At 44.3% G+C, this 144,179-nt stretch overlaps 6 protein-coding genes and 1 long non-coding RNA gene across 7 annotated transcripts in view; 6 read left to right on the top strand and 1 right to left on the bottom strand.

Annotated features, from left to right (window-relative positions):
* Window positions 1–6,646: 6,646 nt before the first annotated feature.
* LOC311147872 (protein Wnt-1-like) lies at window positions 6,647–10,159 on the bottom strand (the record flags this gene model as incomplete). Its single annotated transcript, XM_084184697.1, has 4 exons — window positions 6,647–7,138; window positions 7,435–7,700; window positions 7,921–8,174; window positions 10,059–10,159. The coding sequence occupies 4 exons, from the start codon at window positions 10,157–10,159 to the stop codon at window positions 6,647–6,649; spliced, it is 1,113 nt and encodes a 370-aa protein (XP_084040823.1).
* Window positions 10,160–17,972: 7,813 nt separating this feature from the next.
* Window positions 17,973–21,315, top strand: LOC311147867 (protein Wnt-10b-like; the record flags this gene model as incomplete). The annotated part of the gene is made up of 5 exons (XM_084184692.1): window positions 17,973–18,046; window positions 18,917–19,073; window positions 19,236–19,341; window positions 19,620–20,080; window positions 20,758–21,315. 5 exons carry the CDS (start codon window positions 17,973–17,975, stop codon window positions 21,313–21,315), a joined length of 1,356 nt encoding a protein of 451 aa, XP_084040818.1.
* Window positions 21,316–35,851: 14,536 nt separating this feature from the next.
* On the top strand, window positions 35,852–42,081 carry LOC311147874 (ADP-ribosylation factor 3). The gene is made up of 5 exons (XM_084184702.1): window positions 35,852–35,892; window positions 37,088–37,316; window positions 39,520–39,630; window positions 40,507–40,631; window positions 40,904–42,081. The coding sequence occupies exons 2-5, from the start codon at window positions 37,169–37,171 to the stop codon at window positions 41,063–41,065; spliced, it is 546 nt and encodes a 181-aa protein (XP_084040828.1). The 5' UTR covers window positions 35,852–35,892; window positions 37,088–37,168; the 3' UTR covers window positions 41,066–42,081.
* A 9,514-nt stretch (window positions 42,082–51,595) lies between these two features.
* On the top strand, window positions 51,596–99,160 carry LOC311147878 (receptor tyrosine-protein kinase erbB-3-like; the record flags this gene model as incomplete). The annotated part of the gene is made up of 27 exons (XM_084184706.1): window positions 51,596–51,674; window positions 62,476–62,630; window positions 62,937–63,123; window positions 66,564–66,698; window positions 66,877–66,939; window positions 67,889–68,007; window positions 69,918–70,059; window positions 70,320–70,433; window positions 70,811–70,928; window positions 71,028–71,101; window positions 71,411–71,501; window positions 76,743–76,945; window positions 77,129–77,261; window positions 77,427–77,520; window positions 78,148–78,305; window positions 78,471–78,524; window positions 78,614–78,755; window positions 78,928–79,146; window positions 79,647–79,832; window positions 88,765–88,923; window positions 89,521–89,602; window positions 90,323–90,469; window positions 90,799–90,896; window positions 90,985–91,155; window positions 96,358–96,423; window positions 96,812–97,097; window positions 97,386–99,160. 27 exons carry the CDS (start codon window positions 51,596–51,598, stop codon window positions 98,597–98,599), a joined length of 4,689 nt encoding a protein of 1,562 aa, XP_084040832.1. The 3' UTR covers window positions 98,600–99,160.
* An 8,776-nt stretch (window positions 99,161–107,936) lies between these two features.
* Window positions 107,937–114,295, top strand: LOC311147869 (proliferation-associated protein 2G4-like). Its single transcript, XM_084184694.1, has 13 exons — window positions 107,937–108,156; window positions 109,222–109,350; window positions 109,662–109,767; window positions 109,991–110,060; window positions 110,362–110,454; window positions 110,732–110,795; window positions 110,939–111,017; window positions 111,215–111,293; window positions 111,517–111,650; window positions 112,008–112,102; window positions 112,337–112,464; window positions 112,697–112,750; window positions 113,156–114,295. The coding sequence occupies exons 1-13, from the start codon at window positions 108,069–108,071 to the stop codon at window positions 113,231–113,233; spliced, it is 1,197 nt and encodes a 398-aa protein (XP_084040820.1). The 5' UTR covers window positions 107,937–108,068; the 3' UTR covers window positions 113,234–114,295.
* Window positions 114,296–116,483: 2,188 nt separating this feature from the next.
* On the top strand, window positions 116,484–118,108 carry LOC311147880. The gene is made up of 3 exons (XR_014614820.1): window positions 116,484–116,533; window positions 116,648–116,674; window positions 117,807–118,108. It is a non-coding gene; the product is annotated as an uncharacterized lncRNA (long non-coding RNA).
* Window positions 118,109–126,598: 8,490 nt separating this feature from the next.
* Window positions 126,599–144,179, top strand: part of esyt1a (extended synaptotagmin-like protein 1a) — a 50,940-nt gene continuing 33,359 nt past the window's right edge. The window contains exons 1-6 of the mRNA XM_084184674.1: window positions 126,599–127,090; window positions 136,151–136,192; window positions 141,743–141,877; window positions 143,464–143,537; window positions 143,689–143,761; window positions 143,953–144,042. Coding sequence (XP_084040800.1) covers window positions 126,749–127,090; window positions 136,151–136,192; window positions 141,743–141,877; window positions 143,464–143,537; window positions 143,689–143,761; window positions 143,953–144,042 — 756 coding nt within the window. The 5' untranslated portion in view covers window positions 126,599–126,748. The remainder of the gene's footprint in view (window positions 127,091–136,150; window positions 136,193–141,742; window positions 141,878–143,463; window positions 143,538–143,688; window positions 143,762–143,952; window positions 144,043–144,179) is intronic.

The raw sequence follows: 144,179 nt of genomic DNA, 5'->3' as shown, positions 1-144,179 counted from the left end.
TGGTGGAGCGGATTGCTCTAGCTCCGGCGTGAAGCAGCTGACCCGTGCCGAACCAGGCACCGGTGGAACAGGCACGGGCTGTGCCGGACTGACGACGCACACCACTGGCTTGGTGTGGGGAGCAGGAACGGGCCGAGCCGGGCTGACGAAACGCACCCCTGACTTGGTGCGGGGAGCAGGAGCGGGCCGGACCGGGCTGACGAAGCGCACCACTGACTTGGTGCGGGGAGCAGGAGCGGGCCGGACCGGGCTGACGAAGCGCACCACTGACTTGGTGCGGGGAGCAGGAGCGGGCCGGACCGGGCTGACGAAGCGCACCACTGACTTGGTGCGGGGAGCAGGAGCGGGCCGGACCGGGCTGACGAAGCGCACCACTGACTTGGTGCGGGGAGCAGGAACGGGCCGGACCGGGCTGACGAAGCGCACCACTGACTTGGTGCGGGGAGCAGGAACGGGCCGGACCGGGCTGACGAAGCGCACCACTGACTTGGTGCGGGGAGCAGGAGCGGGCCGGACCGGGCTGACGAAGCGCACCACTGACTTGGTGCGGGGAGCAGGAGCGGGCCGGACCGGGCTGACGAAGCGCACCACTGACTTGGTGCGGGGAGCAAGAACGGGCCGGACCGGGCTGGCGAAGCGCACCACAGGCTCGATGCGGGGAGCAGGAACAGGCCGGACCGGGCTGGCGACGCGCACCACAGGCTCGATGCGGGGACCAGGAACAGGCCGGACCGGGCTGGCGACGCGCACCACAGGCTCGATGCGAGGGACAGGAACAGGCCGGACCGTACTGGGGACACACACCACTGGCCCTACGCGGGGATCAGGAACGGGCCGGACCGGACTGGTAACACACCCCAGTACCTCTCGCCATGCCTCTACACTTTCCTTCCCCTTTGTGACCAGTGGCCCCCTTAACCTGGCGGCCTCCTCTGCCAACCCGCTGGACCGCTCTATCGCGGCCTCCTGCTGCCCCGTCGTCCACGGCGTGAGCCCCCCCCTAAAAAATGTCTGGGTGTCTCTCCTCCCCGTGGACCAGGCCTCCCTAGTTCTCGACAGACTCTCACCCCACTGCTCCAAAGTCCAACCTCTCTGCTCTTCACTTGGCTTGGCCCAGTCGAGACTCTTAATCCACTGCTCCATAGTCCAACCTCTCTGCTCTTCACTTGGCTTGGCCCTGTCGAGACTCCTACTCAACTGATCCCAGGTCCATCCTCTCTCCTCTTCACGCTGCTTGGTCCTGTCTTGGTGGGATCTTCTGTCACGCTCGTCGTATACAGAGGACCAAGGCGCAGCGTTATTTGCGAACATGCTTTTATTATTGATACACGAACAAAATAACAAAAACGATACGTGATGTCCAAAGGTGCAAAACACAAACCTACAACAGGAACAAGATCCCACAAACACTGTGGGAAAACTGGCTGCTTAAGAATGGTTCCCAATCAGAGACAACAAGCAACAGCTGATACACGTTGCCTCTGATTGAGAACCACACTGGCCAACATAGAAATACTAAACTAGAACGAAAACAAATGAAAACTCACACCCTGGCTCAACATACTAGAGTCCCCAGAGCCAGGGCGTGACAACTGGTTGGTAGGTGATCAAATACTTATGTCATGCAATAAAATGCAAATTAATTACTTAAAAATCATACAATGTGATTTTCTGGATTTTTGTTTTAGATTCCGTCTCTCACAGTTGAAGTGTACCTATGATAAAAATTACAGACCTCTACATGCTTTGTAAGTAGGAAAACCTGCAAAATCGGCAGTGTATCAAATACTTGTTCTCCCCACTGTATCTACAGTGAGGGAAAAAAGTATTTGATCCCCTGCTGATTTTGTACGTTTGCCCACTGACAAAGACATGATCAGTCTATAATTTTAATGGTAGGTTTATTTGAACAGTGAGAGACAGAATAACAACAAAAAAATCCAGAAAAACGCATATCAAAAATGTTATAAATTGATTTGCATTTTAATGAGGGAAATAAGTATTTGACCCCCCTGCAAAACACGACTTAGTACTTGGTGGCAAAACCCTTGTTGGCAATCACAGAGGTCAGACGTTTCTTGTAGTTGGCCACCAGGTTTGCACACATCTCAAGAGGGATTTTGTCCCACACCTATTTGCAGATCTTCTCCAAGTCATTAAGGTTTCGAGCCTGACGTTTGGCAACTCGAACCTTCAGCTCCCTCCACAGATTTTCTATGGGATTAAGGTCTGGAGACTGGCTAGGCCACTCCAGGACCTTAATGTGCTTCTTCTTGAGCCACTCCTTTGTTGCCTTGGCCGTGTGTTTTGGGTCATTGTCATGCTGGAATACCCATCCACGACCCATTTTCAATGCCCTGGCTGAGGGAAATCACCCAAGATTTGACGGTACATGGCCCCGTCCATCGTCCCTTTGATGCGTTGAAGTTGTCCTGTCCCCTTAGCAGAAAAACACCCCCAAAGCATAATGTTTCCACCTCCATGTTTGACGGTGGGGATGGTGTTCTTGGGGTCATAGGCAGCATTCCTCCTCCTCCAAACACAGCGAGTTGAGTTGATGCCAAAGAGCTCGATTTTGGTCTCATCTGACCACAACACTTTCACCCAGTTCTCCTCTGAATCATTCAGATGTTCATTGGCAAACTTCATACGGCCCTGTATATGTGCTTTCTTGAGCAGGGGGACCTTGCGGGCGCTGCAGGATTTCAGTCCTTCACGGCGTAGTGTTTTACCAATTGTTTTCTTGGTGACTATGGTCCCAGCTGCCTTGAGATCATTGACAAGATCCTCCCGTGTAGTTCTGGGCTGATTCCTCACCGTTCTCATGATCATTGCAACTCCACGAGGTGAGATCTCTCATGGTGCCCCAGGCCGAGGGAGATTGACAGTTATTTTGTGTTTCTTCCATTTACGAATAATCGCACCAGCTGTTGTCACCTTCTCACCAAGCTGCTTGGCGATGGTCTTGTAGCCCATTCCAGCCTTGTGTAGGTCTACAATCTTGTCCCTGACATCCTTGGAGAGCTCTTTGGTCTTGGCCATGGTGGAGTGTTTGGAATCTGATTGATTGATTGCTTCTGTGGACAGGTGTCTTTTATACAGGTAACAAACTGAGATTAGGAGCACTCCCTTTAAGAGTGTGCTCCTAATCTCAGCTCGTTACCTGTATAAAAGACACCTGGGAGCCAGAAATCTTTCTGATTGAGAGGGGGTCAAATACTTATTTCCCTCATTAAAATGCAAATCAATTTATAAAATGTTTGACATGCGTTTTTATGGATTTATTTGTTGTTATTCTGTCTCTCACTGTTCAAATAAACCTACCATTAAAAATTATAGACTGATAATTTCTTTGTCAGTGGGCAAACGTACAAAATCAGCAGGGGATCAAATACTTTTTTGCCTCACTGTATCTGTCTTTCTCTCTCTCTCTATCTCTCTCAATCTATCATTCTCTCTATATATTTCTCTCTCTCTTTCTCTCTATCTCTCTTTCAATCTTTCTCTCTCTCTCTATCTATCTATCTTTCTCTCTATCTGTCTTTCTCTCTATATATATATATCTTTATCTGTCTTTCTCACTATCTATCTATCTATCTATCTATCTATCTATCTATCTATCTATCTATCTATCTATCTATCTATCTATCTATCTATCTATCTATCTATCTATCTATCTATCTATCTATCTATCTATCTATCTATCTATCTATCTATCTATCTATCTATCTATCTATCTATCTATCTATCTATCTATCTATCTATCTATATCTCTCTCTCTCTCTCTCTCTCTCTCTCTCTTTCTCTCTCTCTCTGTATATTTCTCTCTCTCTCTCTTTCTCTCTCTCTCTCTGTATATTTCTCTCTCTCTCTATATATTTCTCTCTCTCTCTCTCTCTCTCTGTCTCTCTCTCTCTCTCTCTCTCTCTCTCTCTCTCTCTCTCTCTCTCTCTCTCTCTCTCTCCTCTCTCCCTCTCTCTCTCTCTCTCTCTCTCTCTCTCTCTCTCTCTCTCTCTCTCTCTCTCTCTCTCTCTCTCTCTCTCTCTCTCTCTCTCTCTGTCTCTCTCTTTCTGTCTTAGGTTCACAACATTCTTTGGTTGTATATGCTTTTTTTCTTTTTTCTCGTATTTCTTAGCTTCTTCCATCAGTCATATTAGCGTAATAACTAGACCAAACTCTGACTCTCCCACCAGTGACACTGTCTCACTGTCTGTGTTCTCATGGCTGGACCTTTAGGCTGCGGATGTGTGTTGTTGGACAGGGCAGTTGAGATGCGGGTTTGTTGGCGGGCTGAGTGCAGCTGCGCGCCACTCGGCCTGGCTGACCCTCGGTAGCCCCTAGCTGTGCTGCGGTGAGCTGGGTTAGGCTAAGAGGAACTGGCAGGGTGCCTTCCAAACTCCTGTGGTTGAGCTAAGGCCTGACTGCCAGGGGGCTAGGGGAGGGTGGGGGGAGGGGTTTAGGGATGACTGCAGGCGTTCATTATTAATTCTATTATTTCATTCTTTAAGTAAATGAAGCTGTTAAAATCCTATGTAATAGTTAAGCTATCGGGATCCTTCTGTGGTGTGGAGTGGAGGGTGGGAGTATATAGGCATTGTTGCATGGCTGTATGTTAGAGTGTGTGTATGTGCGTGCTGCTGTGTTTTCTAAGTAATGGGATTCATGCTGGGACACCCAAGGATGGGGCCTTTATTCTCACACAGCATCCCAAGCACAGAAATGATATGACCATCATATGGCATCAACTGAGGAAATTAAAGGAGCGAAGATACAGTATAATACCCTGACAGTGACACACAGGGCAGTCAGGAGCTGATTTCCATGCCAACTTAATAGAAAATATAAACTTTATTGTTCTATTATACAATACAAAACAACGTAAAGCTAAATATTTGAGAGAGAAATATCTAAAATGCTTTGTTTTACTCTTTTACTTCTCTCTCTATAACCGTATCAAACATTCACAGTAATAAATATTGTTGTATTTACATAAATGGTAATATTCAGTGCATGACGAACATGACCAACACAAGTGTTAGGAGAAAATGAGCAGGGAGGAAAGAAGAATGTTCCGCCAGGTTTCTAACAAATTCTGTTTCCCGCCCTCAACAAAAATGTGAAAACGACATTATTGGAAATAAACAGAATAACAGTTTAATAAAAACATGACCTGACTTATTTACATTTTACAATTTAGTCATTTATGACTAATGATAGCATTTTGTCTCTCCTTCCATCCATTGGCTTATGTATGACAGGTGCATAAATCATTCCTCCCTAAAATTGCAAGTAACTTCAGCATAAATATATATTTCTATATATATTATTTACAACATTTTGGTTCTCTTAGCTGATATTCAATACATTCCCCTTTGTAGTGGCTGTATATTCAAGGTTTTTCCCTCAACGTATAGTTCACAGCTAGATGCAGCTCATATTGAATGGGAAAACCCTCTGTCTGTCCACTGTAAACTTGGAAGGGAAAATATTGGATTATCTTTACACACTTTTCCACAGCAGGGCAATGTGTTAAGTCTCACAATTTTTCTCTGGTCATTGCATTTTAGGAACAGGGTTGCCATATTGCAGATCTCACTATTTGGCAGGTCACCCCAGTTCTCTTGCAGCACCACTATCTATCTCCTACATACATCTAGTTATACTCCCCAATATTCAGTGTATTGATACTACAGTCAAACTATTCATACATACGATTCCCATAGTGAATTCCAGGTTGATATAAAATTTTAGAAAATGTTTGTGTTATCCTTGGATGCGGCTACAACGTCCAGTCCTTTAACGTCAGTAACCATGGTGCAGTAAATCACCGCGGTAACTCCGGGTTGAGGTGTAGCAGATTCCAGAGCAATCGAAACAAAGAGGGCATGTGTGGTGAGTTAGACAGGAAATCATAACGGCTTGGTCCATGTCCAGGACCAAAGTACATAGCAATTGGGGGAGAGGACTGCACATCCCGGGAGATGTACTTCACACAATTTTATGTGAGAAAAGTAGAACTGCAGCAAAAGAAAACAAAACAGTGATGTTTAAAATAACCACCCTCTTGTTACAGCTCTTCACCGGTTTATGAGAGACCATGCTTGTGGTTCTCCTGCCACAGAGACATCTGTCTGACATTGTGTCCAGTAACCGTTACTCTCCTTCTCTCCCCTCTCCTCCCTCTCTTGCCACAATTCTATTTCCTTTGTAACTACTTCCTTCTACCCAATCTGCCTCTGGTCTTGTTACTCGTGTTGGGAAGCCATAGTGAGGATTGGTTTCCATTCCATTCTACATGGTTGCATAGCTACAGCATTTAAATACCCAGTAAGCACACTTACATACTCTGTTACTACAGAGCATCAGGAGTAAGCACACGTAAGCACACACGTACACGTACACACACACACACAACAAACAAACCCTCCTTCTACACCCTGTAATCATTGTGCTTTTCTCTCTTTCATAAAAAAACAAACATTGATTAAGGTCTAGTACTCCCTGTATTCACTTTTGAACCCCCCAATTACCCCTCTATAGAGTTAGCCATTCCCTTCTCTACCACGCCATTCCTCTATCTACACACCACCTGCCCAAATAACCTTTCCATCTCCATCTCTGCACCCCTGTCCTGGTTCTCCCGTGATCAGAGGCACTGGTGTAACATCTGTGTGCTGGTGCAGTTGAGGCAGCTAACATGGCAGCACCAGTGGAACGTACAGTGACACCTCTCAGTGACCTTCTCAGTCTGAGTTTGGAACCCTCTACCACAACACAGCAGCTCACACCCGTCCAGCGCGGGAGACGAGCTGTTACAGGTCCTCCCCGAGGTTCCGTGGGTACCCGTCTTGCCGTGGTAGGTGCAGAAGTTGGGTGACTTCTCAAAGTAGACCAGGTCTCTGGATGACGGGGGTTTGTGGGAGGGGTTCTCGGGTTCGAGATGGCTTGGATCGGCACGGTGAGAGGCGCGGTTGGAACCCTTGTTGGCATAGACGACCCGGGACGCTCCGTCGAAGCGGTCCTTCAGGAAGTCCCCAACAGCGCGGAAGCTGGGTAGACGCATCCAGCAGGTACGCATGGTGCATGAGCCTGACATGCCATGGCACTTACACTCTTGACGCATCTCTGACGACACTGTCTGGAGAACGAAGGCAGAAAGGAATAGAGATGATGAAATGTAGATGTGGAAGAAGGTGAGCAAAGAAAAGGTGGAATAACATCAATAGCAAATAAAACATGGAGGAATGGGAAGAGGACAGAAAGCTTGGAAGAAGTTGAAAAGTGAAGAAAGCCTAGAAGAACGTGAAGGGAATAAACATTAAAGAAAATGGATGAAATTCAGAAAAATAGGTTGATATCGGATAATCACTAAAGAGTGAGAGAGTGAACATACAGTATGAAGTGCTATCTGTGAATCAACAATGTCTCCTTCACCATTCTCCCTGCCTCGTTGTTGTGTAGGTTAGTGAGGTATCGGAAATCCCTTCCTCTCTCGCTGGAGTCCACAAACTCCCGACTGAACATCTGGCCAAAGTCCACGTTGTCGCTGCAGCCGCCCCAGTGCCAGTCAGGACCCCCAGGCCCCCGGCGACGGTAGTCACAGGTGCACGACTCGATGGCCCCCTCAGAGCAGGAGCGGGCCACCGCATGGGTCACCCCTGCACTCGTGATCGCAAACACAAACGCTGTCTCTCGGCAACCTGACACAACACAGCAGAAATTCTCTTCAGCGCTATACAATATAGAGCATTTTTTGAAAGTGAATATTAATGTCACTATTTGGTCTGAATTAAATGTAAAAATCTCAAGATATGTAAAGATAGACTTTTCCCTTCCCAAATGGATTCCATGACATTCTGTACCAAAAAGGTCCACCTGTTGCCTTAGTGAGGACGCCCAGAGGGACAACAGACAACTCACCACGGTTAACGATTTTGCCAAATATTGCCGGGCTGTGGGTGGTCGGGCAGTTCCAGCGGCGGTTCCTGAACTGCCACTTGCACTCCTTTATGGCGGTTTGCAGGCCGGCTGCGATGGCGTGGAGGATCCCTGGATTCTGGCGGATGAGGCGGCGCTGGCGACGACTCAGCTGGGCCAAGCTGGGTTCCAGTACCAACTGGACGCTCTTGGAGTTGGTGAGGAGGTTTGCAGAGGAGGCCACATTCACAATGCCCCTGGCAGAGACGAAGAGAAGAGAGGGTGGAATCAGTTCGAGTTAGAGAGAGAAGCTCATGCATTTGGTTCTTTCATTGACCTTTAAAAAATGTATTGACCTTAACAAAAATTATTCGGTTCAAATGTATTTATTAATATAGGATGCTGATCATAATGGATGATGGAAACAGTTAATTGGAATTTGAGTATCAGCCACAAAAGTAATAACAAGCAACTTCAATACAGTCTACTTTATCTGATATGATTATGGCTGCCATTATTGGCTGCAGTATGACTGCCATATTGCATTGCCAGCCTACTATATTTATGGTTTCAGTTACTTAGCCTAATTGTTGTGTGTCTCCTGCAACCCCTTGGCAATCAGAAAGACATAATTATTTAATTGACAGACCACACTCTTAAAAAAAAAAGGTCTGGATAGAACCAAAAAGGGTTATATTGCTTGCTTCATATATGGCATCCCTAAAGGTTCTATACAGAACCCTTTTCTAGGGTTATTTGATCAGAACCCCAGGGGTTCTTCTTTACTGAACCAAAATTGGTTCCATATGGAAACCTTGGGTTCCATATAGGGTTCTGTATGGAACCAATTGCGGTCCTATATACAACCTTAAGGGGTGCCATATATGAAGCAAGCATAGAACCCTTTTTGGTTCTATCCAGAATCTTTTTTTGGAAGAGTGCAGGGGCCAGACAGTATAGTGCGGTCGGTCCAGGCTTTGGAACGCTATTATCCCATCTTCGGATAAATATTTCAATCCAATTTTCTTCTCTCTCGCTGTGTATTTTCCTTCTTTATTTTCTTGGCATATTGTAGTGATAAGGATTGGTTTAGAACTCAGACCCATGTAAAAAAATAAATAAAATAAAAAGTATAGTTTACCCCAGTGGCATTGCAAGGTTGCCATATTCCATAACGAATGATATTGCGGTCTGCGTTATAATTTGAATTATTCAGTGTAATATTATTAACGCAGCTCCTCTTTCTTTACATATTTGCAGTATAAGGGTATTATTTCTTTATTTTTACAGAATGCACATTATGCCACGTCTATAAGCCTACTTAACATTAAATGTATATTTGTCCACTTAAGCTAGTGTAAGACACACTATTTTCACATGTTGGTTTTATAGTTTATAACAAATGTATGCAGACATTGGCGAGGGAATGCATATTTATCCTATAGTTTATCCGATACGACCGTAGACAATATATAGGACCCTGAATACGACCTGGAATGAAACTGCTCTCTGCCATGAAATAAATCCATATTTAATGTATCCCACATTGGACAGAAAAATGTTGTCTAGCGTTCAAGCCACACTGTCAAAATTACAAGCGACAGAGAGAGAGAGAGAGAGAGAGAGAGAGGGAGAGGGAGAGGGGGGGGGGGGGGGGGGGGGGGGGGGGGGTAAATTGAATAAACATGGGCTGCAACCGTTCCCCAAAAAAACAAAATCGTTATCATATTGAAAAATAATACTTTATATCAAATAATTTTATGGAAAAAGTAATTCCTTTCGATTGGAAACTGGCTAAATCGAGTTAGTTAGGCTACTCGCTCTAATTGGGAGGTCTTATCCAAAGGCCCTCAAATCTTAATGGCTTGTGGTTAGTGCTTGGTTTTCTAGCAGAAATTTACAGAAATTATGAAGCTGGTGCCAACAATAACACATTATTATTTCGAGCATGGAACAGGCCTACCAATTAATGTTTTAGTGTTGATTCAGTTGATTTGGAAGCAGAGCACTGCATATTTCAGGCAATACACCACTATATCTCGCACTGACTCCTTTGCTGCAGGCTTCGTCGAAATGAGCATAGGTCATTAGGAGGCGCATTTAATTGAATGAATACATCACACATGAACTCAACTACTTACCACCACCGGCCGCTGTTGTTAACTGCCCCCGTGCCTGAGAGCGAGGAAACCAGCAGGATGCACGCTGCTTTCATCCCCAGAAGCAGTGCGAGGATCCTCATTGTGTCTTCAATTAGAATATGAAGACAGAGCAGGCAAATGTCAAAGTTCCGCATCTGAATTCCAAGCACTTTGTATATCTGGTTCTAATTATGATAACAATTCTATTTTGAAGCACAAATAAATCTAGGCCTACTAGATATACATCTGTTTACCTTCAGCTCCCCAGCCATGACCCCATAAATAAAACTCATCATAAGAATTGATAATGGAAATAAACCAATTATTTTTAGAATAAATAATGAGATCTCGTATTACAGAAGTCATTCTTATTATAAAAGTGATCTATAGGCTACCGGTTTATTAATCTCTCTGATACCCTGTCATTCTCCCATGCAGGTTATCAAAGAGCAGGTAATGCATCAACTTGTACTCACCACACCACATTCCAAAGAGAGGGACTTTAGAGGGGGAAAAGCAACGAGGAGCCTGTCCTATAATAATGAATCTGGTGAGGAGACAGTCAGACAGAGGAGACAGGTTGCTAAATCAGTCCTTGTCTAGCGCAGCTGAAGTGTCTTTCCAGGCTAGGCTGCTGGATGCTGCGGCTCGAGCGGCTGCTGCTGTTCTCTTGACGCGCTCTATGTCTATCTCTGTAGTGTTGCTCTGGACAGCAGCAGCACATTGAGCGCGTGGGACAGTCCGGAAGACTTGATCCCCTCCGTGAGTGATAGGCGACACATTCTTCTCTTATTGAGCGCTACAAGAGGAATGAAAAGGGATTTGCTGCTCTCATCTCCCTTTTTTTTGCCCTCTTTTCATTAGGATTGGAAGGAGGGAGAGTTAATTGTCTTCATAGGGCACAATGAATAAAGAAAACAAAAACGGACAAAAAAGAGGAGAAAGGAAAATCAAAAATAACCAGGGCAATCCACCAGTGTAAATTGCACATATTACTAACGGAATCTCACGGTAATCAAATAATCCATCGATTCCTTAGAAATGAGGGTTATTAATGCTTGTAGTATTTTCCCACAGGCTCATGCTCTGTCTTCCACATCCAGTCTTCCTGAATTAAGTCAAAACAATGAGATGTGTGTGTCTGTGTGTGGAGATGTGCTGTGACTGTGAGTGCGCACAGCCTGGTTTTCTACTCCCATTGATAGTGCATGCGCGAGGCTGGTCGGTGTCACGGTACAGTACAGTTATAGCGGAATTTGAGCCATCTAAACTGCACTTTTTACCCGCTGGTTGGATTACTCCGTTAACCGCGTCTCCTCCTTCTTTATCAAACTCTCGTATAGCCTACATTCTCAAGATGTTTTCAGTGGCTTGCCCCATTTCTCATCCTTCTCCTTCCATCAGCCGATATCATACACTGAGTGTACAAAACAGTAAGGAAACCTGCTCTTTCCACGACATTTTACATTTACATTTTACATTTAGCAGACGCTCTTATCCAGAGCGACTTACAGGAGCAATTAGGGTTAAGTGCCTTGCTCAAGGGCACATCGACAGATTTTTCACCTAGTCGGCTCGGGGATTAGAACCAGCGACCTTTCGGTTACTGGCACAACGCTCTTAACCACTAAGCTAGACTGACCAGGTGAATCCAGGTGAAAGCTATGATCCCTTATTGATGTCACTTGTTAAATCCACTTCAATCAGTGTAGATGAAGGGGAGGAGCCAGGTTAAAGAAGGATTTTTAAGCATTGAGACATGTGTGCCATTCAGAGGGTGAATGGGCAAGACAAAATATTTTAGTGCCTTTGAATTGGGTATGGTAGTAGGTGCCAGGCAAACTATTTTGAGTCAAGAACTGCAACGCTGCTGGGTTTTTAATGCTAAACAGTTTCCGTGTGTAGGCTATCAAGATTTGTCCACCAACCAAAGGACATCCAGCCAACTGTAGGAAGCATTGGAGTCAACATGGGCCAGCATCCCTGTGTGTGTGTGGGGGGGTGTTCTTAATGTTTTGTACACTCATTGTAATGACAAATTATTTGGATATTAGGCATTTCATCTTTAGGATATAGTAGCTATTATGAGCCTACATTTTGTGCCCAATTAAAAATATGAAATATACTGTATTTTTGGAGACTTTAGCTCTTACAGACTCTTTGCGCGCACACACAAGCACACACACACAATCATCAAAAATAACACATTATAAATGAATAAGACCAAAGTTGATTAATCATGATGATTCACCAATTTGGGAATTGTTCTTAATTATTCACATTTGATTTAGAAGGTTTTATAAATGTCACCCAAGAAGAAAAGCTAATTCCCAAAACATCTGGCATGCAGACCTCCCTCGACGCATGTGTCTTGTAATCATCAGCCATCTCCTCATCTACAACAGACTGGGTGGAATATGAGCAAATATCCCCCATAGACCCATAGACAGACAATTCATTGAAATCAGGCTACATGGTGTCCTTATACTGTCCTATCTGATTCTGTATATGGTTGGAGTTAAGTTTCTTGTTTAGGTATCTAGGATCAGCCATAAGGAATTATGGCATCTGATAATTCTCTCCCAGCTAGCACATAACAATCTGAGAACCATATGTTTCTTAGAGAGCTTGATGAGAGCATGGTTGTCCTACGGTTATTTTGCATAAGACCTGCCCACAACTTTCTGAGAATGGTACACGATAGTTGCTTGTATTTGGAACATTTACATTAACATTTACGTCATTTAGCAGACGCTCTTATCCAGAGCGACTTACAAATTGGTGCATTCACCCTATAGCCAGTGGGATAACCACTTTACAATATGTGTTTTTTTTTTTTTTTTTTTTTTTTTTGGGGTGGGGAGGGGGGTAGAAGGATTACTTCATCCTATCCCAGGTATTCCTTAAAGAGGTGGGGTTTCAAATGTCTCCGGAAGGTGGTGAGTGACTCCGCTGTCCTGGCGTCGTGAGGGAGCTTGTTCCACCATTGGGGTGCCAGAGCAGCGAACAGTTTTGACTGGGCTGAGCGGGAACTATGCTTCCGCAGAGGAAGGGGAGCCAGCAGGCCAGAGGTGGATGAACGCAATGCCCTCGTTTGGGTGTAGGGACTGATCAGAGCCTGAAGGTACAGAGGTGCCGATCCCCTCACAGCTCCATAGGCAAGCACCATGGTCTTGTAACAGATGCGAGCTTCAACTGGAAGCCAGTGGAGTGTGCGGAGGAGCGGGGTGACGTGAGAGAACTTGGGAAGGTTGAACACCAGACGGGCTGCGGCATTCTGGATGAGTTGTAGGGGTTTAATGGCACAGGCAGGGAGCCCAGCCAACAGCGAGTTGCAGTAATCCAGACGGGAGATGACAAGTGCCTGGATTAGGACCTGTGCCGCTTCCTGTGTAAGGCAGGGTCGTACTCTCCGAATGTTGTAGAGCATGAACCTGCAGGATCGGGTCACCGCCTTGATGTTAGCGGAGAACGACAGGGTGTTGTCCAGGGTCACGCCAAGGCTCTTCGCACTCTGGGAGGAGGACACAACGGAGTTGTCAACCGTGATGGCGAGATCATGGAACGGGCAGTCCTTCCCCGGGAGGAAGAGCAGCTCCGTCTTGCCAGGGTTCAGGAACATTGTCAGCACAAGGCATTGTAACTCGACAAAAAAAAACATTATTTTATTGGTATTTCATTACTTCAACAGAACGTTTCCTAAAAGTTCAAACATGGTTACATATCATTAGCATTTTGGTAATGTTCTAGGAATGTTCTACAACTGGTTTGACATTGGGAATGTTCTCAAATTGTTCCAAGAACTTTAAAACGTCCTTCTGTGGGAATTTCAGTACTTCAGCATAACATTTCCTACAGGTTTCCTCATGGTTCTATTTAAAGTAATGTTCTCAAGTTGTTCTGAGAACTTTAAGAAAACTTTCCATTAAAACCACAAGAAAACTTCAGTAACGTTCAGAGAACGCTCTAAGAATGTTATTTAAAAACATACATTCCGTTCTCAGAACGTGAAGAAAACTTTCCGTAAAAACCACAAGAAAACTTTAGTTACATTCAGAGAACGTAGTAAGAATTGTATTTGAAAACATATACATTCCCTTCTCAGCATCAACAAAACTCTCTCTATCCTCTATTTGTTAAGTGTGTTCAGGTGTGTTGGCTGCACTCATTAATTGGCTTAATGAGTGCTTGTTTCCTTTGAAATGGGGTCTGTTTGCAACAAGCTCTCACAGTCTCACTGCAGAATTAGACGTTCATCCACGTTCTCCAAACGTCACATTACGAAGTGTTTTTGTTGCTCCTGCTGCTCTGTATAGTTCAATTTCTCCAAACGTCACATTACGAAGTGTTTTTGTTGCTCCTGCTGCTCTGTATAGTTCAATTTCTCCAAACGTCACATTACGAAGTGTTTTTGTTGCTCCTGCTGCTCTGTATAGTTCCATTTCTCCAAATGTCACATTACGAAGTGTTTTTGTTGCTCCTGCTGCTCTGTATAGTTCAATTTCTCCAAATGTCACATTACGAAGTGTTTTTGTTGCTCCTGCTGCTCTGTATAGTTTCATTTCTCCAAACGTCACATTACGAAGTGTTTTTGTTGCTCCTGCTGCTCTGTATAGTTCCATTTATAATAATAATAATAATAATATGCCATTTAGCAGACGCTTTTATCCAAAGCGACTTACAGTCATGCGTGCATACATTTTTTTGTGTACGGGTGGTCCCGGGGATCGAACCCACTACCTTGGCGTTACAAGCGCCGTGCTCTACCAGCTGAGCTACAGAGGACCACCATTTCTCCAAACGTCGATTTTAGAAGTTACGGGTTAAGTTTAGGCACTCATTCTGAATGGTTAAGGTTTGGGATAGGGTTAAAACATTACGTTTAGACACTCATTACAAGTAGTTAAGGTAAGGGTTAAGGTTTGGGATAGGGTTAAAACATTACGTTTAGACACTCATTACAAGTAGTTAAGGTAAGGGTTAAGGTTTGGGATAGGGTTAAAACATTACGTTTAGACACTCATTACAAGTAGTTAAGGTAAGGGTTAAGGTTTGGGACAGGGTTAAAAGCAATAATAAAAAACCAGTGTCCTGGGATCGAACACACAACCTTCTGATCCAGAGACGGAATTATGCCCATCCATCCTTGCAAAACCCAAGCCTACTTGATGGTAACAGTGCTCATTGTTGCCGCTAGTGGCCGGTTTTGAAGGCATTTCGCGACGTCCTCAGGATAGACGTCCAATTTCGACGTCAATCTTGAACGACCTGGCTTCTGTTTGAATAGACTAAATTGAACAGTTGTGTATGCGTAAAAAACATGGCATGCTAGCTCCATCCTGGTGGCGCAGTAGACTAATTAGTGAACAGAAGATTAAAGGTTTGAATCTGATGTCGTGTCACAATAAAACTGGCTATATACACAGGGTATCAGTACTGAGTCGATGTGCAGGGGTACGAGGTAATTTACATAGATATGTACATATAACTAGGAATAAAGTGACAGATAATAAACAGTAGCAGCAGCGTATGTGATGAGTCAAGAAAGTTAGTACAAAAAAGGGACAATGCAGAGAGTCTGGGTAGCTATTTGGTTAACAATTTAACTAACTATTTAGCTGTCTTATGGCTTGGGGGTAGAAGCTGTTCAGGGTCCTGTTGGTTCCAGACTTGCTGCATCGGTACAGATTGCTGTGCGGTAGCAGAGAAAACAGTCTATGCCTTGGGTGGCTAGAGTCTTTGACAATCTTTAGGGACTTCCTCTGACACCACCTGGTATAGAGGTGCTGGATGTCAGTGAGCTCAGCCCCAGTGATGTACTGGGCCGTATGCACTACCCTCTGTAGCACCTTGTGGTAAAAGTCTTATTGAAACATTCTGTGAAAGTTTTAAGGAAGTTATTTAAAAACCTCCAAATACCCTGTAATTTCTGTTCTCAGATCATTCATAAAACCTCCCAGGAAAACTTTCAAGGAACCAGAGTAAAACGTTCTCAGAACCTCCCTGCAACCTAAAAATAAACGTTCCCAGAATAGGCAAAAGCTTCACTTCTGTTCTCAGAACATTTAAAAAACCTTCAGTTTTACCGGTCAGGAAACATATGACTTTGTTCCCACAACCAATGTGAAACCAAAAACATACGTTCCCACAAATTCCAAGGAACCAAATGTGTCTCACCCCTCGCTCTCCCTCATGGTTTAAGGACATGATAGGTTATTTTGTCCAGGGGTTTTAATGAGTGCTATCCTACATCGTTTATACTCCTGCTTCTTAAAGGTGCTGCTCAAACGGGCTTCCTGGGGCACTCATGCGACACCGAGCAGATTAGAGTCCCCAATCCGGATAAAGCGACGCCTTTTATATAGAAATCAACTTCAAATCACTTTTTAAGCCACTTAGATATACATGACAAGCTAGAATGCTAAAGCACTTTTCATTGCCGGAGTTTAGGGAATAGAAGGAGATTAAATTAAGAATTGGTGTCACTATGTGAACCGGTGGCGGTTAAGGGGGGTTTTAACTCAATTTTATGAAGCCACATCACACATTTTTATGTTATAATACCTAGTTATTTGGAAGCATGAACAAGGATGAATTGGAATTCGATAGTTTATCTGGATGCACCTGCTGATTAAATTCTAATTGTATTATGCCAAGTAACTGATTATGTGCATGATAGATAAGGCCTATTTTACTTAATTTACATTTGAGTCAACCTGAGGGATATCCCATGGGCAGTATATTTCAAACACCCTAAACCAGCTGGGTGGAAAAACTTTATCAGAGGCCTCAGCATCTCATCTGGTGCATTTGTCATTTCTTGGGAAGCTATAGTCTCCAAAGGCTAAAAGACAGACAAGAGGATGGGTGTTATTTTGGCACAGACATGTCAAAGGCAACTTGCCAAACTTAAAAGACTGAGAGAAAACATTTTTGGTATTGTGCGACACTTTCCTCTATGAAAGGTTATGAAGCATGAAAATATCCTTATATCAAAGAAATTGAAAACTGCTGAAGTGTGACAATAAACAATAACTTATTTGAACTTTAAGTCAACAATTGTATTCAACATTTGATGACTTGTTTGCAAATGACATTAAACAAAGACTCTATTCCTTTCTGCATGTAAAGGGGTTTTTTCATTCTCTGAAAAAATAATCAAACTGTTATGGAGTGATTAAGTTGTTTTAAACACAATAATAAAGAACAGACCCGCTGATTGAGGTGGGAGGAAGCGGGGAGGAAGAGGGGGAACAGATGACTGTTTACCCAAGTATCGTTGGAGCGCCGCGAGGAGAGCCGCGCGCCTGCCTGCTGCTGCCTCTAGCTCCCTGTCGTACAGTGGAACCAGCAGCAACCAACCAATCCCCTCCCCCCAACACTATAGTCATTTATTTCCTAGACATATCTAGAATGATTTTTCTCTTGGGTTTCATCTGAATATATTTTCGTTTTCTTTCAGTTGTATCCAACAAAATAGGAAACATCCATATCAGTGATGTTAAATATGAAAGTGTTTTCCATTATTATCTGGTAGTAAGATTTCTCACTCACAGCCAGTCGACCTGATGGCGATGGTGATGCTGGTGAGGAAAATGGTACCTGCGCGAAAAGTCTTTGGATATGTTATGACACTTATTGGCTATCGGTCAAATTCACATAATGGTTAGTCAACTGTTGATGCTTTTCGCATAAGGTCAATACTTGGAAAACAACCGCCTGTAGCGACATCTCCCCTCCCTTATTTTCTCTCCTCCTCCCCTTCACGTTTGCCCCAAACCATTCTGCTCCCTTTCTTCACTCCTCGTTCTTTTGGAGGCACATCCATAATCTACTTCACTCTTGTCCAATTCTTATTTTAATCAATTTTCACACCAGTGTTTTAATGTCACGTCGGGAAAGACGCTTACCAAAATGGAGATATCACATACATTCCGTTGGGACCATGTCCTGATTCTGGCAGCGGCACTTACGTCACCTGCAATCACGTAAGTAGCCCGAGGGAGTGACGAGAAGTTGATAAAGTGGTGATGATGTTCAATGAGCATTCCGTGGATGATAAATAATTAAAACGAAAAGTAATGTCGGAGGGCAATTTTGTTAAGCTACTCATATTTCCTTGAGGTTGATCTAATATTCTATTTTAGTTAAATAACTTGTTAGTGCACATGTTACAATGCCTTGATGTCTGCGTTCAAACCTGTCTCACTAACATGCTTATTGCTGCCTGCTGTTACCGCTGACATCACGATTTCAAAATGTTTCTTTGTTTGTGACCTGTAATGACACACACACACACACACACACACACACACACACACATACACACACACACACACACACACACACACACACACACACACACACACACACACACACACACACACACACACACACACACACACACACACACACACACACACAAGCTAATCAGAACCAACAGTTGGAAGACTGCATGATTAAGGACATGCAAAACAAAGATGGTTTAGTAACAATGCCATCCAGGTTTCTACTGCACACTTTTTACAATACTGTGCTTCACTGTAATTTGTGTAACTAAAAGTAGTGAAGACATGTAAGTAGGCCTACTGTAGATACAGTATGATGGTTATCCCAGAGATAATAATCAACATTCTATTTCCTTGAAAATACGTATTTTCCCAGAATTTAGCATTATGCTGTGTCAGCAAATACTTTTGTCTGAATCTTCATTTCATTACATAACACTTTCACTCTTAGATGGAGGGCTGGAGCAGGCACGTCACAGATAGATATTGCTCTAGAGTTGATTGATGAACCCTGTGCCAACGCCACTGTATCCCCTCCTTCCCTCCTCAACGCATGTATGCCCACCTCAGGGTGCTGTGTAATGACATCCTGGGTCTGAAGGTGGCAGGAGATCCGGTGCTGACCCCTAACTCTGTCTGCCTGAAGCTGGCGGGCCTGAGCAAGCGTCAGATGCGTCTGTGTGTTCGGAGCCCCGACGTGACGGCCTCGGCCCTGCAGGGCATACAGGTCATAGGGATATATAATACAATTAATTGTTTTATACAATATTTGACCATATTTGATCAGGGTCTAGAATGAAGATTCCCTGACCAAGATGGCCATCATTTTAGTCACGTTGCGAAAATGCCAATGACCATTCTAGTGTTGTATTTATTTCTGTGCATCCAGGTGGCCATCCACGAGTGCCAGCACCAGCTCAGAGACCAGCGGTGGAACTGTTCTACCCTGGAGAGCCACGACAAGCTGCCCCACCAGAACGCAATCCTCAACAGGGGTGAGTGAGACACAGGGGCAGAGAAAGATGGAGGGTGGGCATGCAGACAGGTGATTTATCATGTGTTCTGACCAGAAAAAACTCCAGGTCCCTAGCCAGGAAAACTTTTAGGCCTTAGGTTGGGATAGTAGACAAAAAAAGGATGCTGAAATGTATTTGTATGCTTTCCTTTATAGAATAAGAATAATGAATGGATATGAAGTTTTCCTGTGGTATCTAGATTATAGCCAGTATGATGACATCATGACTCTGATGTGTCTCTCTCCGCTCTCCCCCAGGCTTCAGGGAGACTGCCTTCTCTCTGTCTCTGCTGGCAGCGGGTGTGGCACACTCCGTGGCTTCCGCCTGCAGCCTGGGCAAGCTCCGGGACTGCGGCTGCGAGGCCAAGCGTCGCCTGGACGATGACAAGATCCGTCTCAAACTCACCCAGCTGCAGCTGCAGACCCTACAGAGAGGCGGGGCCAGAGCGGGCATGGGAGGGGGCGGGGGAGGTGGGCCCCCCCCCAAGGATTTCAGAGATGTGCCAGCCAGCCTGCGTTCTGGTTCTACCCACCCCTCCTCCCTCCTCAATCCCCTGCCAGAGGACTTCAGCCCCCTGCAGGAAACCTGGGAGTGGGGGGGCTGTAGCCATGACACCCACTTCGGCGAGAGATTCTCCAGGGATTGGTTGGACTCCCGTGGGACTCCGAGGGATATCCACGCCCGTATGAGGATACACAATAACAGGGTGGGCCGACAGGTAAGAGACTCTGACAGATAGGATTCATCTTGTGTATTTTTATCAAGATGATAACTGCAGGGATTCAGGCTCTCATTTGGTGAAGGTTTCGCAATGGAATTCATCAAGTTTTCTAACATTCATGGAATTTAATATTGAATTGAATTAATTAGTTATAAATGTTTATTACAGATTTATAAACTATCTATAAACTACTTATAAAACATGTATAAACAATTTTTAAGCTGCAAAATGTAACTTTTTGGGTGACCCGACCAAATTCACATAGAAATGTGTGTTATAAATCTGTCATTTTCATTGAAGGCAAGTCTAAGAATCAGTAGATCTGTTCTATGTCTGCTATTTCTATGCTTCCCGTTCTTCAGTTCGATTTTTTCGTCTTTTACTTTAGGTTTTGTACACCAGCTTCAAACAGCTGAAAATACAATGTTTTTGGTTATGGAAAATATATTTCACAGTGGTTTAGATGGTACAATTATTCTCTACACTATATTTGCTTGTTTTGTCACAGAAACTGAAATTAGGCGAACTATTAGAAATGTTGCAACCAGGAAATGGCGGAGCGATTTCTGCATAGTGCATCTTTAAATATGTTTATAGTTGTTACCCCAGTACATTGCAATCAGAACCTTTCTAGACTTCTATGAATATTGACATGATTGTTTCCCCCTGCACAGCTTGTCACGGACAACATGAAGCGGAGGTGTAAGTGCCACGGCACGTCAGGCAGCTGCCAGTTCAAGACCTGCTGGTACGTGTCTCCTGAGTTCAGGCTGCTGGGTTCTCTGCTGAGGGATAAGTTCCTCGCTGCCATCTTCATCAACTCCCAGAACAAGAACAACGGGGTGTTCAACCCCCGTGTTGCAGCCAGCAATGGAGCCTCGAATGGGGTTAGGAACAGGGCTGGAGTGGGGTCCAGATCTGGGTCTGGGGGCGTTGGGAGCCCAAACAATGGGGGTCGGCGGAGGCCGAGTGTGTCACGGGAGCTGGTCTACTTTGAGAAGTCTCCAGATTTCTGTGAACGGGAGCCATCCCTGGACTCATTGGGCACCCAGGGACGGATCTGCAACAAGACAAGCCACAGCATGGACAGCTGCGGGTCCCTGTGCTGTGGGAGAGGACACAACATCCTGAAGCAGACACGTAGTGAGAGGTGCCACTGCCGCTTCCACTGGTGCTGCTACGTGCTCTGTGAGGAGTGTCGAGTCACTGAGTGGGTCAACGTCTGTAAGTAGACCAGTAGCGTCCTGTGAGGACCCATCCGATAGCATGGCATGGGATCCACCCATTGACTCGCCAATGTACTACGCACAAACCCACACAACTAAACCTTTCATTTAGTATATGGGTAGACGATGGGTAGATGGGTAGACAATCCACTTCTTCTACTAAGGCCCATCCAGGACTCTTACTTACTTATTTAATTAATAATCTTCATGCCTTGGGACACATGGGCCTTCATAAGAGAGAGAGAGTGCTACTATTTCTAGTCAGCATTGGCAGCCTTCTTGGTTAGGGTTCCTGTCAGGCCACAGTCTTTGATGTTCTTCTCAACTGTCCTCCAGGTTTCTCCTGGACATTTTCAGGACACAGAATGGCGAAATCTACCCTTTAACTCTGTCCAATGTACACACATCCACCCAACCAAACCTTTCATTTGTGTCTCCCACATAATCTGTTTATCCCCCACTTCTTCTTCTTCTTCTTCTTCTTCTTTCTTCTTCTTCTTCTTCTTCTTCTTCTTCTTCTTCTTCTTCTTCTTCTTCTTCTTCTTCTTCTTCTTCTTCTTCTTCTCTTTTTTTCTTTTCTTTCCGTCATCTGGGATCTATTTTCCCTTTGTTGCCTGTTGTTATTCTCAAAATGCCAAGTCAGAGATTGAAGACGACGTGACTCATGTCATTTGTCTTTCTTTCCTCTGCCTGTTTGGATGCAGACCTTTCAGCCATGAGAATCAGAATGCCCTGGACCCCATCTGCTGTTCTGTTCTGCGCTCCCCTGGTCTCTGCTCAGAAACAAAGAACACTCAAACAGCAGGAACGCATTATTATTTCAACTAAGTAATACCTAGGCTACTATTACAGTGTACAGTTTTTGTGTACATGAAACATTTATATTATTTTTGTGTGTGAATTTATTTAGACTCCGTTGCTTGGCATCTGCTGTGTGGGACCAGTTTATGAGAGGAACATACACTCTAAAAAGAAAAGGTTCCTGGCGGATCCTTTAAGGGTTCTTCAAATTGAAACTGTGGGGGAACCCCTATAAGTTATTCAAAGAACCCCTTTTAATGGATCCTCAAATAACCTTTTGAAGACCCCCCCCCCCCCATTATTATGAATAATAATAATAATAATAATAATAATAATAATAATAATAATAATAATAATACAGATAACAATAACAACAATAACACAATATTTGAGTTCTCCGTGTTTATTATGATTTTACTGGCAAAGCAGAATAAAAACATCTAAATATGAGGTAAACTCCCAGCAGAGCCCCAAGTCCAATGGGTATATCCTCTGGTGTGTTGATGTTAATGTGTTGATGTTCTCCGTATCCATAGCCAGAATTATTTTGCAGTGCATGGTGATCGAACAGGTTTCCTGTTATATTCATAGGTGTAGGGAGGGTGAAGTCTGTGAATCCAAATGTTTTAATTATACAGATGATTATCAAAACATGCACAAGACAGTATACATACATACCTTGGTTTTTGTGGTGAATGTAAAAAAAACCACACATACCTTGTCCATAATGTAGAGGCCTATGGGATATTCATTGAAGAGGTAAGGGAGGTGGATGGTAAATGTGATCTGCATAATATGCCAATACCAATTTACATACCTTTGTATGCCTCCTTGTTTGTATACCTGCAGACACAGACACAAAAGTGAGCAGTTCAGTCATCTGCACCCAATAAAGCTAGCCTTCAACATATTCTTATAGCCTACATATTCTTACCTCTTTGTTGATTGATATCCATTGAATTGTGTCCATTTTCTGTTTTTAGAAAGATTTGCACAAATATGAAAAGATAAATGGTATCATCATAAAACAATATAAATGTAGATCATACAAGGGACAAACCTTACCTTAAATTGCGGAGATCTTTACATTTTTCAGTTAAGTGCCTGCACCTGTGGCCCTTTCAAATTAAAATCCAAATGTTTCAGTTGGGCAGTTAGGTTCCTGCAAGAACCCCCACCAACTAAGAAGGTTCCTCGATTAACCCCACTTCCTATGGGGTTCTTGGAAGAACCTTTTGGGGGCCATTTTCAGTGCCATGAACCCTAAGTTTCTTCAAAGAACTTTGAGGATCTTAGAATAACCCTTGTTGAACCCCTCATTTTTAGAGTGTATGAGTCCCAATGACTGAGTGTGGCTCTGCTCAGGATGGTGAAGTTGAACTGAAGCTGTTATAGTCAACCAAGCCTGAACACAACAGTGGGACGCTGGAAAACAGACAAGTCACGTCACAAGTTCTGATATGGAATGTGGTAATGAACTCCAGAGGATGATTATACTCATTGGATATTTTGCACCTGCACCTCAAGACTAATTGGTTTCAATTATTTAATGGCAATTCTCCATTGCATGAACCAGGAGGAACTAACGAAACAGAACTAAAGAGAACCAGGCATGATGGTTCCTCAATGTGTTTCCACTACCAACGGAATCAGAACCAGAGTCATCTAGTGGGGACAGTTTGTTCTCTCTATCGATTTTCTTGGAGAAGAAAAGCCATGTTTGGCTCTTGGTTGAGGGATGCTTTCGATCCCTCTCCATACTGAACTGCAGGTCATTTAGGAATACTGTACCTAGAATTGTAACAATCGTAACCAGGAAATGACCACACATGCTGTATTATTGCTGTTTCTTTTGTTTTGTGATTATGTTTTATTTAGTCAATCAATATAATTATTATGCCACAAATATGCCGCTACTTATTGTTGCCGGACGGAAATTGTCTCATTCCATTGTGAGAACAGCGGTGACTATAGGTCTCTGCATGTCTGATAGGTTTCAATGCTATTAAATGCGTGGGAAGGAGTGTATGACTGCCCACTTTGGGAGAAAGGTTGAGAATTGGATTGATTATATCAAACCCAGGCAAGTCATGCTCTATTCCCATGACCTGGATTAGGGAGCTGATGGTGTGGTGGGGTGAGGTGTGGGAGGGTTGGAGGTATAGGGCATAACCCACTGGGCACAAACTAGTTGAATTAACGTTGTTTCAACGTAATTTGTCAACATATTGTGACTTGGAAAATACATTTGATTTGAAAAAAGTAATCAACTGTTGTTTTGAGGGTGAAATTTCAACCACAGGATTATGTCATCATGGTAACCAAATTTCAACATAGACAAACCTTGTATAATATATGTTGAATTTGTACCTTTAAAACAACATCAGAAAAAAAAACTATAGGCTGGGAAGCACCTTTTACTGGAGAGTTGATCTATCTACATCAGGAGTCGCCAACCTTTTCTAGCATGAGAGCTACTTTTAAAAAAATGAAATATGTCACGAGCTACAATTTTTTTCTAGTCGTTAAATAGACACATTCTTCTCCTCCTCTTCCCCTGCAACTCTTCCCCGCAACTCTTCCACAGGATCTTAGTGTACAAGAGAAAGTAGTGCACTAGGTTTTCTGCCAATGTACCTGGTAAAATAATGGTTAATAAATGACTTTAAGGGTGCCCTATACAATGTGTGTTTTTTCCCCAAAAATTATGTTTTATATTTTCCAAAATTATGTTCTCACAGTTTAATTTGTCCTGTTTTTAGATTATAATTTTTGTCAGTCTCAAAAATGCAATTGTTCATAGAGAAACAACACAATTGGATGTTCTGAGTCCATGTCAATGCATAAATTACATCAGAAGACAATTTCTTTAGGCCTTGAAGAAAATGAACACATTTAGATTTTTGAGTGTAATTCCCCTTTAATTGCGCATCTGGCCCTTTAATTCCGCACATCCATGGGCACATTTTGAGGTTACTGTGAATATACATTTCTTCACAATTGCTGTAATAATCTGTGCAGAATCTCGAACGGCATTGATCACTTGAACCATGTACTTTTAATGTAATCTCAACTGCAATCCAGGTCATTTGGATCAAGTTTAAAGTTTTCAAGTTGAAAGTTTTAATGTCACATGCACAAGTACATTGAAATGCCTTTCTTGCGAGCGCTAAATCCAACAATGCAGTAATCAATAATAATGTAATACTAAAAATAACAAGGTAGAACAAAAAATAAATAGAAATAACAAATAAGAAGAACACGAGAAAGTATATATAATTATATATACCGGGTAAATTCCATTACCATATTAACAATGTGCAGGGATACTGGAGTGATAGAGGTAGATATGTACAGTGAATTTGGAAAGTATTCAGACCCCTTGACTTTTTCCACATTTTGTTACATTACAGACTTATTCTAAAATTGATTAAATCGTTTTTCCCCCTCATCAATCTGCACACAATTCCCCATTGATAAAAAAAAAATAACAATACTCAAATATCACATTTAAATAAGTATTCACCCTTTACTCAGTACCTTGTTGAAGCAACTTTTGCAGCGATTACAGCCTCAATTCTTCTTGAGTATGACGCTACAAGCTTGGTAGACCTGTATTTGGGGAGTTTCTCCCATACCTCTCTGCAGATCCTCTCAAGCGCTGTCAGGTTGGATTGGGAGCGTCACTGCACAGCTATTTTCAGGTCTCTCCAGAGATGTTCGATCGGGTTCAAGTCCGGGCTCTGGCTGGGCCACTCAAGGACATTCAGAGATTTGTCCCGAAGCCACTCCTGTGTTGTCGTGGCTGTGTGCTTAGGGTCGCTGTCTTGTTGGAAGGTGAACCTTCACCTCAAATCAAATCAAATCAAATGTTATTTGACACATGTGCTGAATACAACAGGTGTAGACCTTACAGTGAAATGCTTACTTACAAGCCCTCAACCAACAATGCAGTTTTTAACAAAAAAAGGTGTTAAGTAAAAAATTAAAAATAGCAAATAATGAAAGAGCAGCAGTAAAATAAAATAACAGTAGGGAGGCTATATACAGGGGGTACCGGTACAGAGTCAATGTGTGGGGGCATCAGTTTGTCGAGGTAATTGAGGTAATATGTACATGTGGGTAGAGTTAAAGTGACTATGCATAAATAATGAACAGAGTAGCAGCAGCGTAAAAGAGGGGGTTGGGGTGGGGTGGGGTGGGGTGGGGGGGAAATGCAAATAGTCTGGGTAGCCATGATCAGCTGTTCAGGAGTCTTATGGCTTGTGGGTGGAAGCTTTTAGAAGCTTTTTGAACCTAGACTTGGCGCTCCGGTACCGCTTGCCATGAGGTAGCAGTGAGAACAGTCTATGACTAGGGTGAATGGAGTCTTTGACAATTTCTAAGGCCTTCCTCTGACACCGCCTGGTATAGAGGTCCTGGATGGCAGGAAGCTTGGCCCCAGTGATGTACTGGGCCGTAAGCAATACCCTCTGTAGTGCCTTGCGGTCGGAGGCAAACAGTTGCCACACCAGGCGGTGATGCAACCAGTCAGGATGCTCTCGATGGTGCAGCTGTATAACCTTTTGACGATCTGAGGACCCATGCTAAATCAATTTAGTCTCCTGAGGGGGAATAGGCTTTGTCGTGCCCTCTTCACGACTGTCTTGGTGTGTTTGGACCATGATAGTTTGTTGGTGATGTGGACACCAAGGAACTTGAAGCTCTCAACCTGTTCCACTACAGCCACGTCGATGAGAATGGGGGCGTGCTCAGTCCTCTTTTTTTTCCTGTAGTCCACAATCATCTCCTTTGTCTTGATCACGTTGAGGGAGAGGTTGTTATCCTGGCACCACATGGCCAGGTCTCTGACCTCCTCCCTATAGGCTGTCTCATCGTTGTCGGTGATCAGGCCTACCACTGTTGTGTCGTTGGCAAACTTAATCATGGCATTGGAGTGTAGGCTGGCCATGCAGTCATGGGTGAACAGGGAGTACAGGAGGGGACTGAGCACGCACCCCTGAGGGGCCCCCGTGTTGAGGATCAGCGTGGCAGATGTGTTGTTACCTACCCTTACCACCTGGGGGCGGCCCGTCAGGTAGTCCAGGATCCAGTTGCAGAGGGAGGTGTTTAGTCCCCAGGTCCTTAGCTTAGTGATGAGCTTTGAGGGCAGTATGGTGTTGAATGCTGAGCTGTAGTCAATGAATAGCATTCTCACGTAGGTGTTCCTCTTGTCCAGGTGGGAAAGGGTAGTGTGGAGTGCAATAGAGATTGCATCATCTGTGGATCTGTTGGTGCGGTATGCAAATTGGAGTGGGTCTAGGGTTTCTGGGATAATAGTGTTGATGTCATCAGACCAGAGAATCTTTAGGTACCTTTTGGCAAACTCCAAGCGGGCTGTCATGTGCCTTTACTGAGGAGTGGCTTCCGTCTGGCCACACTACCATAAAGGCCTGATTGCAGAGATGGTTGTCCTTCTGGAAGATTCTCCCATCTCCACAGAGGAACTCTGGAGCTCTGTCAGAGCCCTTCTCCCCCGATTGCTCAGTTTAGGCAGGCGGCCAGCACTAGGAAGAGTCTTGGTGGTTCCAAACTTCTTCCATTTAAGAATGATGGAGGCCACTGTGTTCGTGGGGACCTCCAATGCTGCAGACATTTTTTGGTACCCTTCCCCAGATCTGTGCCTCGACACAATCCTGTCTTGGAGCTCTTTGGACAATTCCTTCAACCTCATGGCTTGGTTTTTGCTCTGACATGCACTGTCAACTGTGGGACCTTATATAGACAGGTGTGTGCCTTTCCAAATCATGTCCAATCAATTGAATTTACCACAGGTGGACTCCAATCAAGGCCTCCTGTAGCTCAGTTGGTAGAGCATGGCGCTTGCAACGCCAGGGTTGTGGGTTTGATTCCCACGGGGGGAGGCAGTATGAAAAATGTATGCACTCACTAACTGTAAGTCGCTCTGGATAAGAGCGTCTGCTAAATGACTAAAATGTAAAATGTAGAAACATCTCAAGGATGATCAATGGAAACAGGATGCACCTGAGCTCAATTTCGAGTCTCATAGCAAAGGGTCTGAATACTTACGTAAATAAGGTATTTCAGCTTTTTATTTTAATACATTTGCAAAAATGTCTAAAAACCTGTTTTTGCTTTGTCATTATGGGGTATTGTGTGTAGATTGCTGAGGATTTTTATTTATTTAATATATTTTAGAATAAGGTTGTAACGTAACAAAATGTGAAAAAAGTCAAGGGATCTGAATACTTTCCGAAGGCACTGTGTAGGGGTAAGGCGACTAGGCATCTTTCCATGACATAGACTGACCAGGTGAATCCAGGTGAAAGCTATTGATGTCACCTGTTAAATCCAATTCAATCATTGTAGATGAAGGGGAGGAGACAGGTTAAATAAGGATTTTTAAGCCTTGAGACAATTGAGACATGGATTGTGCATGTGTGCCATTCAGAGGGTGCAGAGCAACAGATGGCTACAGTTAGTCAACTGACAATCCAGTACAACATTGGTGCCCAAAGACCCATGAAAGAATGCACAACTCATTGTACCTTTACACGAATAGGGTATGGCAGCTGACGACCTTACAGAGTTCCACTTCTTTCAACAAAAAACAAGAAACTGCAGTTGCAGTGGGCTAAGGAACGAAAACACTGGACACTGGAGAATTGGAAAAACACTGCCTGGTCTGATGAATCCCAGTTCCTGCTGTTTCATGCTGATGGGAGGACTAGGGTATGGAGAAAACCACATTAGTACATGCATCCATCATGCCGCATGTCAATATTGCAGGCTGGTGGTGGTGTGATGGTGTGGGGTGTCACACATTGGGCCCCTTGATAAAAGTGGAGCAACATTGAAATGCCACAGGATATCTGAATATCATTGCCAATCAGGTGCATCCCTTAATGGCAGCAGTGTATACATCTGCAAATTTATTTTTTTCAGCAGGATAATGCCACAAGGCTAGGATTGTCCAGGATTGGTTCCACGAACATGACAGTGAATTGAGCTTACTGCCGTGGCCTGCCCAGTCACCAGATCTCAATCCAATTGAGCATCTGTGGGATGAGATGGAACAAGCTATTCAGAGTAGAGATCCACTACCAGCCAACTTGACACAACTGTGGAAAGCATTGGGCCAGTCAACGTGGGCTAGCATCCCTGTGGACACCTTGTAGAGTCCATGCCCAGACGAATTGAGACCGTTCTGAGGGCAAAAGGGGGTGCAACTCAATATTAGCAAGGTGTTCCTGATGTTTTATACCATCAGTGTACGATAAACAGAGTAGCAGCAGTGTATATAATTGTCACGCCTGCTCCCGCTCCCCTTTCCTGGCGCTCGAGGGCGCCAGGCTGCTCATCGTTACACGCACCAGCGCTTCATGGGACTCACCTGGACTCCATCACGTCATTGATAGCCTCCCCTATATCTGTCACTTCCTCAGTTTCATTCCCGTGTCTGCATTAATGTCGTTATGTTTCACCTGAGGAGGAAGCGGCGCTGTCGTGCTGTCTTCACAACTGTGCGTGCATGTGTGGAACATTTTAAGTCCTTAGTGATTTGGACACCGAGGAACTTGAAGCTCTCGACCTGTTCCACTGCAGCCCCATCGATGTGGATGGGCTCGCCCCCCTGTTTAATATAGTCCACGATCAGCTCCTTGGTCTTACTGCTATTAGATGAAGCACAGTGATATCACATCAATTAATCTGTTGTATAAATAAACAAAATATCGGACATATTCCCATTTGCACTTTGCTGTGCTTTTAGATGGTTGAAAGGATAGTGAGAACACTTTGGAAATTTCAACTAAGCTGTCTTTTTAAATGGGCAAATATAGGTTGTAATCTCATTGATCAATGTGTCAACCAAATATTACCCAATTATCCACGTTGATATGACATAGTGTGCCCAGTGGGAAGTCTACAGGCCTACTCTACACTCCACACAGGAGAGAGGTGGTGAGACATGTTTTATGGCCACTTCCTTTATGCAGAGTGAGGTGGTTGTTATGAAAGCAGGATATTGTTTCCTGAAAGAATGACTTTTATTACTGAAGGAGAGAGGTATCAGGAGAGAGAGTGGTGATTATACCAGTCAGTCTCTTTTGTGTGTGTGTGCCTGGGATCATCTGTCCAGGGATCACAGCCAAGGGAGACTCACTACACCATGTGGTGCTGCTACTGAGGACGCTGTGTCCTTGTCTGTCTAAGTCAGACACAGACAAACAAACAGACAGGGATCTTGGGTGATTTACATACTCATCCCACATACAATTCAGTGCCTGGTTAGATTTAAGATAAGAGCATTCTCAGACTCGCACATATGGGGGAAATACTCACGACGGGATCCAGCTTGATCTTTGGGAGATCCAGATTGTCTTAGGCCTTCAATTATCAATATTACTTTGTTAGTGTGAACATGTGTCCACTGATTGAGACACCCCTTTGGTAGACTGTAAAAGTGAATGTGTGACTGTCCCAATGTCTGGATCAAGCGTGCTCACTCTGGTATTTAGTGAGCGAATAGCAGAGATGGGGAGACTGAGAAGTACTGGTATGGTATTGGAATGATAAGGGATAACTGGATCTCTAGTTTGCGTTTCTTCATTCCTTTATCATTTCACCCTGGAGCTGCTGCTGCTGCTGCGAAGGGAAATTTCCTGTCACCGTTTCTCCTGGTGAGAGAGAGAGAGGTTGGACAGCCCTGGATCGCTTTGTCTCTCTCCCTCTGTCTCTGTCAGTCTCTCTCAGTCTCTATCTCTCTCTCTCTCTCCCTCTGTCTCTGTCAGTCTCTCTCAGTCTCTATCTCTCTCTCTCTCCCTCTGTCTCTGTCAGTCTCTCTCAGTCTCTATCTCACTCTCTCTCCCACTCCCTCTTCTTCTTCCCCTCTCTATCTCTCTCCCCGACTCCCTCTCTCCTCTCTCTATCTCTGCTCCCTCTCTCTGACACTGCAGAGATGGATAGCTGCCGTCCTATGGGCTCCTGACCAATTCTGCTATTTTGTGTGTTTTATTTATGCTGACCTAAACTTTTTTTGCACATACTATTCTGCCATCATTTCCTATTACCGAAAACAGCTTCTGGACATCAGAACAGCGATCACTAACCTCAATTTAGATTGAAATGTCTACATCAACGAGTTGGCAGCTGTGGATGTACTGCTCATCCCGGACCAGGCCCCAATCCCTGGGACTCGGAAGAGGAAGAGACGGCACCAGAGAGGCGAATGTACAATCACTAGAGAACGAATTGGACGAGCTCCGTTCCAGACTATCCTATCAACGGGACCTGAAGAACTGTAATATTCTATGTTTCTCTGAGTTGTGGCTGAACAAGAACAATATACATGGATAATATACATCTAGCTGGTTTTTCTATGCATCGTCAAGACTGAAAGTCAGCTTCAGGTAAGGTTAAGGGGGTGTCTCTTTGTTAACAACAGCTGGTGCGCGATCTCCAATGTTAAGAAAGTCTCAAGGTTCTGCTCGCCTGAGTTTAGAATACCTCATGATAAACTGCAGACCATACTATTTACCAAGAGTTTTCATCTGTATTTTTCGTAGCATTTTTCGTAGCTGTCTATTTACCACTACAAATCGATGCTAGCAATAAGACCGCACTCAACGAGCTGTAGAGGGCCATAAGCAAACAAGAAAATGTACATCCAGGGGTGGTGCTTCTCGTGGCTGGTGATTTTAATGCATGAAAACTGAAATCTGTCCTACCTCATTTTTACGAGCATGTCACCTGTGCATCTAAAGGCGAAAAAACTCTACATCACCTTTACGCCACACACATAAACATATACAAAAGCTTATCACTACGACTGTGTTCCTGCGCAACACTCCAACACCATCATTAAGTTTGCTGACAACACGACGGTGGTTGGCCTGATCACTGACGACGATGAGAAAGCCTATAGGGAGGAGGTCAGTGACCTGGCAGTGTGGTGCCAGGACAGCATCCTCTCCCTCAACGTCAGCAAGATAAAGGAGCTGATTGTAGACTACAGGAAATGGAGGGCCGAGCACGCCCCCATCCACATCGACGGGGCTGTAGTGGAGCGGGTCGAGAGCTTCATGTTCCTCGGCCTCCACATCATTAAGGAATTAACATGGTCCACACACACACCAACACAGTCGTGAAGAAGGCACGACAATGTCTCTTCCCCCTCAGGAGGCTGAAAAGATTTGGCATGAGCCCTCAGATCTTCAAAAAGTTATACAGCTGTGTCATTGAGAGCATCTTGACTGGCTGCATCACCGCTTGGCATAGCAAATGCTTGGCATCCAACCTCAAGGCACTACAGAGGGTAGTGCGTACGGCCCAGTACATCACTGGGGCCAAGCTTCCTGCCATCCAGGACCTCTATACCAGGCGGTGTCAGACGAAAGCCCTAAAAATAGTCAGACTCCAGCCACCCAAGTCATAGACTGTTCTCTCTGCTACCACACGGCAAGCGGTACCGATGCACCGTCTGGAACCAACAGGACCTAGAACAGCTTCCACCCCCAAGCCATAAGACTGCTAAATAGTTAGTTAAATAGTTAACCAATAGCTACCCGGACTATCTGCATTGACCCTTTTTGCACTAACTCTTTTACTCATCACATACGCTGCTGCTATTGTTTATTTTCTATCCTGTTGCCTAGACACTTTTCATAGTTATATGTACATACTGTATCTACCTCAATTACCTCGTACCCCTGCACATCACCTTGGTACTGGTACCCTGTGTATATAGCTAAGTTATCGTTACTCATTGTGTATTTATTCCTTGTGTTATTATTTTTCTATTATTAAAAAAAAAAAATCTCTGCATTGTTGGCAAGTAAGCATTTCACTGTTAGTTGCCACCTGTTGTTTACGAAGCATGTAACAAATACAATTTGATTTCTCTCCTACTCCCTCCCCCTCTCTCCCTGTCTCCCACCATGGCTGCAGTCTGCAGGCGCTGACACATGCACGGCAACACATTGACTGCCCCTAGAGTAATGACAACCAGACCCAGCTGAATTAAAAGGAGAGAGAATGGGGGAAGTTAAGAAAGATAAAAGTCCTCGACGTTGACTGACAGGATGATTATACTGTATGTTTAACAGAAGATGATTCAGTATGTTTAGCTAGATTGAAAGATAGCCTAGATTGATGCATACAGTGGCTTCAGAAAGTATTCATACCTCTTGACTTATGCCACATTGTGTTGTGTTACAGCCTGAATTCAAAATGGACTAAATATTTTTTTTTCTCTCACCCATCTACACACATACCTACTGTGGATACTGTGCATATAAACATAAAGGCAAACTTAGTGAGAGAGGGAGAGAGAGAGGAGAAAGAGAGAGATAATTTATAAAGTCTATTCTGTATAAACGCATAGCTCCAAAACATCTGCTTTGCGACTGACTCCCCTTTAATTTTTGATGTGGGACATGCAGGGAGAGAGTCAGGCAGAGAGAGAAAACACTACCCAGAACATCAAAGCTCTCCGCTCTTCTGCCCTCAACGTGCTTCTCAGCCCTCATTAGTTCTGCAAGCACAACCAACCAGACATGTGATTGTGTTTGCTGGGGTGCACTCTGGCAAACACTTCAGAGGAATAGGCTCCTTTAAATTATAACTCCAACCCCCGTCCCCCACCCACCATCCCTGGTCAGTCCCTACCCACTGCGCTGTACAGTAACCCCCCTATAACCCCCTCCGTGCTCCCAACACACACAAACACAGGCTACGGCACACTCCCCCTGCATCCTCTCCACCCTGTAGTCTGGTGTGCAGCTGCAAACATCTGCTTCACTCTTTTTCCTTCCGCCTCAACCGCTGAATTGATAAACACATCTATCATACCCAGAGCCACTGGCAGACAGACGTACTGTAGAGAGAAACACACTACTGGTATATCAACACGTAAAGAACTCACTCGTTTAGCCTATATTGTAGGCCTTTTCTGTATATTCACAGACACTCAGTAGGCCTGGGACATTAAATCAAGAATTTTGACAGACTTGGGTTTTTGAATTTTGAAAGACTATTTAACATTTAAGTCATTTAGCAGACGCTCTTATCTAGAGCGACTTACAAATTGGTGCATTCAACTTAGGATAGCCAGTGGGACAACCACCCTTTTTTTCTATTTTTTTTTTATGGGGGTGTGGGGGAGGGGGGAGGGTAGAAGGATTACTGTTATACTATTCCAGGTATTCCTTAAAGAGGTAGGGTTTCAAGTGTCGCCGGAAGGTGGTCAGTGACTCCGCCGTCCTGGCGTCGTGAGGGAGCTTGTTCCACCATTGGGGTGCCAGAGCAGCGAATAGCTTTGACTGGGCTGAGCGGGAACTGTGCTTCTGTAGAGGTAGGGGGGCTAGCAGGCCAGAGGTGGATGAACGTAGTGCCCTCGTTTGGGTGTAGGGTCTGATCAGAGCCTGAAGGTAAGGAGGTGCCGTTCCCCTCACAGCTCCGTAGGCAAGCACCATGGTCTTGTAGTAGATGCGAGCTTCAACTGGAAGCCAGTGGAGTGTGCGGAGTGTGCGGAGGAGCTATGGGTTTTGAATTTTGAAAGACTATGGGTTTCGAATTTTGAAAGACTATGGGTTTTGAATTTTGAAAGACTATGGGTTTTGAATTTTGAAAGATTATGGGTTTTGTATTTTGAAAGATTATGGGTTTTAGAATTTTGAAAGACTATGGGTTTTGAATTTTGAAAGACTATGGGTTTTTGAACCTATATTTAAAACAGAGCAAATACAGCGAAATAAGTTTAGCAGATGCCCGTATAAAACCCTAAAACCCACATACAGCGGTTCACCTTACGGGCGGAAGGTAGCCTAGTGGTTAAGGGTGTTGGGCCAGTAAATGAAAGGTTGCTGTTTCGAATCCCAGAGCCACCTAGGTGAGAAATCTGCCGATGTGCCCTTGAGCAAGGCACGTAACCCTAATTGCTCCTGTAAGTTGCTCTGGACACGAGCGTCTGCTAAATGACATAAATGTAAATGCTTCAAAGAGGGGTTTTGAGAAAGTCAATTGAGGAACTGTTAAAGGCTTGCGATGGTATTGCTATTTGATGTGTTTGATCTGGTCTCCATGAAAAATCATGAGTTATGTATTTTCATGTTTCATGTTGATCCAGAAAAATTAAACAAAATCTAAATGTCCCCATACTAACCATTGTTAGTGGCCTCTTGTGAGAGTGATTCATTGTAGCCTAAATGCTTCCTCTTCTCATCTCATTGTCTCTGGCACACAAAATCTTTGGCTTTGGCATGGTTTTAACAGTTCCTCACTTATTCATTGAGGTGTTTCCCAGCTGAATTATTCTTATATGTTTACCTCTAGCCAAATTGATTTACTCTCTAATCTCTTATAATATATTTTGTCTCTAATCTCTAACACACACACACACACACAACAGCTGACAGGCATTGATTGCTTTATTGTACAGTAGCAGGGCAATGTGTAATCTTGATTCATGAAAGCACTAAAGCAGGGTGTTTATCACACTCAGTTTCAACTCAGAAGGCTAAATCAAAAGAAATCATTGAATTACAAACTCCCCATAAAAAACGAATAGTACATTTTCAACAACAACAAAAAAGAATTGACCCCCATCCTCCTACTGACAATGTATCACGATGTATTGACAGTGAAGGGGGCGCGTGATCGGCCCATGAAGTGATGGAGAGCTGTACTTGTGGAGCTCATTATCGCGAGACCCCTGTCATTCTTGGCGTCTTCTCGCGAGAGTCAAACGGCGCTGCCCGAATCCAGCTGGTACGGCTAAAAGAGGTAAGTGAGAATGAGATGGGCATTATGAAAATTATGGATAACGTAAAACTATTGAAATACAAGAATGCGGCAATCTAATCTTGTCATGTCATTACAGTAATGAAACAACTAACGTTAGGTGTTGGTAGTGATCCTAGTGAATTAACGGCGTCCATACAGGCCACCTAAGCATTGCTTCTTGTCGTGACTGGAGAAGGTGATAATCATAATATGCCTATGGATGGAAATAACCCTGGCATTTCTGATGTGTACAGTGTGACTGTCTACATATGATATTTACTATGTTATTATTTGATTGAACCGGCATTTTGTGATGCGCAGTGTGCTGCAAAGATAAAGGGTGTTCCACTCCACAGACACAGGCGCACTGAGCTGAGGTTGCTGCCATCACTGCGAGTGCTCTTGCGCTACGACAGATGTGTTTCATAGTATCCTATGCGGCCACTGCGATGCAGTGATTGAAAAATCAATTTATGAACACATTCATCCATGTATTTTTAAGCTAGGCTATTTAAATATGTTTGACTCAGAACAGAAGACTGTACCTGCAGTGTGCCACCCTATAACAATTTGATGATCCTTGCTTTAGGACTATAGCCTACTGTAGGGACAGATAACATTTTACTGTTACAGTGGCACATATATATCACTGTATATTAAATAACATATTTCAATGTATAGATTAGAACTACTATAAACCACATAAACCCAGCTCAACAAGGGATTGTGGTAGGTAGTGTAAGCCTACAACATGGCAGCTCTTCTCACCAGTGTGCAGTCTGCCAGCCTACAGGCCTTCAGTCAGGTCAGCTTCCTCAGCCCGCATGTAGAGGTGTGAAACAGACTTGATTAGTTTTCCTCTGATGTGGTTTGGAGCTGTTATGAGGTGTTAATGGCCTGAGTAGTGGTTGAAGGGCTACTGTGTGTCCTGCAGCATGTCTCTGGGGTTCTGACTCAGTAAACGTACTGTTTGTTCAGCCGCTGGCTTGCCATTTAGTCTATGGTTGAATTAGCTTATTCCAGGGCGCAACAGTTTTTCCTCACCTTGTGACTTGACCGGGCATGCAGACTTTTGCCTGGGCCCTAGGAATAATTCTCCCATTAGTGGCATGCAACTAGAGACCATTTTTTATTGGTTAAGTTACAAGATCATGAAAAACTCTGGGCCCTAACATCCAGCTTCTTTGCCCATCAGCTCTGTAGCAGTGAGTTGAGGTCTGACCAGCCAGCCAGTCACCAGTCAACCAGCCAGCCAGCCACCAGCCAGCCAGTCACCATGGGGAACATCTTTGGCAACCTGCTGAAGAGCCTGTTAGGGAAGAAGGAGATGAGGATCCTGATGGTGGGGCTGGACGCTGCAGGGAAGACCACCATCCTATACAAACTGAAGCTGGGAGAGATAGTCACCACCATCCCCACTATCGGTATGGAAAGTCTCACAGTCTCACAACGAAGGTCATTGGTTACAAAGGATGAGAGAAAAGTAAAATGTGTTATCTTTTAGAAATGTTACTTATCCTTAAAGACCCAATGCAGCCATTTTTATATCAATATCAACTAATTGCTGCGTAACAATTAAGTAACTTACTGTAATAGATTTCCATTTTTAAAAAAGATTAAAAAAGAAGAAAAAAAACGATTTCTTAATCTTGCTACGACTGTCTGGGAAGGGTCTGAGTGGGGAGGGGAAAACTGAAAACTAGCTATAATTGGCAGTGAGGTTTGGAACTCTCAGGGCCGGCTCTATTCTTTTGGGGGCCCTAAGCGAGATTTGGTTTTACAGGTAATTTCAGTTTTAAAGCTAATTTCCTGCAATTCTACATGACTAATGCCATGATATCTGAGTGAGAGTGACTAACTAAATCAATGGGGGGCCCCTGGAGATCAGGGCCCCTGGGCACGTGCCCTGCATGCCTGGTCGGTATTTGGCCATGATTACATTTACATTTCACATTTTAGTCATTTAGCAGACGCTCTTATCCAGAGCGACTTACATGAGCAATTAGGGTTAAGTGCCTTGCTCAAGGGCACATCGACAGATTTTTCACCTAGTCGGCTCGGGGATTAGAACCAGAGACCTTTCGGTTACTGGCACAACGCTCTTAACCACTAAGCTACCTGCCGCCCCCACGATTACTACAAGTTTAGATAGCTGGCTAGACTAAAATTGTTAGCTGACATGGCTAATTGAGTGACTGTCAGTGACTGACATAACAAGAGAAAAATTGCTAATGCACAACCAAATTTCGAACTTGCACATTGTGTATTCTACTATTCTAACTTTCAACAATAAGGTGAGACCCCGACTGAGTTCATCCCACACAAAAAAATATGTTGCAGTTTTAAAGCAAGTTTTCTGCAGTTCCACACATTTTGCCATGGGGCGGAGATAAAATAACTCATTTCCTGCAATTCTAAACATTTTGCCATGACTTATGCCATGTTAATGATATCTGAATGAGAGTGACTAACTAAATCAATGGGGGCCCCCTGGAGTTCAGGGCCCCTGGGCACGTGCCCTGCGTGACCAGGCGTTATTCCACCATGATTACTACAAGTTTAGATAGCTGGCTAGACTAAATTGTTAGCTGACATGGCTAATTGAGTGACTGTCAGTGTCTTTGTTTATTTTATTTTGCACAAATAGAAAGACAGTTTGTAACAGTAAAAAAAACATCAACAACAACAGTATGTGCAGGAGCCCCCGCCCTAATGGTCATAAATCACACAGATTCAGTGTCAGTGTCTGACATAACAAGAGAAAAATTGCTAATGTACAACCAAATTTCTAACTTGCACCTTGTGTGTTCTACTATTCTAACTCTCAACAGTAAGTTGAGACCCCAACTGAGTTCCTAAAATTGGGGGGAAGGCTTATGTCGCTTATGCCTGGAGCCATCCCTGGGAACTCTCTTTGTTATTGGTCTATCAACCAATTTACCGCATGGTGATGTTACCATGGAAAGCTGAAATGCCCGCCCATGCAAACCTGCTGATTAGAAGCTCCTGTGTAGATTGCATTTTCGACCAGTAACTATCAGGAAATAACACTGATAGAAAATTGTTCACACTTTTACAGTGTTAGTTTCATCAGCTGTGATACAAAACACAGTAAAAACTTAATTTTGACTGCACTGGCCTTTAATCACTACACACCTACAACTGTTTAAATGGCATTTACAACACACACACAGCTCTTGTAAGGTGTTTATAACACACCTACAGCTGTTTATAAGGTGTTTATAACATACCTACAGCTGTTTATAAGGTGTTTATAACATACCTACAGCTGTTTATAAGGTGTTTATAACACACATACAGCTGTTTATAAGGTGTTTATAACACACCTACAGCTCTTTAAGGCATTTGTAACACACCTACAGCTCTTTATAAGGCATTTGTAACACACCTACAGCTCTTTATAAGGCATTTGTAACACACCTACAGCTCTTTATAAGGCATTTGTGTGTTATAAACACCTACAGCTCTTTATAAGGCATTTGTAACACACCTACAGCTCTTTATAAGGCATTTGTAACACACCTACAGCTCTTTATAAGGCATTTGTAACACACCTACAGCTCTTTATAAGGCATTTGTAACACACATGCTCCTTCCCCTGCTCAGGGTTTAACGTGGAGACGGTTGAGTATAAGAACATCAGCTTCACGGTGTGGGACGTGGGTGGTCAGGACAAGATCAGGCCTCTGTGGAGACACTACTTCCAGAACACACAGGGTAAGTATAAGGGGAGCTAATACGCTTTAGCTCAGCGGGCTAACACATTCTTGTGACGTGTAAGCTGAGCAGGAGAGCTCTGGCTCTCACTAATCTGTGACTGTGTAACCTTGCCTGAGACCTAAAAACTTGCGTTAGCCCCTCAAGCTACTGCCTATGCTTTAGCTCAGTGGGCTAACTCAGTCTGGGGGAGTGCAGGAGACCTGTGTTAGAACATTGGTTGGTGACACTATAGAGCAGGGGTATTCAAATCTTACTCAACGAGGTCCGGAGTACTGCTAGTTTTCTGTTCTACCTGATAATTAATTGCACACACCTGGTGTCTAAATCCGTACCAAATTAGAGGGGAAAAATGAACAAAAGCAGTGTAACTGGCTTTGAGATTTTTATTTGAGGGCTATAGGCCCACGCTGGGACAAAGACTGCCACTCCAGGCCTATGACACATCCAGCACAATGATGTATTGGGCTGACTTACACACTCTAGTTATAGACATTTGCATACTGCATTAACGGCCTCAAATGAGCAAGTTTTTAAAAGCCAAATTCAAAGCATCTTACCAGTATTATATTATGATTTTGTCATGTCTTTCTATTATATACTATACCTATGATACGGTATGTGTACAAAACCCCTCTCACAGCCCTTGGAACATTAAAGGTAGAGTTAGCGATATTACGTAGATGCAGGAAGTAAACAGCATAGTGGGTCAATTTAGCTGACTACCTTTAACCTGTTCATTCTGATAAAGGGGGATGTCAGACAGTAAACCTTTGTCTTCAAAGGGTCTGTAGTTTGTTGACAGGCTTGTCCCGATTCCTGGTTGCTACCTTGAGGGTATGTCGTTTGTTGAAGTCAGGTCTGTTGTGGTTCCAGGTCTGATCTTCGTGGTGGACAGTAATGATCGTGAGCGGGTGAACGAGGCTCGAGAGGAGCTGATGAGGATGCTGGCTGAGGACGAGCTACGAGACGCCGTGCTTCTTATCTTCGCTAACAAACAGGTATGGACAATAAAGTGCTTATTCTGTTCTATTCTATTCTATTGCCTCACTCACCATATATTTGTATCTGTTGCCTGTGTCTAAATCATGTGGTTTTCCTTGCTACCTGTTCTTCTGTCTACCTGTCCTTCTGTCTACCTGTCCTTCTGTCTACCTGTCCTTCTGTCTACCTGTGCTTCTGTCTACCTGTGCTTTCCTTACGCCTATCCTGCTCTCTCATGTGCTCTTCTCCACTCCTATCCTTCCATCTCTACTTCACGTTCGGCGTCTAGGACCTGCCCAATGCCATGAACGCAGCAGAGATCACAGACAAGCTGGGGCTCCACTCCCTCCGTCACCGAAACTGGTACATCCAGGCCACCTGCGCCACCAGCGGAGACGGCCTATACGAGGGCCTTGACTGGCTGGCCAATCAGCTGAAGAACAAGAAGTGAGTGGACCAATCAGAGGAGAGTGAGGAGAAACCTTAGTGTCAGCTCTTGAATCAAAAAGTGGTAGTTGGTTTTAGTTGATCCATTAAGTGAAAGATCCTGACATGGTGGTAGTGAAATATGATTGGTGTGTAGGAAGGGGACTTAGAGAGAATATCCCTATTGCTTGAGGATCCCTATCCCCATTCCTTGAGGACATTTTCAGCCTGTTGTCAACTAAATGGTTAGCACTGCCCAAACACGGGCCATCAATGTCAATACATTAACCTTAATAATAACCTTAAAAAAGTATTAAGCAACACCATTTATTTATTAATTTAGTTGTTATTTATTTATGTATTTATTTCAGAATGGACAATGGCAATGTTAGTTTGGTTTGGAACACAGTATTATGCATGGCCATATAGTAAATGAACTCTTTGAAATGAAGTTTGAAATTGTATCTGTCTAATGTTGTCTATTTAGCCAGTGTCTTCTGACAGTATTCTCCTTTTACACTAAAATTGCTACTGCTGGTTGGAGTAATGCAGTAATGGTAGATATTAATTGAGAGTGACATAGGTTTGTGTAAAACACGTCCAATATGCAAAAGCATGCTTTTTTCTATGTCAACTGTATATTTACACATTTTGCTTAACAAGTACAAACATATACCTGTAAGAATATATCTGAAATATACCTGAAAGTAATCATTGTGGTTGATATGTTCAATTGTAGATATCAGGATTCGTGTATGGACTGATGTGTATAGATGTGTGAATATAACATTACAGCTTGTATATTACATTTCCTACATTGAGTTTGGTTTGGTGAGACAATTGTTTTTGTTGCCTTATACAGTATCACTAGTGTTGAAACCCCTTTTATTCTGATGATGGTTTATGTGTGGGACCACAATTGTTGCAAAATGTATCACTTCATTTCATTTTTCCATCCTTTAACTCAGTTGAGTCTGTGCAAGATTTAAAAAAAAGTTATGTTATATTACTGTAACAATATAATTACTTAACATTCCAATTAATAATGTGTGTTAAAAAGCATTGAAACAAGGTTCAAATATTAATGTTAATACTCAGAAAATGGATTGACGATTGAATCCTAGTCATGAGTACATACAGTTGAAGTCCCTGGAGTCCCTGGATTGGCTGAGAGCTAGCGCTGTGGCCAGGGCACTGCTAATTTTATTTTTATTTTTATTTTTTTATTTTATTTCACCTTTATTTAACCAGGTAAGCCAGTTGAGAACAGGTTCTCATTTACAACTGCGACCTGGCCAAGATAAAGCAAAGTAGTGCAATAAAAACAACAGAGTTACATATGGGGTAAAAAAAAACATAAAGTCAGAAATACAACAGAAAATATATATACAGTGTGTGCAAATGTAGCAAGTTATGGAGGTAAGGCAATAAATAGGCTATAGTGCAGAATAATTACAATAGTATTAACACTGGAATGCTAGATGTGCAAGAGATTATGTGCAAATAGAGATACTGGGGTGCAAAAGAGCAAAATAAATAACAATATAGGGATGAGGTAGTTGGGTGGGCTAATTTCGGATGGGCTGTGTACAGGTGCAGTGATCGGTAAGGTGCTCTGACAACTGATGCTTAAAGTTATTGAGGGAGATAAGAGTCTCCAGCTTCAGAGATTTTTGCAATTCGTTCCAGTCATTGGCAGCAGAGAACTGGAAGGAATGGCGGCCAAAGGAGGTGTTGGCTTTGGGAATGACCAGTGAGATATACCTGCTGGAGCGCAGACTACGGGTGGGTGCTGCTATGGTGACCAATGAGCTAAGATAAGGCGGGGATTTACCTAGCAGTGATTTATAGATGGCCTGGAGCCAGTGGGTTTGACGACGAACATGTAGTGAGGACCAGCCAACAAGAGCGTACAGGTCACAGTGGTGGGTAGTGTATGGGGCTTTGGAGACAAAACGGATGGCACTGTGATAGACTACATCCAATTTGCTGAGTAGAGTGTTGGAGGCTATTTTGTAAATTACATCGCCGAAGTCAAGGATCGGTAGGATAGTCAGTTTTACGAGGGCATGTTTGGCAGCATGAGTGAAGGAGGCTTTATTGCGAAATAGGAAGCCGATTCTAGATTTAACTTTGGATTGGAGATTCTTTATGTGAGTCTGGAAGTTGAGTTTACAGTCTAACCAGACACCTAGGTATTTGTAGTTGTCCACATACTCTAGGTCAGACCCGTCGAGAGTGGTGATTCTAGTCGGGTGGGCGGGTGCCAGCAGCGTTCGATTGAAAAGCATGCATTTAGTTTTACTAGTGTTTAAGAGCAGTTGGAGGCTACTGAAGGATTGTTGTATGGCATTGAAGCTCGTTTGGAGGTTTGTTAACACAGTGTCCAATGAAGGGCCAGATGTATACAAAATGGTGTCGTCTGCGTAGAGGTGGATCTGAGAGTCACCAGCAGCAAGAGCGACATCATTGATATACACGGAGAAAAGTGTCGGCCCAAGAATTGAACCCTGTGGCACCCCCATAGAGACTGCCATAGGTCCAGACAACAGGCCCTCCGATTTGACACACTGAACTCTATCTGAGAAGTAGTTGGTGAACCAGGCGAGGCAGTCATTTGAGAAACCAAGGCTATTTAGTCTGCCAATAAGAATGCGGTGGTTGACAGAGTCGAAAGCCTTGGCCAGGTCGATGAAGACGGCTGCACAGTACTGTCTATTATCAATCGCGGTTATAATATCGTTTAGGACCTTGAGCGTGGCTGAAGTGCACCCGTGACCAGCTCGGAAACCGGATTGCATAGCGGAGAAGGTACGGTGGTATTCGAAATGGTCGATGATCTGTTTGTTAACTTGGCTTTCGAATACTTTCGAAAGGCAGGGCAGGATGGATATAGGTCTGTAGCAGTTTGGATCTAGAGTGTCACCCCCTTTGAAGAGGGGGATGACCGCGGCAGCTTTCCAATCTCTGGGGATCTCAGACGTTATGAAAGAGAGGTTAAACAGACTAGTAATAGGGGTAGCGACAATTTCAGCGGCTAGTTTTAGAAAGAAAGGGTCCAGATTGTCTAGCCCAGCTGATTTGTAGGGGTCCAGATTTTGCAGCGCTTTCAAAACATCAGCTGTCTGAATTTGTGTGAAGGAGAAGCGGGGGGGGCATGGGCAAGTTGCAGCAGAGGGTGCAGAGTTGGTGGCCGGGTTAGTGGTAGCCAGATGGAAAGCATGGCCAGCTGTAGCAAAATGCTTGTTGAAATTCTCGATTATTGTAGATTTATCGGTGGTGATAGTGTTTCCTAGCCTCAGTGCAGTGGGCAGCTGGGAGGAAGTGCTCTTATTCTCCATGGACTTTACAGTGTCCCAAAACTTTTTGGAGTTAGTGCTACAGGATGCAAATTTCTGTTTGAAAAAGTTAGCCTTTGCTTTCCTGACTGCTTGTGTATATTGGTTCCTAACTTCCCTGAAAAGTTGCATATCGCGGGGGCTATTTGATGCTAATGCTGTACGCCACAGGATGTTTTTGTGCTGGTCAAGGGCAGTCAAGTCTGAGGAGAACCAGGGGCTATATCGGTTCTTAGTTCTGTATTTTTTGAATGGGGCATGTTTATTTAAGATTGAGAGGAAATTACTTTTAAGGAACAACCAGGCATCCTCTACTGACGGAATGAGATCTATATCCATCCAGGATACCTGGGCCAGGTCAATTAGGAAGGCCTCCTCGCTAAAGTGTTTTAGGGAGCGTTTGACAGTGATGAGGGGTGGTCGTTTGACCGCGGACCCGTTACGGACGCAGGCAATAAGGCAGTGATCGCTGAGATCCTGGTTGAAGACAGCTGAGGTGTATTTAGAGGGTATGTTAGTCAGGATGATATCTATGAGGGTACCCATGTTTACGGATTTAGGGTTGTACCTGGTAGGTTCGTTGATAATTTGCGTGAGGTTGAGGGCATCTAGCTTGGATTGTAGGATGGCTGGGGTATTAAGCATATCCCAATTTAGGTCACCAAGCAGTACAAACTCTGAGGATAAATGGGGGGCAATCAATTCACATATGGTGTCCAGGGCACAGCTGGGGGCTGAGGGGGGTCTGTAGCAAGCGGCAACAGTGAGAGACTTATTTCTGGAAAGGTGGATTTTTAGAAGTAGAAGCTCAAACTGTTTGGGCACAGACCTGGATAGTATGATAGAGCTCTGCAGGCTATCTCTACAGTAGATTGCAACTCCACCCCCTTTGGCAGTTCTATCTAGACGGAAAATGTTATAGTTGGGGATGGAAATTTCAGAATTTTTGGTGGCCTTCCTGAGCCAGGATTCAGACACTGCTAGAACATCAGGGTTGGCAGAGTGTGCTAACGCAGTGAATAACTCAAACTTAGGAAGTAGACTTCTGATATTTATGTGCAAGAAACCAAGACTTTTGCGATTACAGAAGTCATCAAATGATAGCGCCTGGGGAGTAGGAGTGATACTGAGGGCTGCAGGGCCTGGGTTAGCCTCTACATCACCAGAGGAACAGAGGAGGACTAGAATAAGGATACGGCTAAAGGCTTTAAGAACTGGTCTTCTAGTGCGTTGGGTACATAGAATAAAGGGGGCAGATTTCCGGGTGTTATAGAAAAGATTCAGGGCATTATGTACAGACAAGGATATGGAAGGATATGAGTAAAGTGGAGGTAAACCTAAGCGTTGGGTAACGATGAAAGAGATAGCATCGCTGGAGGCATCAATTGAGTCGGTCTCCGCGTGTATTGGGGGAGGTGCAAAGGAGCTATCTAAGGCAGGTTTAGCTAGGCTGGGGGGTCTACAGTGATATAGTACAATTAGAAATAACCGAAACAACAATAAACTAACCATGTTTGGGCTGAGGCTAAACATAAACAGGATGTAGTACCGTAAAAAGGAACAGTCCAGCAGATATCAGCTGTATAGCTGAGTTATCATAAGGTCCGGTGGTGAAGTACTAGTGAGTAAGAGGCTACAGCTAGCGGGCCAGGGCTAGCAGATGGATGGAATCTTCGTGGTTAACGTCGTAACCACATCAGACGATTTCGTCGGCAGACCAGTCGTGTAGGATCGGCGGGGCTCCGTGTCAATACTAGGTGGTCCCGTCCGGTTGACAGAGAGGTAGATAGCCGGGAGATGGGCCTAGCTCAGGATAATTAGCCAGACCACAGCGTCCGTTTTGTTGTAGCTAGCTGGTAGCGACGAATCCGGAGTTAAAGGTCCAGTGATTCAGTGATTCCAGCGGAAAAACTGATATGTTCTGGGTCGATAACGCGCTGTGCAGACTGGCCGAATATCCGGTGATCAATGTCCAGTGATTAAAATTAATCCCGCAGAAAAAAAATCCAATGTTCTGGGTGAAACACCGCTAGCTAAGGCTAATAGCAAGTAGCTAGTTAGCTGGCTAGCTGACTAGCTAGTTTCACTGGAGATTCTAGATAAAAGGTAAGTCAATAATATAATCCGTTCCACATTGAGTGAGGCGGGTTGCAGGAAAGTATATTTTGTAGAAGGATGAAAAGTCTGATAGGGAAATAGGTACGAAAAATACAAAAAAACTAGTTATTTACAGGCTATTTACAGGCACACGACAGAAACAGGACTGCACTACTTCGCCATCTTGGAACATACCTAATACCTCCTGAACCTCCTGCCAAGACAACACACACATACAGTTGAAGTCGGAAGTTGACATACACTCAGGTTGGAGTCATTAAAACTTGTTTTTCAACCACTCCACAAATTTCTTGTTAACAAACTATAGTTTTGGTAAGTCGGTTAGGACATCTACTTTGTGCATGACACAAGTAATTTTTCCAACAATTGTTTACAGACAGATTATTTCACTTATAATTCACTGTATCACAATTCCAGTGGGTCAGAAGTTTACATACACTTGTTGACTGTGCCTTTAAACAGCTTGGAAAATTCCAGAAAATGATGTCATGGCTTTAGAAGCTTCTGATAGGCTAATTGAGTCAATTGGAGGTGTACCTGTGGATGTATTTCAAGGCCTACCTTCAAACTCAGTGCCTCTTTGCTTGACATCATGGGAAAATCAAAAGAAATCAGCCAAGAAAAAAAAAATGTGTAGACCTCCACAAGTCTGGTTCATCCTTGAGAGCAATTTCCAAACGCCTGAAGGTACCATGTTCATCTGTACAAACAATAGTATGCAAGTATAAACACCATGGGACCACGCAGCCGTCATACCGCTCAGGAAGGAGACGCGTTCTGTCTCCTAGAGATGAACGTACTTTGGTGCGAAAAGTGCAAATCAATCCCAGAACAACAGCAAAGGGCCTTGTGAAGATGCTGGAGGAAACAGGTACAAAAGTATCTATATCCACAGTAAAATGAGTCCTATATCGACATAACCTGAAAGGCCGTTCAGCAAGGAAGAGGCCACTGCTCCAAAACCGCCATAAAAAAGCCAGACTACGGTTTGCAACTGCACATGGGGACAAAGATCTTACTTTTTGGAGAAATGTCCTCTGGTCTGATAAAACAAAAATATAACTGTTTGGCCATAATGACCATCGTTATGTTTGGAGGAAAAAGGGGGCTGCTTGCAAGCTGATGAACACCATCCCAACCGTGAAGCACAGGGTGGCAGCATCATGCTGTGTGGGGTGCTTTGCTGCAGGAGGGACTGGTACACTTCACAAAATAGATGGCATCATGAGGAAGGAAAATTATGTGGATATATTGAAGCAACATCTCAAGACATCAGTCAGGAAGTTAAAGCTTGGTCGCAAATGGGTCTTCCAAATGGACAATGACCACAAGCATACTTCCAAAGTTGTGGCAAAATGGCTTAAGGACAACAAAGTCAAGGTATTGGACTGGCCATCACAAAGCCCTGACCTCAATCCTATAGAACATTTGTGGGCAGAACTGAAAAAGCATGTGCGAGCACTTGTCAGGAGGAATGGGCCAAAATTCACCCAACTTATTGTGGGAAGCTTGTGGAAGGCTACCCGAAACGTTTGACCGAAGTTAAACAATTTAAAGGCAATGCTACCAAACACTAATTGAGTGTATGTAAACTTCTAACCCACTGGGAATGAAATAAATAATTCTCTCTACTATTATTCTGACATTTCACATTCTTAAAATAAAGAGGTGATCCTAACTGACCTAAGACAGGGAATTTTTACTAGGATTAAATGTCAGGAATTGTGAAAAACTGAGTTTAAATGTATTTGGCTAAGGTGTATGTAAACTTTCGACTTCAACTGTATGTATTGGTGAGGATGTGTCCAGTGATACCAGTTTACCTGTTAACTGCTCTGGTAGAGCAATACAAATACCTACATTCAAGTTATGTTTCTTGCAATCATTTCGATTCCATGTCTTCAAATCGAGTTAGGACTTCTTTTGAGTTTTGGGGTGTGTGTGAAAGATTTTCACAGCATGGCCCACAATTTAGTTCAGCGATTCAGAGGTCCCTATTGGCCCCAGCCCTCTCATACCCCCAGCCCATGTCCGATCTCCGCAACAGCCCTATGTCTCCAGCCCTCCAGCCCACTCCCCCCCAGCTCCAGCACTGGCCCCCTACCCTAGCCCCAGTCCCAATCCGCCCCCCACAACCGCCCTCAGTTCCAGTGCTGTGTCCCCCGCCCCTTCCCCCTTCAGTTCCAGTGCTGTGTCCCCCGCCCCTTCCCCCTTCAGTTCCAGTGCTGTGTCCCCCGCCCCTTCCCCCTTCAGTTCCAGTGCTGTGTCCCCCGCCCCTTCCCCCTTCAGCTCCAGTGCTGTGTCTCCAGGGGTGTGACAGCAGTATGTGGGTCAGAGAGAGCTGCTCTCTGGCCCCCTGGGCCCCCTGCAGGCCAGCCACAATAGCGGCCCCAGGGCGGGTGCCATAGCTGGGATTCTCTCCCGTAACCGGGACACCCCTCGCCCAGGGCACAGACACACTGGCAGCAGCCCCACAATCAATTCATCAATCTGTTGAAGGGAATGGCGACCAGCCAGGATGTAAAGGCCATGCAGAGGACTGGGGACTGGAGCATCAACCTGCCTCCACACACAGCCTGGCCCCGGACAGATATACAGTCAGACAGTACAGACACAGACAGACAGACAGACAGACAGACAGACAGACAGACAGACAGACAGACAGACAGACAGACAGACAGACAGACAGGCAGACAGGCAGACAGGCAGACAGATGGACAGGCTAGGGCCACCAGGGATAATGATGATACTCTGGTGAAGAATCTGACGAGGTCTGGCAACAGAAGCTTGGGCAATCATGGAGCCATCATAGTAGTCTGTCATGGAGCCACCCACTCATAGTAGTCTGTCTATAAGAATAGTCTGTAGTCTGTAGATAGAACCTCAGATGACAGATTCAGGATTGGCTGACACCTGAATACGTTCTTTACTGTAAAGGAAGGCTGTTCTTTCCATTTCCCTTACATCTATCTGCTATTAAAAAGATTCAAAGTGAAGAGTTGACCCATGGAGTTGAAAAGTCAGGAAAATTCTGTAATAAACTCAGTAATAAAAACTCTGAATATTGTGTTGTTATGCAACACCATTATAATAGTTAGAAAGGGGATGTATTGTGTGTGTTACATGAATGGCTAAATTTGTATAACATACTAAACTAAAGTTCAGCTAAGAAACTTCAGAGGCTCGCAGGCAGAGGAAACTCAGAGCGCTGGCCTTTGTCTCCCCCTGCTGGATGTAAAATATATGACCTGGAATCACAGCACAGCTATGGGATGTACGCACACAAATGAGGTACTGCCTGTCTGATGTAAACACTGAGAGAAAAGTCAAATGGTCACATCATGCTGCCACTAGATGGACCCACTATTCAACATTTCAAATTACGATGTAAACATCCCCTTTTCTAACTATTATAATGGTGTTGCATAACAACAGAATATTCAGAGTTTTTATTATTGAGTTTATTACAGAATTTTCCAGACTTTTCAACTCCATGGGTCAACTCTTCACTTTGAATCTTTTTAATAGCAGATATATGTAAGGGAAATGGAAAGAACAGCCTTCTTTTACAGTGAAGAACGTATGAACAAGGTAGCTTACTATGTTTACAAGCTTGTTGAAACTCATCTATAAATGCTGTATACGTGTCTTTGTAAGTGTTATAAAGAGCGTTATAATAAGTGTCTATAACTCGTGTAAATCAATCAAATGCCACTGTTCCTAAACATTTTCAACCTACTATGTTTTGTCTGAGCGTGTGAATATATCTTTACATCAACTCATCTACCTAGTCCTTCATTATGGAAACAGAAATAACAACACTGTGTTACATATTCATCACAACCAGATATTTATTTCCTGTACATTTATTAACTGCTCTCTTTTATAGAGTGCGACATGGCATGGAATGTTAGGCCTATTCTCTGTTCTGAGTTGTGTGTTGTGTGTTCCATTCTGTTGGAATGAAGCATAGATTCTATGTTCTGGGTTTGGGTTCAGAAGTCACTTGACCGTTTGACAATGATGCCACTGTGACAGGCTGCTCCATACGCATCAAAACAGCACTGATTAACCAGTTGACAGGGCTGGAGGACAATACTGCTGTTCATTGCATGGAGACAGACAGTACAGCCACTCAGACCCTAAACCTGTCACTGATTGAAAGTAACACTGGTCCAAAATAGTCTACATGGAATGGAAATAAACACATTTAGGATGATGCTAAATAATGTTCTTATATTGTTTCAGTAGCCTACTAAGCTTTGCTTACAATTTATTTTCATGGATAATCAAGCATGCTGCTATTAGCCTACATGTTAGGATTCTGACCAATTTGTGTTAATGAATTTCAGTGTAATCATTTTAACCATAGGCTACACCCAAGACATAACTAGATTCAAAAACTGATTCCATCAACTGGTTTATTACAATATTATAATAAACGTCATTAATGTCAATGACCCATTTTTCTAGATATGATTGTATTTAGAAAGGGCCCATTGAAATCATCAACAGTGTTTTCATATATTTATAAATCAGATTAGGCTAATCCTTGACCTTTTATTTATGTAGCAAATATTATCGTAATGTTTAAAAGTAGCCACAAAATGAAACGGATTTTCTCACTAGCGCTCAGAAGTAACGACTACTGATTGGTAAACAAACTGATCTGGCCAATCAAGTGCCTGTCTGGTCTGTATCACCGCTAGGAGTGAAAGCTGAGCATCAAAATACTTGTTAACTTTTGCCAAACTCTGTATTGACGCACCATATCGGAATTTATTCACCGCCCATATTCACTGGAAGTATCTTATCTAATAATACGATAATGTTTCTGCGTCAAGTCAATGCGACACTGTAAATAGGCTTCTTATTAGAGAGAAAGGGCAAGTAATCGTGGTACTGAAACTTGGACCTATCAACTGTAGACTTGAGTCTCGAGTCTTATGAAGATCAATCTCGAAGTTATAATTTGTTGAAATTGTTTTGCCTTTCCAAAAAAAAGTATCTAACGAGTTGAGGACTTCTTGAGGATTAAACCGACCTGCTCTACTGTAATTCCTGGTCATGATTATTATTCGGCTGGTTTGGACCTAGGCATGGACCATTTGCAGGTGTCTGTTCTGTGTATTATAATGATATCATGTCTACAGTCCACGTCGTCTCAAACGCAGGAAGGTAAGTGATTTTATGAATGGTGATATGTGTCACTAAATCAACTACAAACTTTGCATTCGGAAAGTATTCGGACCCTTTGACCTTTTCCACATTTTGTTACGTTACAGCCTTATTCTAAAATTGATTAAATAAACATTTTCCCTCATCAATCTACACACAATACACCATAATGACAAAGCAAAAACAGGCTTTTAGACATTTTTGCAAATGTATTAAAATAAAAAACTGAAATACCTTATTTACATAAGTATTCAGACCCTTTGCTATGAGACTCGAAATTGAGCTCAGGTGCATCCTGTTTCCATTGATCATCCTTGAGATGTTTCTACAACTTGATTTACCTGTGGTAAATTCAATTGATTGGACATTATTTGGAAAGGCACACACCTGTCTATATAAGGTCCCACAGTTGACAGTGCATGTCAGAGCAAAAACCAAGCCATGAGGTCGAAGGAATTGTCCGTAGAGCTCCAAGACAGGATTGTGTCGACTCCCGTGATATAATTGATTAGAAAAAAAATCCCTTCCTTTTCCCGTTTGGCAGTGCGTCGCCCATATCGCCCTATTGAACACACCGCCCCCGGTGTCGAGGCACAGATCTGGGGAAGGGTACCAAAACATTTCTGCATCATTGAAGGTCCCCAAGAACACAGTGGCCTCCATCATTCTTAAATGGAAGAAGTTTGGAACCGCCAAGACTCTTCCTAGAGCTGGCTGCCCGGCCAAACTGAGCAATCGGGGGAGAAGGGCCTTAGTCAGGGAGGGACCAAGAACCCGATGGTCACTCTGACAGAGCAAAGTACAGAGAGATCCTTGATAAAAACCTGCTCCAGAGCGCTCAGGAAATCAGACTGGAGTAAAGGTTCACCTTACAACAGGACAACGACCCTAAGCACACAGCCAAGACAATGCAGGAGTGGCTTTGATACAAGTATCTTAATGTCCTTGAGTGGCCCAGCCAGAGCCCAGACTTGAACCCGATCTAACATCTCTGGAGAGACCTGAAAATAGCTGTGCAGCGACGCTCCCCATCCAACCTGACAGAGCTTGAGAGGATCTGCAGAGAAGAATGGGAGAAACTCCCCAAATACAGGTGTGCCAAGCTTGTAGTGCCATACTCAAGAAGACTCGAGGCTGTAATCGCTGCCAAAGGTGCTTCAACAAAGTACTGAGTAAAGGGTCTGAATACTTATGTAATTGTGATATTTCCGTATTTTTTATTTTTTATTAGCAAAACAAATTACAAACCTGTTTTTATTGTTATGGGGTATTGTGTGTAGATTAATCCATTTTAGATCGATAAGGCTGTAACATAACAAAATGTGGAAAAAGTCAAGGGGTCTAAATACTTTCTGAATGCACTGTAGTTATAAACCAGCAGATCAATTCCATGTGTATTGGCTGTAGCATGTAGCCATTATTTTTGTAATCAAGCATCACTTTACATTTTGTGTTGATAATCAAATGCATTGTTTTTATTATTTTCATGGGAATGTATCACTGCTGATGACACACAGAACACAGAAAGTCTAAAAGTCTGTTTCTCAAGAGGTTGCTTTCCTGTTCCTGTATTTCACAGTAAAAAAAATGTTTTACTGCTCCTTTCCTGTTTCACCTGAGAGGGTGTGTCTGTCTCTGTCCTGGTCTGGGTGACTGTAGAGGAATCGCCAGTTTGCTCTCTGAGTCTCAGTGGATATAGCAGGGAGCAGGAGAGCAGGTAGACCACACCCACCTGTGGCCCTGATGACACAGCAGCTCCTACACTACTGGTAGAAAACCAGCCAAGACTTTTGGCATGTTGTTGTGGACTGATATCAACATGGCACACAAGTGTTTTGTGTGCTGTTTATATGCAGCATACTGTGAAACCTCTGGTTGGTTGAATGGAACTCACTGTGGGACAAAAACATGTAGACTCAATAAAGGTAGACAATGTCCTACTGTGTGTAAACTGGACTCTCACATGTGTAGGCTATAAAAAGGTACACTCTATATGCCCTATTGACTGGTCTCTATATGCCCTATTGACTGGTCTCTATATGCCCTATTGACTGGTCTCTATATGCCCTATTGACTGGTCTCTATATGCCCTATTGACTGGTCTCTATATGCCCTATTGACTGGTCTCTATATGCCCTATTGACTGGTCTCTATATGCCCTATTGACTGGTCTCTATATGCCATATTGACTGGTCTCTATACACCATATTGACTGGTCTCTATATGCCCTATTGACTGGTCTCTATATGCCCTATTGACTGGTCTCTATATGCCCTATTGACTGGTCTCTATATGTCCCATTGACTGGTCTCTATATGCCCTATTGACTGGTCTCTATATGCCCTATTGACTGGTCTCTATATGCCCTATTGACTGGTCTCTATACGCCCTATTGACTGGTCTCTATACACCATATTGACTGGTCTCTATATGCCCTATTGACTGGTCTCTATATGCCATATTGACTGGTCTCTATATGCCCTATTGACTGGTCTCTATATGCCCTATTGACTGGTCTCTATATGCCCTATTGACTGGTCTCTATATGCCCTATTGACTGGTCTCTATATGCCCTATTGACTGGTCTCTATATGCCCTATTGACTGGTCTCTATATGCCCTATTGACTGGTCTCTATATGCCCTATTGACTGGTCTTGGTTGTGAATGTTTCTCCTTTATATCCTTTGCTCTTTCTTTCTATATTTCTTTCTTTGTTCTCTCTCTCTCCTGTTCTTGTTCTCTATCTCTCCCCTATCGCTCTATTCTCTCTCTCTCTCTCTCTCTCTCTCTCTCTCTCTCTCTCCCAGTGGCGATTTTAGCCTGTCAATCTTGGTTGGGCAAACAAAAACAAAAAATTGGGGATGCATGCCAGCAATGCCACTACACAACACCACACTAAACAATACATTAATTGCACTATAACAGTGACAAACGGTGCCCACAAACTGTTAGCGCCTACATAAAGCTGTCCCGACAGCAGAGCTTTCTTTTCAGCACCATGGAGTGAATCCTTACCACTGCTACCCCTGGCTATCAGCAGAGCCTTGTCTGGCAGCGAAATAGTTCATTCAGCCTCATTTACTGCCTTTAAAAAAAACATAGCTGATATGGCTGACTTGCTTAAACAAATGTGGTTTCTACTGACAATTGAGATGTACAAATTATGGCATAAGGGGACGACAAGCGGATAAGAGGCAATCCGTAATTTCGATTAAGACATTAATGAGCGAGCTAGGACGGACGTAGTCAACATAATTATTTGTTCAGCACTTTTGAAATGTACAGCGACAGAATTCAGAACATGGGCCGTTCTTACAGTGTTCTCCCTGTACACCAAGTCAGAACCGTAGGATAAATAAAGGGGGCATATAAGCAGACAATGAAAGCTCTTACAATATTCAATGATAACATTTCTCTAAAACAGGTTATAGGCTACATGTGCACCACCAAGTCTGAACAGTAGGCGAAATTAAAAGGGGAAAATAGACCTAATTATTAGGGTGAGTCACATGGGCTACTAACAGTTTACTACACAACATACACTTAGTATCACATTCTTAGCTACAGTATATATATCTCCCTGGCATATTACATCATTTATGCAGAAGCATACAATACATTTTTGGACTCACCTTGTTGTGCTGTGCTCACTTGAACAGGAAGGTGGCGCGGAGGTCCTACGTGGGTGTCACGCTCTGGCTCCGGGACTGTGTAGTTTGAGCCAGGGTGTATTCATTTGGTTGTGTTGGGTATAGGGTGTGTTCATTTGGTTGTGTTTGGTTTTGGTTGTAGTGTCTTGTCTCGTCATGTGACTCCCAATCGGAGGTAACGAGTGTCAGCTGTCGGCTCGTTATCTCTGATTGGGAGCCATATTTAAACTGTCAGTGTTCACCTTAGGGTTGTGGGTTTTTGTTCCATGTTTCAGTCTGTGTACTGAGGACTTCACTATCCGTCATTGTTTATTGTTTTCTCGTTCGTGCACTTGAACGTTAATAAAGTCATGTTCGCTACAAACGCTGCGCTTTGGTCCACTCCTTCCGTAGACGGCCGTGACAGAAAAACCCACCAAAAAAGGACCAAGCAGCGTGTCCAGGAGCAAGGAGACTGGACATGGGAGGAAGCGCCGGGTAAGGAGATCGAGAGGCTGGCGATGGCCCAGGTGGGCAAATCGTGGTCCTGGGAGGACATGCTCGGGGGCAAGGGACCTTGGGGGAGGATCAAGGCCCTGGCGAGAGAGGAGCAACGGCGTCAGCAGGGCCATCGTCGGAGGGACGAGAGGCAACCCCAAAAAGTTTTTGGGGGGGGGCACATGGCTTGGGCGGCTGGGCAGCAGGAGGCTGCCACAGGGAGACGTGGAGAGAAGGCTACCGGATTACGGGAGCCATTGGCGAGTAGAGGGAGGGAAGTAGTGGAGGCACGGCGTGAGAGACTGAGGTGTGTTACCAGTCCGGTCCGGCCCGTTCCTGATCCTCGGTTAAGGCCAGTGGTGTGTGTTCCCAGTACGGACCGGCCTGTTCCTACTCCACGCACCAAGCCCACGGGGTGCGTCGTCAGCCCAGCCCGGCCTGTTCCTGCTCTACGCACAAAGCCTACGGTGTGCGTCGCCAGCCCAGCCCGGCCTGTTCCTGCTCCACGCACTAAACCAACGGTGTGCGTCGCCAGCCCAGCCCGGCCTGTTCCTACTCCACGCACCAAGCCCACGGGGTGCGTCGTCAGCCCAGCCCGGCCTGTTCCTGCTCTACGCACAAAGCCTACGGTGTGCGTCGCCAGCCCAGCCCGGCCTGTTCCTGCTCCACGCACTAAACCAACGGTGTGCGTCGCCAGCCCAGCCCGGCCTGTTCCTGCTCCACGCACTAAACCAACGGTGTGCGTCGCCAGCCCAGCCCGGCCTGTTCCTGCTCCACGCACTAAACCAACGGTGTGCGTCGCCAGCCCAGCCCGGCCTGTTCCTGCTCCACGCACTAAACCAACGGTGTGCGTCGCCAGCCCAGCCCGGCCTGTTCCTGCTCCACGCACTAAACCAACGGTGTGCGTCGCCAGCCCAGCCCGGCCTGTTCCTGCTCCACGCACTAAACCAACGGTGTGCGTCGCCAGCCCAGCCCGGCCTGTTCCTGCCACCCGCACCAAGTCTACGGTGCGCGTCGCCAGCCCGACCCGGCCTGTTCCTGCCACTCGCACCAAACCTACGGTGCGCGTCGCCAGCCCGGTCCGGCCTGTTCCTGCCACCCGCACCAAGTGTACGGTGTGCGTCGCCAGCCCGACCCGGCCTGTTCCTGCCACCCGCACCAAGTCTATGGTGCGCGTCGCCAGCCCGACCCGGCCTGTTCCTGCCACTCGCACCAAACCTACGGTGCGCGTCGCCAGCCCGGTCCGGCCTGTTCCTGCCACCCGCACCAAGTCTACGGTGCGCGTCGCCAGCCCGACCCGGCCTGTTCCTGCCACTCGCACCAAACCTACGGTGCGCGTCGCCAGCCCGGTCCGGCCTGTTCCTGCCACTCGCACCAAGCCAAGGGTGCGAGTCGTCAGCCTGGGGAGGCCCGTTCCGGCTCCACGCATCAAGCCTAGGGTGCGTTTCGTCGGCCCTGTCCGGCCCGTTCCTGCTCCCCGCACCAGGTCTGTGGTGCGTGTCGTCAGCCCTGTCCGGCCCGTTCCTGCTCCCCGCACCAAGTCTGTGGTGCGTTTCGTCAGCCCTGTCCGGCCCGGTCCCGCTCTCCGCACCAAGTCAAGGGTGCGCTTCGTCAGCCCGGTCCGGCCCATTCCTGCTCCCCGCGCCAAGGCAGTGGTGCGCGTCGTCAGCCTGGTAAGGCCCGTTCGTCCTCCACGCACCAAGCCAGGGGCGCGTGTCGTCAGTCCGGCTCCGGCCAGCGGGGCTAGACAGGACCAGGGGTACTTTGGGGGGTTGGAGAGGAGGTGGGGATCAAGGCCGGAGCCAGAGCCACCGCCGAGGAGGTATGCCCGCCCAGCCCTCCCTTGTTTAGCCCGTATTGAGGCGCGGTCGCAGTCCGCGCCTTTAGGGGGGGGTACTGTCACGCTCTGGCTCCGGGACTGTGTAGTTTGAGCCAGGGTGTATTCATTTGGTTGTGTTGGGTATAGGGTGTGTTCATTTGGTTGTGTTTGGTTTTGGTTGTAGTGTCTTGTCTCGTCATGTGACTCCCAATCGGAGGTAACGAGTGTCAGCTGTCGGCTCGTTATCTCTGATTGGGAGCCATATTTAAACTGTCAGTGTTCACCTTAGGGTTGTGGGTTTTTGTTCCATGTTTCAGTCTGTGTACTGAGGACTTCACTATCCGTCATTGTTTATTGTTTTCTCGTTCGTGCACTTGAACGTTAATAAAGTCATGTTCGCTACAAACGCTGCGCTTTGGTCCACTCCTTCCGTAGACGGCCGTGACAGTGGGCAAATGTTGTCATCAAAGTCTGGCATTCTCTGGATTTATGGTGCTTTCAAGACAACTGGGAACTCGGAAAAAACAAGGTTGAATCATGATGATGTCAGTGATCTTCACGTCGTAGCTCTAGAAAGAGGCCCGAGTTCCTGATTTACAATTCCGAGTTGGATGACCATAGCCATTCAAATCTTATTTTTTCCTGTTCCCAGTTGTCTTGAACTCATTGAAGTCAGATTTCCCAGTTCTGAGTTAACAGTTGTTTTGAGCGTGGCAGAAATCATGCTGATTGACAGAATGGCCAATGTTGAATGTTTATCATTTTAAAGTTGGAAAAGAGAACCTTAAACCGAGAATTGGGACCACACACCCACTCCACTGAATAGCAGCCTAGTGATTGCTTTGCAATGCTTGCAGTTAGCCACTGATTCCTTCCAAACCACTCATTGTTGAATTTGCGATTTCCAACTTGTTGTGTAATGTTTATGTCCAATGGCCGATGAGCACCGGTACGTTTTATCTATAATTTCTCTTCATTATTTCTCTTCATATGACAAGGATTAAAAAGGATTTGCCAGTAGATTGTCGACTTGATTCATGATGATGACTGCTAGCTAAGATTTAGAAAGTATGATGTTGACATGATCAGTGCAATCGAAGCTACTGTATATATAACGTGATTTGACGTCATGTTATCTGTGGCCAATGACCTTCAGCCTTCTTGGATGGGCACTTCTAATATAACTATGGCAGCACCCAAGGGGCTTGAATTTTCGAGCTCTACCCTTAGATTTGGTAGTGACCTAGTGTCCCCATGAGTGACAGAACACTGAGCCAATCACGGCGCAACTAGAAAACATTATCAACCCCTACGCTCCGGATTTTCCGCTAGCTGCCTCACCACCACAGAAAGCACTAAGCTAGGCTGAAACACCTGCATTTTGGAGCTGCCTTACTCAAGAAAGCAAAAAAGAGACCATGGTTGTATGGAGGCTTTATTAACTCAATGATACATAAATATTTTTTTATATTGTTTGCAAACTGATATGTGACACGTATTAATGCCAAAATAACATGGAAAAATGTGGGACTCAAAACAGGCGGGGCTCTACCTTCCCTGAATAACGGGTCGCCACTGCTCTCTCCCCTATTTCTCTCTCAATCTCTCTATCCTCTCTCCCCTATATCTCTATTATGTCTCTCCCCTCTCTCTCTCTCTGTCTCTCTCTCTTTCTCCATCCCCCCCTTCCCTCTATCTCAGAGATAAAATAGTTACTCTGTTCTTCTCTCAGAAGAGGGGACTTTGCTATACACATTACCACGATGTAATCAGCCTCTCTGATTGCAGTAATATGTCAGCCATTTAGCCGCCGCTGGCTATGTGTCATTTACACAGAGCTGATATCCTGTGTGCTGGAGACATACGTGACTGGGAGGCCCCTATTGTAAATGACACTGGAGGTCAAATGGATGGCTCTAGTGTTGTCTGTCGCTTTGATTGACTGTTGGCTGTTGTTTACCAGTAAGGAGCTCCGAGTTGGGTGTATAGTTGGGAGTAGTTTCTGTATTTTGCATGTTGGAATAGAATAGTTATAAACATGACATCCCAATTCTCTGGTAGATAAGCAATCATTTCAGTGGAGCATGCTTAGATGGTAGATAAGCGATCATTTCAGTGGAGCATGCTTAGATGGTAGATAAGCGATCATTTCAGTGGCGCATGCTTAGATGATAGATAAGCGATCATTTCAGTGGAGCATGCTTAGATGGTAGATAAGCGATCATTTCAGTGGAGCATGCTTAGATGGTAGATAAGCGATCATTTCAGTGGAGCATGCTTAGATGTTAGATAAGCGATCATTTCAGTGGAGCATGCTTAGATGGTAGATAAGCGATCATTTCAGTGGAGCATGCTTAGATGGTAGATAAGCGATCATTTCAGTGGAGCATGCTTAGATGGTAGATAAGCGATCATTTCAGTGGAGCATGCTTAGATGGTAGATAAGCGATCATTTCAGTGGAGCATGCTTAGATGGTAGATAAGCGATCATTTCAATGGAGCATGCTTAGATGTTAGATAAGCGATCATTTCAGTGGAGCATGCTTAGATGGTAGATAAGCGATCATTTCAGTGGAGCATGCTTAGATGGTAGCTAAGCGATCATTTCAGTGGAGCATGCTTAGATGTTAGATAAGCGATCATTTCAGTGGAGCATGCTTAGATGGTAGATAAGCGATCATTTCAGTGGAGCATGCTTAGATGGTAGATAAGCGATCATTTCAGTGGAGCATGCTTAGATGGTAGATAAGCGATCATTTCAGTGGAGCATGCTTAGATGGTAGATAAGCGATCATTTCAGTGGAGCATGCTTAGATGTTAGATAAGCGATCATTTCAATGGAGCATGCTTAGATGTTAGATAAGCGATCATTTCAATGGAGCATGCTTAGATGGTAGATAAGCGATCATTTCAGTGGAGCATGCTTAGATGGTAGATAAGCGATCGTTTCCGTGGAGCTTTCTTAGATGCTTTCAGTAAAATAGAATTGTGTGTGTGTAGCGGACATGAGTCATGGGCACGTGATGAGGTAGCCCCGCCTGCGAACTTCAAAACCATTGTCTGCCCTCAGCCCAAGAGGGAATATTGGCTTGGTCTAACGGTTTAACATTGTTTGCTCCCGTGGGAGACCCGGGTTCATATCCTGCGTGGCTATATGTTACTTCCTGATGGATTTTCCTTCTATCTGTCCCATTTCTGTCCAGTCCACACCCATCTATGTGTTTGCAGAGGACTAAACCTGCCCTTTGAGACAGAATCAGTGTGTGCAGTGGCTGGATTAGGTACTTTGTGTGAATCTTTATAACTTCCACTCCTCTTCTGGTCCAATATTTGCTCAGAAGTATGTATGAATGAACGAGTGTTACAAAGATATGGATTACCCATAGGGTCTGTCTGTCTGTCTGTCTGTGTGTATGCATGCGCACCACTCAGACCTCTCAACTTCTAAAGAGCCATCCATGTCAACATGCAACACTCCATATAATAGTGTTAACTCTGATGCCATTCACAAGCTACTGGTAAGAAGAGAAATGAAAAAACGGAAGTTTGGATGAACTGATGAGGTGTTCCCATTAAATTGTGAGTCACTCAAACAAATCGAGACAGTTGAATGTAATGACTAATGTATTAATAAGGAAGAATGTTTTTATTTAATTGTGTCCAATCACGCATGCAACTGCTCGAGTTGAATAGCTATGGAATAGAATGGGGATTTACTTTAGAGTAGTTAGCAACCAAATGCGCAGTGTGAATGCAGCTCATTCTCAATGATTTCAGTATTTTGCAGATGTATGCATGCTTAACATAGGACATTTCATAGAATTGGTGTATTAGTCTTCTTGGGGGATTGGTGAGTAAATGCTGTCTGTGCATTTTGATCCAGTGTGCATTGGAAGGGCCTCCCTTAACTCATACAGTAGCTGCAGATGCACAATGAATGTGTAGAGACTGTACAATATAGAGACTGAAATGTGGTCAGAAAGATATGGTGTGGATGTCTCCTTCCTGCCTCTAGCTCCCCTTCCTCCTCTGACCAGACTGGAGTTCTCTTCTCACACATGGCCTATTGTCCCACTGCCATGATCTCAGCAATGTGGGCCCCCTATCACACACACCCGCGCACGCACGCACGCACGCACACACACACACACACACACACACACACACACACACACACACACACACACACACACACACACACACACACACACACACACACATAACACACACACATAACACACACACACACACACACACACACAGAAGCACTGTCTGTCACTGCATCACTAGGACATACTGTCCACATTTATAGCGCAGACCATTACAATCCTATTATTTGTCTGGTAAGACCTTGTTCCCCCCATCCCCCCTCTATCAGCCTCAGGCCTGGTCCACTAAATGCAGAGGGGTTATGGCCTGCACCGCTTCAAACACAGCATCAGACATATCAACATTCATGTCAACAGACATAACAACAGACATATCAACAGACATATCAACAGAAATATCAACAGAAATATCAACAGACATATTAACAGACATATCAACAGATATAACAACAGATATAACAACAGATATAACAACAGATATCAACAGACATATAAACAGACATATTAACAGACATACTGTAGCATTGCATGTCAATAGACTCATCACTGCAGTCACATGTACCATCACACCACTATAATGAGTCCAACTATCTAGGTTATTTTGTTTAAGCTCTTATTCCATACCAGTGCACTCCTTGCCTGAGGTACACTGGTCTCTCTGATTAGTTGGTTGGTTGGTTGATTGATTGAACAACACTGACAACAAACCTTCTTTGATCTCCCCTCCTTCCTGTGTGTGTGTCAGTGGTGTGTCCTGGTACCCAGAATGGCCTGAGCTCCACAGGATCCCAGGAGAACCAGTACAACCTGATCAAGGACCGCTACACAGGCTGTGAGATCATCATGGGTAACCTGGAGATCACCCAGATAGAGACTGACTGGGACTTCAGCTTCCTAGGGGTGAGACAGAGACAGCATTTTTTATTATAAGATCTCTTGTTGTTGTTGTTGTTATAGTTGTTGTTGTTGTTGTTGTTATTTTCTTCTTCTAATTTTTCTTGTCCATGAGACATGTCCATGAGGCCTCCACTGGTAATCGAGGTAATCTGGTAATGTGACTGTCTCTAACCTCATTCTAACTCCTGTGCTTCAATACGATCAGAGAGGTGACAGGCTACATCCTGTCTCTAACCTGTACTGTTACAGTAACATTAGTACGTAATCTGTAATCTGATTAACTCTGTAACTCTGTCTCTGTCACTCCAGACCATCAGAGAGGTAACGGGCTACATCCTAATCGCCATGAACCACTTCAGACGTCTGCCTCTGGAACAGCTGCGCGTGATCAGGGGCAACACCCTGTACGACCGAGGGTTCGCCCTCTCTGTTTTCCTCAACTACCCCAAGGAGGGCTCAAATGGCCTGCAGCACCTGGGACTCACACACCTCACTGGTGAGAGGAGGAAAGGGGGAGGAGGGAGGGGGAGAGGAGAGGAAAGGAGAGAAGGAAAGAGGAGAGGAGAGGGGTGAAGGAGTGGGGGATATGGAGAGGTGGGAGGGAGGGTGAAGAGTAGAAAGGGTGAAGGAAAGAGGAGAGGAGAGGGGTGAAGGAGTGGGGGATATGGAGAGGTGGGAGGGAGGGTGAAGAGTAGAAAGGGTGAAGGAAAGAGGAGAGGAGAGGGGTGAAGGAGTGGGGGATATGGAGAGGTGGGAGGGAGGGTGAAGAGTAGAAAGGGTGAAGGAAAGAGGAGAGGAGAGGGGTGAAGGAGTGGGGGATATGGAGAGGTGGGAGGGAGGGTGAAGAGTAGAAAGGGTGAAGGAAAGAGGTGAGAAGGAGGGATAGTGGTAGTCAGCAGTGGTTAACCTCCTTGAGATGATTGACACGCTAAGTTACATAACAAAGAAATTCCCCATCAAAATCCATCAGTTTAAACTAGAGATATCTGTTTTTTTTTTGCATTGGATGCGTCTCAATCCACCACATCCACCAGAGTAGAGCTTCCGCATCTGCGGTGAAAGGTGGCAGAGCTAAAGCGGTGTTTGTGAAACCATGAGACATCCTGAAAATCTGTCTTCTCACGTAAACTTCTGTAGTGTCCGAACGGTTTGACGGTTTGAATGGAAGTAGGTAGGTTTGTGCCACACAAAAATGGGTTTTTGTTTTGATTTTTACTAGTTTCTACATTGTAGAATAATAGTGAAGACATCAAAACCTTGAAATAACACATATGGAATCTTGAGTAACCAAAAAGGTGTTAAGCAAATCTAAATATATTTTATATTTGAGATTCTTCAAATAGCCACCCTTCGCCTTGATGACAGCTTTGCACACTCTTGGCATTCTCTCAACCAGCTTCACCTGGAATGCTTTTCCAACAGTCTTGAAGGAGTTCCCACATATGCTGAGCACTTATTGTCTGCTTTTCCTTCACTCTGCCGTTCGACTCATCCCAAACCATGTCAATTGGGTTGAGGTCGGGGGATTGTGGAGGCCAGGTCATCTGATGCAGCACTCCATCACTCTCCTTCTTGGTAAAATATCCCTTACACAGCCTGGAGGTGTGTTGGGTCATTGTCCTATTGAAAAACAAATGATAGTCCCACTAAGCCCAAACCAGATGGGATGGCGTATTGCTGCAGAATGCTGTGGTAGCCATGCTGGTTAAGTGTGCCTTGAATTCTAATAAATCACAGACAGTGTCACCAGCAAAGCACCCCCACACCATAACATCTCCTCCTCCATGATTTACGGTGGGAACTACACATGCGGAGATCATCCGTTCACCCACATCGCGTCTCACAAAGACACAGTGGTTGGAACCAAAAATTGCCAATTTGGATTCCAGACCAAAGGACAAATTTCCACCTGTCTAATGTCCATTGCTTGTGTTTCTTGGCCCAAGCAGGTATCTTCTTTTTATTGGTGTCCTTTAGTAGTGTTTTCTTTGCAGCAATTCGACCATGAAGGCCTGATTCACACAGTCCCCTCTGAACAGTTGATGTTGAGATGTGTCTGTGACTTGAACTCTGTGAAGCATTTATTTGGGCTGCAATTTCTGAGGCTGGTAACTCTAATGAACTTATCCTCTGCAGCAGGGGTAACTCTGGGTCTTCCATTCCTGTGGTGGTCCTCATGAGAGCCAGTTTCATCATAGCGCTTGATGGTTTTTGCGACTGCACTTGAAGAAACTTTCAAAGTTCTTGAAATTTTCCGGATTGACTGACCTTCATGTCTTTAAGTAATGATGGACTGTTGTTTCTCTTTGCTTATTTGAGCTGTTCTTGCCATAATATGGACTTGATCTTTTACTAAATAGGGCTATCTTCTGTATGCCCCCCCCTACCTTGTCACAACACAACTGATTGGCTCAAACGCATTAAGAAAAAAAGAAATTCCACAAATTAACTTTTAACAAGGCACACCTGTTAATTGAAATGCATTACAGGTGACTACCTCATGAAGCTGGTTGAGAGAATGCCAAGCGTGCGCAAAGCTGTCATCAAGGAAAAGGATGGCTATTTGAATAATCTCAAATATAAAACACTTCTTTGTTTACTACATGATTCCATATGTGTTATTTCATAGTTTTGATGTTTTCACTATTATTCTACAATGTAAAAAATTGTAAAAATAAAGAAAAACCCTTGAATGAGTAGGTGTGTCCAAACTTTTGACTGGTAGTGTATATTTATGATAACTAAAGGCGTCCTACAATTCAAAATCAAATAGCTAAATGATCCGTAGTATGACCATCTTAAAACAATTCCATATGTCAGCTTCAACCCTAACTCTAGCCATAACCCTAACCCTAATCCTAGCCATAACCCTAATTTTAGCCATAACCCTAATCCTAGCCATAACCCTAACCCTAATCCTAACCATAACCCTAATTTTAGCCATAACCCTAATCCTTGCCATAACCCTAACCCTAATCCTAGCCATAACCCTAATTTTAACCATAACCCTAATCCTAGCCATAACCCTAACCCTAATCCTAGCCATAACCCTAATTTTAACCATAACCCTAATCCTAGCCATAACCCTAACCCTAATCATTGCCATAACTCTAACCCTAATCCTTGCCATAACCCTAACCCTAATCCTTGCCATAACCCTAACCCTAATCCTAGCCATAACCCTAACCCTAATCCTTGCCATAACCCTAATTTTAGAGAGAGAACTGAAAGAGGACAAAGCTAAAGAGACGTAGGAGAAATTAGAGAGGGAACAGAGGTGAAGAGGATAGATGCCAGACAGGGAGGACAAATTGTGTGGGCGGCAGGAGCCAGGAATCTCTTGTGGTTACTGTAAAACACACCACACCCTCAGTGTGCAGACAGGTGTGTAATGTAGCATGGCAGGGGAGGGGGATTAGGGGTGAAGAGGGGGTGTGAAGGGGGATTGATGGTAAAGACCTGACTAATGACTTTACTGTGAAAGCAGAGCTTCCAGTTATTCCCAACAACACTGGGTTTCACCTGTAGTTCGCGGTTTCCGTGTGTTTGTGTATGTGTCTTATATCTCACAACCCCTCCAACCTCCAAGGAGAGGTTCTGGGAGCAGCTTCTCCCTACATGCTCCAGCATGTCTTGGTTAATGTTTAATGAAAGGTTGAGTCAAACTGGAACTGTCTTAGTGTAACACGGATTTATCTTCCTCTCTCACAGTCGCTCTGTCTCTCTTTCCCTTCCTTCCTCCCCTCTCTCTCTCTCTCTCTCTCTCTCTCTCTCGCTCTCTCTCTCTCTCTCGCTCTCTCTCTCTCTCTCTCTCTCTCTCTCTCTCTCTCTCTCTCTCTCTCTCTCTCTCTCTCTCTCTCTCTCTCTCTCTCTCTCTCTCTCTCTCTCTCTCTCTCTCTCTCTCTCTCTCTCGCTCTCTCTTTCTCTCGTCTACAGAGATTCTGGAGGGGGGGGTCCAGATCGTCAACAACAGGTTCCTGAGCTATGGTCCCTGGGTGAACTGGGATGACATTGTGAGGGACAGGGATAGGGCCAAGGCTCCCATTGACATCCAGTACAATGGCCAGAGAGGTCAGTGTCTGTCCACTAGAATAGGATAAGTGGTTAGAGTCTGATCTGAAAAATACAAAAAGAGATCAGGATTCCGGTTGAGATTCCGAACTCTGGCTAGACCATGAACTTTGACCTCTGTTCCTGGGTCAGCCTTTGGCTGCTATGTCTGACTGATAATAATGTTCCATGTCTGTAGGGCCTTGTCACCCCTCCTGTGGGGAGAACTGCTGGGGGTCTGGTGAAGAACACTGCCAGATCTGTGAGTTCTCTGCTTGCTCTTCATCTGGGTGTGCCACCTCTCATTCTATCTCTTTATTTTTCTCTATCTCTCACCCTCTTGCTCACTCTCTCTATCTCTCACCCTCTTTCTCACTCTCTGTATCCCTCACCCTCTTGCTCACTCTCTCTATCTATCACCCTCTTTCTCACTCTATCTCTCACCCCCTTGCTCACTCTCTCTATCTCTCACCCTCTTTCTCACTCTCTCTATCTCTCACCCTCTTGCTCACTCTCTCTATCCCTCACCCTCTTGCTCACTCTCTCTATCCCTCGCCCTCTTGCTCACTCTCTCTATCCCTCACCCTGTTGTCACTCTCTCTATCTCTCACTCTCTTTCTCACTCTCTCTATCTCTCACCCTCTTTCTCACTCTCTCTCTCCCTCACCCTATTGCTCACTCTCTATCTCACCCTCTTTCTCACTCTCTCTATCTCTCACCCTCTTGCTCACTCTATGTCTCATGCTCTTTCTCACTCTCTCTATCCCTCACCCTGTTGCTCACTCTCTCTATCTCACACCCTCTTGCTCACTCTCTCTATCTCTCACCCTCTTGCTCACTCTCTCTCTCACCCTCTTTCTCACTCTCTCTATCTCTCACCCTCTTGCACACTCTCTATATCCCTCACCCTCTTTCTCACTCTCTCTATCCCTCACCCTCTTGCTCACTCTCTCTATCTCTCACCCTCTTGCTCACTCTCTATCTCTCACCCTCTTTCTCACTCTCTCTATCCCTCACCCTCTTGCTCACTCTCTCTATCTCTCACCCTCTTGCTCACTCTCTCAATCTCTCTCTTCTCTTCAATCTCTATTCATCACTCTATCTCCAACTCACATACTCTCTCTCCCCCCCTCTTTTTCACCACTTGTCATATATTGTCACATGCTATCATACACTATCCTGTCACTGACCCCCCTCTCTGTCCCCCTCAGTGACTAAGACGGTGTGCGCCCCTCAGTGTAACGGCCGCTGTTTTGGGACAAGCCCCAGGGACTGCTGTCACATAGAGTGTGCAGGGGGCTGCACTGGGCCTCAGGACACGGACTGCTTTGTGAGTGCTTTTCTCTCATTCTCAAAGGAGTAGGGATTTAACAGTAGTGATTTAGTGATTTAATTGAACCTTAATAGCTCAATAGAGTCCACAGGCGCGTCGCCACCATAATTACATACAGTACCAGTCAAAAATAGTTATTTTTTACTATTTTCTACATTGTAGAATAATAGTGAAGACATCAAAACTATGAAATAACACATATGGAATCATGTAGTAACCAAAAACTAATCAAAATATATGTTATATTTGAGATTCTTCAAATAGCCACCCTTTGCCTTGATGACAGCTTTGCACACTCTTGGCATTCTCTCAACCAGCTTCATCAGGTAGTCACCTGGAATGCATTTCAATTAACAGGTGTGCCTTCTTAAAAGTTAATTTGTGGAATTTCTTTCCTTCTTAACGCGTTTGAGCCAATCAGTTGTGTTGTGACAAGGTAGGGGGGGTATACAGAAGATAGCCCTATTTGGAAAAAGGCCAAGTCCATATTATGGCAAGAACAGCTCAAATAAGCAAAGAGAAACGAAAGTCCATCATTACTTTAAGACATGAAGGTCAGTCAATCTGGAAAGTTTCAAGAACTTTGAATGTTTCTTCAAGTGCAGTCGCAAAAACCATCAAGCGCTATGATGAAACTGGCTCTCATGAGGACCGCCACAGGAATAGAAGACTCAGAGTTACCTCTGCTGCAGAGGAAAAGTTCATTAGCGTTACCAGCCTCAGAAATTGCAGCCCACATAAATGCTTCACAGAGTTCAAGTAACAGACACATCTCAACATCAACTGTTCAAAGGGGACTGTGTGAATCAGGCATTCATGGTCGAATTGCTGCAAAGAAACCACTACTAAAGGACACCAATACTAAGAAGAGACCTGCTTGGGCCAAGAAACACGAGCAATGGACATTAGACCGGTGGAAATGTGTCCTTTGGTCTGGAGTCCAAATGGGAGATTTTTGGTTCCAACCGCTGTGTCTTTGTGAGATGCGGTGTGGGTGAACGGATGATCTCCGCGTGTGTATTTCCCACCGTAAAGCATGGAGGAGGAGATGTTATGGTGTGGGGGTGCTTTGCTGGTGACACTGTCTGTGATTTATTTAGAATTCAAAGCACATTTAACCAGCATGGCTACCACAGCATTCTACAACGATATGCCATCCCATCTGGTTTGGGCTTAGTGGGACTATCATTTGTTTTTCAACAGGACAATGACCCAACACACCTCCAGGCTGTGTAAGGGCTATTTTACCAAGAAGGAGAGTAATGGAGAGCTGCATCAGATGACCTGGCCTCCACAATCCCCCGACCTCAACCCAATTGAGATGGTTTGGGATGAGTCAAACCACAGAGTGAAGGAAAAGCAGCCAACAAGTGCTCAGCATATGTGGGAACTCCTTCAAGACTGTTGGAAAAGCATTCCAGGTGAAGCTGGTTGAGAGAATGCCAAGAGTGTGCAAAGCTGTCATCAAGGCGAAGGGTGGCTATTTGAAGAATCTCAAATATAAAATATATTTTGATTTGTTTAACACTTTTTTTGTTTACTACATGATTCCATATGTGTTATTTCATAGTTTTGATATCTTCACTATTATTCTACAATGTAAAAAATTGTAAAAATAAAGAAAAACCCTTGAATGAGTAGGTGTGTCCAAACTTTTGACTGGTAGTGTATATAGGACCCTCATTGAATTTGCTTCTTATTGAGTTATCAAGTCGTGGACATATGTCACAACACCAACTGTATGTCACACGCAGCTTTGAGGCTTTGAACTGTGTAGCGCAGTTTTGTAACAGCTGATGAAGTAGCTCATTTACAGTAAGAAAGCTAATATAGAGGACTTCATGAGAAGGTTCATGATTCATTCTAAATTCCTGTGCGTGCGTGTGTGTCTACCTTCCTACTCTCAGGCGTGCAGTCACTTCAACGACTCAGGCTCCTGTGTGCCCCAGTGTCCCCAGACTCTGATTTACAACAAGCAGACGTTTCAGATGGAGACGAACCCAAATGCCAAGTATCAGTACGGATCCATCTGTGTCTCCCACTGCCCCAGTGAGTACCCTTGTGTGTGTGTGTGTGTGTGTTTGTGTGTGTGTGTGTGTGTGTGTGTGTGTGTTCATGTGTGTTTGTGTTTTTATCTATATTCTCACATTCTTCCTCTTGTGTTCTCGTACTGAACTGGTATCTGTGTATTTTCTAAACACTGAACCAGCCAAGTGACAACAAGAACATCCAAGCCACTGCATGGTTCTGAATGAATCTGAATAGATGCCTATGTCTCTTCACTCCTCTGCCCTCTGTCCCCCATACAGCACACTTCGTGGTGGACGGCAGCTCCTGTGTGAGCGGCTGTCCTCCAGACAAGAAGGAGGTGGAGAGGAGTGGTCAGAGGCAGTGTGAGCTCTGTGGAGGACTGTGCCCTAAAGGTAATCCAACACAGTCAATACACTAACACACCCTGGCCCAATCCCAGATAGTCTGTCCTCGATTCTGCCTACTTGTCAAAACACGTTAGAGGTGAAGGTCTGAGGTCCCTCTGAGTTTTGAGAAGGAGGAGAGGAGGAAAGGATGTGAGGAAATGAGGAAAGAATATTGAGAAATAGTCCCTGTAGTGACTACAGTCACTTTCAATGGTTGACTAATAGCTGCTAGATTAAGGTTGTTTGTGCAGGAATTTCATGCTGTTATTTTTGGTAGTTTCGACATAGCTGTTGAGTTCATCTTCATACACAAGCCTGCAAGGGACAGAGCCTGAGCACAGACAGACACATTGATTGATTGATTGATTGATTCCCAAAATTAGCCTGTGAGGGCACAGGTCCTGAGCACAGACAGACTGTGGACTCCAGTAACATTGACAGCTTCATCAACTGCACCAAGATACAGGGCAGTCTGCACTTCCTGGTCACAGGGATCCTTGGGTAAGTGAGTTCATCACACTGGAAGTGTTGTAGTTTGATTGCTGCATTATGTAGCATTATCAGTACATGTACAGTAGATGTGCTCTGTGTATTTTTCAGTGATGACTATAAGAATATCCCACCTCTGGACCCTAAGAAGCTGGAGGTCTTCCGCTCTGTGCAGGAGATAACAGGTGTGTGTGTGTGTGTGTGTGTGTGTGTGTGTGTGTGTGTGTGTGTGTGTGTGTGTGTGTGTGTGTGTGTGTGTGTGTGTGTGTGTGTGTGTGTGTGCGTGCGTGCGTGCGTATTTGTGTGTGTGAGAAAGTCCATATTTCTGAATAACTATAATCCCATACAGTATGTTGCTTTGTTGTTATACAGTATAACCAGAAATTGAAATCCCAGTTTGTCCACCTTTTCACAGCCACAGTCTGTCCACCATGTGAGTGTGTATATTTGCACTCGTGTATACTATGTTTGCTTGCCCATTGTCTAATGTCCAGATATCCTAGCCATCCAGTCGTGGCCTAAAGAGCTGTCGGATCTGTCAGTTTTCTCCAGTCTCACCACCATACAGGGAAGATCTCTTCACAAGTAAGGCAGTGTGTGTGTGTGTGTGTGTGTGTGTGTGTGTGTGTGTGTGTGTGTGTGTGTGTGTGTGTGTGTGTGTGTGTGTGTGTGTGTGTGTGTGTGTGTGTGTGTGCATGTTTGTGTGCGTATGCACGTGTGACTGCATGTGTGTGTATGTGTGTGTGAAAGAAAGTCCATATTTCTATATAACTCAAATCTCATTCTGTTTTGTTATATAACTTGATCATGTAATTTAATCCACCCAGTCTGTTTGCTTTAATAATACCAGAAGCTGCTTTTTCTGTCAACAGCTCATGTCAAGCCCCCTGGCATGCATGTCACTAGAGCATGTAATCTCTCTATCTCTCTTTTTGTGTCTCACCCTCCTGTCCCCTCTGCTCCTGATGTCTCTCTCCAGCGCAAAGAGGTATGGACTGAACTTTTTGCTAAACCAAAGCATGGCCTTAAGGCTGACTAACACAGATAGTTTGTTACTGTGATGTTGCAATATCTTTATGAAACTACCTATTGCAGTTTTAGTTTCCACCACAAATAAATGTTTATTTAATTTAATTTGTTGTTCTAGTCTCCTTCTGAGGTTTAAGGATGCTTTTTTTCTGTAAGAGGTAAATTGATGATGCAGTATGTGGCTGCGTTTACACAGGCAGCCCAATTCTGATCTTTTTTCCACTAATTGGTCTTTTGACCAATCAAATCAGATCTTTTCACATCAGCTCTTTTTCAGAGCTGATCTGATTGGTCAAGAGACCAATTAGTTTAAAAAAATATCAGAATTGGGCTACCTGTCTAAATGCAGCCAGGTCTTTTCTCACCAACTGCGTTGCAATCTTTTTGTCCGAATTCCGAAAAAAACAGATTCCAATTATGACACACTAAACAATTCACACGAAGTCTGATGCGTTTTTCCCTCCACTTTTTGGTTAAATTTTTCAGAACGTCACCAACACTGCTGCGGTCATTCTCAGTGACAATATGTTCAATTTCATCAAAGTGGCTAAAGAGGATGCAGTAATGAGAGAAAAATCATATACTACTGGAAAAATAATATGCTACTGAAAATATTAGGATGAATCATGAAAGGAACTTGGCTTCATTCCGTTGTAGCCCATTTAATAAGAGAGGAAACGTAAAAATAGCACCTGTCGTCATTCCTCGCACATATGCTGACCAGCATGACACTTGCTGCCTACAGTTTTATTTCTATCTGATTAAAGAGATGAAGTCCAGACAGGCTTATTTTTGGAAACTTTCTGAATGGACATAGAGAATTAGCTCATACACGCACACCCACCTACCTAAAAGGACCCATCAATCAAAGCCGTCTGCAGCGCATCTTACATAAGCAAATCACATTTATTATTTCCCAAAACTGTATTAAAAACCTTGCCTTAGCCTCAAATCGTTTCTGTAGGATATCAAAAATGAGTCTACATTATAGAATAATGCTAAATCAATATAGCCGATCATATAAATTGACGAGGAAAGTTTTAAGGGGGTTAGAGAGACAGCTGTGATATAGGCTATATGAAGATTAAATTGACAACCATTAGAAAATAGAAACCTGTTCCCTTCTTGCTCAATTCATGCATCTCCACTGGCCTATCTCTTCCCCCTCTCTATAGCTCTTGAACGTGTAGCCTATATATAGACAATGAACAGCAATATATACTCAGTGGCCATCTAGTACTGGGCCGGAACCCCCTTTGCTTCCAGAACAGCCTGAATTCTTTGTGGCATGGAAACGTTGCTCAAAAACATTCCCCACACCATTACACCACCGCCACCAGCCTGTACCGTTGACACCAGGCAGGATGGGGCCAAGGACTCATGCTGCTTACGCCAAATCCTGACTCTGCCATCAGCATGACTCAACAGGAACCGGGATTCGTCGCACCAGGCAATGTTTTTCCACTCCTCAATTGTCCAGTGTTGGTGATCACGTACCCACTGGAGCTGCTTCTTCTTGTTTTTAACTGATAGGAGTGGAACCCAGTGTGGTCATCTGCTGTAATAGCCCATCCATGACAAGGACCAACGAGTTGTGCGTTCCAAGATGCCGTTCTGCACACCACTGTTGTACTGCACCGTTATTTGCCTCATAGCTTGCACAATTCTTGCCATTCTCCTTCGACCTCTCTCATCAATGAGCTGTTTTCGCCCACAGGACTGCCGCTGACTGGAGGTTTTTTGTTTGTCGCACCATTCTCGGTAAACCCTAGACACTGTCGTGTGTGAAAAGGCCAGGAGGCCGGCCGTTTCTGAAAAACTGAAACCAGCGCACCTGGCACCGACGATCATACCACGCTCAAAGTCGCTTTTGACCATTCTAATGTTCAATTGAATGGTAACTGAATGCCTCGATGCCTGTCTGCCTGCGTTATATAGCAAGCCATGGCCACGTGACTGACTGTCTGTAGGAGCGAACCATTTTCGTGAACGGGGTTGTGAACCTAATAAACTGGCCACTAAGTGTAGTTAGAAACGTATTTTAAGGTCTATTTAAGGAGAGAAGTATCGATCGATTCTCTTGCTTGCTGAGTGGCTATAAAATAGGCTACAGTGTTGGCAATGAACTGGAGGGGAAGTTTGAATGGAGAGAGTGACGTGTAGCTCTGGTGTGATCACATTGGATAAATTGATACATTGCTGCACTGCTGCATAGCAAACGTCAAAATAAGGATAAATAAAATCATTAATTCATTAATCCACACAACGAACCAAAAAGTGGGGGGAAAAAGTATTTATTCAGCCACCAATTGTGCAAGTTCTCCCACTTAAAAAGATGAGAGAGGCCTGTAATTTTCATCACAGGTACACGTCAACTATGACAGACAAATTGAGGAAAAGAAATCCAGAAAATCACATTGTAGGATTTTTTATGAATTTATTTGCAAATCATGGTGGAAAATAAGTATTTGGTCACCTACAAACAAGCAAGATTTCTGGCTCTCACAGACCTGTAACTTCTTCTTTAAGAGGCTCCTCTGTCCTACACTCGTTACCTGTATTAATGGCACCTGTTTGAACTTGTTATCAGTATAAAAGACAAAATTATAGACTGATAATTTCTTTGTCAGTGGGCAAACGTACAAAATCAGCAGGGGATCAAATACTTTTTTCCCTCACTGTATATACGTAGTTCCCTGTAGCTCAGTTGGTAGAGCATGGTGCTTGCAACGCCAGGGTTGTGGGTTCGTTTCCCACGGGGGGCCAGTATGAAAATGTATGCACTCACTAACTGTAAGTCGCTCTGGATAAGAGCGTCAGCTAAATGACAAAAATGTAAAAAAATATATATGTATATATACAGTGGAGAAAAAAGTATTTAGTCAGCCACCAATTGTGCAAGTTCTCCCACTTAAAAAGATGAGAGAGGCCTGTAATTTTCATCATAGGTACACGTCAACTATGACAGACAAAATGAGAAAAACAAATCCAGAAAATCACATTGTAGGATTTTAAATGAATTTATTTGCAAGTTATGGTGGAAAATAAGTATTTGGTCAATAACAAAAGTTTCTCAATACTTTGTTATATACCCTTTGTTGGCAATGACACAGGTCAAACGTTTTCTGTAAGTCTTCACAAGGCTTTCACACACTGTTGCTGGTATTTTGGCCCATTCCTCCATGCAGATCTCCTCTAGAGCAGTGATGTTTTGGGGCTGTCGCTGGGCAACACGGACTTTCAACTCCCTCCAAAGATTTTCTATGGGGTTGAGATCTGGAGACTGGCTAGGCCACTCCAGGACCTTGAAATGCTTCTTACGAAGCCACTCCTTCGTTGCCCGGGCGGTGTGTTAGGGTTCATTGTCATGCTGAAAGACCCAGCCACGTTTCATCCTCAATGCCCTTGCTGATGGAAGGAGGTTTTCACTCAAAATCTCATGATACATGGCCCCATTCATTCTTTCCTTTACACGGATCAGTCGTCCTGGTCCCTTTGCAGAAAAACAGCCCCAAAGCATGATGTTTCCACCCCCATGCTTCACAGTAGGTATGGTGTTCTTTGGATGCAACTCAGCATTCTTTGTCCTCCAAACACGACAAGTTGAGTTTTTACCAAAAAGTTATATTTTGGTTTCATCTGACCATATGACATTCTCCCAATCCTCTTCTGGATCATCCAAATGCACTCTAGCAAACTTCAGACGGGCCTGGACATGTACTGGCTTAAGCAGGGGGACACGTCTGGCACTGCAGGATTTGAGTCCCTGGCGGCGTAGTGTGTTACTGATGGTAGGCTTTGTTACTTTGGTCCCAGCTCTCTGCAGGTCATTCACTAGGTCCCCCCGTGTGGTTCTGGGATTTTTGCTCACCGTTCTTGTGATCATTTTGACCCCACGGGGTGAGATCTTGCGTGGAGCCCCAGATCGAGGGAGATTATCAGTGGTCTTGTATGTCTTCCATTTCCTAATAATTGCTCCCACAGTTGATTTCTTCAAACCAAGCTGCTTACCTATTGCAGATTCAGTCTTCCCAGCCTGGTGCAGGTCTACAATTTTGTTTCTGGTGTCCTTTGACAGCTCTTTGGTCTTGGCCATAGTGGAGTTTGGAGTGTGACTGTTTGAGGTTGTGGACAGGTGTCTTTTATACTGATAACAAGTTCAAACAGGTGCCATTAATACAGGTAACGAGTGGAGGACAGAGGAGCCTCTTAAAGAAGAAGTTACAGGTCTGTGAGAGCCAGAAATCTTGCTTGTTTGTAGGTGACCAAATACTTATTTTCCACCATGATTTGCAAATAAATTCATTAAAAATCCTACAATGTGATTTTCTGGATTTCTTTTCCTCAATTTGTCTGTCATAGTTGACGTGTACCTATGATGAAAATGACAGGCCTCTTTCATCTTTTTAAGTGGGAGAACTTGCACAATTGGTGGCTGACTAAATACTTTTTTTCCCCACTGTACCTCTCAGTGACATTGCTGCACTGATGCATTAAAAACGTCAAAAACAGGCAGAGAGAAATGCATTCATTCACGCAACGAACCCACAGACCTGTCAGTGGCAGTATCCCAGATAACATGTTCTATTGGTGAACAGCTTATTTTCTCGTGAGAAAATATCTAAAAAAACGAACCTGCTCCAAATAAATAATGGACGATATTTCGCAATTGGTGTGAACGGTGTCGTAAACAAGACGTGCTTGTCTTTTATTTCGTCTGAGTAACGGACTTGGTGAGAAAGGGCCATTAGAGGGTGTTTTACCAATCTCAAACTTTTATTTTCTCCTCTCCTCCAGGCGTTTCTCTCTGATGGTCATGCGTGTTGCGTCCATCACCTCTCTGGGTCTGCGTTCCCTGGGAGAGATCAGTGACGGCAACGTGTACCTCAGCCACAACGCCAACCTGTGTTACCACCACACCGTCAACTGGACACGCCTGTTCACCGGGCACGTCACACGCCTCAACGACATCAAGGACAACAAGCCTCTGAGAGAGTGTGGTGAGGCTGGGCTGAAAAGCATGAGAGAGACATCTCAGCTACTAGCTGTTTTAATCTTGCAGGGCCATATTCTGACCTGAGATCGGCACGCTGAATTCCAATTTTCGAGTTGAAGTCAATTAAGTGAAAGTCAGAGTTGCATGGATTTATCTCAACTACGAATCATGGTGTTGTTGTTTACAGTTGAGGAGGGTCACGTGTGTGACCCACTGTGTTCAGACTCAGGCTGCTGGGGCCTGGGGTCCGACCAGTGTCTCTCCTGCAGGAACCACAGCAGAGACGCTACCTGTGTGGCACACTGCAACTTCTACACAGGGTCAGTGGGAGGGACCGTTATGTGTGTGTGTGTGTGTGTGTGTTACTTGTGTGTGAGAGAGAGAGAGAGGAAGAAAATTTGAGATAGAGAGTTGGTTGGGTGTGTGTGTGTGTCTTGTGTGTCTGTGTAATTAACCATCCCTCTGTTGTGTCCCTCCACCACCAGTCAGCCCAGGGAGTTTGCGGGGCCGAAGGGGGAGTGTGTCGCCTGTCATCCAGAATGTCAACCGCAGGATGGGAGGGATAGCTGCACTGGACCGGTATACAAACACTATTTTTCTCTCTCTCTCTATCATTCTCTCTCTTTCTTCCCATCTCTCTCTCTCGTCCTCTTGATCTCTCTCTCAATCCCGCTAGCAACTAACCCTCACTGCTAGCTTCACATATACAGTCTATAAGTGGAAGGATAGAAAGGATCATGGCTGAGATCTAATGCTCTGTTCTTGGCTTTTCATTCTCTCCCTCTCTCTCTCCCCTCCCTCTCTCTCTCCCCCTCTCTGTCTGTCTCTCTCCCCACCTTCTTTCTCCCCCTCTCTCTCTCTCGCTCTCTGTCTCTCTCTCTCTCTCCCCTCTCTCTCTCTCCCTCTCTCTCCCCTCCCTCTCGCTCTCCCCCTCTCTGTCTGACTCTCTCCCTACCTTCTTTCTCTCCCTCTCTCTCTCTCTCCCTCCCCCCTCCCCCCTCTCCACTCCCCCTCTCTCTCTGTCTCTCTCTCCCCCTCTCTGTCTCTCTCTCTCCCCTCTCTCTCTGTCTCTCTCTCCCCTCCCTCTCTCTCTCCCTCTCTCTCCCCTCCCTCTCTCTCTCCCCCTCTGTCTGTCTCGCTCCCCCCCTTTTCTCCATCCCCCCCCCTCTCTCTCTCCCCTCCCCCCCATTTCTCTCTCTCTCTCAGGGGTCTGATGAGTGTGTGGTGTGTTCTAGTCTGAGAGACGGTCCTCACTGTGTGTCCTCCTGCCCCAGTGGGGTGAACGGAGAGAGGGGGCAGTTCATCTACAAATACCCCAACAAGGACAGCTACTGTGAGCCCTGCCATGTCAACTGCACTCAGGGGTTAGTGATGTGGGTGTGTGCATGCGTGTGTGTGTGTGTGTGTGTGTGTGTGTGTGTGTGTGTGTGTGTGTGTGTGTGTGTGTGTGTGTGTGTGTGTGTGTGTGTGTGTGTGTGTGTGTGTGTGTGTGTGCGCGCAGTAGAGTGACGCTGTGCATCTTGTTGCAGGTGTTCAGGTCCAAGGTTGAGTGACTGTATAGACAACACTAGACACTCCAGTAGGTGAGTGTCTCCCCCTGCTGGTGGTTATATGAACACACACACACCCCACTCAAACACACACCAGACATTTATCAATTTTTCTCCTGTAGCACTCAGATCACAGGGATAGCGTTGGGAGTGCCGGCTGCCCTCATAGTCTGCCTGGCATTGTTTGTGTTGGGTATGCTGTACCACCGTGGCCTGGCCATCCGCAGGAAGAGAGCCATGAGGAGGTACCTGGAGAGTGAGGAGGTGAGAGGAAACTACTCACTTGAAAATACATGTCAAATTCAATATAAATACTGTTGTATCTCTACAGCATAACTGAAAGTAAGTTGTGGGACATATTGGACATATCCAAAAAATTATATCCAAACTTGCAGTATGTGCTAAAATGTAACTTGTCTGTGTGTGTTGTTAAAAGAGTTTTGAGCCGCTGGGGCCAGGAGAGAAAGGGGCTAAGGTTCATGCCCGGATCCTGAGGGCCCCAGAGCTGAAGAAGGTCAAAGCCCTCGGCTCTGGAGTGTTTGGCACCGTACATAAAGGCCTGTGGATCCCTGAGGGAGACTCAGTGAAGATTCCTGTGGCCATTAAGACCATCCAGGACCGCACAGGCAGACAGAACTTCACTGAGATCACCGATGTAAGAATCCCACACTCATAACACACCGATACTCAGTAACTATACTAACGTCTGAACAGAATCCCACACTCATAACACACCGATACTCAGTAACTATACTAACGTCTGAACAGAATCCCACACTCATAACACACTGATACTCAGTAACTATACTAACGTCTGAACAGAATCCCACACTCATAACACACCGATACTCAGTAACTATACTAACGTCTGAACAGAATCCCACACTCATAACACACCGATACTCAGTAACTATACTAACGTCTGAACAGAATCCACCAGAATTCCTAGTCACCAGATCTGTTTGTGTAAAGGAGGTGGGGTTTATTGAAGAGTAACCTTGCATGAGACCTACATACTTGTGTTAGCTCCCTGAGCTAATGCCTGGGCTTTAGCTCAGCAAGCTAACACAGTCTTGTGGTGCGTAGGAGACCCTGTCTGATCTCTCTCTCTCTCTCTCTCTCTCTCTTGTTCTCTCTGTGTGTCCTCCTGTGCAGCACATGTTGTCCATGGGCAGTCTGGACCACCCGTATATCCTCAGGCTCTTAGGTGTCTGTCCAGGTGCCAGTCTCCAGCTGGTCACCCAGCTCAGCAGCCAGGGGTCCTTACTGAAGCACATCAGGCACCACAGGGACAACCTGGATCCACAGAGGCTCCTCAACTGGTGTGTACAGATAGCTAAGGTGAGGTCACGATCACTAAAGGATAGAACCATTTTTGGTTCCAGGACCTTTTCACCTCAAAGAATCCAGAACATTTCCATTTCCATTTCCATCATTTAGCAGACGCTCTTATCCAGAGCGACTTACAAATTGGTGCATTCAACTTATGATAGCCAGTGGGACAACCACTTTTTATTTTTTATTTTTATGGGGGGGGGGGGGGGGGGGTAGAAGGATTACTTTATACTATTCCAGGTATTCCTTAAAGAGGTAGTATTTCAAGTGTCTCCGGAAGGTGGTCAGTGACTCCACTGTCCTGGCGTCGTGGGGGAGCTTGTTCCACCATTGGCGTGCCAGAGCAGCAAATAGCTTTGACTGGGCTGAGCGGGAACTGTGCTTCCGTAGAGGTAGGGGGGCTAGCAGGACAGAGGTGGATGAACGTAGTGCCCTCGTTTGGGTGTAGGGTCTGATCAGAGCCTGAAGGTAAGGAGGTGCCGTTCCCCTCACAGCTCCGTAGGCAAGCACCATGATCTTATAGTAGATGCGAGCCTCAACTGGAAGCCAGTGGAGTGTGCGGAGGAGCGGGGTGACATGAGAGAACTGGAAGGTCGAACACCAGACGGGCTGCAGCGTTCTGGATAAGTTGTAGGGGTTTAATGGCACAGTCAGGGAGCCCAGCCAACAGCGAGTTGCAGTAATCCAGACGGGAGATGACAAGTGCCTGGATTAGGACCTGTGCCGCTTTCTGTGTAAGGTAGGGTCGTACTCTGCGAATGTTGTAGAGCATGAACCTGCAGGATCGGGTCACCGCTTTGATGTTAGCGGAGAACGACAGGGTGTTGTCCAGGGTCACGCCAAGGTTCTTTGCACTCTGGGAGGAGGACACAATGGAGTTGTCAACCGTGATTGCGAGATCATGGAGGGGGCAGTCCTTCCCCGGGAGGAAGAGCAGCTCCGTCTTGCCGAGATTCAGCTTGAGGTGTTGATCCGACATCCACACTGATATGTCTGCAAGACAGGCAGAGATGCGATTCTCTACCTGGTTATCAGAAGGGGGAAAGGAGAACATTAATTGTGTGTCGTCTGCGTAGCAATGATAGGAGAGACCATGTGAGGATATGACAGAGCCAAGTGACTTGGTGTATAGAGAGAATAGGAGAGGGCCTAGAACTGAGCCTTGGGGGACACCAGTGGTGAGAGCACGTGGTGCGGAGACAGATTCTCGCCACGCCACCTGGTAGGAGCGACCTGTCAGGTAGGACGCAATCCAAGAGTAAGCAGCGCCAGAGATGCCCAACTCGGAGAGGGTGGAGAGGAGGATCTGATGGTTCACAGTATCAAAGGCAGCGGATAGGTCTAGAAGGATAAGAGCAGAGGAGAGAGAGTTAGCTTTAGCAGTGCGGAGAGCCTCCGTGACACAGAGAAGAGCAGTCTCAGTTGAATGACCAGTCTTGAAACCTGACTGGTTTGGATCAAGAAGGTAATTCTGAGAGAGATAGCAGGAGAGTTGGCTAGAGACGGCACGCTCAAGAGTTTTGGAGAGAAAAGAAAGAAGGGATACTGGTCTGTAGTTGTTGACATCGGAGGGATCGAGTGTAGGTTTTTTGAGGAGGGGTGCAACTCTCGCTCTCTTGAAGACAGAAGGGACATGGCCAGCGGTCAAGGATGAGTTGATGAGCGAGGTGAGGTAAGGGAGAAGGTCTCCGGAAATGGTCTGGAGAAGAGAGGAGGGGATAGGGTCAAGCGGGCAGGTTGTTGGGCGGCCGGCCGTCACAAGTCGCAAGATTTCATCTGGAGAGAGAGGGGAGAAAGAAGTCAAAGCATAGGGTAGGGCAGTGTCATTTGACTTAATAAATGAGGATTGGATGTCGTCAACCTTCTTTTCAAAATGGTTGACAAAGTTATCCACAGAGAGGGAGGAGGGAGGGGGAGGAGGAGGAGGATTCAGCAGGGAGGAGAAGGTGGCAAAGAGCTTCCTAGGGTTAGAGGCAGAGGCTTGAAATTTAGGGTGGTAGAAAGTGGCTTTGGCAGCGGAAACAGAGGAAGAGAATGTAGAGAGGAGGGAGTGAAAAGATGACAGGTCCGCAGGGAGTCTAGTTTTCCTCCATTTCTGCTCGGCTGCCCGGAGCCCTCTTCTGTGAGCTCGCAATGAGTCGTCAAGCCACGGAGCAGGAGGGGAGGACCGAGCCGGCCGGGAGGATAGGGGACATAGAGAGTCAAAAGATGCAGAAAGGGAGGAGAGGAGGGTTGAGGAGGCAGAATCAGGAGATTGGAGGGAGAAGGATTTAGCAGAGGGAAGAGATGATAGGATGGAAGAGGAGAGAGTAGCGGGAGAGAGAGAGCGAAGGTTGCGACGGCACATTACCATCTGAGTAGGGGCAGAGTGAGTAGTGTTGGAGGAGAGCGAGAGAGAAAAGGATACAAAGTAGTAGTCGGAGACTTGGAGGGGAGTTGCAGTGAGATTAGTAGAAGAACAGCATCTAGTAAAGATGAGGTCAAGCGTATTGCCTGCCTTGTGAGTAGGGGGGGACGGTGAGAGGGTGAGGTCAAAAGAGGAAAGGAGTGGAAAGAAGGAGGCAGAGAGAAATGAGTCAAAGGCAGATGTAGGGAGGTTACCCAGAACTGTAAGGGGTGAGCCATCCTCAGGAAAGGAACTTATCAAGGCATCAAGCTCATTGATGAACTCTCCAAGGGAACCTGGAAGGCGATAAATGACAAGGATGTTAAGCTTGAATGGGCTAGTGACTGTGACAGCATGGAATTCAAATGAGGAGATAGACAGATGGGTCAGGGGAAAAAGAGAGAATGTCCACTTGGGAGAGATGAGGATTCCTGTGCCACCGCCGCGCTGACCAGATGCTCTTGGGTATGCGAGAACACATGGTTAGACGAGGAAAGAGCAGTAGGAGTAGCAGTGTTTTCTGTGGTAATCCATGTTTCCGTCAGCGCCAAGAAGTCGAGGGACTGGAGGGTAGCATAGGCTGAGATGAACTCTGCCTTGTTGGCTGCAGAACGGCAGTTCCAGAGGCTCTCAGAGACCTGGAACTCCACGTGGGTCGTGCGCGCAGGGACCACCAGATTAGATTGGCAACAGCCACGTGGTGTGAAGCATTTGTATGGCCTGTGCAGAGAGGAGAGAACAGGGATAGACAGAAACATAGTTAACAGGCTACAGAAAAAGGCTACAATAATGCAAAGGAGATTGGAAGGAAATGAACTAAACATCTGGGAAAGCGAGAGAGCGGGGCCTCCCTCACTTACGTTTCACTGAAACACTCAAATATAACTCTCCCAACTTCCACTTTAGAAATTATAATTGTTGTAAACTACAGCGGTTCAATGTTTTCTAGGAATAGACTCTAATTTAGTTTATTCAGCTAGCTAACTTGGTACATTATTCTTCTGTGAAAACCGTCCAGGTCACCGAATCCTATGACGCCATAGCCAACTAGCATGCCAGCCTCCAATAAAACGGTTTAGCACCAATACTCGGTTACAACAAACCACCAGTGTGTTAACACGCCAAGCAGATCATTCGTGTCCGTGTCTAACGTTGTGTAAAGTTTTGGGTTAGTTTTGACAGTTTGAGTGAGTACATCGTCAACTTATTCAGCCAGTTAGTTAGCTAGAATAGTTAGCATACTAGCTAGCCATTGCTCTCTGCAAACGAACCAACCCCTCCTCCCATGGCACGAACACACAGAGAGAGCCAAGCTAACGTTAACTAGTCACCCATGTCCCGAATTCCCTTGAACGACTCTGGTTACCAGTATGTAAAAACAAAACACAAATACCTTTTAAGGGTGTTTTCACATATAGTCCTCTTTAAAAGAAACGATCTCAGGCCTCTTTAAAGTGAACTCTGGGGTAAAATAACTCAGTTCTCTTTGTATTCACACTGCCCTTGTCTTTGAATGGGGACTCAACCCTTTTGCCAGTTCACTTCACCTATGTTGTGGTCCCAGTCCTCTTTGCATTCACATTGCTATATTTAGGAAGGAACCAAAATATATTTCCAACATTCACTCAATGCACTCTGGGTTTTTACAAAGTACAGGACAAGCCATTCCATCAAAACGTGTTATCGGACAGCTAAATACAGTGGGGAAAAAAAGTATTTAGTCAGCCACCAATTGTGCAAGTTCTCCCACTTAAAAAGATGAGAGAGGCCTGTAATTTTCATCGTAGGTACACGTCAAATATGACAGACAAATTGAAGAAAAAAAATCCAGAAAATCACATTGTAGGATTTTTAATGAATTTATTTGCAAATTATGGTGGAAAATAAGTATTTGGTCAATAACAAAAGTTTCTCAATACTTTGTTATATACCCTTTGTTGGCAATGACACAGGTCAAACGTTTTCTGTAAGTCTTCACAAGGTTTTCACATACTGTTGCTGGTATTTTGGCCCATTCCTCCATGCATATCTCCTCTAGAGCAGTGATGTTTTGGGGCTGTCACTGGGCAACACGGACTTTCAACTCCCTCCAAAGATTTTCTATGGGGTTGAGATCTGGAGACTGGCTAGGCCACTCCAGGACCTTGAAATGCTTCTTACGAAGCCACTCCTTCGTTGCCCGAGCGGTGTATTTGGGATCATTGTCATGCTGAAAGACCCAGCCACGTTTTATCTTCAATGCCCTTGCTGATGGAAGGAAGTTTTCACTCAAAATCTCACGATACATGGCCCCATTCATTCTTTCCTTTACACGGATCAGTCGTCCTGGTCCCTTTGCAGAAAAACAGCCCCAAAGCATGATGTTTCCACCCCCATGCTTCACAGTAGGTATGGTGTTCTTTGGATGCAATCAGCATTCTTTGTCCTCCAAACACGACGAGTTGAGTTTTTACCAAAAAGTTATATTTTGGTTTCATCTGACCATATGACATTCTCCCAATCCTCTTCTGGATCATCCAAATGCACTCTAGCAAACTTCAGACGGGCCTGGACATGTACTGGCTTAAGCAGGGGGACACGTCTGGCACTGCAGGATTTGAGTCCCTGGCGGCGTAGTGTGTTACTGATGGTAGGCTTTGTTACTTTGGTCCCAGCTCTCTGCAGGTCATTCACTAGGTCCCCCCGTGTGGTTCTGGGATTTTTGCTCACCGTTCTTGTGATCATTTTGACCCCACGGGGTGAGATCTTGCGTGGAGCCCCAGATCGAGGGAGATTATCAGTGGTCTTGTATGTCTTCCATTTCCTAATAATTGCTCCCACAGTTGATTTCTTCAAACCAAGCTGCTTACCTATTGCAGATTCAGTCTTCCCAGCCTGATGCAGGTCTACAATTTTGTTTCTGGTGTCCTTTGACAGCTCTTTGGTCTTGGCCATAGTGGAGTTTGGAGTGTGACTGTTTGAGGTTGTGGACAGGTGTCTTTTATACTGATAACAAGTTCAAACAGGTGCCACTAATACAGGTAACGAGTGGAGGACAGATGAGCCTCTTAAAGAAGAAGTTACAGGTCTGTGAGAGCCAGAAATCTTGCTTGTTTGTAGGTGACCAAATACTTATTTTCCACCATAATTTGCAAATAAATTCATTAAAAATCCTACAATGTGATTTTCTGGATTTTTTTTCTCAATTTGTCTGTCATAGTTGACGTGTACCTATGATGAAAATTACAGGCCTCTCTCATCTTTTTAAGTGGGAGAACTTGCACAATTGGTGGCTGACTAAATACTTTTTATCCCCACTGTACCTACTTACATTTTGGAAGCTAATAGATTGCATTTAGTTAAAAGATTAGACATAATAATTGTAATCAAAAGATACTATTAACATGTAAATATTATTGGTAACAGAATAAATAGCAGAAGAATAACTGCAGATTAAATAATGCTGTAATTGAAAATGGTACACCCAGTGTAGGCTACTGCCCCTTTAGGAGCTAGAATTTATTTTGTACCATACAGTGCATTCGGAAAGTATTCAGACCCCTTTACTTTTTCCACATTTTGTTACGTTACAGCCTTATTCTAAAATGGATTCAATCGTTTTTTTTCCCCCTCATCAATCTACACACTATACCCCATAATGACAAAGCAAAAACAGTTTTTTTGTTGTAGAAACATCTCAAGGATGATCAATGGAAACAGGATGCACCTGAGCTCAATTTTGAGTCTCATTGCAAAGGTATTTCAGTTTTTTATTTTTAATACATTTGCAAACATTTCTAAAAACCGGTTTGCGCTTTGTCATTATGGGGTATTGTGTATAGATTGATGAGGATTTGTATTTATTTAATCCATTTTAGAATAAGGCTGTAACGTAACAAAATGTGGAAAAAGTCAAGGGGTCTGAATACTTTCTGAATGCACTGTATGTTGTGATTCTCACCAAATATGTTGCCTTCTCACACTATTCGAACTCCACAATCGAATAAACAGCTTATTAAGCTGCTGTATCGTAGCCTATAGATCATATTTTGCAAACAGATAATCTGAACAAAAAACTCCACACATATTTAGGAATTTCTGTGCATCCTTGACAATCGCTAATCAATATCCCAAAACAGCACCCATTTCTTTACACAAACCTGCACATCATCTTCTCTCTTTTGTGAGGGGTTATGGCAGGGGAAACAGTGCTGCAGTAGTCTAGTGTATGAGGTTATGGCAGGGGAAACGGTGCTGCAGTAGTCTAGTGTGAGGGGTTATGGCAGGGGAAACGGTGCTGCAGTAGTCTAGTGTATGAGGTTATGGCAGGGGAAACGGTGCTGCAGTAGTCTAGTGTATGAGGTTATGGCAGGGGAAACGGTGCTGCAGTAGTCTAGTGTGTGGGGTTATGGCAGGGGAAACGGTGCTGCAGTAGTCTAGTGTATGAGGTTATGGCAGGGGAAACGGTGCTGCAGTAGTCTAGTGTGTGAGGGGTTATGGCAGGGGAAACGGTGCTGCAGTAGTCTAGTGTGTGGGGTTATGGCAGGGGAAACGGTGCTGCAGTAGTCTAGTGTGTGGGGTTATGGCAGGGGAAACGGTGCTGCAGTAGTCTAGTGTGAGGGGTTATGGCAGGGGAAACGGTGCTGCAGTAGTCTAGTGTGTCGGGTTATGGCAGGGGAAACAGTGCTGCAGTAGTCTATTGTGAGGGGTTATGGCAGGGGAAACGGTGCTGCAGTAGTCTAGTGTGTGGGGTTATGGCAGGGGAAACGGTGCTGCAGTAGTCTAGTGTATGAGGTTATGGCAGGGGAAACGGTGTTGCAGTAGTCTAGTGTGTGGGGTTATGGCAGGGGAAACAGTGCTGCAGTAGTCTAGTGTGTGGGGTTATGGCAGGGGAAACGGTGCTGCAGTAGTCTAGTGTGTGGGGTTATGGCAGGGGAAACAGTGCTGCAGTAGTCTAGTGTGAGGGGTTATGGCAGGGGAAACGGTGCTGCAGTAGTCTAGTGTGTGGGGTTATGGCAGGGGAAACAGTGCTGCAGTAGTCTAGTGTGAGGGGTTATGGCAGGGGAAACGGTGCTGCAGTAGTCTAGTGTATGAGGTTATGGCAGGGGAAACGGTGCTGCAGTAGTCTAGTGTGAGGGGTTATGGCAGGGGAAACGGTGCTGCAGTAGTCTAGTGTGTGGGGTTATGGCAGGGGAAACGGTGCTGCAGTAGTCTATTGTGAGGGGTTATGGCAGGGGAAACGGTGCTGCAGTAGTCTATTGTGAGGGGTTATGGCAGGGGAAACGGTGCTGCAGTAGTCTATTGTGTGGGGTTATGGCAGGGGAAACGGTGCTGCAGTAGTCTAGTGTGTGGGGTTATGGCAGGGGAAACGGTGCTGCAGTAGTCTATTGTGAGGGGTTATGGCAGGGGAAACGGTGCTGCAGTAGTCTATTGTGAGGGGTTATGGCAGGGGAAACGGTGCTGCAGTAGTCTATTGTGTGGGGTTATGGCAGGGGAAACAGTGCTGCAGTAGTCTAGTGTGTGGGGTTATGGCAGGGGAAACGGTGCTGCAGTAGTCTATTGTGAGGGGTTATGGCAGGGGAAACGGTGCTGCAGTAGTCTATTGTGTGGGGTTATGGCAGGGGAAACGGTGCTGCAGTAGTCTAGTGTGTGGGGTTATGGCAGGGGAAACGGTGCTGCAGTAGTCTATTGTGAGGGGTTATGGCAGGGGAAACGGTGCTGCAGTAGTCTAGTGTGTGGGGTTATGGCAGGGGAAACGGTGCTGCAGTAGTCTAGTGTGTCGGGTTATGGCAGGGGAAACAGTGCTGCAGTAGTCTATTGTGAGGGGTTATGGCAGGGGAAACGGTGCTGCAGTAGTCTAGTGTGTGGGGTTATGGCAGGGGAAACGGTGCTGCAGTAGTCTAGTGTATGAGGTTATGGCAGGGGAAACGGTGTTGCAGTAGTCTAGTGTGTGGGGTTATGGCAGGGGAAACGGTGCTGCAGTAGTCTAGTGTATGAGGTTATGGCAGGGGAAACGGTGCTGCAGTAGTCTAGTGTGTGAGGTTATGGCAGGGGAAACGGTGCTGCAGTAGTCTAGTGTGAGGGGTTATGGCAGGGGAAACGGTGCTGCAGTAGTCTAGTGTGAGGGGTTATGGCAGGGGAAACAGTGCTGCAGTAGTCTAGTGTGTGGTGCAGGAATAATGACAAGTGAACCTGGGGAGATTTGTGTTCACATTGTCCTAAAAAAGGGAACCAGACCCCGGAATTCAAGCGAACCGAATTCAGACCACCTCTCGAGATGATCTCAGATCGGTTCGCTTCGGGGGCTCTTTTGAGGGGTCTGAGCTCCTTTGGAGTGTTCACACTGCACAAAATATTAAGCTAACCGCACTGAGTTCACAAAAAATGGCTGAAAGGGAAAAAGTGTGAAAACACCTTAAGAACCCTTTGGTAAAAAGGTTCTACCTGGAATCAAAATCAAAAGGGATAAAAAAAGGGTTATCTTACCCTAAGTCTCTTATTGAGTCTCTCTGTTTCACAGTTATTATCAGGACTCAGTGTTTTGTGGGTGACCTCTTGTGTGTCTGTCTTCAGGGCATGTACTACCTGGAGGAGCGCTGTATGGTGCACAGGAACCTGGCTGCCAGGAACGTAATGCTGAAGAATGATTACTTTGTCCAGATTTCTGACTACGGTGTGGCTGACCTGCTCTATCCTGATGACAAGAAATATGTCTACAGTGACAGTAACAAGGTAATCAGGACACACATTCACCGCTCCATTCTGTAAGGGTTGGTGTGAGGTGTGACCCAGGTGCGGTGCAGGATAGACAGTAGGCAGTAGGCAGAGATGGTGAAACAAGGATATTTACTGGTGGTCCCAAAACCAGGATACAAAATAACGGACTTGTCACACAAAAAATAAAGGAGGAGCAAATTGGTCTCCAAAAACAGGCTGACAGCAAACATACGAAATACTAACTATGACTGAAAACAACAATGAAACAGGGAGAACACTTCTCAAGTACCTGTACATACGTCTCGCGATCAGACACTGATTAGTACTGTTTGGCATCGAGAACTAGCAGAGAAAACAGAGTAAGGGAAGTGAGGGCATAAATACACAGGTGAACAGGTAGACACAGATGACACCAATAAGATAATGATTAATCAAGACTGTGTGAGGATGTGCCTAAGGTTGTCGGAGGATGACACCTAGTGGGTCGCTCCGGAACTGCGACCCCCTCCTGTAACACCATTCACCTTGATTCATCAAGATATTGTATTTCTTCACAAGTTGTTGTCTACTATAAACAGACAAAATGAGCTTCTGCTTCTATGTTTCTTCCAGACTCCCATAAACATAAAATGGATGGCCCTGGAAAGCATCCTGTTCCGAACATACACTCATCAGAGTGATGTCTGGAGTTATGGTCAGACAGCATGGTCATAAGTGTCTGTCTGTCTTCTGTCTGTATCTCTGTCTGTCTGTCTGTGTCTCTCTCTCTCTCTCTCTGTCTGTCTGTCTGTATGTGTATCTGTCTGTCTGTCTCTGTATCTGTCTGTCTGTATGTGTCTCTGTCTGTCTGTGTCAAAAGTCTTTGTCTGTCTGTTTGTCTGTGTCTCTGTCTGTGTCAAATGTCTTTCTTTCTTTGTCTGTCTGTCTGTCTGTCTGTCTGTGTGTGTCTTTGTCCGTCTGTCTGTCTGTCTGTCTGTCTGTATGTGTCTCTGTTTGTCTGTCTGTCTGTATGTGTCTCTGTGTCTCTGTGTGTCAAATGTCTTTCTCTGTCTGTCTGTCTGTCTGTCTGTGTCTCTGTGTCTCTGTGTCTCTGTGTCTCTGTGTCTCTGTGTCTCTGTGTGTCTGTGTCAAATGGCTTTCCCTGTCTGTCTGTCTGTCTGTCTGTCTGTCTGTCTGTGTGTGTCTTTGTCCGTCTGTCTGTCTGTCTGTCTGTCTGTATGTGTCTCTGTTTGTCTGTCTGTCTGTATGTGTCTCTGTGTCTCTGTGTGTCAAATGTCTTTCTCTGTCTGTCTGTCTGTCTGTCTGTCTGTCTGTCTGTCTGTCTGTCTGTCTGTCTGTTTGTCTGTCCATCTGTCCCTCCGTCTGTTTGTGTTAAACGTCTATGTCATCATGACATAACCTCTCCCCTCTGCAGGAGTGACAGTGTGGGAGATGATGTCATTCGGAGCAGAGCCCTACGCATCCATGCAGCCCCAAGATGTTCCCAGTCTACTGGAGAAGGGAGAGCGCCTGTCCCAACCCCACATCTGTACTATAGATGTCTACATGGTCATGGTCAAGTGTGAGTAATCGTTCAAAAGTAACACTATGCACATCCAACAAACTACAAAACTGCCATGGGATAAGAGGAGAAATACCAGCACACTTTTAAAATTATTTTGACCACAAACGACCACAAACGATCCCCATCAGAACATTCAAGGTTGAAATTAAATGGTTTCTATTTAAATGACAGGTATTTTCTTTCTTTTCCATAGGGTGACTAACACACATTTCACTCTGTGCTCTCTGACGTACACACACAGCAAAAAACTCCACTATATGCATGGTGTCAACTGGTTCACCCAGCAACGTTTGGACATTGATCATCTTATTGTTTTCTTTTACCAGGCTGGATGATTGATGAGAATATTCGCCCAACCTTCAAAGAACTGGCCAATGACTTTATTCGCATGGCAAGAGACCCACCTCGCTACCTTGTCATCAAGGTAAGGAAAAGATCACAGCACTTTATTACTTTTCTGTCTATTCAAGTCCTATTGACATAAGTCTTTATTACTGACACTTTGCCTATAGGACAGAGGAGAGGCGGGGCCAGAAGAATCCCACCAACGGGAATCAGAGCTGGACAATTTGGAGGCGGGCCTGGAGGACCAGGATGAGGAGGGATTGGAGGATGGTTTGGCCACTCCTCCTCTTACCCTGCCCCCATCCAGGATGTCTCGCCTGAGGATGAGCTCATATAGGGTAAATCTTATTCATCTGCATACATAACTTGAATTTCTGCACTAATCACATCTATTGAGTTACTAGTGATGGGAAAACAAGGCTTTCTGAAGGCTTCAGCGCTTTTACCAAATTGTGCCGAAAAACTGTTCATTACTCTGAGCTTCATTATCTGTTCACAATGCACATTCGTGACATCTGCTGGTCAACAATAAATACATTTACATTTACATTTACGTCATTTAGCAGACGCTCTTATCCAGAGCGACTTACAAATAGGTGCATTCACCTTATAGCCAGTGGGATAACCACTTTACAATTTATTTATTTATTTATTTATTTTTTTATTTGGGGGGGGGGGGGGGGGTGGGGTGGGGTAAGGGGGGGTAGAAGGATTACTTTATCCTATCCCAGGTATTCCTTAAAGAGGTGGGGTTTCAAATGTCTCCGGAAGGTGGTGAGTGACTCCGCTGTCCTGGCGTCGTGAGGGAGCTTGTTCCACCATTGGGGTGCCAGAGCAGCGAACAGTTTTGACTGGGCTGAGCGGGAACTATGCTTCCGCAGAGGTAGGGGAGCCAGCAGGCCAGAGGTGGATGAACGCAATGCCCTCGTTTGGGTGTAGGGACTGATCAGAGCCTGAAGGTACGGAGGTGCCGTTCCCCTCACAGCTCCGTAGGCAAGCACCATGGTCTTGTAGCAGATGCGAGCTTCAACTGGAAGCCAGTGGAGTGTGCGGAGGAGCGGGGTGACGTGAGAGAACTTGGGAAGGTTGAACACCAGACGGGCTGCGGCATTCTGGATGAGTTGTAGGGGTTTAATGGCACAGGCAGGGAGCCCAGCCAACAGCGAGTTGCAGTAATCCAGACGGGAGATGACAAGTGCCTGGATTAGGACCTGTGCCGCTTCCTGTGTAAGGCAGGGTCGTACTCTCCGAATGTTGTAGAGCATGAACCTACAAGATCGGGTCACCGCCTTGATGTTAGCGGAGAACAACAGGGTGTTGTCCAGGGTCACGCCAAGGCTCTTCGCACTCTGGGAGGAGGACACAACGGAGTTGTCAACCGTGATGGCGAGATCACGGAACAGGCAGTCCTTCCCCGGGAGGAAGAGCAGCTCCGTCTTGCCAAGGTTCAGCTTGAGGTGGTGATCCGTCATCCATACTGATATGTCTGCCAGACATGCAGAGATGCGATTCGCCACCTGGTTAACAGAAGGGGGAAAGGAGAAGATTAGTTGTGTGTCATCAGCGTAGCAATGATAGGAGAGGCCATGTGAGGATATGACAGAGCCAAGTGACTTGGTGTATAGCGAGAATAGGAGAGGGCCTAGAACTGAGCCCTGGGGGACACCAGTGGTGAGAGCACGTGGTGCGGAGACAGGTTCTCGCCACGCCACTTGGTAGGAGCGACTGGTCAGGTAGGACGCAATCCAAGAGTGAGCCGCGCCGGAGATGCCCAGCTCGGAGAGGGTGGAGAGGAGGATCTGATGGTTCACAGTATCAAAGGCAGCAGACAGGTCTAGAAGGACAAGAGCAGAGGAGAGAGAGTTAGCTTTAGCAGTGCGGAGAGCCTCCGTGACACAGAGAAGAGCAGTCTCAGTTGAATGACCAGTCTTGAAACCTGACTGGTTTGGATCAAGAAGGTCATTCTGAGAGAGATAGCAAGAGAGTTGGCTAGAGACGGCACGCTCAATAGTTTTGGAGAGAAAAGAGAGAAGGGATACTGGTCTGTAGTTGTTGACATCAGAGGGATTGAGTGTTGGTTTTTTGAGAAGGGGTGCAACTCTCGCTCTCTTGAAGACGGAAGGGACATAGCCAGTGGTCAAGGATGAGTTGATCAGCGAGGTGAGGTAAGGGAGAAGGTCACCGGAGATGGTCTGGAGAAGAGAGGAGGGGATAGGGTCAAGCGGGCAGGTTGTTGGGCGGCCGGCCGTCACAAGTCGCAAGATTTCATCTGGAGAGAGAGGGGAGAAAGAGGTCAAAGCATAGGGTAGGGCAGTGTGAGCAGGACCAGCAGTGTCATTTGACTTAACAAACGAGGATCGGATGTCGTCAACCTTCTTTTCAAAATGGTTGACGAAGTCATCCACAGAGAGGGAGGATGGGGGGGGGGGGGGATTCAGCAGGGAGGAGAATGTGGCAAAGAGCTTCCTAGGGTTAGAGGCAGATGCTTGGAATTTAGAGTGGTAGAAAGTGGCCTTAGCAGCAGAAACAGATGAAGAAAATGTAGAGAGGAGGGAGTGAAAAGATGACAGGTCCGCAGGAAGTTTAGTTTTCTTCCATTTCCGCTCAGCTGCCCGGAGCTCTGTTCTGTGAGCTCGCAATGAGTCATCAAGCCACGGAGCTGGAGGAGTGGACCGAGCCGGCCGGGAGGATAGGGGACATAGAGAGTCAAAAGATGCAGAAAGGGAGGAGGGTTGAGGAGGCAGAATCAGGAGATTGGAGGGAGAAGGATTGAGCAGAGGGAAGAGATGATAGGATGGAAGAGGAGAGAGTAGCGGGAGAGAGAGAGCGAAGGTTGCGACGGTGCATTACCATCTGTGTAGGGGCAGAGTGAGTAGTGTTGGAGGAGAGGGAGAGAGAAAAGGATACAAAGTAGTGGTCGGAGACTTGGAGGGGAGTTGCAGTGAGATTAGTAGAACAACAGCATCTAGTAAAGATGAGGTCAAGCGTATTGCCTGCCTTGTGAGTAGGGGGGGACGGTGAGAGGGTGAGGTCAAAAGAGGAGAGGAGTGGAAAGAAGGAGGCAGAGAGAAATGAGTCAAATGTAGACGTAGGGAGGTTGAAATCCCCCAGAACTGTGAGGGGTGAGCCATCCTCAGGAAAGGAACTTATCAAGGCGTCAAGCTCATTGATGAACTCTCAGAGGGAACCTGGAGGGCGATAGATGACAAGGATATTAAGCTTAAATGGGCTAGTGACTGTGACAGCATGGAATTCAAATGAGGAGATAGACAGATGGGTCAGGGGAAAAATTTAGAATGTCCACTTGGGAGAGATGAGGATTCCTGTGCCACCACCCCGCTGACCAGATCCTCTCGGGGTATGCGAGAACACATGGTCAGACGAGGAGAGAGCAGCAGGAGTAGCAGTGTTTTCAGTGGTAATCCATGTTTCCGTCAGCGCCAAGAAGTCGAGGGACTGGAGGGTAGCATAGGCTGAGATGAACTCTGCCTTGTTGGCAGCAGAACGGCAGTTCCAGAGGCTGCCTGAGACCTGGAACTCCACGTGGGAGGTGCGTGCAGGGACCACCAGGTTAGAGAGGCAGCAGCCACGCGGTGTGAGGCGTTTGTGCAGCCTGTGCGGAGAGGAGAGAACAGGGATAGGCAGAGGCATAGTTGACAGGCTGCAGCAGATGGCTACAATAATGCAGAGGAGATCGGAATGAAATGAACTAAACATCTGGGAAAGGAGAGAGCGGGGCCTCCCTCACCACAACCCCCAAATATAACTCTCCCAACATCCACCTCAGAAACTATAATTGTTGTAAACTACAGCGGTTCAATGTTTCTAGGAATAGACTAACTTAGTTTATTCAGCTAGCTAACTAGGTGCAGTATTATTCCGTGAAAATCATCCAGGCACCTCGTCATAAGACGCCACAGCCAGCTAGCATGCCGGCCACAACAAACCACCAGTGTATCAACACGCAAGCAGATCGTTCGTGTCCGTGTCTAACGTTGTGGGTTAGTCCCGACAGCTTGAGCGAGTCCGTCGTCAACTTATTCAGCCAGTTAGTTAGCTAGAATAGTTAGCAAACTAGCTAGCCATTGCTTTCAGACAAAGAAGAACCCCTCCTTTCACGGCACGAACACACAGAGAGAGCCAAACTAACGTTAACTAGTCACCCATGTCACGAATTCCTTGAACGACTCGGGCTATCAATATGTAAAAAAACAAAACACAAATGTAGGTTATGACTTACCCCTAGCAGCTACTGTTAGCTAGCCAAGTGCAAAGCTAGCCACTGAATTGACTCAGCCAGTTCGCGTCTGTTTGCTTGGTCGTTCCAGCTATTGTTTACTAGTAGCTATCCAGGTAGCAACAAGCTAGCTAAATTTCAAGCACAGTAGCCACTTGCTACCTAACGTTAACGGTTCAGACAATGAGGTTAGAAAACAGCTGAATGGTAGGCAATTATTGTATGTAATTATTGTAGGCAGCCAGCTGGCGTAATTACAGGCACTCTCAGGCGTGAAACAACTATACCGTTGCTAATAGCTACTCGCCAGCTAGTCCAGGTGGTGGGTTAGCTAGCTAGCTTCGTGCTACACCCGGCACAGCCGAATACAATACTAACCTACAATAATTACATACAACAACCCACAATAACTACCTACAATACCTAACTACAATCTAAATACATAGTTTAAGCCTTACTCGACAAAGCCCAAGCTATGTATAAAGCCAAGCTTACCCGACGCCAAGCTTACCCGACGACCTCCTCCTTCGACGACCTCCTATATACCTAAAATGAATCCGATAAGGATCCAAAAGAACAGTGTGTGATTATCAGATAGACGTTTTCTTTCTCCACTGTTTGTATCAAAACTCTGTGGCACAGCGGTAAGTCGTTGACTTTAGGAGCCTATGATCAGGTGGAATACCAGGTTCTCACCTTTTTTGCCTTCAAGTTTACAATTTTTCAAAAACTGAATTTATGGAATTATTTAGGATGCTTAAGACAGAAGCTTATACTATACGAAATAAAGCAAATTATTTGAACAACAGTGCAGAAAGTGTGGTTTCACATAAAAATATAAATAAATTGTGTGCCTTCAACGGGATTCTACCTCACCCTCACGTCCTTGAATGTTCCATAGTTCCTGTACTCTACCCTCTAAGCCTCACCCTCACGACCTTGAATGTTCCATAGTTCCTGTACTCTACCCTCTAAGCTACGTACTCTGCCCTCTAATCTACCGGTGAGGTGAAACTTTTTGTAGCCTTTTTTGTCTTCTACCGAAACCAATACCAAACCAATCAGGTGGTTGTTTGACGAAACAAAGCTTCCGACGTCATTGATCACGTGCTTCTGATAAAGCGATACAAGCATCGGCACACTGCTTCGGAAAAAAAACTGCTTAGCGATTTTGACACATGCCTCGGAGCTCCGGTATCAAACATAAAAAACACTATGAGTTACACACTCGAATATCAAGTTGTAAAAGGTCAGTGTGAACTTTAACCTCTCTCTCTCTCTCTCTCTCTCTTTGACCTCTCAGAGTGCCAGTGCCACCTTTCAGGCCAGACCAGTAGGGTACCTTCCCATGACCCCCAGCTCTGCAGAGGTCAGACACCACAACACATCACACATCACAGATAAGGAGATCTTGATATTAGGGCCGTAATTTCCCCATGCGAATAGCCAGAAACAACTGGCACTAACACATCACACCAAAGTACAAGAGGTCTTGGCCTTATTTAACTGAGAGCAATAAGTATTATGACTCCACTTTGCCAAATGGCTTCACTTAAATCAGTATTATGACTAAACGTTGCCAAGAGGAAATTACTGTTTCAGGAAACTCAGACACATAAATATGTTGTATCGGATTCAAGTCTCATCCCGATTCGTGATGATGATGATGGTCTATGAATGACGATGATGACTATTAATTTTGCACTTATAACATATTCTTGAAACTCAAAGGTATTTTCACTGTATCCTTCTTTCAGCTGTTCTCCCAGCAGTCTTGTCTGAACTCAGCGAAGACACTGTCACAGGTGTCAGAGGGAAGAGGGAGTGGCCTGGACGTTGAGCTGACCGAGGGAGTGTCACTGAGCAGCAGCTTGCGCAGGCAGCAGCCCAGAGCTGGCAGGGACAGTGGCAGTAGTACCCACCACACCTCCACCACCATGGTGCATAGGAGCCAATCTGCAGTCTCACACTCCAACAGGCTTGAGCAAGAGGAAGATCACTATGGATACGTGCTGCCTGGAGTGTCTGACACTCCAGAGAGAGGTGACTCCTTGATGTGCAGGCAACATACCACATTAATTTTACGTTTACATTTTAGTCATTTAGCAGACGCTCTTATCCAGAGCGACTTACAGTTAGTGAGTGCATACATGTTTTCATACTGGCCCCCCATGGGAATCGAACCCACAACCCTAGCATTGCAAACACCATGCTCTACCAACTGAGCTACACGGGAATGTGATCACTGTTAAAAAAAATTCATCTGTGTTGATGGAGTGATAGAATTCTTAGTTCTATTCTCTAATATCGCTTTCCTCCTTTATGTGGCAGATTCTCTGCTGTCTCGCCCAGCCTCCAGAAACTCTTGCCCAAGTGGAACATCTCTCAGGGGCTCTAGGAGCTCCAGAAATGTGCTGTCACCGTTAGCAACTGTCCCAGATCCCACCGCGGACTATGAACTGATGACCAAACAGCCAGCCCCATTGCCCCGCTCCCCCAGAGCCACCTCTGTACAGATAGAAGGGCCTTCATCAGTGGAATGGAGGAAACAGTCCTCACCTCTGCCCTCCCCAACCTACAATACAGCACCCTCGCCACTAGAGGGCAACAACACAGTGCATGGGGCCTCACAGGAGTCATCGTCAGGCACTGCAGCCACTCCTGGGGGAAGCCAGGGTTCAACAGAGGCCTCTGATAGTGCTGTGGCTAGAGTAGCAGAGGGAGACAAGCTGCAGCTGCTGGTTGAGAGGCCTTACAGTGGATCTGTTTTGTCTGACAGTGGAGGGGCCACTCAGGGGAGGCCAGAGCAGGCAGCTGTAGTGGAGTATGAATACATGGATATCCGGCGCACCACAAACACCACAGATACAGAGAGACCCATCTGGGAGAGGCGTGAGAGCCGAGCAGCTGACTTGAGGAGGACAGAGGCAGAAGAACGAGAGAAAGAAGAAGGAACGAGTCAGGAGGTAGAGGAGAAGGAAAGAAAGGAAGACGAGGATGGGGAGGAAGTTTACCAGTACACTAACAAGCAGCCCAGACTCCTCCGAGAGAGCAGCAAAGTGGCAGGGCCCAGCCCCAAGCCCAGCCTCCTCCCCAAGCCCAGCCTTAGCCCCAAAACCAGCCTTAGCCCCAAACCCAGCCTCAGCCCCAAGTCAAGGCCCAAACCCAGCCACAGCCCCAAACCTAGCCTCAGCCCCAGCCCCAATCCCAACCCCAGGCCAGATGGTTTCACAGCAGTGGTAGACAGCCAGGTGGAGGTGGAGGAGTATGAGGATATGGATGCCTTTGGAGGGGGCTCCAGGGGCTCCCAGCGAGGGGACCACCAGGAGGCAGAGTACCAAAACCTCCCAGTCCCAGGGAAGGGGAGGGCCACCACAGCTGAGGAGGGGGGTGCTGGTAGCAGGTGTGCCGGACTAGGGTTGGGGGGGTACATCAAAGTGTGCTCCGGTGTGGGAGTGGGAGAGCCGAGCAGCAACACATCGTTTGACAACCCTAACTATTGGCACAGCAGACTGTTCCTCAAGTCAGATGCTGTGCGCACATAATGATGTGGACTGAGAAAACAACAACAACAACAACTGTGACCAAGCAAGCACAGCCAGAGATATTTTATATAATCATGTAAAAGGCTCTGGTGCAGCTCAACCAGTAATGAAGGGCTTGTTTATAATGTAGTGTATGTATTCTCAGTTGGTTTACATCATCCATCCAAACATCATGAACCAAAAAAACATCTGCAAAATGTCCCATTCATGTTATCTATCTATCAGTTTATAGTGACATCTCAGTCTCAGAAATGTAACCAAATAGGCAGCTCTATATTAAACAACAGCAAAGGATGGCCTAAACTGGGAGCAAGAATCAATAAGTCAAAGGCAAACAGAATAGTGAGAAATAGATACACAGACTAGAGCCTAATGTACAAAGACACACAAAGCATATAGAATGTACAAAGATACACAAAGCATAAAGAATGTACAAAGATACACAAAGCATATAGAATGTACAAAGATACAAAAAGAAATGGAGAAACTTATTCAAGAAAGATCAAGTGTAATATATTATAAAAATAAAGCAAACTGGATGGAATATGGGGAAAAATGCACAAAATTATTTTTTTATCTTCAACATAGGAATGCTACCAAAAATAATTTAATGAAACTGGTTACAATTGACGGAGTCACCCATGATTCACCAAATTATATTTTGAAGGAGGAAACAAAGTACTTTAAGCATATGTTTTCTTTTCAGTCGCCTCCATCTCCTCTAACTGAGATTTGTTTTCTATTGATAATGTAAAATTAACAGCCATACAGAAAGACTCATGTGAAGGTGAAATTACAGAGGAGGAACTTCTGGATGCAATTAAAGACTTTAAGTCCGGGAAAACTCCAGGGTTGGATGGCATACCAGTCGAGATATACCAAACCTTTTTTGATATACTAAGAGGACCGTTATTAGCATGTTTTAACCACTCCTATGTAAATGGTAGATTATCTGACACTCAAGAAGAAGATCTCATTATTACTGAAACAGGATACAAGTGGAAAATATAAAGATCAAGTCCATTAAAAAAATTGGAGGCCCCTTACACTTCAGTGTTGTGATGCAAAAATTCTAGCAAAATGTATAGCGTATAGAATTAAAAAGGTATTGTCGGATATTATTCATTCTAATCAGACAGGTTTTTTACATGGAAGATACATTGGAGATAATATAAGGCAAGTATTGGAAACAATAGAACACTATGGAAAATCTGGGAAACCAGGCCTGCTCATAGCAGACTTCGAAAAGACATTTGATAAAGTACGACTGGGGTTCATATATAAATGCCTGGAGCATTTCAATTTTGGAGAATCTCTTATAAAATGGGTCAAAATCATGTATAGTAACCCTAGGTGTAAAATAGTAAATAATGGCTATTTCTCAGAAAGTTTTAAACTGTCAAGAGGAGTGAAACAAGGTTGTCCACTATCGGCATATCTATTTATTGTGGTCATCGAGATGTTAGCTATTAAAATCATATTCAATAATAATATCAGAGGATTAGAAATCCAGGGCTTAAAAACAGAGGTGTCATTGTACGATGATGTTTCATGTTTTCTTTTAAATCCACAACTAGAATCCCTCCACAGCCTCATAGAGGATCTAGATACATTTTTTAACCTCTCTGGATTACAACCAAATTATGACAAATGTACTATATTACGTATTGGATCACTAAAAAATTAAGTTTTTACATTACCATGTAGTTTACCAATAAAATGGTCTGATGGTGATGTGGATATACTCGGAATACATATCCCAAAGGAAATAAATGATCTCACTTCAATACATTTTAATAGAAAGTTAGCAAAAATAGATAAGATCTTGCTACCATGGAAAGGTAAATACCTGTCAATTTGTTGAAAAATCACCCTGATTAACTCTTTAGTATTATCCCAGTTGACCTATTTGCTTATGGTCTTGCCTACGTCTAGCGAACAGTTTTTTAAATTATATGAGAAAAAAATATTCCATTTTATTTGGAACGGCAAGCCAGACAAAATTAAACGGGCCTATTTATATAATGAATATGAATTCGGAGGACAGAAATTATTAAATATTAAATCTTTAGACCTATCACTAAAAGCTTCAGTCATACAAAAGTTATACTTAAATCCGAACTGGTTCTCAAGCAAATTAGTAAGATTGTCTCACCCAATGTTCAAGAATGGCCTTTTTCCCTTTATTCAGATTACAACCACTCATTTTCAGTTATTTGAAAAGGAAATAATCTCCCAAATATCACTATTTCTAAAACAAGACATAGAAAGTTGGTTGCAATTTCAATTTAATCCTCCAGAAACGACAAATAATGCAACAAATATTGTGGTTGAATTCAAATATACTAATTGACAAAAAAACTGTATTTTTTGACAAAATGTTTAAAAAAGGTATAATCTTCGTAAATGATATCATCGGTAGGACTGGTGGAGTTATGTCGCACATGCAGCTAACAAAAACATATGGAAATGTCTGCTCTACCCAAAATTACAACCAAATAATTGCAGCCTTACCGCAAAAATGGAAGAGGAAAGTGGAAGGGGGAGAAAGTAAGGAACTTGTCTGTCGGCCTTGCATTAAAGAACATAATTGGTTAAGGAAAACTGTGATAAATAAAAAAGTATATCAGTTTCATTTAAGGACCAAAGGATTGACAGCTGTCCCATATAGATTGCAAAATAGTTGGGAAGAGATTTTTGACGTACTGATCCCATGGCATAGTGTTTATGAACTGACACGCAAAACGACACCGGATTCAAAAATTTGAATCTTTCAATTTAAATTATTATATAAAATTCTTGCTACCAATAGAATGTTATTTATATGGGGGATAAAAACTTCCCAGCTCTGTAGATTTTGCTGTGAAGAGACAGAATCATTAGATCATTTGTTTTGGTTCTGTCCATTTGTAGCTTGTTTTTTGGACACAGGTCCAGGAATGGCTAAAGGATTGCAATATTTACCTGGAGCTAACCTTGCAGATAGCATTACTGGGTGATCTGAAAAGTCATAGTCAATCGATCAATAATATAATAATACTTTTAGCAAAAAAAATTCTTTTTTATTCACAATCTATAGAAACAATGAGAATAGAAAGGTTCAGAACTTTTGTAAAACATCACAGTACAGTTGAAATATATATGGCAAATAGAAATCCTATATGGATGGTGTTAAGAGATAGATGGGAGGTGTTGAATGGAGTTGAAGGATGGGACTATTAACAACTAACAACAAATAATAACAAGATAACTAATATGCAGACAATTACATTGATGGAAGTTACAATCTATCTGCAATATTAAGCTGATCTACCCCCAAATAAAAAAATTAAAAACATACACAAAGCATATAAAATGTACAAAGATACACAAAGCATAGATAAATCAAATTTGCACAGTGTTTGCACTTCAACTTGTTCCAATTCCTGGTAAAGCTGATGTTTACCTACATACAGTGGGGAGAACAAGTATTTGATACACTGCCGATTTTGCAGGTTTTCCTACTTACAAAGCATGTAGAGGTCTGTAATTTTTATCATAGGTACACTTCAACTGTGAGAGACGGAATCTAAAACAAAAATCCAGAAAATCACATTGTATGATTTTTAAGTAATTCATTTGCATTATATTGCATGACATAAGTATTTGATCACCTACCAACCAGTAAGAATTCCGGCTCTCACAGACCTGTTAATTTATCTTTAAGAAGCCCTCCTGTTCTCCACTCATTACCTGATTTAAATGCACCTGTTTGAACTCGTTACCTGTATAAAAGACACCTGTCCACACACTCAATCAAACAGACTCCAACATCTCCACAATGGCCAAGACCAGAGAGCTGTGTAAGGACATCAGGGATAAAATTGTAGACCTGCACAAGGCTGGGATGGGCTACAGGACAATAGGCAAGCAGCTTGGTGAGAAGGCAACAACTGTTGGCGCAATTATTAGAAAATGGAAGAAGTTCAAGATGATGGTCAATCACCCTCGGTCTGGGGCTCCATGCAAGATCTCACCTCGTGGGGCATCAATGATCATGAGGAAGGTGAGGGATCAGCCCAGAACTACACGGCAGGACCTGGTCAATGACCTGAAGAGAGCTGGGACCACAGTCTCAAAGAAAACCATTAGTAACACACTACGCCGTCATGGATTAAAATCCTGCAGTGCACGCAAGGTCCCCCTGCTCAAGCCAGCGCATGTCCAGGCCCGTCTGAAGTTTGCCAATGACCATCTGAATGATCCAGAGGAGGAATGGGAGAAGGTCATGTGGTCTGATGAGACAAGAATAGAGCTTTTTGGTCTAAACTCCACTCGCCGTGTTTGGAGGAAGAAGAAGGATGAGTACAACCCCAAGAACACCATCCCAACCGTGAAGCATGGAGGTGGAAACATCATTCTTTGGGGATGCTTTTCTGCAAAGAGGACAGGACGACTGCACCGTATTGAGGGGAGGATGGATGGGGCCATGTATCGCGAGATCTTGGACAACAACCTCCTTCCCTCAGTAAGAGCATTGAAGATGGGTCGTGGCTGGGTCTTCCAGCATGACAACGACCCTAAACACACAGCCAGGGAAACTAAGGAGTGGCTCCGTAAGAAGAATCTCAAGGTCCTGGAGTGGCCTAGCCAGTCTCCAGACCTGAACCCAATAGAACATATTTGGAGGGAGCTGAAAGTCCGTATTGCCCAGCGACAGCCCCGAAACCTGAAGGATCTGGAGAAGGTCTGTATGGAGGAGTGGGCCAAAATCCCTGCTGCATTGTGTGCAAACCTGGTCAAGACCTACAGGAAACTTATGATCTCTGTAATTGCAAACAAAGGTTTCTGTACCAAATATTAAGTTCTGCTTTTCTGATGTATCAAATACTTACGTCATGCAATAAAATGAAAATCAATTACTTAAAAATCATACAATGTGATTTTCTGGATTTTTGTTTTAGATTCCGTCTTTCACAGTTTAAGTGTACCTATGATAAAAATTACAGACCTCTACATGCTTTGTAAGTAGGAAAACCTGCAAAATCGGCAGTGTATCAAATACTTGTTCTCCCCACTGTAGATAGAACCTCAAGGTTCCCTGGGTGTGAGGTCTGCCATGTAATGTTAGAACCTCAAGGTTCTCTGGGTGTGAGGTCTGCCATATAATGTTAGAACCTCAAGGTTCCCTGGGTGTGAGGTCTGCCATATAAGGTTAGAACCTCAAGGTTCCCTGGGTGTGAGGTCTGCCATGTAAGGTTAGAACCTCAAGGTTCCCTGTGTCATGACTGTCCTGTGTGAGGATCTAAGGCCTCAGATCAGCTTGGAAAGGGCTGACGATGACCAGATGCCCTCTCACCCACGGAAGGGGGGGGGGGGGGGGGGGGGGTTTGACTCCTTAACACTCTGTCATAAATTAGGCGGGAGGGGAATCTCCCTCTTGCTCTTCAATAATTACTAAAGGAATGCCCTTTTTCTACAGAAGACTTTTGCCGCCAAAACTATAACGTCCAAAAAGTAAACTGGAACAATATTTCTAACATCCGAATGTTTGGAATGGTCAGTGGGGATCTAAAGAATAATCATGTCATATTGTTTATTATTTTGTGATGTCATTAAGGATGGTATAAAGAAAATACTCTAACTCAGAAAGTGTACACATTATATCTGTCAAGTTTACATCCAAATGTTGTATAAAATATATGACTAAGGATGAGAGTATTTCTGTTAAGATAGGAATGTCCTTTTTGATTTCTAATGAGATAATTGTTTTTCATATAAACTATGCACAGTGACTAGCCACGCCCCGAGTGAGATCAGAGATCGTGTCAGCATGATGGAACGCCCCCGTTTACCTAGAGCGCATAAAAAGCCTTGGTCAGACCAGAAAGACGTGAGACGGTGGTCTATAGGTCTGAAAATGGTTGGAATGTTGAACCTCAACACAAAGTGAAGAAGATAAACTACCAGACTAGACCCGAACATTGCCAGACTGCAGCTGTGCGTGTAAAGTGGTCCAAACTCTGACTATCAACACGAGGTGGGAAGGAGAAAATCCCCTCTCAAGACAATCACTGGTACATCTGAGTAGCTGTTCTGAAAACACTCCACTACAAGACCAGGACAACTAAGTAGAAGGATATTGTGACCTCTAGTGGACAATCAGAGCCTTACACAGGACACCCCCAAAACCCCCTTTTTAAGAAGGCTTGGTTTCAACAGACGACGAACTAAGACGATGGCAAACACGTAAATGCATTCATGATTTCTTACCCCAAACGGGCGGTGGTTCATGAGCAAAGTATTATGATTACTTTGAGGGCAGTTTCCAAATGTATCAACGATAAGTTTGACTCTCTCTTTGTCTCTCTCTCCCTCTCTCTTTCTACCCCTCCCTCTTTTGATAACCAAGCAGTCATGTCGTTAGTCCGCTAGGGACTTTTTCTCATGTATTAAGTGTAAATGTTATTCTGTGTTATTATTTAGTTAGCTAGTAAATAAATAATTAAACCAATTTGGGTAGTACTGAATCATAAGTAAAGCTGGGGTTCGTGCAGATCCAAGAAGTCTACGACCGTTCAGAATGAGACTGATAAGAGGTAATGATTGATACGTTGACTGTTTTATACATAGTGATAGGTAAAGACCTTTTAGAGTTTAATTCGGGAGATGGTAACTCTATAAGCAACTTCTTCCGTGGTGCCCCAAATCCTAATGAGTGAATTGTTACATGATTAATTTAATAGAGTAACAATTAAACATAGTTAATTGATTCGATAGATAACAGTCATCATATTAATGAAAATCACATCATGCAACTAGGTGTGAGGTCTGCCATGTAATGTACATTTGTAGCTTATAGTTTCCTTTATGAAATGAGGTATTCTTTATGAACATGACTTTATGGATGAATTTCAGTAATGTATTGACTATGTTATTGCAAGTGTGTGTGTTTCAAGTTTTAATGTCGCATGCACAAGTACAGTGAAATGCCTTTCTTGCAAGCTCTAAACCCAACAATGCAGTAATCAATATCAATGTAGTACTAAAAATAACATAAGGTAGAACAAAAACACACAAGAAAAATAAATAAATAAGAAGAACACGAGAAGTAAGTAAGCTACAGTGCATTCGGAAAGTACTCAGACCCTTTGACTTTTTCCACATTTTGTTACGTTACAGCCTTATTCTAAAATGAATTAAATGAGAAAAAAAAATCCTCATCAATCTACACACAATACCCCATAACGACAAAGCAAAAACAGGTTTTTAGAAATTTTGGCAAATGTATTGAGTAGTTAAAAACAGAAATACCTTATTTACATAAGTATTCAAACCCTTTGCTATGAGACTCGAAATTGAGCTCAAGTACATCCTGTTTCCATTGATCACCCCTGAGATATTTCTACAACTTTATTGGAGTCCACCTGTGGTAAATTCAATTGATTGGACATGATTTTGAAAGACACACACCTGTCTATATAAGGTCCCACAGTTGACAGTGCATGTCCGAGCAAAAACCAAGCCATGAGGTCGAAGGAATTGTCTGTAGAGCTCCGAGACAGGATTGTGTTGAGGCACAGATCTGGGGAAGGGTACCAAAACATTTCTGCAGCATTGAAGGTCCCCAATGACACAGTGGCCTCCATCATTCTTAAATGGGAGAAGTTTGGAACCACCAAGACTCTTCCTAGAGCTAGCCACCCGGCCAAACTGAGCAATCGGGGGAGAAGGGCCTTAGTCTGGGAGGTGCCCAAGAACCCGATGATCACTCTGACAGAGCTCCAGAGTTCCTCTGTGGAGATCGGAGAACCTTCCAGAAGGACAACCATCTCTGCAGCACTCCATCAATCAGGCCTTTATGGTAGAGTGGCCAGATGGAAGCCACTCCTCAGTAAAAGGCACATGACAGTCCGCTTGGAGTTTGCCAAAAGGCACCTAAAGGGTTCTCAGACCATGAGAAACATGATGAAACCAAGATTGAACTCTTTGGCCTGAATGCCAAGCGTCACATCTGGAGGAAACCTGGCTCCAAATACAGGTGTGGCAAGCTTGTAGCGTCATACCCAGGAAGACTCAAGGCTGTAATCACTGCCAAAGGTGCTTCAACAAAGTACTGAGTAAAGGGTCTGAATACCTATGTAAATGTGATATTTCAGTTTTTTATTTTTAATACATTTGCAAAAATTTCTACAAACCTTTTTTTGCTTTGTCATTATGGGGTATTGTGTGTAGATTGATGAGGGGGAAAAAACGATTTAATCAATTTTATAATAAGGCAGTAACGTAACAAAATGTGAAAAAAGTCAAGGGGTCTGAATACTTTCCGAATGCACTGTATATACAGGGTCAGTTCCAATACCATATTTACAATGTGCAGGGATACTAGAGTGATAGAGGCAGATATGTATAGCGGTGACTAGGCATCAGGATATAGGATAAACAGAGTAGCAGCAGTGTATGTGAAGTATAAATGTGTGTGCATGTTGTGTGTGTGAGCAAATTAAGTGAGTGTGTGTGTTTTGGGTTGTCAGTGTGTGAGAGTGTGTAGTGTCCTGTGAGTGTGCATAGAGACAGTGCAATTATTATTGTTACACAAGGATGTGTGTGTGTGGATGTGTTTAACTAGAAGTCCCCACAATAGTAAATGGAATAAAAAAATGACCAACTGGGGACATTATGTTAGTCCCCACAAGGTCAAATGCTATTTTAAGGGGTTTATAGTTAAGGTTAAAATTAGTGTTAGGGTTAGGGTAGGAGCTAGGGTTAGGGTTAAGGTTAGGGTTAAGGTTAGGGGTTAGGGAAAACAGGATTTTGAATGGGACTGAATTGTGTGTCCCCACAAGGTTAGTTATACAATACTGTGTTTGGTGTGGTGGTGTGTGTGTGTGTGTGTGTGTGTGTGTGTGTGTGTGTGTGTGTGCGTGCGTGCGTGCGTGCGTGCGTGCGTGCGTGTGTGTGAGAGAGAGAGAGAGAGCCCACAAAATGAGGTGGAAACTGAGGTGCACTTCCTAACCACCTGCATTACATTTTAGTCATTTAGCAGATGCTCTTATCCAGAGCGACTTACAGTTAGTGAGTGCATACATTTTCATACTGAGAGAGAGAAGTGAGAGAGAGAATGAGAGAGAGAAGCAAGTCAAGAGATATGCATACACTATTCTTGATTAGTCATAATAGCTATGTAGATATGCAGATAATATAATACTGAATGACTACTGAAGAAGGTCTAATTTACTGATAAAAAGGTTTATCGGTCCGTGCCATAGACATTAAAACCAAGGGTCAGTGCAGTGACGCGCCAATTCAATTTGGCGTTCAGCGTGCACTCACTGCGTGGGACGTAGCCAGCTAGTAGGAGGAGTGATCTCTAGTGAGTTGGGCCTGGGCAAGACCTGCTAAGGAGAGAGAGCACTGCAGGCAGCGTGGTCCAGTCTGTAGCTGACACCCGGGAAAAAGTTACTTTGAGTGCGAAAGAGCCACCGAAAAGATGTCTGGAGACGACGAGCCACAAGAGCAGACCATCGCCGATGACTTGGTCGTCACCAAGTACAAGATGGGGGCCGAGATTGCCAATCGTAAGTGAATATGAATATATATTTAATGGAAGATGGAAGATGGAAGAGTTTAGACGTGATAGTCCGCTGGCTAATGTGCTAACGCTAGCTCAGCTATCACAATGCAGCCATGTGCTGTGTTGCTAGCAGCTAGCGATAAATCAATGACAACGTCTCCTCGGGGCTAGCGTTTGGCCTGTGTAGGTGTCTTAAGCAATAGTTATGTCAGTCTCGTAGATATCGTAGTATGAGTTAGCATATTATTGCGAACTAATAGTAAAAGTAGTCTATACATGCACTTATGTAGCTAACTGGTACCTAGCTAAATGCTACGTTAGCTAACTGGTAAGCAAACTACCGTCTGAATAAGTTCGCTATGATACCGTTGCATTTAGCTAGCTACTATTTTCTAAGTTTAGTTAGTTAGGTAATTGCCAACGAGTCATTTTCACTGTCATGTTTGCCAACTTACTATTTAAAACAAACAGGTCGTTTGCACCGCTCATATCTTAACATACTCGCGCATGTCAATAATCTTGAACTGTTACTGTAACAAGTGAATCGTGTTCTCTGTGAAGCCTTGGGTGGTCGCTCATTGTATAGGGTTAAGGGCCATCAGCATCTGTCAGTTTAGTGACAATGTATTGCCTCAGACCTGCAACGCAGTAACACAGCTATACTCCCTGTGCATCCAGATATAGGTACTGTGTATATATACACTTATTCCCTGTGCATCAAAATTGAAGACCTGCCTGCAGTGTGTTCGTAGGAATGTATGTAAATCCAGATAATCCCACATAATGCTCCTGGGAAGGGATCGTAATGTACTTTGCTTAAATGACAATCATATTTGCCCTATGGAAGTGGTTATTGGACCAGCAGATCTACATTTTTACATTTGAGTCATTTAGCAGATGCTCTTATCCAAAGGGACCTAAACATTTTACAAATCTACAAGTGACAATATCCACGGCCTTGCCTTATGTGTATCTAGGTGTCCATCTCCTGGTCCTAATAGTAAATACCTGAAGCTTACCTACCTAACCTCATGTTCTGTCCTCCTGTGTCTCTTCCTGTCTACTCCAGAGGCCCTGAAGACTGTGGTGGAGGCTGCCAAGGCAGGGGTGACTGTGGTCAGCCTCTGTGAGAAGGGAGATGCTTTCATCATGGCAGAAACTGGAAAAGTCTTCAGGAAGGAGAAGGATCTGAAGAAAGGTATGGGCCTCATCTCATTGGTTAAGTCAATGAGTTGTGTTGACATCATGAGTCATGACAGAGTGAAGTGAAGTAGCTCTTGTAGAGTTTTGTAGTTGACTTTTTTCATTGCAGGAAAGTTTAGTGTTTGGGGGAATCTCAAGTCTTTTCCTCGTTTACTCATATCCTCTCTCCTTGTGTCCTCAAAAGAGAGGGAAGCGAGGAGAGAGGACACAAGGAATCAAAACACTTTTTATATTCTTTGTTGTGCAGAAAGTTACTTTCTTACATTATTAATGTAAATAAATGTCTGTACTTTTTGCCTCCCTCAGGCATTGCGTTCCCAACCAGTGTATCAGTCAACAACTGTGTGTGTCACTTCTCTCCCCTGAAGAGTGACCCTGAGATCACACTGAAGGACCGGGACCTCGTCAAAATGTAGGAACAATATATCTCTGTCTGTATGGAACTTTTATGGCCGACTGTCTCATGGGCAGCTGTTATTGGATGAATCTTTGCCTTCTCTGTATGGGACCTGTATGGCTGTCCCTGTTCAACTGTTGGGGCACTACCCTTCCCATGTCAGTGCATGGGCCAGTCTGATGGTCTTGAGTCTCTGTGCCTATCCTTCATGTGTTGCTTGTTGTTTTTGCCTGTGCAGTGATCTGGGGGTGCACGTCGATGGCTTCATTTCAAACCTGGCTCACAGCTTTGTGGTGGGAGTGACCAAGGTAGTAGACCATTGTTGTTTGCAGTGACGGCATCAGGATCATTAGCAAGAGTGCAGATGATGTTGATAATATGTTCTGTCTCATACAGAATGCCAGCATACAGATATTCACAGAGACGGATGTTCAGCACATGAAACATTACATGCATAGTGCAACAGTCATGTAATGTTAGACACACAAAGGATTCAGGTAGACAGCCATCTAGTACATGGAAAATACAACACATGTGCGTAATGTATTTTCCTTTGTAATCAGTTGCTATATTATTTCACCTTCTCATCCTCTGTTTTTGCTCCATCAGGATGCTCCCTTGACAGGGCGTAAGGCTGACGTTATTAAAGCGGCACACCTATGTGCCGAGGCTGCCCTCAGACTGGTCAAGCCTGGAAACCAGGTGAGGTGATTAGCTAGCGCTTTACTGAGTGGACAGTCAGGGGACTAGCCTGGTCCCAGATCTGGTTGTGCTCTATAGCCAACTCCCATGGTGCAGTTGGCTATACAGCACAAACCGAGCTGGGAACAGGCTTATTAGGGATGCAGTGACAAGTAAAAAAAAAAAAAAAAAAGAAGCTTGACAAACAAATATACTTGGTATCATTGTAATGGTACAGTATTTCCATCAGTGTAATTATAGCTCTTTAACGTTTAGGATGTCTGTCTCTCTCGTTCAGAACTCACAGGTCACAGAAGCCTGGAACAAGATTGCCAAGTCATTCAAATGCTCAGCCATAGAGGGTGAGTCACTCCTTTTCATTTAACATACTTGGCACCTCAGTGCCACATTGATACACGATACATTCAACCCCCTACGTCTTGTACTGGTAACTTGCCAAATCACATACCCTGACTTTTTTTCAAATGTTACTCTCTCTCCTCAGGCATGCTTTCCCATCAGTTGAAGCAGCATGTTATTGATGGAGAGAAAACCATCATTCAGAACCCCACGGACCTGCAGAGGTGAGTGAGAGACATTAACCATTTAATATTAGTCCAAGACCTCTGGCTTGTTTAGTTTTACTTGTAAGATGCATATCTGTTATTGTTTGTTGTATGTATCTGAGGCACCGCTCTAGCCCTAATAGTAATTGCTCTTGGGACAAAAAGTTTTATTGAATTATGAATGGCCTTGTTTCTCTCACAATGTGTGCGTGTAGGAAGGACCACGAGAAGGCAGAGTTTGAGGTACACGAGGTGTACGCTGTGGATGTGCTCGTCAGCACCGGAGAAGGCAAGGTGAGGACAAACATTCACTCAACATTCCAGTCGCGTGAGGCTCAAACCCCTTGATGGGTTGTGCTAGAATCTATTAAGTTATCACAGTCAGGAGCAGCAAAACAGTGAGGGGACATTATGCATTGAATTACTCTATTGTCCATCTCCTGTCATCACTTTGTATATGCTTTAAACCCCCTTCCTTTCAGTGCTCTAACTTCCCATGTGTTCTACTCCACTACAGGCGAAGGATGCAGGCCAGAGGACCACCATTTACAAGCGGGACCCAGACAAGCAGTACGGGCTGAAAATGAAGACATCCAGAAGTTTCTTCAGTGAGGTGGAGAGACGCTTCGATGCCATGCCCTTCACTCTCAGGTAGCACATCAGCCGCAGGGAGCGTACTTTTACCTACAATGAATATCATACTTTTACCTACAATTAATATTATATTTTTACCCAGAACACCTTAAATGTCAACTAGGGAAATTGAGGTTGTTCAAATTGATCAATTGAATAAGGCACAATATAGTTTTTTCCCGATTTAGACTATTTGATCCAAAAGACTACATCCATTTGCTCTCATTCACCCCCAACTGATAATGCTTAATTATGTTTTTTGGTTTCCTCAGTTGTAATGCCTATTAGATATGTGATGTTTTGGTCCTCTATTGCCTTTTTTTATATTCTCCCCCCCTCTCCCTCGGTCTCTCTTTCTCCCGTTCTGTCTCTCAGGGCGTTTGAGGATGAGGGCAAGGCCAGGCTGGGTGTGGTGGAGTGTGCCAAACATGAACTGCTGCAGCCCTTCAACGTTCTGCACGAGAAAGAAGGTGAGTTGGAAGATCTAACCATACAGAGGCTATGCATTTAGGCTAAAGTACTGTACGTTACGGTTCGTGAAAATGTGTCAGATAATCCTTTAAGGGATGTGAAGGTGACTTGAAACGCAAATGAAATATTTCTTCATTGATTCAGTTCACCACTTTACCAGTACAAATGAAAGTGTCATAACCAAATTGTTATAAGCCTAAACTTAATGGCTTTTTTTCTGTGTGAGAGTCTAGGTGAGTTTGTTGCCCAGTTCAAGTTCACTGTGCTGCTGATGGCCAACGGACCCCTACGCATCACCACAGGGCTGTATGAGCCGGAGCTGTATAAGTCTGAACACGAAGTGGAGGACGCAGATCTCAAGGTAAAGCAAGACAGATGGCCTACTGCTCCTACTGGGGAGCTGCACTAGGGCTTCGGGGAAACACTTCTTAGCTCCCACACTGGACGTGTAACTTTTTGCCTACGTCAGCAGAGCGCAAGCCACTTTATTGGGTGTGACTTGGCTTTTTCAAAGTAATTATGTCGTTATGTCCTAAACGGACATAGTTGATTTGTTGTTGTGTTTTCTCAAAAACCAACCTTTCTTTCCCCAGGCCTTGCTCCAAAGCTCAGCGAGCCGGAAGACGCAGAAGAAGAAGAAAAAGAAGGTAGGCTAACTAAAAGGTTGCAGGTTCGAATCCCCGAGCCGGCAAGGTAGAAAAATCTGCCATTCTGCCCTTGAGCAGAATGGCAAACAACAACTGCTCTCCAGGGTGCTGATGACATGGACGTTGATTAAGGCAGCCCCCCGCACCTCTTATTCAGAGGGGTTGGGTTAAATGTGGAAGACACATTTCGGTTGAATGCATTCAGTTGTGCAACTGACTGTGTCCCCTTCCCCTACTATTTAATGTAAATACATCCTGGTCTCCCTTGGGAAAGAGGTTTTCTCACCTCAATGGGACTTCCTTGTTAAATACATTTAAAAAGGACACATGTTAATGTGATGTAAATACACATTTTATAAGAGTTTTGCCTCAATCCCTCAACCCACTTTTTCCCCTTGTGACAAGGCTTCAAAGACTGTGGAAACTGAAACGGCACCAGGACAGCCAGCGCCGGAGGTCAAAGAGACTGAAGCTGCAGAATAAAACCTTGCACCCCCTGACCTAGTCTTCGTCTCCCAATAATACTGACAGACATTTGACAACTGACCAACCCAAAGAACAGAACAGATGTCAAGACCTTCCATCATGCGCTCCTGTCCTGAGATGCCAGCCTTGCAGTGCGGCCTAGCCTTTTGTGATAAATACCTCCAAATGTGAACTGATGTCAGACTGTACAGGGGATGGTGCTGACCCTTCTAAATTCAAATTATGTCACACCCCATTTCAATCTCACTGTCCTTGAGACAGCAGGGTTCTCCCCAGAATAGTAACCACTAAGTGACACCTAGAGGGATATTGAGTAGTAGAAGGGCATTTTCCTGAGTAGACTCTGTGGGAGACACGTTTTTACCATACAGTCGTTGAGCCTTGGGACTGTAATGAAAGTCAACAGTGAATAATAAAATATATGAAAGCAAAGCACGACAGTGGAGGGTATGATACGATTACACTGCGCCAATGATTATTCTGAAGGAAAACCTTTGCGGTCATAACCATGGATGTCAGTGTGTGTATTAGTGAATTAAATGTGTAATAACTTGAACCCTCCATTAAACCTACTTAAAGCTCTTCTAAACATATGAAAGACCTTATAAACAGCCATGCTAGCAAATGACGGCTGACTACGTTGCGACTCGAATCGTTATGTACAGTAGATAAGCAAATTCCTTAGGGGCGTACCTAGCTATTTATTTTACCAACTGTTTGTAACAACTGCCTGAAGTCAGTTTCCATGGATATGTCCCCTAACGGGACTACATATTACATTGATTTTTCGAACAGGGAATCGGATAAGGGGCTTGCTCTACGCACCACACACAAAAAAAATTTTTTTTGTCATTGTTATGCCCAATGATGAAGGGTTCAAATGTTCACATTATTAAATGATTTGTTATCTATACGACCGCCATAATTCAGTTCATAATACACTGGTACTGCCAATTCGTCAATGAATTGAACCTATATTAGTCAGTGTTTACATCCGTTTCCATAGTTGTTTAATACCTGATACTTAATTGTAAAATAAATCATCCCAGTTTCTGGCTATTTTTAGATTCATTTTTACTAGAAACATTACCAAGGCGGCATCAAATAACACAACTCTATTATATTGAGTTTGGGTATGAGGCAACTGACCAAAGGACTAACTAACCAACTGCCGCACCACTAGTTCTTGTGGGGTTTTCGTTCTGAATAGGATATTAGAGGGAGAGATCATCCCATCATTGTGGGAATGTTTCTTACTAGGTTGATTACTTTCTAAGTTTGTTCTCATGAAATAAATGTATCCTCTCTTGTATTGTAAATGTGTATGGATATAATTCTTCAAAAGTCTTTATTTAGGAAGTAATAGAAGTCTTCCCAATAAAATTTGGTATTTTGGAAGCCCTTTGAAATTGTCATTAGCAAAGTATGTCAGAATTACAACCAATTTCAGTGTAACTATTTTTAAACACATTTTATCTGCATACTTGACTGAAATGTAAATGTTTTCATATAATAATTATATGAATAAGATCTACAGTCTTGTCCCATCGCTGCAACTCCCGTACGGACTCCGGAGAGGCGAAGATCGAGAGCCATGCGTCCTCCGCACTGCTTCTTGACACTGCTCGTTTAACCCGGAAGCCAGCCGCAGATATGTGTAGGAGGAAACACCGTCCAACTGGCAACCGGGTCAGTGTGCATGCGCCCGGCCCGCCACAGGAGTCGCTAGAGCGCGATTGGACAAGGACAACCCCGGACGACGTTGGGCCAATTGTGCGCCGCCTCATGGGTCTCCCGGTCGCGGCCGGCTGCGACGGCCCTAGCACTGCGACGCAGTGCCTTAGACTGCTGCGCCACTCGGGAGGCTGGGTACTGGTGTCTTGCGGAATAATTTTAGAACTCTATTTGGTTTTATAACTGTTTTTATTATAGGGCTCCCCTTAAAAAGAGAACCCTAGCTCACAGGCCTCTAAATATAGCCTCTAAATAATGTTTTCACTACATTGTTGAAGAAGCACATGCAGTGGGTGATAGGGAAAACAGATCTGGCAATAAGAATAGGCTATAGATAGTCTTGACCATTTGGGACCCCTTGGCTATTTCGCTCAGGACAGGTTATAGCCAAGACTTAATCAATATTTTGTCTTGTCCCATTTATTGATATGGATATAGCCTCTGCATGATGGGGTTGTGCAACGTAAATGGCTATAACAAGCCTACATACAGAGTGGAATTCACGAATACAACAGTCAAAATGCCTAATATAAGGCCTACAGTCTGTGCTCCCAAATACTGGAAAAAGTGTGATTCATTAGGTTACATGATCACCACAATAAATAACACAACAGTGTGGCATATTTAGATGGCGAAATAAGCCTAAATCATATTTACTGTCTATTTTGCAGCTCAAGCGGTTACTCTAGACAAGGCTCTTCTGTCATTATCATTCTCACAAAAGTCATTGCTGAAGGCCCAAGCCTATACTACGCCATCTACTGGTATAACGTCGTTATTGAATGCAGCTCTACAACAAGCTGTAGACTTTATTTTGGAATTGAAACTGGAAGCTGCAAAGCAACTAATGTCTGGGCTAGAGTAGCTTGATTCGACTAGCTACATTCGGTTCATGTCCTTTGCAGATGCCACATTACTGAAAAAAGTGTGGACATAAAAAAAGATATGTAACTGGGTAAAGGGAGAAGTAAGGTAAATGTTAATTCATAGTCGTAACGTTTACAGATCTAATTTAACGTTTACGTTTCATGCATAGCTTTTCTTACGATCCTAACAATTTACATATGGATTTTTTTAACGATCCTAACGATACGTACGTTCAACCTTTTGGCAGCTATCTCACGCTATACAAGCACATCAAACCACACCGGAAACCAATTTATGTTTGAATTCAGTCATGGCCTCTAGCATGACCCAATTTAAAACAAGGCCAAATCAGGAAATGCAGTTGGTGTCTTTAAAAAAGTACTGATTTGTCTAGGGGAGAATCTCAATTGCATTCTCTCCTGTCTTCTCTCCCTGCCTCCTTCTTCTCAAAACCCGTTGGTCTTCTCTCCTCCCCTTTGACTTCTCCTCTAATTGGTTTCGAGAAGGAGAGTGGACGCGAGGACTATGTAATTGAGATTCTCCCCAAGTCTTGGGACAGTCCAGAGACACATGATTGATGAAATCTACATATCCCTGAATTTATGAGCGTCCAACAGTGATGACGTAATTTCAGTGTATAAATAACCAATCGAACGCTGGTGACGTTCTTCTTGGAGACGGTGCCATCTGGTAGAGGTACGTTGAACGCAGAACCCAAAACGTTTTGTATTTTCTCATATGTATCCAACGTAATCCTTAATAACAAAAAGGCATCCAACTGATCAACCTTTCTGTCCCTTTGCTTTATAGACACCCCTCAACGACATGAGGGCCAAGGTGAGTTTTATCCCCTCGAAACGGTTGATTTGTAGCCATCTTCCTTGTTGCTATGTTAGCTAACTATACTTTGCTAGCTAGCCTGCAAAGTTACCTGCGACAACCGCACACATTTTAAATTTAGCTATCAACCAGCTACATATTTCAACTACATTGATGATTGATTTCGGTGTACAGGCTTGTAATAATTTCTAAGACAACTGAAACATTAACATTTTTAATAGTGTTCGAAACACTGACTTGTCTGCTAACAAGTAATTGTCAGCGACCATCCACTAAAGACTTCACATCCGAAACAGTTTGGAACAATTCGTGCATATATTACGACATTTTGAAGTCTGTCTCCGGCAAGGTTTTTGTCGGCTGTTTGTGCACATTAGATTTGTTTTGCTTTCTCTAGGCAAGCCGAATTTCGTTAGGCGAAGACTACGCTCCTTCGTCAGTCATTGGTCAACAGTAAGGATTCTGCAGTGACGTTTTTGTAGTCCTACGATAGACTACTCGTTCCATTTTTTTCCACTTGAGAAATACTGCACCAAACAACTTAGTTGGGTGTGAAATGCGCGACTAAGATCTCCTTGGCAGCCAAGCTTGACAAACTGTACGATTGCCACGTTTTTCAGGTTAGGGTCTTTCTAAGGGAGTATGGGAGCACGCTCATTCAGATAGGCGAAGCCTTAACGTTAACTATGTTGGCCAATGGCACTAACTAGCCAAGTAGGTAACTGCAGACGAACCACAGAAATAGACTGTCACATGACTGGCTAGCAAGTAATCTAATTCTGTAGTAAACATTGGGATATGTCTTGTCAGTATCACCTGTCCTGGGTCATTACTGTAGCCAACTATTGTGCAATTCTAGCTAACTTGATGTAATATTTTCACTCACAGGCCCCTTAAAATGTGGGTGTGCATGACTGTAATGTCCCTTCTCGACCTGAGCATATGTTGACCATGGTGGTAGAACTTTATTGACGACAATTTGCTGTATATGCCTATTGGGTGTTGCCAACCATGCTTCTGAAATTAAGTGTTGGAACAAATCACTGCACCCTAGTTAAACGGTTTGTCAATATCTGAAAGTAGCTAATGTTATCATGTCTAACATCGCTCCCTCTGATCTCACTTCCAGTGGAGAAAGAAGCGTATGCGCAGGCTGAAGCGCAAGAGGCGAAAGATGAGGCAGAGGTCCAAGTAGACTGCCACCCCACAACACCATGGCTGTGACCGTCCTTCTGGACAACACTGGACCAAGGATCTCCTGTGCAAAGTCTGATCAGAGCTGTGCCATCCATGCCAATGAGTCTCGATCAAGAGACTCCACCTGCCTGGGAGTTTTGATATGGGGACACTCTAGATTCTCTACTCTTCTACCAAACCTACTACATTGTTTTTGTTTATACTTTCCCAATAAAGTTTCTGGTTTAAAGTTGACTTTGTTGCTTCTGAAACTGGGTCCAAAATGTAATTCCTACCATGCTGCAACTTCTCATTATGGCTGACCAAGTTCAGTTCTGTTTTCTGCATGGATTTGATTTACCTTCACGTGGGACATCTGGAGCTCTTGTATCAACACGACTGATGCATACACTTATACACCATTGTTTTTTTTGTTTTTTTTATATACTTTGTTTATTGAATTTTCAGTACCAGCATTTAGTAGATAATTGCACTTGAAAGTTATTTGGTATGAATATGGAACAACAATTTGAATACAACGATACAGCAAAACATAGCGAGATAGACATGAAAGAAAAAATAGACATTAAATACATAAATAAGATAAAACACAAAAAAAAGGAAAAATATCTGTTTTGATCCAGTTGTTATAGGTCAGCTAGCACAGTTATTACCGTCCTTAACATCCGAGATGTCGTATATGCACATACCAGGCTTCTTACATCACCAATATATAAATATACATCACTCTGGAACTGCAGGGAAATGTATTCTTTTAACATAAGAAAAGAAGGGAGCCCACTTTGCATAGAATTTGTCTACAGACCCATTGAGTGTCTGTTTTATTTTATGCAATTCAAAATAGATTTAATCCAAAGAGCATGAGAAGGGGCTGCAGAGGATTTCCATCTAAGTAAAATTAATCGTCTCGCTAACAACGTGACAAAGGCAATTACATCCTTATTCATTTTGGTCAATTGTATTGTGGGTAAGGAAACTCCAAATAATGCAATGAGAGGGTCTGGCTCGATCTGTGTGCCGCTTAATTCTGAGAGTGTGTTAAAGATGTCTTTCCAGAAACCAACAAGAGATGGGCAGCACCAAAACATGTGCACATGATTAGCAGGGGACTGGTTACATCGAACACAATTAGGGTTCACATCCTTGTAAATTTTTGATAGTCTTGCTTTGGTCCAGTGGGCCCTATGAATGAGTTTGCATTGGATGAGGCCGTGTCGAGCGCAAATAGAAGAGCTATGTACCCTTTTGAGTGCCCCTTCCCATAGTTCATCAGATATTTCCTCACCCAGTTCCTCCTCCCAAGAGGATTTGATATTGTTTAATGAGATGGCTTGTAGTGAGCAAATTTGACTATAGATTATTGACAATGTGCCTTTCTGATTAGGAAGTGGGGTGAGAAATGTGTCGAACTGTGTTCCACCAGAAAGGTTGGGGAATCCTGGATCTATGCTGCGGACATAACTCCGGACTTGTAAGAACCTAAAAAAATGATGTCTGGGGAGACCAAATTTAGCTGATAATTGTTGAAACGTACTAAATGTATTGTTAGTATACAGATCTCTGAATCTTTTAATACCGAGATTAGACCATGTTGAGAAAGCACCATCAATCATAGATGGGGGAAAAGCTGGGTTTGAGGTTACCGGAGCCAAGGAAGAGGTTGTTTGAAACCCAAAGTGGCGCCTAAATTGATTCCAGATCTTCAATGTTGTTTTGACACATATATTATTGGTGAAGGAGGAGTAAGGGCCTGTAATAGAGGAGTGAGCGAGGGAAGACAATGATGCCGGTGTAGACGAGGCAGCCTCCATCTCCAGCCAAGTTGGGGGTGGGAATATCACTCTGCTCTGCAACCAGTACTGAATGATCCTAAGGTTAGCGGCCCAATAATAGAATCTGAAATCTGGTAGAGCTAGACCGCCGTCTGGTTTGGGCCTCTGCAAGAGCTGTTTTCGCATCCTAGGAGGCTTTTTGTCCCATATAAAGGGTAGAATTAGGCCGTCGATCTTTTTGAAAAATGTATTGGGTAGAAATATTGGAAGGCACTGATAGAGGTATAAGAATTTAGGGAGAGTATTCATTTTAATAGAGTTAATTCTAGCAACTAAGGAGAGGTGTAGCAAAGACCACCGTTCCAAATCGTCCTTAGTACAGGTTAAGAGAGGAGCAAAGTTGGCTTGAAAAAGGTTTTCAAACCTAATTGTGACATGTACCCCGAGATAAATAAAACTACTGTGAGCTATTTTAAATGGCAAGTTATGTAAAGGGGATTTTTTTGCAGCCATGTTAAGTGGCATCAATTCACTTTTACTGAGATTTAGTTTATACCCTGATAAGTGACCGAAGGATGCGAAAGTGGAAAGGGCAGCAGGGACAGAGACAGAAAGATTGGATGTGTATATTAATAAATCATCTGCATATAAAGACAGTTTGTGTTCGTGCCCGTATCTGACTATGCCTTTGATGAGGGGGTTGGAGCGAAGTGCTATTGCAAGTGGCTCTATGGCGAGGGCAAACAGTAAGGGACTTAAAGGGCAACCCTGACGTGTCGATCTTTGCAAAGGGAAGCGATCTGATTGAGTGTTATTAGTCCTGACAGAGGCTTGGGGGGATGAGTACAGAAGTTTTATCCAGGTCATGAATTTGGAGCCAAAGCCAAATTTATTTAGAGTGTAAAAAAGGTATTTCCATTCCACCCGATCAAACGCTTTCTCCGCGTCCAGGGATATAATGGCTTCAGAGGTATTGTCGACAGAAGGATTGTATATAATATTAAATAATCTTCGGAGATTGAAGAATGAGTGTCTATTTTTTATAAATCCTGTTTGATCCGGAGAGATAATTGATGGGAGGACTGTTTCTAGCCGCGTTGCCAGAATTTTGGCTAGAATTTTATAGTCCACATTTAGCAGGCTAATTGGACGGTATGATGCACAGTCAAGAGGGTCTTTGTTTTTTTTAAGAATAACACAAATGGTTGCTTGAGTGAGAGTATGTGGGAGAGCACCATTTACAAATGCATCATTGTACATTTCAATTAGAATAGGGGCTATTTTGGTGATAAACTTTTTATAAAACTCTGTCGGGTAGCCATCAGGCCCTGGGCTTCTCCCAGATTGAAGGGATTTGACAGCGTTAGACAGTTCTTCAACAGTGATCGGCTGCTCTAATTTTTTAACCAAATCCCGGCCGACCGAAGGCACAGAAAGTGAGTGGAAGAAATCATCCAATTCCATTGTATCCGCTTTACTTTCAGAGGTATATAGAGACTGTTAAAATCTCTTGAACTCCTCATTGATCCCCCCAGGATCTAATGATATCCCAGATGATGTACGGATTTTTGTAATCTGAGATGATGATGATAGTTGACGTAACTTGTGAGCTAATAATTTACTGGCTTTATCTCCTTGTTCATAGTAAGTGCTCCTAGACTTGACAAGCATTTCAGTAACCTGGTCTGTTAATAGTGTGTCAAATTCTGCTTGCAGAGTTAAACGTTCCTTATAGATATCCGGGGATGGTGAAACGGCATAAATGTCATCTAATTGGGCAATACAGCGTGTTAACATAGATAACCTATTCCTTTTCAATTTGTTCTCATGTGCGGTGTAGGAGATAATTTCACCTCTGATATAAGCTTTCAAAGTTTCCCAGAGAGTAGACGCAGAGATGTTTGGGGTTCTATTTGTAATCATGAAAAAGTCGATTTGACTCAAAACAAAATTGACAAAGTGTTCATTACTGAGCAGTTGAGTTTTTAGTCGCCAAGGCGGTCGCTGATTGTCAAGATTTTGAAAAGCTACTTCCATAGTAACAGGGGCGTGGTCAGATACAACAATTGGGTTATATGAACATGAAGATATGGAGTGGAGGAGCCGGTCATCAACAAGGAAGTAGTCTATGCGCGTAAAAGTGTGGTGAACCGATGAGAAAAAAGAGTATGCTTTCCCAGCTGGATTAACCATTCTCCAAGGATCTGAGACTGCGAATTCAGACATAAAGGTTCGAACAACTCTAGCTGAGGTTGATAAGGTGGTAGGTTTAGTGGAGGATCGATCCAATTGTGGGTCTAACCAACAGTTAAAGTCACCTCCTAAAATCAACATATGGGTGGACATATCTGGGAGTGTAGAGAAAACCGATTTGAAAAAATCACCATTGTCCCAATTAGGAGCATAGATATTAACAAGAAGAATCTTTGTATTGAGCAGCCTACCACTGACAATTATATATCTACCATGGGGATCTGCGATCACCTTAGAACATGTAAAAGGTACCGATCTGTGAAGTAAAATAGCCACCCCTCTCGCCTTACTCTGAAATGAGGAATGGAACACCTGACCCACCCATCTGCACCTAAGACTTGAGTGTTGTGATACCTTCAGATGAGTTTCTTGGAGAAAGATGATGTGAGCTTTCAAATGATGAAGATGGTGTAGCACCTTACTACGTTTAACTGGGTTATTTATGCCCCTGCAGTTCCAGGTAAGAAAATTAAAGCCATTCCCTCCAGCAGTATGGGCTACACTAGGCTGAGTCATATCTTAAGAGAGAGAGAGGATGTGTAAAGGACAAGGTACAATGTAAACTGAAGATCTTAGTTGAACCTAAAAGCGCAAATGTAAAAAACAAAGACAAGCGAAGAGGCACAAAAAACATATACAAACTATATACAAATAGAGAGTGAACAAACCCTTCCCTCACACCCGCCCTTGCCGAAGCATCTCCCCAAATGAGATGCAAGCAAAACCCTAAGTACATAGAAAGTTTAGAGCTAAGCATGATAACTCTTACTCTGTGCTACCTAAGATTAGTGACCATTTAACTAGAGTAAGCCAAACATGGATAGAATGGTCCCCAACAGGGTCTAAGGAAAACTATCCTCGATTAAGAGAGGTTTAACCTCGACGTAGATGGTAAATGATCAAACTGAGACAGCCATGCAGACCCCCAGATATTGGCATTAGAGGCGGCAAACCTGGGCTGGAAATAAAGAGATAAAAAAGAGAATGACATTCATATGTCGATGAACCCAGCAAAGATGGCTTCGTTAGTCACCCATTCGGCCTGCTAACAAGCCTGCTAGGAAGACCAGCCAGCCAACCATTTGTTACACACCTTGCGGTACAACAGCCGCTTTCACGTTCTTGTTGATGAAATCTGCCGCTATAGCCGGGTCCTCGAATCTGTGCATGGAGCCGTCCGGTAAAGTCAGTCTCAAAACCGCAGGGTAGATGAGGCCGAACTTCACGCCCGGGCAGGCGTGTAGTTGGCGTTTCACAGCTCCAAAGCTAGCCCGCCTCTTAGCCACAGCTGTTGTGTAGTCCGCAAATATCGAGACTCTTTTACCCTTATGTAGAAGAGGGGATGCTTCTCCCGATCTTCTCAGTATGTCGTTGCGGACGTGAAAGAAATGCACCCTGATGACAAATGGTCGTGGGGGTTCTCCATCTCTGGGTCGGCTACACAGAGTGCGGTGAGCCCGGTCTAGCAATGGCTTCTCCTCTAGCCCGAGCAGCTCCTGAAGTAGCTGGGCCATGTACTCCGTGGGCCTTGGGCCCTCCACTCCCTCCGGTATTCCCAGTAGACGAATGTTGTTCCTCCGCATTCTACTTTCCATATCTTCGCATCTATTATCGAGGAATGCCACCCTAGTTGTCAATGAGCCGACGTTAGCCTCTAGCTCGCTAATGCGAGTGCTGTGGTCTGTAGCACCTCGCTCCAAATCCGATAAAGTCACCCCATGTGCGTCGAGCTTATTCTGTATACTCTCGATAGATTTTTTAAGCTCGTCTTTGATCGTTGATATCTCTGACCTGAGATTGGTAGAGAGACAGTCAATTTTTCCGAAAATGTCGGTTTTGAGGGTGCCTATCACGGATTGCAGCATCTCCACAGTCAGTGTTTCCGTGGGGCCGGCATTGGCAGCGTTCGGTGGCGGGGGTGAGTCGGGAGAAGTTGCAGGCTTGTTGCGGCCTGCTCTTGCAGACTCTGTTTTTGGCCGGGTTGATGTCATTACGAATTTAAATTTATTAAACTTGAACTGAGTTGTTTATGGGTCTCTTCAGACGCCTGGGCAAACAGAAATGTATGCAATTTTGCAAAGTTAAATATATAAATTTGGTCACTAACTCAGGAGCGATAGGGAGACGCGTGCTACATCCTTGGCTTCCAACAGCGCCCCCCATACACCATTGATTTAATGGGAATTCTGTATTTGGAATGGAAGGCATATGGTCTGGTGACGTATGTCCCAAATGGTTCCCTTTACTGTGCGCACTTGACCAGGACTAGTCAAAAGTAGTGCACTTTAGGGAATGGGGTGGCATTTTGGGAGTCCTCTGCAAAGGGAGACTCTACATTGAGCAGAAAGTGCAATGTTAAAATGACCTGCGTATAATATGCCATTTAGCAGACACTTTTATCCAAAGCGACTTAGTCATGCGTGCATACGTGTACTGTGCTTGACAGCCCATGGCCATGTAGCTGTATTTGTCTGAAAGGATGTGCCTCAGTCAAACCTGTGAGGTGAGAAAGCAATGTATTTAGGCCAGCCACTCATGTCTGTCCTGTCAACTGCTCATTATCTAAATATATGGCTCTGCTGTGACTAAGTTGTGGTATCACAGCAACAAGGTAAATTGACTGAACATTCTCATTTAAAGCAATGACCTGGGAAATGGTTAAAAGGGGGATGAATGAGCCAAATGGAAGCTGGGAATGATTAGGTGGCCATGATGGTATGAGGACTAGATTGGGAGTTTTGCCAGGACACCGGAGTTAACACCCCTACTATTACCGTAAGTGCCATGGGATCTTTAGTGACCACAGAGGCAGGACACCTGTTTAATGTCCCATCTGGCACCTTACACAGGGCAATGTTCCCAATCACTGCCCTGGGGCATTGAGATATATATGTTGCCTGCATTGGTAGCTTGATTGAAGTATCTAAATGACTAAAATGTATCCCTGGATACCTGGCTGTCTCTAAGGACATTTCTGTTGGGAAAAACCTGTCATTGCACATTAGGTAGCCCATTCATGTATAGAATAATGTATTGTAGCCAATGGTTTAAACTTAACACTATGTAAACGTAGGCCTGTACAAAATGTAGGCCTTCATTTTGTTATAAAGTTAATCTGAAAAATAAATAAAACCCCACTCCAACTCAAAACCTACAATTGTCAAGAGCAAACCGGTTTACACTGGAGTCAAAATGGTTTGATCTCGCTGGCACTGTCTTGTATTTACAGGCTGTTCAAATAGATGTCAGCCAAGGATACTGGTGGCATGTAAACAAGTGATAGCCTTTGGTTTGAAAATAGGTGGCCTATTTTGTAGGACATTTTCTAACCAGATGGCTGTCTTGAGGTTCAAATAAAATGAAAAATATAGGCTATAAGTAACATATAAATGCATAGGCTATATGTTTTTCCCATTTCAAATGCATGTTAGACTATTAATCATCCGTTTCTAAATTACTAATTTACTAGTTTAGGCCTACTGATGAAAAATACAGAACAGTCAACAGCCGAAACCTCTGTTTTTCATCCTCTCCTTCTAATCAGGGGCTAATTCAGACCTGGGACACCAGGTGAGTGCAATTAACTACCAGGTAGAAATAAAAAACAGAAGTGTTTAGGCCCTCCAGGACCGGAATTGAATAACCCTGGCCTACAGTAACGGTCATATAGCTGTTGCTGTATCAAATATGTAGTCTACCCTACTATCACATTTATTCATAGGCCTACAGTAAAGCTATAGGCTTTAGGCTACAGTAGGCCTAAATCAATTCTTAGTCAGTCGGAAAGCTATTGGTTTATGAAAGCTGCAGCAGAGCAAGAGGCTTTTTTTTTACTTGCAGGGGAGGTCGCTAGAGATTATGCCTCGATTACACCGACAGTGTCATTGCATTTTGGCACACCGGAAGTACATTTATTTCCAATGGAACTCTGCTTTTACCTTGCAGAATTGCATTGCAGAGGCAGTTGTAGTGCGTTCTGTGTGGTGCATACGTTGGATTTATCGAAAGTATGCGTCAAACTGTATGCATAGGCGGTTTAACAGAAATGGTAGCAGAAGGTGAATGTTGAAGTTTTGGTTGCACACATATCCAGATGATGCTGCGTAACGGTGTGATCGAGGCCTTAGACTGATTGGTGCGGTCAAATATTCTCAGAACAAGTTCATTTTAGGGTTACGTTTTTCATTACAAATGCATGTTAGACTATTAATAATCAGTTTCTAAATTACTAATTTACTGATGAAAAATACAGAATAGTCAACAGCAAGTAGGCTTCTCCAAGCTCTACATTACACCAGGCGTTAACAGAGGTAACGGTCGTATAGCTGTTGCTGTATCAAAAAGGTAGTCTACCCTACTATCACATTTATTCATAGGCCTACAGTAGATCTATAGGCTTAAGGCTACAGTAGGCCTAAATCAATTCTCAGTCAGTCTGAAAGCTATTGGTCTGTGAAAGCTGTAGCAGCGCAAGAGGCTTTTTTTGGTACTTGCAGTGGAGGTCGCTAGAGATTAGACTGGTTGGTGCTGTCAAATATTTTCGGAACAAGTTAATTTTAGTGTTACTTTTTTCTCTAATGATTTAAGGAGGGCTTTCACTTAGAAAACACACCCTCCCTCACAAGTCTGACAAATATTTGAATCCACTTGCCTGTGCCTGCTAGTGTTTGTCAGTGCGGGTTTGAAGAGGTCTTTTTAGATGAACATTTATAGCAAAACTGTTTCTGATCGTTTCGTGTCAATAGGGTAAGACATTGTCAATGGTTTGCAAGCTAAACTTCATTCCGTTGTCGTCTTATTTTTTATTAAACAACAAGAAGGCACTGAACGCGGCACTGCAGAGGTAGTGATGCCATCTGTGGATGCAAGTCCGAGTATCGGCACAGGCTCCGGGACTGCGGGCTTGGAATTGCCCGAAGAAATGCAGCCACCCAAACCTCCAGGGCAACATGCTGTAACCGTGTTGTGGTCCTTTGGAAAATACCTGGCTACACTTTTACCAGTTTATCTGGCCGGATACTTCGGGTTCAGTATCAGCTTGGTTCTATTCGGTCTGATGGTCTACATCGGATGGAAACACAGCAGGAACGAGAAAGTAATGCGTCTGCGGTCAGCTATGTACGTATTGGAGAATGAGAGAGCATACGCCACTGCAAGGGCTTTTAGGAGTAAACAGGAATTACCCCCATGGGTAAGTAACAAGAAACAGATAATTATTATATTCATATTTTCTCTATGGGCTCAGCCTGCTGCTGCAGAGTGCAGAACACATCTTCAGCCTACTAGTCTGTGAGCTGGTATTTTATTTATTTGAAATGAATATAAATATTATAGACTGTGCTATAATATTTATATTCATTTCAAATCAAATAAAATCCTCCGGAATAATAATACAATATTTGAACAAAAGTCAGTCTTAAAATCCATCAATGTCATTAGTGAATACAAAATTAGTTCTTAAGTGTTTTGTTCACAGAATATTAAAACATTGTTTTGATCAGAACAGAAATGTGTGCAATTGTGTTCACTGTTTTCCGGCATTCAGTAAATACTACTGCATGAAATTCTAAATCACCCCATCAGTGCCATACCATGTACAATAAATGGAAAGACGTGGGCAATGGGGACTGTCTAATTGTTATGATTTTTTACAATATTGCGAACATGCAGAGATGCAGAGAAATAAGTTGTGTGTTATACATAACTTTGGGTTACTCCTAAGTCATCATCTCCAACATTGTGATATTCCATTATAGAGCTTTACTTTGGTTTGAATATAGGCCAGTACATTCATATCAGTTGTGTTCCTCTATTGTATTCACCCTTCCTTATTTCTATTGTGGAATGTGTTTCTGGGCGCAAATGGAAAGTCTACAAAACTATTAGCAAACCAACCTTTGTTTTGAATACATGAAATTGGATTGTGATGATACCGATGAATGAATCCTGCCCACAATGTGCTTATTTTGTATTAGATTTACTATCAGAAATAATTTTTGATTTGATGTGTATGAAATTGTTTGGTGAAATGCATAAAAGGAGGACAAATAACGAGGACAAACTTTTGCCCAATTGAGAATTTCCCATGGTTACAGTTTACATGGATTATACATGTATTCATTCATTGCAGGTTAGCGTTTTTCATCATGAATTTTGTTCTGGAAGCAGCTCTGTAGAGTGGTCACTAGCTGGCAAATGATTTAAGGAGGGCTTTCACTTAGAGAACACACCCTCCCTCACAAGTCTGACAAATACAGTGGGGGAAAAAAGTATTTAGTCAGCCACCAATTGTGCAAGTTCTCCCACTTAAAAAGAGGAGAGAGGCCTGTAATTTTCATCATAGGTACACGTCAACTATGACAGACAAATTGAGAAAAAAAGATCCAGAAAATCACATTGTAGGATTTTTAATGAATTTATTTGCAAAGTATGGTGGAAAATAAGTATTTGGTCACCTACAAACAAGAAGGATTTCTGGCTCTCACAGATCAGTAACTTCTTCTTTAAGAGGCTCCTCTGTCCTCCACTCGTTACCTGTATTAATGGCACCTGTTTGAACTTGTTATCAGTATAAAAGACACCTGTCCACAACCTCAAACAGTCACACTCCAAACTCCACTATGGCCAAGACCAAAGAGCTGTCAAAGGACACCAGAAACAAAATTGTAGACCTGCACCAGGCTGGGAAGACTGAATCTGCAATAGGTAAGCAGCTTGGTTTGAAGAAATCAACTGTGGGAGCAATTATTAGGAAATGGAAGACATACAAGACCACTGATAATCTCCCTAGATCTGGGGCTCCACGCAAGATCTCACCCTGTGGGGTCAAAATGATCACAAGAACGGTGAGCAAAAATCCCAGAACCACACGGGGGAACCTAGTGAATGACCTGCAGAGAGCTGGGACCAAAGTAACAAAGCCTACCATCAGTAACACACTACGCCGCCAGGGACTCAAATCCTGCAGTGCCAGACGTGTCCCCCTGCTTAAGCCAGTACATGTCCAGGCCCGTCTGAAGTTTGCTAGAGTGCATTTGGATGATCCAGAAGAGGATTGGGAGAATGTCATATGGTCAGATGAAACCAAAATATAACTTTTTGGTAAAAACTCAACTCGTCGTGTTTGGAGGACAAAGAATGCTGAGTTGCATCCAAAGAACACCATACCTACTGTGAAGCATGGGGGTGGAAACATCATGCTTCGGGGCTGTTTTTCTGCAAAGGGACCAGGACGACTGATCCGTGTAAAGGAAAGAATGAATGGGGCCATGTATCGTGAGATTTTGAGTGAAAACCTCCTTCCATCAGCAAGGGCATTGAAGATGAAACGTGGCTGGGTCTTTCAGCATGACAATGATCCCAAACACACCGCCCGCGCAACGAAGGGGGTGGCTTCGTAAGAAGCATTTCAAGGTCCTGGAGTGGCCTAGCCAGTCTCCAGATCTCAACCCCATAGAAAATCTTTGGAGGGAGTTGAAAGTCCGTGTTGCCCAGCGACAGCCCCAAAACATCACTGCTCTAGAGGAGATCTGCATGGAGGAATGGGCCAAAATACCAGCAACAGTGTGTGAAAACCTTGTGAAGACTTACAGAAAACGTTTGACCTGTGTCATTGCCAACAAAGGGTATATAACAAAGTATTGAGAAACTTTTGTTATTGACCAAATACTTATTTTCCACCATAATTTGCAAATAAAATCATAAAAAATCCTACAATGTGATTTTCTGGATTTTTTTCTTCTCATTTTGTCTGTCATAGTTGACGTGTACCTATGATGAAAATTACAGGCCTCTCTCATCTTTTTAAGTGGGAGAACTTGCACAATTGGTGGCTGACTAAATACTTTTTTCCCCCACTGTATTTGAATCCACTTGCCTGTGCCTGCTAGTGTTTGTCAGTGCGCGCATGAAGAGCGGTTTTTTCCCCTGGTGCCGTTGACCTATTCAAGAGGTCTTTTTAGATTAACATTTATAGCAAAACTGTTTCTGTTCGTTTCGTGTCAATAGGGTAAGACATTGTCAAGTGTTTGCAAGCTAAACTTCATTCCGTTGTCGTCTTATTTTTTATTAAACAACAAGAAGGCACTGACTGTGCTATAATATTTCTATTCATTTCAAATAAAATAAAATACAGCGGAATAATAATACATTATTTGAACAAAAGTCAGCCTTAAAATCCATCAATGTCATTACCTCATATCCAAAATTCAAAAGGCACTCGCACATCTGAGCTATCTTTTTTGCAGGTGCATGGTAACAGTTGAAGATGAGAAAAATGAAGAAACCTGCACACTGTTCTTGATAGTATCACTGCTCTTGATAATATCACTGTTCTTTAATAATAAGAATGACCTCATATCCAAAAGGGTAATAAGTCATATTTCATTGTTTATGTTGTCAAAATAAATAAATAAATAAATATGTAAATGAATGAAGTAAAGAAATTGTCTGTGGTGACCAACGTAACACAGTGACACAACTCAGTTGATAATAAGGACAGATATAACAGCACAGGGATGAGCACAATGTCCTAGTTGTTCACAATCTCTCTCTCTCGCTCTCTTTTTCACAGTATACAGACATCCCAGTCTATGACTGACTGACCTTTTGTTGATATACAGTGCATTCGTAAAGTATTCAGACCCCTTGACTTTTTCCACATTTTGTTACATTACAGTCTTATTCTAAAATTGATTAAATAAATGATTTTCTTCATCAATCTACACATAATACCCCATAATGACAAAGCAAAAACAGGTTTTTGAAAATGTATTAAAAAGAAAAAACGGAAATATCAATTTTAGTATAAGGCTGTAACGTAACAAAATGTGGAAAAAGTCAAGGGGTCTGAATACTTTCCAAATGCACTGTGAGTTTTCCTACTCTACTCTGTTCCTAACCACCCCCACCTCCCCCTCTTCTACATTCTTTAGTCTAGTCCATCCAGCCGTAGCTATATTTGGACATTCTTAATGTGCAGAGCCTGGAGAATGAGTCAAAACTTTTGAATGCCACAATCAAAGTGAAAAAATAAATGATTTCACAATTAACAGTTCATCCAATTATGTCCTGTGTGGCTCAGTTGTTAGAGCATGGGTCTTTCAATGCGAGGATTGTGGGTTCGATTCCTATGGGGGGACCAGTAAGAAATTGTATGCACTCACTACTGTAAGTATTTCTGCTAAATTACTAAAATGTAATACCGCAGAGGTGTAACTGTATTTACATTTAGCACACAGTTAACTTAACAGTGACTGAGTTACTCGTTCAATGAACGTCTTAAAGGAAAAATCCAACCAAAACCACTCATTCCTTTAATTTACTGTGTTAAATGACAGTAATATGTGAGAACAATATTTTTTGTGAACAAATGTTTCATTTTGGCGTTATAATAAGGTTGTTAGCAACATGGAAAATTGTTATGGAAATCTGTTGCATCTCAAGTCGACTACAAAATCCACAACGCAATGCTCTCTCTATGGGCTTGCTGGCTAGCTAGCTAGGTAGCTAGCTAGCAAACGAAGCTACACACAATAATCTCAAAGACAATATCAGCATGTAACAAATTAAATCAAATCAAATCAAATTGTATTTGCCAAATGCAAATAGTCCGGGTAGCCATGATTAGCTGTTCAGGAGTCTTATGGCTTGGGGGTAGAAGCTGTTAAGAAGCCTTTTGGACCTAGACTTGGCGCTCCGGTACCGCTTGCCGTGCGGTAGCAGAGAGATCAGTCTATGACTAGGGCAGTGCCTTCCTCTGACACCGCCTGGTATAGAGGTCCTGGATGGCAGGAAGCTTGGCCCCAGGGATGTACTGGGCCGTACGTACTACCCTCTGTAGTGCCTTGCGGTCAGAGGCCAAGCAGTTGCCATACCAGGCGGTGATGCAACCAGTCAGGATGCTCTCGATGCTGCAGCTGTATAACTTTTTGACGATCTGAGGACCCATGCCAAATCTTTTCAGTCTCCTGAGGGGGAATAGGCTTTGTCGTGCCCTCTTCACAACTGTCTTGGTGTGTTTGGACCATGATAGTTTGTTGGTGATGTGGACACCAAGGAACTTGAAGCACTCAACCTGTTCCACTACAGCCCCGTCGATGAGAATGGGGGCGTGCTCAGTCCTCTTAATTTTTTCCTATAGTCCACAATCATCTCCTTTGTCTTGATCACGTTGAGGGAGAGGTTGTTATCCTGGCACCACATGGCCAGGTCTCTGACCTCCTCCCTATAGGCTGTCTCATCATTGTCGGTGATCAGGCCTTCCACTGTTGTGTCTGCAAACTTAATGATGGTGTTGGAGTGTAGCCTGGCCATGCAGTCATGGGTGAACAGGGAATACAGGAGGGGACTGAGCACGCACCCCTGAGGGCCCCCCGTGTTGAGGATCAGCGTGGCAGATGTGTTGATACCTACCCTTACCACCTGGGGGCGGCCCGTCAGGAAGTCCAGGATCCAGTTGCAGAGGGAGGTGTTTAGTCCCAGGGTCCTTAGCTTATTGATGAGCTTTGAGGGCACTATGGTGTTGAACGCTGAGCTGTAGTCAATGAATAGCATTCTCACGTGTTCCTCTTGTCCAGGTGGGAAAGGGCAGTGTGGAGTGCAATAGAGATTGCATCATCTGTGGATCTGTTGGTGCGGTATGCAAATTGGAGTGGGTCTAGGGTTTCTGGGATAATGGTGTTGATGTGAGCCATGACCAGCCTTTCAAAGCACTTCATGGCTACAGACGTCAGTGCTACGGGTCGGTGGTCATTTAGGCAGGTTATCTTAGTGTTCTTGGGCACAGGGACTATGGTGGTCTGCTTGAAACATGTTGGTATTACAGACTCAGTCAGGGACATGTTGAACATGTCAGTGAAGACACTTGCCAGTTGGTCAGCGCATGCTCAGAGTACACGTCCTGGCAATCCGTCTGGCCCTGTGGCCTTGTGAATGTTGACCTGTTTAAAAGTCTTACTCACATCGGCTACAGAGAGCTTGATCACATAGTCATCCGGAACAGCTGATGCTCTCATGCATGCTTCAGTGTTGCTTGCCTCGAAGTGAGCATAGAAGTGATTTAGCTCATCTGGTAGGCTTGTGTCACTGGGCAGCTCGCGGCTGTGCTTCCCTTTGTAGTCTGTAATAGTTTTCAAGCCCTGCCACATTCGACAAGTGTCAGAGCTGGTGTAGTATGATTCAATCTTAGTCCTGTATTGACTCTTTGCCTGTTTGATGGTTCGTCGGAGGGCATAGCGGGATTTCTTATAAGCGTCCGGGTTAGAGTCCCGCTCCTTGAAAGCGGCAACTCTACCCTTTAGCTCAGTGCGGATGTTGCCTGTAATCCATGGCTTCTGGTTGGGGTATGTACGTAAGGTCACTGTGGGGACGACGTTATCGATGCACTTATTGATGAAGCCAGTGACTGATGTGGTGTACTCCTCAATGCTATCGGAAGAATACGGGAACATATTCCAGTCTGTGCTAGCAAAACAGTCCTGTAGCTTAGCATCTGCGTCATCTGACCACTTCCTTATTAACCGAGTCACTGGTGCTTCCTGCTTTAGTTTTTGCTTATAAGCAGGAATCAGGAGGATCGAGTTATCGTCAGATTTGCCAAATGGAGGGTGAGGGAGAGCTTTGTACGCGTCTCTGTGTGTGGAGTAAAGGTGGTCTAGAGTTTTTTTCCCCGCTGGTTGCACATTTAACATGCTGGTAGAAATTAGGTAGAACGGATGTAAGTTTCCCTGCATTAAAGTCCCCGGCCACTAGGAGCGCTGCCTCAGGATGAGCATTTTCCTGTTTACTTATGGCCTTATACAGCTCATTGAGTGCAATCTTAGTGCCTGCATCAGTTTCGGCTGGTAAATAGACAGCTACGAAAAATATAGATGAAAACTCTCTTGGTAAATAGTGTGGTCTACAGCTTATCACGAGATACTCTACCACAGATGAACAAAACCTCGAGACTTCCTTAGTATTAGATTTTATGCACCAGCTGTTGTTTACAAATATACACAGACCACCACCCCTTGTCTTACCGGAGTCAGCCGTTCTATCCTGCCGATGTAGCGTATATCCCGCCAGCTGTATGTTATCCATGTCGTCGTTCAGCCACGACTCGGTGAAACATAAGATATTACAGTTTTTATTGTCCCGTTGGTAGGTTAACCGTAATCTTAGGTTGTCTAATTTATTTTCAAATGATTGAACATTGGCTAATAGGATTGATGGAAGAGGCAGTTTACTTGCTCGCCGTCGGATCCTTACAAGGCATCCCGACCAACGTCCACGATATCTTCGTCTCTTTCTCATGCGAATGACGGGGATTTTGGCCTTGTCAGGTGTCTGTAGGATATCCTTCGCATCCGACTTGTTAACGTAGCTAATTAGCTGTAAAATCGCCAAAACAACTGCACTATCAATTTAGGAGTCTGCAAACTCACCATGTTCAACCTGCAGATCGATGTGCCTCACAGAGTGGAGTCTAACATTCGCAACGGCAGATATACTTTTGAGGAGATGGGAAAGGTTGCCCATGCTACGTCGATGGGGCGTGCTGTGCATTCTGGGCAATCCTGGGGCAAGGAGCACTCTCCTTCAAGGAGTGAATGGGAGTCTATTGGGCGCTAGCTCAAAAAACCAACATTAGCACGAATTTCGTCAACAAGAAATACAACATTACAAATCTTTTCTGAGATGTGCAATAATTTACTTGCTATCTGTAGTATTGTATAGCTTTGGAATCGTGACATTACGTACTTTCGAGGAAAATAGGCACGTTTCTCGACATATTTGCTGACTGAGTAACGATTAGCTTAGCAACCGTGTGACGCAGCATGACAACGTGAACGCGATTGGTCGACAGTCTTCTGGGTGGGGCGTTATATGTTCCTTCATTCATTGAATTCCTATCTTCTTTCTATAATATCTCTGGCTACGGCACCATGCAATGCACCCTGGACTAAAGAGGCAGACAAATAGGAAAAATGTGCTAGACCCTCCGTTAAATTAAACATTTTTCGAGGTAGGAATATTGCACAAATATGATCAATGGCTCATTCGAGAGAAGACATCCTCCCGAGATATGACATCGGCCAGCATTGAAATCTGACATGTATGATAGACGTTTTCGCGATCTAAAAGTCGTGTTCCTATTAACTTCCAGTGTAGTGAGAGCAACCTTATCACGGTGCTACGTCATACCGGACTGATTTCTAACTGCTTGAACACCAATAACTCAGATACACATGAAAACATGAAATGACCCAGGGAATCGATAGAACATCACTCAGAGATGCACAAAAACAATATAACATTCAAAATGATTGAACCTTTCCATTAAGTATTTGAACATTTTACAAGAGAGAGTGTTTCCACTCTGAGGTTTTGTCGTGCCACCGTCATTTTAGGCGTTTCTATGTGTGTGCCCCCCATTTCCTGTTTCAGTTCGGAGGTTCCTTAGAACTTGAGGTTGGTACTCATAGAGATCCTATTAAATTAGTTTTCTAATTCCTAATTCTATGGTTGTGCTACTGTTGACCTTTTAGATGGCAGAAGCTTGGTGACTCAGAGACATCATTCAGAAGGAGGGGGGACAAGGAGGACCATATCAGGAAAGAGAGAAAATATGATAATTGTTTTCTTAATCATGGGATAATTTCAACATTCTTCAACACCCGCAGGACACTCACATTGTCACCACAATCTCTGTGATTTTGTCAACAGGATATCACAGGTTATCTTGCAAGCATGCACACACACTGACACACTTGATCATGATCAGTGATCCATGACACCCACCATCTCAGATGGTTCTGAAATCGTTTCTGTAGTTAGAAACAGATAAGATAAGCATTCGAAAGCATTATTTTGTTTAAATATAATTTGATCTCTGAGAAATTAAGCTAATTGATTGCACCCAAAAAAGTTTGGTCCAAATCGAATGTTAGGTTCAATATTATATGAATCCTATCAATTACTATGGGCAATTTGGGTGCAATCAATTAGGTTAATGTCTGAAAGATTAAATTATATTTCAACAAAATAATGTTGCAGGAATGCCAATCTTTTTCCGAACAATCTGAGATGGTGGGTTTCGAAATCCTCTTTCTTGTGCATTTTGAGCTGGAACGACCCTGTCTCGAGTCAATCCTTCGCCATTTCATGACCTCCCTACATTCCTACCCAGGTTACACTCTCCTGCTACGTATATTGTTTAAGGCAGTTAAAAGTTCAAATCTAACCAATACTTTTCTCACTTTCTCTACAGGTCAACTTCCCTGACGTGGAGAAGGTTGAGTGGATGAACAAGGTATGTAGTGTACACGCACGCACGCGCACACACACACACACACACACACACACACACACACACACACACACACACACACACACACACACACACACACACACACACACACACACACACACACACACACACACACACACACACACACACACACACACACACACACACACACACACACACACACACACACACACACACACACACACACACACACACACACACACACACACACACACACACACACACACACACACACACACACACACACACACACACACACACACACACACACACACACTGAGCTGGTGTGCCGATGGAGTAGCTTTGTGCTTCCTGAATGGGGTAGTCGTGTTTGTTTGTTTGTCCACCATTGCCCTGGGTTGCTGTGTGTGTGCATCCTACCTCTGAGAGTGCTCCACCTCCTCCATCAGCACCCATCATCCTTTGTTATAATTAAGAGTCAGGGGAGAGTGTAAAGCTTCCGCCAGACCACACACACACACACACACACACACACACACACACACACACACACACACACTGAGTATGGTTAGTGCTGTCTGGGATCCTTGGGACGTCTACCCTAAACCCTAACCTTAATCCCTACCCTAACCATAACCTTAACCCTAACCTTAACCTTTAACCATTTTACATTTCAACTTCAATGGGGTAACGTCAGAGTTGGGACATCCCAAGGATTCCGGATAGCACCGACCCACTGATTATCTCCGTTGCAGCCACAGCAGCCACCCTGCCTCACATCCCTATCTCCATCTCCACTGTGAGAGCAGCTTCAGTGTGGATGAAGGTGATGTGAATATCAATAAACAAGGCTGCCCTTCTCTCTGGGAGAATGTAATGAAGTCGCTGTGACAAAGCACAGATTGTAGGGGAGTGATCTAAAGGGCTCATCTTTCACAAGAACCAACCCGTCTGCTTCTCCTCCAGGCTCTCTGCCTGTCTGCCTGCCTGCCACCCACCATGTGCTCTGACTGCATGCGTAGGCTAACCAGCCTCCAGACTCAGGCTGGCTGGCTCTGCCGGGATGGCTGGCTCTGCCTGCCTGGCTGGCTCTGCCTGGATTGCTGGCTCTGCCTGGATGGATGGCTGGCTCTGCCTGGCTGGCTATGCCTGGATGGCTGGCTATGCCTGGATGGATGGCTGGCTCTGCCTGGCTGGCTATGCCTGGATGGCTGGCTCTGCCTGGATGGATGGCTGGCTCTGCCTGGATGGATGGCTGGCTCTGCCTGGATGGCTGGTTTTGCCTGGCTGGCTCTGCCTGGCTGTCTCTTCCTTGCTGGCTGCAACAACAACAGACCCTGGTCTGCTTCCCAATCTAACTTCATTAGGACAAGAGATAGGATGACACAGCCCAAATGTTATTCAATTATAGTTTGACAATAGTTTTTGAATGAGGAGTCTCTCATGACAGACTGTTAGCATATCGAGTAGCTCTTGCCAGTGCACAGGATTTCCTGGGTTCCTTCCAGGATTAGTGAGCTAGCATGTACAGTGAGGGAAAAAAGTATTTGATCCCCTGCTGATTTTGTATGTTTGCCCACTGACAAAGAAATGATCAGTCTATAATTTTAATGGTAGGTTTATTTCAACAGTGAGAGACAGAATAACAACAACAAAATCAAGAAAAACGCATGTCAAAAATATTATAAATTGATTTGCATTTTAATGAGGGAAATAAGTATTTGACCCCCTCTCAATCAAAAAGATTTCTGGCTCCCAGGTGTCTTTTATACAGGTAACGAGCTGAGATTAGGAGCACACTCTTAAAGGGAGTGCTCCTAATCTCAGTTTGTTACCTGTATAAAAGACACCTGTCCACAGAAGCAATCAATCAATCAATCAGAGTCCAAACTCTCCACCATGGCCAAGACCAAAGAGCTCTCCAAGGATGTCAGGGACAAGATTGTAGACCTACACAAGGCTGGAATGGGCTACAAGACCATCGCCAAGCAGCTTGGTGAGAAGGTGACAACAGTTAGTGTGATTATTCGCAAATGGAAGAAACACAGAATAACTGTCAATCTCCCTCGGCCTGGGGCTCCATGCAAGATCTCACCTCGTGGAGTTGCAATGATCATGAGAACGGTGAGGAATCAGCCCAGAACTACACGGGAGGATCTTGTCAATGATCTCAAGGCAGCTGGGACCATAGTCACCTAGATAACAATTGGTAACACACTACGCCGTGAAGGACTGAAATCCTGCAGCGCCCGCAAGGTCCCCCTGCTCAAGAAAGCACATATACAGGGCCGTCTGAAGTTTGCCAATGAACATCTGAATGATTCAGAGGAGAACTGGGTGAAAGGGTTGTGGTCAGATGAGACCAAAATGGAGCTCTTTGGCATCAACTCAACTCGCCGTGTTTGGAGGAGGAGGAATGCTGCCTATGACCCCAAGAACACCATCCCCACCGTCAAACATGGAGGTGGAAACATTATGCTTTGGGGGTGTTTTTCTGCTAAGGGGACAGGACAACTTCACCACATCAAAGGGACGATGGACGGGGCCATGTACCGCCAAATCTTGGGTGAGAACCTCCTTCCCTCAGCCAGGGCATTGAAAATGGGTCGTGGATGGGTATTCCAGCATGACAATGACCCAAAACACACGGCCAAGGCAACAAAGGAGTGGCTCAAGAAGAAGCACATTAAGGTCCTGGAGTGGCCTAGCCAGTCTCCAGACCTTAATCCCATAGAAAATCTGTGGAGGGAGCTGAAGGTTCAAGTTGCCAAATGTCAGCCTCGAAACCTTAATGACTTGGAGAAGATCTGAAAAGAGGAGTGGAACAAAATCCCAAATTAACCATACACAAATTAACCATCAAATGTAGCCTACAGTTGATAAATGTAGTAATTAAAAAGTCATTGACAAACCAAGAAGGCACTATCATCGTCTGCATTGTGTCTACCTAAATGCATATATTTGTTGACATCTACTTGGATGTCTAATACTAGGAAATTACTATAGGTCTAATACCTACTTAATTATTAATTGCTGTAACTAGCTAGTAGTGACACTCTGTCCTTTGTTGCTCTCTTGTCAGAGCTGGCCTTTAAGGCTTGTGTTTCTGTCATGTGAAGAGTCTCTCGATCAGATATGTGGTTGTGGTTTCCTGTAGTGTAGGTGGATATGTGATCACGGGAGTAGAGATCCTGCTCTAAGGTTGTCACATGTTACACTGTCAGGTCCTCTTGCTGCATTAGCAGATGTAATCAGTTATAAGTGTTTATGAGGTTTTGGTTGTGCAATACAGTAGTCAGATATTACACAGTCATATGCAGTTTTATAGAACCTACTACCTGTGTCTTGAATGGCCCAATTCTTTTAAAAGGACCACATCTTCAAATGTGATTATATGAAAGAATTTGGCACGGCACGGCACCTTTGCCAAGCAGGCTAATTCAGATCATTTATGTTAGATTCAAGGAAATTGCCCAACACAGTGTTTTGTCTGCAAGCGCTGCAGTCCTTGAAAAATGTCCTTGAATCGTGACCAGATGATGATAGGATCTCATGTACACTGCTCAAAAAAATAAAGGGAACACTTAAACAACACAATGTAACTCCAAGTCAATCACACTTCTGTGAAATCAAACTGTCCACTTAGGAAGCAACACTGATTGACAATAAATGTCACATGCTGTTGTGCAAATGGAATAGACAACAGGTGGAAATTATAGGCAATTAGCAAGACACCCCCAATAAAGGACTGGTTTTGCATGTGGTGACCACAGACCACTTCTCAGTTTCTATGCTTCCTGGCTGATGTTTTGGTCACTTTTGAATGCTGGCGGTGCTCTAGTGGTAGCATGAGACGGAGTCTACAACCCACACAAGTGGCTCAGGTAGTGCAGCTCATCCAGGATGGCACATCAATGTGAGCTGTGGCAAGAAGGTTTGCTGTGTCTGTCAGCGTAGTGTCCAGAGCATGGAGGCGCTACCAGGAGACAGGCCAGTACATCAGGAGACGTGGAGGAGGCCGTAGGAGGGCAACAACCCAGCAGCAGGACTGCTACCTCCGCATTTGTGCAAGGAGGAGCAGGAGGAGCACTGCCAGAGCCCTGCAAAATGACCTCCAGCAGACCACAAATGTGCATGTGTCTGCTCAAACGGTCAGAAACAGACTCCATGAGGGTGGTATGAGGGCCCGACGTCCACAGGTGGGGGTTGTGCTTACAGCCCAACACCGTGCAGGACGTTTGGCATTTGCCAGAGAACACCAAGATTGGCAAATTCGCCACTGGCGCCCTGTGCTCTTCACAGATGAAAGCAGGTTCACACTGAGCACGTGACAGACGTGACAGAGTCTGGAGACGCCGTGGAGAACGTTCTGCTGCCTGCAACATCCTCCAGCATGACCGGTTTGGCGGTGGGTCAGTCATGGTGTGGGGTGGCATTTCTTTGGGGGGCCGCACAGCCCTCCATGTGCTCGCCAGAGGTAGCCTGACTGCCATTAGGTACCGAGATGAGATCCTCAGACCCCTTGTGAGACCTTTTGCTGGTGCGGTTGGCCCTGGGTTCCTCCTAATGCAAGACAATGCTAGACCTAATGTGGCTGGAGTGTGTCAGCAGTTCCTGCAAGAGGAAGGCATTGATGCTATGGACTGGCCCGCCCGTTCCCCAGACCTGAATCCAATTGAGCACATCTGGGACATCATGTCTCGCTCCATCCACCAACGCCACGTTGCACCACAGACTGTCCAGGAGTTGGCGGATGCTTTAGTCCAGGTCTGGGAGGAGATCCCTCAGGAGACCATCCGCCACCTCATCAGGAGCATGCCCAGGCGTTGTAAGGAGGTCATACAGGCACGTGGAGGCCACACACACTACTGAGCCTCATTTTGACTTGTTTTAAGGACATTACATCAAAGTTGGATCAGCCTGTAGTGTGGTTTTCCACTTTAATTTTGAGGGTGACTCCAAATCAAGACCTCCATGGGTTGATACATTTGATTTCCATTAATAATTTTTGTGTGATTTTGTTGTCAGCACATTCAACTATATAAATAAAGTATTTAATAAGATTATTTCATTCATTCAGATCTAGGGTGTGTTATTTTAGTGTTCCCTTTATTTTTTTGAGCAGTGTATATTCATTAGGTTGTAAATACACAGTGAGAATCATGACTACTTAGTAAAGTAGTAAAACAAACCAAGCTGTTTAACTACAGGACTAAGGACACTGAGACATGCCTTTCTCTCTCTCTCTCTCTCTCTCTCTCTCTCTCTCTCTCTCTCTCTCTCTCTCTCTCTCTCTCTCTCTCTCTCTCTCTCTCTCTCTCTCTCTCTCTCTCTCTCTCTCTCCCTCTGTCTCTCTCTCTCTCTCTCTCTCTCTCTCTCTCTCTCTCTCTCTCTCTCTCTCTCTCTCTCTCTCTCTCTCTCTCTCTCTCTCTCTCTCTCTCTCTCTGTCTCTCTCTCTCTCTCTCTCTCTCTCTCTCTCTATCTCTCTCTCTCTCTCTCTCTCTCTCTCTCTCTCTCTCTCTCTCTCTCTCTCTCTCTCTCTCTCTCTCTCTGTGTGTGTGTGTCCTGTAGATCCTGCAGCAGGCGTGGCCATTCGTTGGTCAGTATCTGGAGAAGTTGCTGGTCGAGACCATTGCTCCAGCCATACGTGCATCCAACACCCACTTGCAGACCCTCAGCTTCACCAAAGTCAACCTAGGGGAGAAGGTACTAACTAGAGCCCTGGCCTATATAACACCATGTCATTACTGTATAGTAGGACCCAGGGTACTAACTAGAGCCCTGGCCTGTATAACACCATGTCATTACTACTAACTAGAGCCCTGTCCTGTATAACACCATGTCATTACTGTTTAGTAGGACCCAGGGTACTAACTAGAGCCCTGGCCTATATAACACCATGTCATTACTGTATAGTAGGACCCAGGGTACTAACTAGAGCCCTGGCCTGTATAACACCATGTCATTACTGTATAGTAGGACCCAGGGTACTAACTAGAGCCCTGGCCTGTATAACACCATGTCATTACTGTATAGTAGGACCCAGGGTACTAACTAGAGCCCTGGCCTGTATAACACCATGTCATTACTGTTTAGTAGGACCCAGGGTACTAACTAGAGCCCTGGCCTGTATAACACCATGTTATTACTACTAACTAGAGCCCTGTCCTGTATAACACCATGTCATTACTGTTTAGTAGGACCCAGGGTACTAACTAGAGCCCTGGCCTGTATAACACCATGTTATTACTACTAACTAGAGCCCTGGCCTATATAACACCATGTCATTACTGTATAGTAGGACCCAGGGTACTAACTAGAGCCCTGGCCTGTATAACACCATGTCATTACTGTATAGTAGGACCCAGGGTACTAACTAGAGCCCTGGCCTGTATAACACCATGTAATTACTGTTTAGTAGGACCCAGGGTACTAACTAGAGCCCTGGCCTATATAACACCATGTCATTACTACTAACTAGAGCCCTGGCCTGTATAACATCATGTCATTACTGTATAGTAGGACCCAGGTTACTAACTAGAGCCCTGGCCTGTATAACACCATGTTATTACTGTATAGTAGGACCCAGGGTACAAACTAGAGCCCTGATGTGGTGGATAATATAATTTAAGGATTTGCTGAAGTCCAAGTCAAATTAAGATGATTTATTTCTGAGCTCAGAGGGAACAGAGTTAGACAGCACAGTGTAGACAGTCTGAATTCCGAAGCATTGGGTGATAAGCACATATCTTTATAGTTTCCTGTTCTTGGGCGGGACTTTCAGTTTCCTTTTATCTATACAAGGACACATGATTAAGCTGGTTTGCAACACAGAATTATACTCAGAAGAACAGGATATTATAATAGGACAATTTCACACGGTTTCACAAGGTTAGTCACATACTCAGTTATGTGGACACATACAATTAAAATGTCCCGTTACACTGGCCTGTATAACACCATGTCATTACTGTTTAGTAGGACCCAGGGTACTAACTAGAGCCCTGGCCTGTATTAGTAGGACCCAGAGCCAAGCCATTTCTAGAAATGTAAATATGTGGCTCTGGTAAGCTCCTTATACTCATAAAGATAGACAGGTTCATTCTAACACATAATTAGCATACAGAACATTTAGACACAAATGAATCACTTCTTATTAGCACCAGACCCCCTCCATAATAGCTTGCAGGCGAGGTGACCTTATGCAGAACAGCTTGCCGTGAACATTATCTGTGTTATACTGTATGCTTTCTATACACATAATAATACCGTAGTATGTGGTTTTGTCTCAGGCCATGAAGGTGGTGGGAGTGAAGACTCACACGGAGCACGACAAGCGGCAGGTCTTACTGGATCTATACATTAGGTACGCAGCTGCCGCAGCACCCCATACTGCATGCCCGTCCACAATGCCTCTGTGATGTAGAGCACATCCATCATCTGTAGCAGCAGCGTGACAGTTAAATCAACTTCCTGTTTCCTCTTCTCTTCTCTCCTCACCTCTCTCTTCTCTGCAGCTATGCAGGTGATGTGGAGATCAATGTGGGAATCAAAAAGTACTTTTGCAAAGCAGGAGTGAATGGAATACAGGTAAAGAGTGGCTGGGGAGTGGGAGTGTTTGAGAAAAAGGTTCCCAAATTCTTCTCCAAAGCTAACCTAATATCCTTGTCTTTATTTCTCCTTCTCCCCCCCCCCTCTCTTATTATCTCTCTCATTAACTCATTATCTCTCTTTCCCCCCTCCCCCCCTCCTTCTCCCTCCCTTCTGCTCTCTCTCTGTAGCTACATGGGAAATTGAGGGTGATCCTGGAGCCCCTGATTGGGGATGTGCCTCTGGTGGGAGCCATCACCATGTTCTTCATCCACAGACCTGTGAGTCTCTGTTACCGATCACTTAATTCCTTTGTTTGTTAGTTCGTCCATCCATCCATCCATCCATCCATCCATCCATCCATCCATCCATCCATCCATCCATCCATCCATCTATTCAATTAATTCATTAATTCATT

This window comes from Coregonus lavaretus (assembly GCF_964263955.1).
Source record: "Coregonus lavaretus genome assembly, chromosome: 20".
Lineage (NCBI taxonomy): Eukaryota > Metazoa > Chordata > Actinopteri > Salmoniformes > Salmonidae > Coregonus > Coregonus lavaretus.
This window is presented reverse-complemented; position numbering and strand designations above follow the sequence as displayed.

What these genes read in the sequence shown, in the direction of transcription:
- LOC311147874 (XM_084184702.1), top strand. Translation starts at nt 37,169, where the DNA reads ATGGGGAACATCTTTGGCAACCTGCTGAAGAGCCTGTTAGGGAAGAAG. An exon ending in CACCACCATCCCCACTATCG is followed by an intron (nt 37,317 to 39,519) that starts GTATGGAAAGTC and finishes TCCCCTGCTCAG; the next exon opens with GGTTTAACGTGGAGACGGTT. An exon ending in TTATCTTCGCTAACAAACAG is followed by an intron (nt 40,632 to 40,903) that starts GTATGGACAATA and finishes TTCGGCGTCTAG; the next exon opens with GACCTGCCCAATGCCATGAA.
- LOC311147869 (XM_084184694.1), top strand. Translation starts at nt 108,069, where the DNA reads ATGTCTGGAGACGACGAGCCACAAGAGCAGACCATCGCCGATGACTTG. An exon ending in GCCATGCCCTTCACTCTCAG is followed by an intron (nt 111,651 to 112,007) that starts GTAGCACATCAG and finishes TCTGTCTCTCAG; the next exon opens with GGCGTTTGAGGATGAGGGCA. An exon ending in TGGAGGACGCAGATCTCAAG is followed by an intron (nt 112,465 to 112,696) that starts GTAAAGCAAGAC and finishes TTCTTTCCCCAG; the next exon opens with GCCTTGCTCCAAAGCTCAGC.